We start from the raw sequence: 144,179 nt of genomic DNA on the forward strand, positions 1-144,179 counted from the left end.
AAGGGGTCCCTTGAGGTCATGAAAATTGCGTGCATCTCTGGTATATTTAAATGTGTTGATTTTCTTATAGCGTAAATATTGTGATAAGAAATTATTCGTGTTTGGTGCTGGAACATGCTACAAGTGAAGCGCAAAAAGACAGGGACGGTCGGAGGATGCCTGTTTGTCCCGTTTCTGTTGCAGTATGTCATACCAACAATGGCGAATGTCTACTTTTCTCAGTGTTACAAGATTTGTATTCTAAAGCACCGAGGCCGTGCCGCTAAGAACTTCCATCAGCTGCTACACAAATGATACTCTACAGAAAAAGCAACAGACCCTAGCTTCGTACCATATAGCGTAGAAGTAACATTATTAGATATAGAAACATTAGCCATATTTGGCGAACTTCAGCTAGATTCATATATGGTACACTGTTGAGGAGTCAAATACGTTATCTTCTGGTAAGCGTTTGTTTCGGCTTCACTTCCACAACTTCCTTATTGATGACGCCGAGCCCAACAAATGTTTTTTACAGCGAAGCTGCTATCCTCTAGATGGTCGGGATTGATCGTGTCCGTCACCAGATAAAAAAAAGTGCATATATCTCCTTTGGCATCAGGCATACAACACACAGTTCACTGTTAATTTTAATAAATAAAAGCACCAAACAAGCGTTAAAACAAGCGTCAGAACAAGCGTCAAAACGGCGTGATGGATGATAAGGCGCCTGTGAACAATGCGAGACACGTTCCTTCTCCCCGCGTGCCTTTTCCGGTAAAGACTACGGTTGCGTAAGCTCCTCCGGTGGGAAAGGGGCAACAGCAGCAGACGAACGAGTGACGTCACCAAACTTCGTATATAAAAGGGAGGTCTGCCTTAAAACTAATTCAGTTCATTGCAAGACCGCTATGGGTAGACCACGCAAAAACTCCCGAAGAGCAGCGTGAATACGATGAGCGTCGAAGAGTGCGGAATCGTAATGCTCAACAACGGCGTCCTGCTAATACTAGGCAGAACGATAAAACATTTCATATCCCCATCGACGACATTCCAGTGGTTTTCTAACAGCTTCGCTGGGCATCGACTTTCGCAGGGTCGGTATGGCGAGTCACTTTAACAGTAGACTTAAATATGCGTCTATTGCACCACCTCGTTAGCATCCCCAACGGCAAGCTACCTAGAAAATGCGCGGTTCCGTATCACAAAACAAGTGAAAAAAGAAACAAAAGAGAAACATAAGTTTGCGAAACTCTTGAAGTCGTCTTGTTAGAGTCTTGTGCCTTATTTTGTGCTATATCTCTGCAAGAACTTTACCGTAAGTGCACCGGGAAGTAGACTTTGGTGATAACTCTCTAGAAGGGGCATGTATTGCACTTGACGTGAAAGAGGCCACATTATTCGGCCCCGGCCAAATCCTTCCCGTTGCCTACGCGCTCTCCGGCTCGGCTTATCTCGCTTTGAAATGGCCCCTTGCGCAAAATAATCCTTCGAGGCGATGGTGCACTCTCACGCTAATGCGAGACGCTTGAACGCTACGGCGCTACTTGGGAGATTATCTCCGACCATTACGCCTGACAAATGCGTTCATTACGCGGCACTTGTGGCTTGTTTGAAAGCAGCTGCACCATGCACAGCAGTGGATGGTTCGTTGAGTCTTGATGAACTAAGCGGCTTTTTGAGCTCTGGCGCATACCTAAGAAGCTCGCTGGAAAGTACGTTTTCGGACAGCTAAGGCGAATATGGGTCAGTGTTATAACTCTACACCCGCGAACGTGCTGAGCCAAGAAAGCCCTGAACCCGTTCTCTGGAAATTTGCACTTGGTAGATTTGCCTCCTCCATGCTTACTACTTCTGTGACAATAAGATGAGAGTAATACGAAGTGGTTGTTTGTAACCGCAGGCTGGCGACACTTGACCGGATCTGTAATACAGCAGCCTTCAACGAATTTCAATGAACAATGTTCAATGAAGTTCACTGAATAACGCTGTCATGTAATTGGAATCATCTAGAGCTACGTAATATGAGGTTGTTAATTTTTTTTCTAAGTGCATGCTCAATAACTTATCTGACGGTTATCATTACTTGGTTAACATGGTGCCCTTGCCTTGGTGTGCGCGTCCAAATCAGAATTTTATTTAGAGTCGAAGCTAACTGGCATTACTTGAGAAATCATGAACATGGCGGTGACTTCGTGAAGATACCTGTGCAATTCAGGAGATATTCGCTATATTGATTTTTGGTGTCCCAGTAAAAGTTCCTCCAAACCAAGCCTTTAGGAACCACAGTGGAGATATTAGATGGAACGAAAATGCAGGACTCATGATTGCCAAAATATATTACTATGATGCTTTCCGAAGCATCGCGTTTGTTTAGCAGAAAATCTTGTTACGTCATGTGTGCATGCCGAAATTCATTAAAAAGAAATGTACAGAAACCATAGACGATCATGATTATCAATGTACGCAAATAGCTCCAACGATTCATCGAACTAACGAGCGAGCGAGCTAACGAGCGAATAGGCAAAGGAACGAATGTTTTTCTTGCCGAGTGTTCAAGTACCGCACACAAGCCTTCAGACACATCAGAGCTCACGGGTAATAGGACGTGCGTATCAATCAGCGATAACGTTGGTGAACCTGCACCGCGACTCGGTTGCGCATAAGCACGCGCCTTTTGCACCGGCTCGTTATCACCAGTCCGGCTACTAATCATAGCCCACCGACCACCAACCACGCAAACGGATGGACGAGTCAAACGAGGCCATTCGCTTCAGAAGTTGGAATGGGATTTAACCTTTAGTTGAAGTCGATAAAGGACAACGTGTTCGTGGGCTAACAGGGTGAACGAACTGTATATTATAAGGTCCACTTCTGTCGGCAATTTACTCCAAGACAAGTAAAATGCACCCCACACTATACCAGGAAAAATGTCCATGTTGCAATGAGAAACCCACATTACGGCACATAACATGGGCATGAAAACAAACTGACATAGTCCCAATCATGTCACACCCAAGTGCGTAGCAATGGGAGGAACTCTTGTCCAGCGACCACTGTGAAGACGAGCTAGGTCTAGTGTGGCGTGCACGATGAAGAGCTGAAGCCAGTGGAGCCCTGGACTGAGGGCAGGCGACCATTGCGATAGGGGACGGACAAAGCAGCGAGTGAAAACCTCCGGGGAGGACACAAGGAGGAAGTCTCCCCTGAAGAATCCTCCCCAGCCGCAGAAAAACACATAATTACTAAAGCGTAATAAAGTTTTCATTCTCTCACTGACTCCAGGGTGGCATCGCAAACGCTAAGTCGAATAGCGAGAGAGCGAGCGCCGGTATTGAAATCCCCCCGGTGTACGCACGTACGCCGGGGGGATTTTAAAGAGAAATTTGACCGTGCGAACTACACGCAGTATGTGGGCTATAGTTGGCAAAATGAGGTAGTCTCTTTCGATATGAGGACACTCTATAGCCAGCAGGAAAACTGCGACGGACGTGTCGCAGTTTGCGCAATTAGAACGCACACTTGATCGAAACGAAGCTAGCGTGATTGTTTGGTTGCTATGGCACTGCGTTTCTGTGCACGAGGTCGCGGGTTCGATCCCCGAACCCCATGGCCGCATTCCGATATAGGGCGAATGAAAAAAAAGCTCGTTAACTGTGCTTTCGGTGCACGTTGTTAAGAACGGCCAGCTGCAGTGCAAGTTTGCCAGCCATTTACGCCAGCGGTGGTAACCTCATCTTGGAATGCCGCCGCCAACCTCAAGCCTCGTCGCCGTTGCGAGTGAAGGAGTTCGACGAAGCAGGCTTTGTGCGCAACACGACAACGCCGCCCTGTTCTGCTATGAGTGGGGGAGTTGCCGCGGGAACGTCGACAGGGGCTCCTTCCCGCGTTCCGACCAAGACGCAAGACAATGTGCTACCCGGAATGGCTCAGAATTCTACGAAGCCCCTCTGACGTCGGCTCCGGACCATTACACCTGTGTGTATGTGCGGCACGTGTATGTGAGTCCTCCTTCTCCTCCAACAGCCCTCATCCTCCTCCAAAAGGGCTGGTCTACGGTGACGTCGAACGGTGACTTCGAACGATGACTGGACGAACGTTTCCGTCCGCTTGGAATCAAGGGGGGACCAAGTGCTTATAAGTAGCGATTGTCGGCTGCTAGTGTGTGCTCGTTGTCGTGCTAGAAATGTACTCCTGAGCTGCGTGCTCGTTGTCGTGCTCGAGATGTACTAGTGAGCTGAGTGCTCGTTGTCGTGTTAGAAATGTACTCGCCCAGTTGAAAATGACAACAGAGGTTGTGTTCAGTACTACAGAAATTTATGTTGTACAACAGGATTTTTCTGTAGTAACTACAGATTCCTGATGGAGCGACAGACTTTTCTGATGTACAACAGACATTTGTTGTTGCTACTACAGAAGTGCAGTCTGGTGTATGTCTGTTGTTACAACAGAAAGCTGAAGCTCTACAACAGATTTTTGTAGTACTACAGAAAAATTTGTCATCACTACAGGCACCCTGTTGTCCCAACAGAAATGTTCCTGAAGTAACCCGAAAAACTTCTGTAGTGCTACAGAGAGCTGTTGAAATACTACAGAAACCTATTGTGGCAACAGGCCCCCAATTGTCACAACAGAAGTGTTCCTGAAGTAATGCGACCAACTTCTGTTGTACTACAGAAAAATGTTGTTGTACGACAGAAACCTATCATTGCAACAGGCCCCCAGTTGTCATAACAGAAGTGTTCCTGAAGTAATGGACAAACTTCTGTTGTACTACAGAGAACTGTTCCACAACGGAAACCTATCGCCGCAGCATGTACCCAATGATGACAACAGAAGTGCACTGAAATTGTGTGATGCGACAAGCTTCTGTAGTGCCCGGTTGAAAAAGACAAAAGGAATTCCTGTCGCAACTACAGAAATTCTGTTGTACGACAGAAGTTGTTGACATTTCGTAATTGGGAGACATTTCTGACGTTACGACAGAAATTCTGATTTCGCAACAGAAGCATTCTGTCGCGACAACAAGAGTTCTGAAGTCGGAACAACAGCTTTATATCCTGACAGCGACTCCGACGTTACGACACCAATTCTGACGTCGCAGCAGAAACGTTCGGTCGCGACGGCCAGGAGTTCCGAAGTCGCAGCAGAAGCGCTTTCCGTCGCGGTCCTTTAAAATTGTATGTTTTCGCATCGGTGGTCTACACTGTACTTTTCTCTTGCGCGGTATTCAATCGCGCTTCTCTGAAGCCGGCAATGTTGATGGCACCGACACCGGTATTAAAGTCGACGTGGCGAATAGTTATAATTGTGCCGTGACGACGCGGCACCAGCAACGCCCTACCGGCCTCCTCAAAATCGGCCGCTGAACAAAATCATACCATCTGCGGGAATGGCTGCGTCCCCGTTTTTTTTTTCTTTTGGTAAGATGTGGCACGCAGGCCTGTGGACTTACATGTGCTGTTACACTGACACATTAGTTAATTTCCCAGGAATATTTCACAAGCTCATGCGAAGCGGAAAAGAAGATTTGGGTTGTTCCACAAAGTTGCGTGAACAGCTGTCTCGCTCGGGTCTCATTAATCTGGTACAGTGCTGCCGTGAGAAGCCAGTACGCTGTCAGAAAGAACTCTCATCCACGAATGTTTATCTAGCTATTTTGCATTGAACACACGAAATATATGCGCGCTCAAAAGTGTAAAGAACGAGAGACAACTGTCGAAACTAGCAGTAATAACCCTAAAAGTCAACGCTGTCTATTTCTGAATTCCTTATTTAATATGGATATCGTACATCAAAATCGATGTTCTAGCACTGCACGATGTACCTGTCAATGGTACGAACACTCGTGCTCTTCTAGAGATGCGGCACTTGACGCGGTGGAGTGATAGCGGATCTTGCCTCTCAAAATGCAAATGTAAACACCAGCGTATCAGCACGTCGTACTATTCACATGGCCAAAACGTACGCTCATATAGCATGTCAGGAAGAAGAAGAGGCTTGTTCGAACGGCCACGTTTGCGATGAGCTCCGCTGGAAACAGCGCATCGGCTATTGGCCGAGGATCACACCCACCGTCGTCGACCGATTCCGGTAATTATAAAGTCGTTCTTCCTCGTCTACCGACTGGCAACACCGTCCTCAATTCAGTTTTCCTGCATGCTGACCTGGCAGGGCGGCCGTATCGAGCCCCGGACTTTCGCGATGCTCTCCTTTCAGTGCTAAATGCATCTGAAATACTCGGCGCTGGACAATACCAGATGAGCCATTTGTGGTTGGTAACATGTGTTAATAGCATCGCGAAACAGAAACTTGTCGACAAAGGCGAGTTGTTGGTGAAAGGCCTCAAGTGCCTTGTCATTGACCCGGAATGCAAGAATGTCAAGATGAAGCTTCTTTGGCTTCCCCCACACCTCGAACAGAGACGGATTGTTGAAGCGCTAGAGCCATATGGCACAGTGCAGTCCATCACGAGAGAAATGTGGCGGTGTGACGGCATGGAGGGCTGGCAAATGACTAACCGAGACGTGGCGTTCACATTGAAAGATGGCGTTTCTGCCGGTAATCTGCCACATCTGCTGAGCATATATGGCCACCAGTGCCTTATCTTGGTACCTGGCCGACCACCACTTTGCCTCCGGTGCAACAGAGTTGGGCATATCCGGCGACAATGTCGAACACCACGCTGCAGTAACTGTCACCGCTACGGTCACCCTGCAGATGCATGCGTCGGAACCTACGCTGACAAGCTTCGTGGAAATCGACCGGCTGAGGCTGATACCATCACCGATCATCTCATGGACGTGAGCGAAGTTGTGGATGCAACTGGAGAAACACTCCCTGAGACTCATCCACAAGAACAGATTAAACCGTCACCGGCTGACATTAGCCTCAGCCAGAAGCCTGCGAGCGAGGAGGAGACTAAGGCACCTGACGACGAACCAACTGTGTCTTGGGCAGAACCTCCACCAGTTCAAGATCGCCCACTGCCTGTGGAATCTGGATCGATGTGCGAGGCCGCCAAGAAGCGTCCAGCGCCATCCGACAACCCATCGCCCTCGACAGAGGAAGCTCGCGTTCCCAAGGTGTCAAAGTTGACAAAACCGCTCCGGGGAACACCTACACCTGCTGATGTCCCTTGTGTTAACGTGCACCAAAAAGTCTATAGTGCATCACCTCATCGAGAAGGGAGTGGTGCACCTCTGGAGCAGCGTTTAGACGCTGCACCTACATAGGTAATCATGGCGGGCGCTCTTCCCTTCCATTTTGGCACTTTAAATGTCCGTGGCTTACGAAGTAAGCGACGGCAAGTACAGCTTCTTCATTTGTTACGCAATAGAAAATTAGATATTGCTGCTATCCAAGAAACAAAGATTGAATCCGACGAAAACACAGAAGTAGCTCTATCTCCATTCATATCTGACTATAATGTTTGTGTCAGCCATGCAGTAGGTGTTTCCGCAGGCTGTATGTTATTTGTTAGCAAACATTTACAGTGTGATTTCCTACATTTGTTTACAGATAGGGAAGGGCGCCTAATCTGCTGCGATATTGATATCAGTGGCGCGAGCTTTAGATTTGTGTGTGTTTATGCCCCGAACAACTTACGTGAACGCGAGTGTTTCTTCTTATCTCTAGAAAATCATTTCTGTACTGATCGTGCATTGGTCCTCTTTGGAGACTTTAATTGTGTATGTAACGCGCAAGATCGTACGTCGCTGAAGCTGAGACATGATCCCAGTAGTGATGCGTTGCAACGCCTGATATGTGATTATCAGCTTGTGGACATTGGGGAAAATGAAAAGGCGGGATGTCGATATACGCACTTCCAGGGTACCTCGCATGCAAGGCTTGACCGAATTTACGTTTCACTTAGCGCGCTACCTCTTATTCATGGTTACACTGTGCATCCTATATTCTTTAGTGACCATTGCCTAGTCTCAGCATCTTTTGGCAGCCGTCGGCACCAAAGTCGGCGTATGTGCTGGGAGCTGTGGAAATTTAATAACCAGTTACTTTCGCGCGAGCGTTTCTTAAATCGTATTACTGAGCTTATAGCTCATGTGTCTTGCCGCAAAGACTTGCCACTCTTTGCTTTGTGGGAATTATTCAAACAGGAAGCTAAAATGATAGCTATCGAAGAATCATCAATATTAGCCTTTGAAAAAAAGAATAATTACAAAGCATTGTATAGACTTTTGAGTGAGTTGCATGAGCTTGAATGCATACATCCGGGTCAATATATTGAGGATATTCACAAGGTCAAGGCACAATTACAAACTTTGAACGCAGAAAAATACAGAGGTGCACTAGTGTGGGCGCGAGAGCAGCGTTTCCTGGAAGAACAGCCTTGCAGTAGGGCCCTTGGTGATGAGCGCCGACACGCGCTGTCTAAACAAATACTAGAGATAGAGTATGGTGGAATCATTGTTAACGAGCCTACTATAATAACTAAAGCATTTTTTGAACATTACCAAAAACTATTCCGAGACCATATGCCATTGGATACAGATGCTGCCAAAAAAATTGTATCGTTGCTGCCCCAGTTAAATCAGGATGAGTACGATTATACAAACGAAAACATTGATATCAATGAGGTAACTTCATGCATCGATTCGTTAGCGAAGGGCAAAACGCCCGGCCCGGATGGCCTTACTGCCGAATTTTATCAGCGTTTTCGTTCCCTCTTATCACCATTAATACTTCAGGTGTACCGAGAGGCCTTGGAAGTAGGGTACCTAACCGCCACAATGTACGAAGGACACACCGTCCTTATAGCCAAAACCGATGATGAACAGAAATTGCAAAAAGTTGACGGATATCGTCCTATCTCCTTATGCAATGTGGATTATAAGATTTTTGCTAAGGTATTAGCTAACCGTTTGCAATTTGTAGTAACATCTGTGGTCGGTGATCATCAGACATGTGGCATCAGGGGACGGTCCATTCAGACGAACATTCATGTTGCGAGATCGGTGCTAGAGTGTGTAGCTGAGGGGATTGGACAGGTGGCAATGGTACAGCTAGATCTGGCTAACGCGTTCGATAGGGTGAATCACTCATTCCTGTTTACTTTACTAGAGCAGATAAATATCGGATCTCTGCTCCTTAGAGGTGTGAGGATATGTTATGCTAATGGCTCAACGCGGCTTATAGTGAATGGCTCTCTCTCCGATCCGATTAGGCTTTCATCATCAGTACGACAAGGATGCCCATTGTCACCGCTTCTGTTCTGCTTGTATTTAGAGCCACTTTGTATGCGCATTCTTAAAGAAGAAAATTTCCAAGGGTTTAAATTACTGACTAATGAGGTTCGGGTTCTTGCGTATGCAGATGACGTGGCCTTTTTCTGTACCGATAAAAATAGTGTAAACACTGCTCTTGCAATTACAGAAGAATTTTGTGCTGCTTCTGGTGCAAGCGTTAACTTTGAAAAAAGTTCAGGTTTTTGGTTTGGATTATGGGCCACAATGCCATCAGATTACGCAGGAATTCAATGGAAAGAAGACCTGCGTTATTTAGGTGTGCCTCTCTCACAGTATAGAAATAGCAACGCTCATTGGTCGGGAGAAGTTGGCAAAATTCAACGTAAAGTGAATTCATGGCGAGGGCGGAATTTGTCCGTGTTCTTTCGTGCTGAAGTGTGTAACGTTTTCTTAGCTTCCCGTCTTATGTATGTGCTCCAAGTACTGCACTGCTCAAGACTTCGCCTTCAGGCACTGCATCGCGTATTTGCAACATTCATTTGGAGTTCGAGCTGTGAATGGATGCGGCGCGACAATCTGTTTCTCCCCCTTGAACGTGGTGGTCTAGGATTAGTACACCTCTTCGTCAGGCAAATTGTTTCTCGTCTGTTTTTCTTTCGAGACAGTGACCATCCGTTCTTGCGTGAAATGTTGCAACTGCGTTTAGTTCATTATGTTCCTAACATAGTAGTGTCATCAAATGTCAAAGATGTCCCACAGGCTCCTTGGGGCTTTCTCAAGGAGGTTGTTGATACATTTCTTTTCTTGAAAGTTAGATTCAGCCTGGAGTACGTGTTCACAGCGAGTCGAAAAGCAATTTCTGCGGCACTGGTTGACTCTATTTTCCCAGATCCTTTGTATCGTGCACCTTATTTAGATCGACCTTATCAGGATGTACTTAAACGCGTACGAAAAATGTGTGTGCCTCCTGGAGTTAAAACATTTTTCTTTAAATTACATTCGGAAACACTCCCTGTTAAAACTTGGTTGAATTCGAGGGGTTGCTTTGTGCCATGGTCAACAAACTGTCGGCTCTGTCCACGTGCCGAAACCATAGATCACTGTTTCATAGACTGTAGGGATGCTGTATTTTTTTGGGACATTCTCCAACGGACACTTAAAAAGGACATTGACATAACTCCATACTCAATTAGGTTTCTACCGTTTAACGTTACAGGTGGTCCTCCCTACGACATGTTCATTGTACTTGGTTTATATAGCCTGTGGAGAAGTAGACTCTGCGATCGCCATGCCGAAAGCCCGCGAACTACAAAATCCTTTTTTCGCGAAAGTGCTGCGTATGTAAGAAGTGTGTACGCTGTGCAGGAACCTCCGCCAGACTGGATGCACTTGTTGGATGCATGTGTGTGTTTGCCTGAGTTTTAATTTAAGTGTGTAGCTGTGTCCACTTTGTAATACACCTTCAGTTTTCTTTTCCATGTAATAAAGAAAAAAAAATGTCAGGGGTAGTGCAGTGGTAAGATGCCGGGCTGGGAATCATGAGGTCGCATGTTCGAATCCTAGGCGAAGACGTTTTTTCCTTATTTTTTTTACTTTTGTGTTTTTCTTTTTTGTACTAACAAATTTACATAACTTTACGGACGTGTTTGTCAATTTTTAATTAAATATTGATCAAGAACTACAGAACTTTCTACTACAGGACGTCACACTACAGACAACAGAACTGCAGACAACAGAACTACAGGCAACAGAACTACAGGCAACAGAACTACAGGCAACAGAACTACAGGCAACAGAACTACAGGCAACAGAACTACAGAAACAACGTCCCAAAATACGACAGACTGTGAAAATTTCCTGTTGTGTTTTTCAACTGGGCGTGAGCTGCGTGCTCATTGTCGTGCTAGAAATGTACTCGTGAGCTGAGTGCTCGTCATCGTGCTCGAAATGTACTAGTGAGCTGTGCGCTCGTAAGCTGTTTGCTGTATGCGTCGTCTTGCGTGCTCCATTTGGGAGTCACGCTGTCGATGTATGTCTTGTCTAAGATGTAAATAATGTAAATAAATCCTGTTCACCGAGTTCCTCTCTACGACCGTCAACTCCTTCAAATGCTGGCAGCGGCGAGATCGTCTGACGATTCCTACATCTGGTTGACAGCGGTGGGATCGTCCGACAACTCTTACAACGTTAACTCAGGTGGTAATAGGAGGGTGAACATTATTATAGCAGAAATCGTTGCGCGGTTTATTCCTGGGTGGTTCCCTCTGACAGGGCTCCACTGGCAATGGCGGCTCGCCGGGCCTGGTCGAGGGTCGCCAGTTGGCTTCCCAGGTTCAGTTTGGAGAATCTAGCCTCTCAAGACCACGTAGTGAGTCTGTGTGCTGTGACTCGTGGCGAAATTGCGTCGCCCGAACGGTCGGTCCATTCATGTGTAACGTGCGCGAGTGTCGTTGTGTGGTTGCTACACCAGGGACATGTCCGGGACGTATATCTGCCTGGGGAAATTGCGTATAGAAGAGACAAGCGTGGGTATGTGTTCGTTTGCAGGCGGCGCCATTTCCTAGCCTGGAGTTTATTGAGAGCTTTGTGTAAGGGAGGGTACTGTGTTCTTTCGAGGCGTTGGTCCTGTAATATTCGTTGACTTGTGGTTAATAACTCGTGGGTCGCTCGTCGGTCTGTCGGGGACTGAAGAACGGTGTGGTCTGCTGCTCGGCTAGTGAGACCTCGAGCTGCGCAGTCCGCCTCTCGGTTGCCCCGCAGGCCTTTGTGTCCGGGACACCAGACGTTACCACGGGACCATTCTATTGAGCGGCCCAGGATTCGAATGGTTGTATAGGGAGTGTTCCCTTCATGTACAAACGACACACTGCTTGTGAGTCCGTAAGGACGCGGGCGGACCTTCGCTGGCTCTCGGCGTCGCAAAGTGCGAGAGCGATCGCTGTTGCTTCTGCCGCTGCGCTGCATGTGGCCCGGATGGAGGCAGATGCTACCAGATTCCCCTGATTGACGACCGCGATTGTGTATATGGGCCCACGACGAGGCGACTAGGAATGTGGGCTAGTGTCCGTGTAGTATGCACCTGGGTCTCTCAAACAGCGTTTGTGCAACATGCAGGCACGCGCTGCTCTCCTTTCTTGATTTTGGGTGGAGTGCATGTTCTTGGGGATAGGGTCTACTACAATGTTCTCAAATGTGGTTAGGCAGGAGTTGTGTTTCTTATTTGCAGTACTGGGGTGTCAGCGGGTACCCTTGCTGTTGAAGAGGGTGCCTTCCCTGTTGTGTCTTGTCGAGGCGCTCCCTTTGCGCTATGAGCGTGGCACTTGCTGGCTCCTCAAAGGTGATATATACCCCTAGCGCTAGCAATTTCTTTGTGCTTGGGCTTTACGGTAGCTGTAAGGCCGTTTTGTATGCTGTTTTTATAACAGCGTCCATGCGCTCGGTCTCGCTTTTGTGCTTGTATTGATACGAAAAATAACCCCCAGCGCTCCACTATGGTGTCCCTAGCCTACTGTCCAATGTGGGGATCGTGAGCCCCACAATTTTGATCGAATTAGCCTTTTCCGAGTTTCTGAAAGGCTGGGGCAAGTCACTAAGCTCTTTCTTATGGCTTCGAAATGCTTTCTCAGGAAAGAGGAGTTTCTCGCTGTTTTTGAAGTTTTCGGCTGCCCTCATTAATCCTGTTCACGTCCTCATCATGCCCATCTGATTTATTACGTACGACGTGGTCTTGAAAGCAGGATAGGATATAATTAAGGATCTCAAATTGTGCCTTCTCTTCTTGAATATACTCAACTAATTATTCTCAGGCTAGAAGTTACTTTTTTAATATTTTTGCATGTGGATATAGCAGAAATATTGAGCTTTTCGCTTAAAGTAAAATTCCAAAATAGCAGTTTCTTTTCCAAGCAGCGCTTCTAGAGAGCAAAATTTCCGACGGCAACCGTAATGAAGGTTTATGCAACTTAGTATCTTTCCACATTCCTTGCACTGACGCTAATTTAACGCCACGAAGTTTAATCCTGTGCCGCGCAGTCTTTCGTTAACGGCACACGTTTTAGACGGTGGGCTAATTAACGCACGGTAATGTGATACGGTACCCATGAAGAAAGTGCAGTGTTTGGCGTTGTTCGCCATGTTTTACCGAAACACTATGCATATTGGCTGTATATTTTACTTTGATATACCGCATACTTCTGAAATGACGTGCTGTTGAACACCGCGAAGTGCTCGAGCGTGTAGCAACCGCACTTCGTTAACTTCCCGGTATAGCCTCCCTATTTCATTGCACTCGTATTAATCGGTAAAAGTCCTACCATCGACCCTGCCAGCTAACGCTTTGAAGCAAGCGTACTTGCGATAGCAGCTCCCTCGTTTAAATGGTGGGGTTCTTTGCATATTGTGATCTATTGAAAGTTATATCCAACTGAACATGATTGATTTCGTCACCTAAGCCTTGAATATAACCTTGCGCAACTCTTTCATAAGGTAAATCGCAGATTTCTTTCCGCTTCCAACACGCTTTACTTCACTTTCCTTATTGTAGCTTGTAGTTTCACCGCTAATTTTCACTCACGACATAAATTTTTAGTTAGCCATTCACTTTAGGCAATAACACGTATATTAGCTACTCACACTGTTAAGTAAAATTTATACTAAAGCTGAGCAGACACATGTGTGATTACAATTCAAGCATGACGTTTAACTATTCATTACTTATTCTATTAACAAAAACAACAACGACTAGATTAGGGTAAGCTGTACTAAATATAAGAATAAAATGTCAAGTCTTTTTAATCGCTTTCTGCTTCGGGGAAATAGTGTGTTAGAGTCACGGTCATCCTTGTATAATAACTGGCTAACAGAGCTAATAAATAGAAAGAGAAGTCTGTTTTGATGGACAATGAAAAAAAAAACATTTGATGACATCTGGTCTGCTTGCTGCCATGCTGAAACTGAGTACAATTAGGCCATCTTCCATTCCAAATATTCCTCAATGCTATGTTGCCAACGTTTCTACAGAAGCACGTAAATTCGTGAATGTTGCTAACGGCTCCACGAGCAACTTCATGGAGCTAAGTAGGATCAACTGCAGCGAAATTTCACTTGGGCTAAATTTTTATGAAGTCGCACATACCACTAAAGCAATCTTAGGAAAGCTGCAGGGCTGGTAATTGCGTACTTTTCTTGTTAGCCGCCTTTAAACAACGCCTTTGCCAACGACGCGTAAAGCTGGATGTTGACGCCATAAATTACGCGTGTCCCAGCGTGCCGCCTCCGAGATTTGTCATCGCGTCGTGCACAGCCGCTCGCACCCCAACATCTTGAAGGTCATGCCGATGAGTCGCACGCTCTATTCTCGCGGACAACTCTTCTTGGCAGTAAAGCGAAGGCTACGCAGCCAAATTACGCGAATGCTACCGGTAAAGAATGCAGTCCCACAATTGCGTCCGTGTTTTCTGCGTGAGAAAGAATAACATTAAAATAAAGCATTGCTTCATTTTTTTTAGGAAGCCATTTTAAGGAGGACGAAGCGCACACGAAGGAGATTTTTACATTTCCTTTACTTTATGCTTTGCAGTTTCTCGTTTTGCAGGTGTGAGAAACGACTCAACTTTAATGTGCACCTCAAAGGCAAAATGGCGTCTCCGCCTTCAAGTTAGCATTCGTCAGCTTCTGGCTCTTCCGTCGACTCGCCATAGAAGCTTGTGACGAACGTCGCCCGCGAACGGCTGTCTAAGCAGACGAAGCAAATGGTATGCAACGTTTATGCTGCAACCGCGCTTGTCCATCCGGAGCTCACCACCGTCGCCGTGCATAAAAGAGCGAGCTGCTGACCGGCTTGAGTGTATGTTCCGTGGGCAGGATAGGCGATGGTAGCTTAACAAGCAGAGGCCCTTCGAGGTCCGCTGCTATATCCTAAGTGGAGAAGACCTGACGTCAAGTGCGGAAGGAGCTCTGAGAAAACTGGAAGGACACGAATGCAGCTGTATGACAGCTTCACGCTTGGTGCTTTGAGACACGAGTTGCATCCATATTTCATGCGTAACGAGCTGCCTACGCCGGCGCAAATCGCTAAAGATGTGTTAGCTGACCCCGACATGCAGATGCCCAGTGCCTGCGAAAGGACTGTGTGCAGACTCCTAAACGACATTAGCTTCGCTTTCCGGAAGACGAAGCGGATCTGTGCGCTCTTGGAAAGGCACGACAGTGTCTTGTGGCGCAGAAAGTAACTGCGGACCATGCGGGCGATATGGAAGCAAGAAGTTATGTTTACCAAAAGTTCGTTCATTACGCTTCTCTCTGTGGAATATGGTGGGGCTGAAGTAGCGTCCTATCACGTTGCGTCTTAAGAAAAAACGCTATAAAGCTCGTTATTGCTTCGGACTGTGTGTTCATGGCGTCTTGCGACGCTGCCAATTTTTGTGGATTGGAAGCCTTGCGAGAACGTGCACGGTATAGAATGACGTGTAATACTAAGTGTGCGTACCATTTCCATTGCAGGACCTCGTGCTTTCTAGACGAGACCTGTCTGACTGCAGGTCACACAAAAGCAATGTTGGAGGAACAAAGCTATATTGTAACACAAGTAGCTTTTCGGCAAGGAACAGCGACAGGTCTTCGAGCTCTAGCAAGCAAGGGCGGTCGCCTCATTGTGGTCCATGCACGCAGGCATCGACAAGGGCTTCGTAAATGGAGCAGGCCTTATCTTTCGTGCAAAGAAAAGCGTTGGTGATTACCATTCAAAGATGGATGGTAACTGTTTTGAGAAGTTGTTTATTGAACAATTATTGCCGAACTTTGAAACCGCTAGCGTTATCATCATGCACAACGCCAGTAATGCAGCTTGTAAATGTGCCATCTATATCCACTAGAAGACACGATATTCAGTCGTGGCTGAGAACCAAGAACCTGTCATTCTATACTGACCAGATAAAGGTAAAGTTGCTGAAGATGTGAATGCCCCATCGAATCCCTCTCCACTTGAGCGTGCTCCTCACCTCTTGTCAGCCAATTACATACGAGTAGCTCAGTGTAGGCAATGTTATTCGTTTATCCAAACAGAAAATTTACCTCCTATGAACGAGGAGAGAGTTTGATTGGTCTGTTTAGACAACCCTGCGAATCACCACCCGCTGCTTGCGTCCGCGGTTGCGCAAATTTGATGTCAGGAGATTGTAATAAAAAATATTGGAATAGCTTTACGTTATAGGGTCCCCGTTTTGTTCGGCATATTAATGCATCTTTAACGCATACACGTAACTTCGACTTGGGCAGTTTTCGTGGTTTTGTGACGTTCGTGACAGGCAGGCGAAGTGGGCGTAGCCCGAAAACTTTTGACCAATAACCGAGGGCTAATGGCGAAAAAGCGTCATATCAGAAATAACTATTTTTCTTTTGTTCTGTCCAATCATGCATAATCAGTGTGTGCACGTCAAATCAGATGGGGAGCTATCACGGTTTTCGTGACGTCACGTGACAGACAGGCAAAGTTGTGGTGGTCCAAATAATGTTTTTGACCAATCATGGAGGGTTGATCGTAGATTTTGGAATGGAAAAGTTTGGAATAGCTTTACGTTACAGCACCCAGGTCTTTTATATTTTCCAAAATTTCATTGCAGTTGGCTTTCAAAGGGGTACTGGTATGAAAATTTCGGCTATTCATTTCTGTTACGTAAGAATCCTCGACTTAAAACTCTAAAAAAATTTGAAGCCAGAGGTTGTGACTGACTGAGTGAGCGAAAGAACTTTATTCGGTCCAGCGAAGACGTACCGTTAAATATATAACAAAACAGCTTTTCTGTTTTAGTTTGAGTTAAACTTTGAGGAGCTAGGATACTGTGTTGCGAGGTCACGACACAGTATATGCGAGCAGAGCGTTGGGGACGTTATGACACTCGCTCCGGTAATTTGTAAGTGCCAGAGATCTACCGTGAAATTCACTGAATAGAATTCTCAGTAAAATATTTCATCACCTTATTTTTGTCTCACTGTCTGTCTTCTCGGATGAGACTAACTCATTTTTTATAGCTTGTCAACACTAGTTAGGAAAATCGTTTTCATTTGAAACAATTTCTGTCCTCTATACTACAGACTTATTTATTTTTTGGTTTCTATACTGGATGCACTTTCTTCAACTTCGGCAAAGCTCTTTTTATTTCAGCCTGTCTCTCGTGCGTCATACTTGACATATTCATAAATATTCATATATGAAGAACTAAGCGTTGACCAGAATTTAAGAAAGAAAGATTAATGCAGGGAACCATCGAACACCATTGTCAAAGTAAACAATTACCTTGCGTGGACGGCAGAAATCAAAGGGACAAACGAGCAATGCTGCCGAAGTACACTGCTGGTGACGATAACAGTGTTTGATGATGGCGGCGCAAATTACCTTCTACATGTTCTGACGGACAACATGGCAGCGTGGCGACGACAGCTTCACCAAGATTGCGTCACAGAACTAGGATAATGTGACGGCCATGGTGGCATGACAACAGCCACACATTTGTGAGAGGTACTCCTTCAACTATTCGCTTTAAAAACGTGCAGATGCCGCGTACTGTAACTGATGACGTGTCGGTGCCTCCCTTGCCAGCTATTCTACTGCACCGGTATGTTCGTCGTGTCTACGGCACCCCATCACTTGTCTTTAGCTCCGCTTATGTTTCTAATAACTAGTTCAGGCACAGTAGCAGCAAGAGCCCAATTTCTTACTTAACTACAGTGGTTATACTTGGTAAATAAGCGGAGAAAAGGTATAACTACAAACAAATTTCAAAAGTCGCGTTCTCAGTTACTGATGCTTAAGCATGCACTGTTCTTTCGCTAACATTTCACTGCGACGTGGAGGCCAAATGAGTGACTGCCTTAAACTGGTGAAGAACTCTGGCGCCAGGAATAATGGGTGCTGCGCTTGGCAATTCAGCACACACAACTTCCTTGCATTTCTTCAATACAGCAGCATGTCTAGAAGAACCTCACTAGGTTTCATAAAGTACTTTGTCGTTTGTACTGGCCATTGTATGACTGAACGCTTCCGCCGGCGTATTCGGCATTGCTTTCCAGGACAGAACGTGTAACGCCGCCTCCTAAAGGGAGAAAGGAGGGTGTTTTGCTCGTAGAGAACCCATCTGGCGGACTCGGGCACATCATAGTTAACGCATGCCAACCGAGAACTTGCGTTGCCTTCGGCACCTTCATGAATTATTCCTACTCCGAGGCACCGCAGAGCGAAGCTGCACGCCATGGCCATCAACTCAGAATAACTTCACCAGTGGGGAAAGCAGCGGCTCAGAGTGTGAAATGTAGGGAAGTCTGGCAGTATAGCGCAGTGGTGCTCGATGTGTTCCTTACAGTCGCACCCTGGGGGGTCACAATTGCTGAAGGCGACAAGTTTAGGCGATTTCGCCCACAAGGCTTGAATAAAAAAATAACTAAAAAACGAACGATTCGAATACGTGTGCGCGCAAGTTTAACCATTGATATAATCTGTCTGCTCTGTCCAGACGAAAGTATCGTTCATATTACTCTTTCAATTTCGTAGAGAAAACCATAGTGAATGTTTCGATACCACTAATCTTAACATACTTTTTCGTAAGCTAGAAGCCCTGGTAATTACCAGCCCAGTACCGCAACTCCTAAAAAGTTATCTGCATGATAAGTTACCTTGCTCACGCAGAGCGTTCGCAAAGGGACTCGGCTGTGGTCACGGACTCCAGGGAGACATGTCGCGTGCTTCTTAAGGGTCACGTGACTGCCGCTAGCTTCGCGATAATTCCCAAATCTTTCAACCCCCATCATCGGATACTCTGGTGCCCGGGACACGTGGGGCTACAAGGGAAGGAACAGGCCAACACGTTAGCTCGAGGTTGTACCAACCGAGCGACGGCGTGCTCTTGTGACCCCAACACTCGCACTAGTCCTCTCAAGATGCCAACAACTTAAGTGCAAAAGACATCCTTGCTCATCAGCGCGGAGTGCGCAGGAAATACCCGCCGCATCACGCACAACATAGCTGAGAAGAGGCCGCCAATTGACGCAACATACAGACTGAGATATTGCCCCATTTATAATGGCTAAATTCCATGTTTCGACAAGTGGACTTGTCTTCTTCAAGGCGATGTACGCTTTCCTCGCCACAGTATATATAGGTGGGGTTCTTCCAAAGGGGAATGGGATACTACCACTGTCGTTCACAGAGTGAAGTTGACTTACGTAAATTTTGAAAAGTGTAGAATGTACAACGTTCCCTTCATCGTTACAGTAAGAGAATGGTTGCTTTCAGAACGAAAGGGTGACAGATGGTAACATATGTTCGGAAGGATATATGAGGTGATCGGCATTGGATGCTTAAAAGACGTAGATTGTTTTTGTCTTGCTGTGGATGTTCTCTGGAAGACGTAGATTGGCTTTGTCTTGCGGTGGAAGAAAAGAGGTTGGTGATACTTGAGAGCACTACGTACGTACGGTAAACAGTGCCGCAACAAAGTCACGTCTACGCAAAATGTTTTCTTAAATTGGAAACGTAATTAAGCTATAGTTTTATAGCCCTGTGGGCTCACGGTCTAGAATCGAAGCCGCGAGCCTGTGAAACTTTGGCTGCATACCGCCACAGCCACATTCTTTTTTTTTATTCTCTCTGAAGCTATCGAATTCACATAACATTTGCGCTGCCATAACACACAAATGCCCACTGAGATCCGCATACTTGCACATACGTTTGCATGAAAACCCCGAGGTTGCCGTGTTTGTAGAGGAGGACGTACGGGCGTGAAGAAGCTCGCTTGCAAGCGCACCCGCAGTAGCATGCCAAGTAGAGGCAGGCGTGAAAAAAAAAAAAACCTTAACGTCCAAAAGCACGCTCTCACGCGTGCGCGCTAAAACAGCAGTGAAACTGCGCACACCCCCGTAGAGGCATGATATACGCGAAGACCTCCGTGCGGGGTATCGATCCGCGAAGTCCATACATCACGTCCCTAGAACATCCTTTAGTGGGCCCCAACTGCCTTAATTAATGGACGACAGGAGGTGAGAAATGAGTCTGGTAGAAGGGAACGCACTGTGCTGAGCGCTGAAAGTCGACCAGTAGCTTAAGTTTCGCAAAATAACCTGCAAAATATGATATCCTCACGTGACCAACACACGTTCACTGCTGATTTTCTTTTCCTTGAATGCGTTTGACAGCGCAAAGCTTCATGTACAGACAGAGAGGCATTGGAAACTGGCGAACATATGCATGTGCCATGGCGTCAGAGTGTTTAGTTGCGGATAATAATAATAATATTTGGGGTTTTACGTGCCAAAACCACTTTCTGATTATGAGGCACGCCGTAGTGGAGGACTCCGGAAATTTCGACCACCTGGGGTTCTTTAACGTGCACCTAAATCTAAGCACACGGGTGTTTTTGCATTTCGCCCCCATCTAAATGCGGCCGCCGTGGCCGGGATTCGATCCCGCGACCTCGTGCTCAGCAGCCCAACACCATAGCCACTGAGCAACCACGGCGGGTTTGGTTGCGGATCGTAAAGCTTTATTTGTCTGTGAATGTACTTCCCCTTGCTGTAGCGCCTAGCGCAATCCGTGTATAACAAAATAGTGTCTGTGATGACTTCACGTCTGTGAGCTACCAAGGGGGCCCACTCTGCCATTGGCATTGTCAGCTTGCTAAAGCTTGTTTTTGTATTCACGTAGCCTATCATTCAGACATCTGCCTGTTTGGTTATTGTAACTATAGTGCTGCATGTCATTGGGATGTGGTGACACCTTTGTTGCATCCTACACACCTTTCTCTGTTTTTTTTTTCACAGCTAGTTTTTTTCCCTCTCCAAGCCCAGCTGTGGTACTTCCACAACGATTGCACAATCCGCTTGTTTCTGAAAATAGAACGTTGATGTTACAGCATTCTGCGATTTTCCTGAGGCACATCGAATATCTATGAATGTCCGGAATCACTAGTTGTACAATGTAACCACAAAGTACCTAAATATTACCCGTTGTTGCAGACTGCCCTTGCGATGGAGATGAAACTCTATATACCTATGGCCTAAAGGTAACAACAAAGCGTACTGATGCGTCAAAAGTTATGTTGGACTCGCAACAAATCTTCAAGCGCGAACTATGTCTATCAAACAGGAGAGCCCAGCAGATGACAGAATACACTGCTGCTACATCTGTCACCATGGTACGCAAACCACTCTGAGCGAGCTCTTAGTGGGCTCGCCAATGAGCTTTAGAATTAACCCGCCTGTCTTACGAAGAAAAGGCAAACCGGAAGTGGATATTCGAGCTCCTCTGTGAAGGCAAAGGACAGATGTGTTCCACGTTAGCCTGCACTCGGTGTCGTAATTCTAGTAATTGCGAGGAAATATCATAGTAAATGTTGTGGCGGACTTGGCGTTTCGAAGCGCAATGTTATATTGAACCAAAATACCTATCTATGGCATGTGGGCTGTCGCGGTAACAATGTGTATAAAAGGAAACAGGCAACTCATAAATTACGATAGTGACATCAGAACAAGCACCAGTACCAACATGAAATACAGATGAGCAAACAAGCAAATGAAAAATCCAGGAAAGCATACAAGAACAAAATAGGTGTCTGTACGGAATGCAGAAAAAAACGCAAACTACTGAAGAAAACACGTGAAAATAAAAAAAAGCATTGCGTAATTCTTACAGCCAGCTAATCGAAAGAAATTTAATAGTGAATTCTGAAAATGCATGGTGTCTCTGGTGCTTGTCAAAGACTCTAGAAGCTGATTCTAATCTTTCGCATTCATCTGTAAACAATGGATGACTGTGCAACAGTGTTACTTTTGGGTTTACCGACCTCATGAGCATGGTTAGCACGCGCTGATATAATAGATTCTTGACAAGTCCCCAGGAAAGCAGATAATGGTTACGGTAGTTCCTCTGGTGGTAAAGCATATGCTAGAGATCATCCTGCATATGGCGAGTGAATGCTACAGTGACGCCTTCATAGAACTTGCGCTGGATGTTCGACGGCAGTTGGACGAGATTTGTCCTTGGTTCATTAAGACCGAAATGAACATTGAATATCGTGCGCCATTCAACTAAGACATGTGTGTTTTAGAATTGACCAGATGACATTATAAGTACATGCTTCAAATCATTATTTATTTTTGATTACGCTAATTAGACAAGCGCTAACCAGCACAATATGTTGCTAAGCATACAGGGCTCATATACGGCCTCTTGCTCGAAGTTGTAGTCTGAGCTATTAGTCATCATCATCGTCGTCGTTGTTGTAATAATAATAATAATAATAATAATAATAATAATAATAATAATAATAATAATAATAATAATAATAATAATAATAATAATAATAATAATCAGGCTGTTGTAGGCCCACTGCAGGACGAAGGCCTCTCCCTGCGATCTCCAATTACCCCTGCCCTGCGCCAACAGATTCCAACTAGCGGCTGCGAATTTCCTAATTTAATCGCTCCACCTAGTTTTCTGTCGTCCTCGATTGCATTTTCCTTCTCTTGGTATCCATTCTCTAACCCTGAAAGTTCAACGATTATCTAACCGGCGAATTACATGACCTGCCCAGTTCCATTTTTTCCTCTTGATGCCAACTAGGATATCGAATATACCCGTTTGCTCTGTGATAAAAATATCTCTCTTTCTTCCTCTTAACGTTATGCCTAAGAACCTTCGTTCTATCGCTTTTTGCGCGATCCTTAACTTGATCTCAAGCTTCTTTGTCAGTCTCCAAGTCTCTGCCCAATATGTCAGCACTGGTAAAATGCACTGATTGTACACCTTCCTTTTAAATGATAATGGCAAGTTTCCAAGCAGGAGCTGGCGATCTCTGGCGTATGCGACCCAACCCATTTTTATTCTTCTGTGAATTTCCTTCTCATGATCAGGGTTCCGTCATTATCTATGTAGATGTAGTTGCACAGGCGAGCTATACAAGCGTTAAGGTTTGTGCAATTGTATATATTTTGCAGCACTTACTTTCATGTTGCACGCACGCCTCATGCGATATATATATCTGCCTAATATAGCCTCCTAAGTGTTTGCCATAATTTCGCAGGGAATCCTTATATCTATTATCAATATTGCAATAGTTATTCAGATTTCCTCGCTGCCACGATGTAACATAATGGTGGTGAAGCAAAATAAGTAAGTAAATAAAGTCAATATATATATATATATATATATATATATATATATATATATATATATATATATATATATATATATATAGAGAGAGAGAGTGGCACAAGAAATCTGAAATACAAAGAACACGCACATGAAAAAAAAAAGATCGCCTATAGTGTGGTCTAGGGCGAACTGCGTGGACGACATTTAATGGTGCGCAGCTCCGCTGTGACTGCATAAGACCATCAGCCACGGCTGAATAGTCCAGTGCACTATCACGTCAGTGCATTTCCTGCGGTACGAAGTGAAAGCAAGTAGATTTTTATACGAAAGTTCGTTTGCGTAACCATTCGAAATTTATCCCTCCATATTTATAGAATACATTCCGCGAGATACGCACCAACCGAGGAGTATCTGCCACCCCAAGCTCTTGGAGCTTAGGTGAAGAAATCTTCGCTTCAAAATTACTAAGACATCATTTCGGACTCCACAGAATACACGGAGCTCGTGGCGCAATGGACTACAAAGTCGTGGCTGACGGTTTTACGCAGTTACCGCGGTGTTACGCATGGCCAAAACTCACCCGCGTAGCTCGCCTGAAGCTGCTTTTTGTACGCCAGCGTACTGCAGACTTTTCTTTTTTTGCTAAATTTAGAGCTCGAACTACTGAGACCCAAACTAAGGCACAAGAAATGACAGCACACGCTGCTACTTTATTTTTATTATATTTTACGTTTTTATTCCTCCCTGTTTGTATGGTCGCTTTTTATTTCACATTGCATGCATGAACCTTTCTTGAGCATCCGGACGCTGTCCTTTAGGAGAGGGCATTGTCACGCTTAGTTCTTCTATTTATTGCAGGTATTCGTTTTCTGCGGATTATCACTGTGATCAGGTTAACCTCCAGCGCAAATAACGCCTGCAGTATCTGAAGTTTCTGAGAATGTCGTCACGAATTCTTTAGTAGAAGAGTGGTGTGTGATCGGTCTGCACGCGGATCGCGAGTAGGGCTGCACTTCCTTCTTGAATGCACTCGAGCACCAGCGATCAAGATCGAGCATAGAGTGAGAAACATATATATAGACGACGCACATGTTGCTTGTCTTCTACGATACACGTTCGCCCCCAGTAAGCTAGTAGGCTCTTAACTCGCAGAATTGACAGTGCTCGCTTCTTCACATTTACGACAGCGTGGCACTGTCATATGTTACATTGTTTCACGAGTGCACGTTTTAGATACGGCATGTTTCTTCCTTTCAGAATGAATTTCGGTCATGTGGTAAGCTTAGCGATATATTTTATAGTACCATCAGGTATTTCCATACTCAGAAGGTTCCACCGCTTCCAGCACCCGAAGAAGTCGGCACATACATGCATAAAGGAAAACATCGGAAAACAACATAGGACTGGGCGTTCCATTAGAGTACTAGCCAATGAAATGGTCTGTGCTCAGGCAACGCGATCACAGAGCCGCACTTTAGTTCTATTTGAAGTTCTTATAAAAGGCTGGTGCGCTCCTATTAGTGAGTTATTTACAAGATGAATACACTTGGACATATATCATGTCGGCAGCATAGATCACATTTCTTTCTGAATAAGGAATTCTCCCGGCTGAACTGCGTTGTTAAGATCGCGTTAGGCACCCACGACACAATACTACAACCCAGATATCCTATCTCTTGCTCAGTAAAATGCTTCCATGTATTCTGTGAATGTCAGGCTCGCGTTACTGGTATTGAGAACTTGTATTTTTCTAATAAGTGGAAGGACATGCTTGTATTCTATGGATGCAACGTTGTGTAGTATCATGATCTGAATTTAGGAAAACACACATCGAGCAAGACACTAGAAATGTTACATGTTCGTCTGCCTTTTGTGCGTAGCGGCACCCTTGAGCTACGCACAGCCGTTGTATCTTCAAACTAGACACTCCTTGATTGTAAAATGGGGTGATACAGCAGAGTTGTGTCAGAAGTGAATTCAGGGAGACGGGTTTTGTGTACCCCGCATCTGCAAGCGTAGCCATATCAAAAATAAAGCGCTGACTCAAACGGCGGCAGTGTCGTAAAAGAGGAAGCTACACTTTAACGCCACACCCATACTTCCTTCGCTTTACCCACTCGCACTGTAGATGCAGTAGGGAAAGCTATCTGGGCAATACTGGGTGCGTAGTTGTAAAAAAGCGGTGCAACGGGTCTCGCACGCCAGGGAGAACGATGGCAGGAAACTAAAATGAGGCTGTAAACAACAGAGGTGCGTTCCTCATCCCTACGCTTTCAGGACTCCGATGGTCGTTCGTAGTTTTTCCTTGGTTTTGGATTGTTGCCGGTCACAGTTTAGATAAGGTGGTTCTGATTTTGCCGAGATGTAAATTTAAAAAGCTGCTTTCTAGAGCCTTACGCGCCAATAAAAGAGGGTAGCCTTGATACATTGTAAGTACGGTCCCAAGGGATGGCTGAAGGCGCTAGAAGGTTTTCGCAGGCCTATAGTCACGCGAATCGTAAAGAGAACCGTAAAACTTCGCAATGACTTCAAGAATTGGGCGCTCTGGTACACCTCAGAACCACAGGTGACCGTAGGCGAAATAGCCGAGAGTAAGATGGTGTCGCTTTCTAAGCAACCACTTTTGAAGCGTTCTTTCTTTTTGGTGCTGCTCGCGGCGTGCGGAGACCGGCTAGTCCTGTACTGCTGGGCATTGTAGCCGCTGATCAATTCAGGCATATTTGCAGTACATTTGCAAAATTTTATATGCAACATCCGCATTCAATTTTCGCGCTTACGTGGGGGCACCGTTCAGCTACGACCTCGCCGATCAACTGTGGACCGTCCGGCACGCCGAGGTAGGCGCCCGCGTCTAAGAACTGGAGGCCGTCACCTAGGCTGGGGTGCCTACGGCCCCAACCTGTCGAAATCGCCGGAAATTTTGAATAAAGTTTTCCCTCACTCACTACGTGGGGGATGTTAATAAGATACGTAATGAAACTTCTGGGACTGTATCGGGATTCCCATGAACGTGGTGGAAGAATGCAAGGGAAGTCGTTATCAAACACCATGATCTTCTACGCTGCCGGTCTCGACTGCACTCTTAGCTTTGCGTCGTGGCTAAATCGTTGCAGGATCGTGCTGATGTGTGGGAGGGAGGGGAGGGCAGTGTAACTATTAGCTTTGCTTCATCTTTAGGTTAGCCAATAACAGGGATCCGGTTTCTATGAATCGATTTACAGGTGCTCCCTGTAACAGAAGAGCAACAAGGCAAGTAGAAGTGTTCAATAAAGACATGTTTTGATTAACATTGCGAATAATTAAGCGGGCGACACAGTCTCCATACGGGAAGGACTAGCTGCAGTGTCCGAAATCTCTAAATAACAATGCTCCAAAAACAATACTACATAAATGACAAGACGCGAAACTGTAGTCCTACGGCGATTGCAAATGGTATTGCTAGAAAAATGCGCGAACACGAGCGTCGCCGGGAAAGTGAAGTGCCATTCTGGTTGGTCGAACCGACTGCAGATTGTAGAAATCGGACGTACACTTGGGGCGTTTAAACGGCAGCTGCTTCACGTGACATTAGCTTTACATTTTTGTCAAAATATCATAATCCTAACCATAATCCAAATCGCAGAGGTTGTGAGAGCTGCACCCAGGCTCGTGTCTCACAGTCTTTATCGGGTCACGTGCGATTATAAATGCGTTCAGAAAGCTCTGTAAATGGTGTAGCAGGAAAATTAGGGAGATGCCAAAGCAATGAGTCTGCGTGTTCTGTATCTCATTGGGCTAGAAACAGATAATAAATTCTTAACGTGTCCCTTCATATGAAATGAACTTTTCAAAATATGCTTAGGTTGAGTTATACATATATTCTTCATTAAAAGCGGTGACGCGAATGGTGGCGACAGCAAGGCGCCTGGACTGTCCACATAATTGCTATCGCAATAAAACAATTTATTGCGTTTTTGTTGTCGTGGGGCTCTATGTTTTCCACATGATAGCGCACCTAAACAGGCAACTTAAGGTTACTGCGCTCGCTGATTCTAAAACCTTATTCGTCCTGCCTAATCAAAAGCAAAAAAAAAAATTATTTTGTTTAGGCACCCAGTGCATGTACGCCAATTCTAAAACTCACTTATATAGTTTTCCTATGTCGGACAGCATCTCGTACTTTATTTCATAGTGAATCTGTCTTTGCCTAGGTTACAAGGTCGGCTTTCAGTGCCTCTTCTACTTTTCTCGCCCGGTAAACAGGGACGATCTAGCACACACTACATTATTAAGCTGGGCTTACCCAAGAGATTGTGTGCACAAAGCTGGGCCTAAGTGAAAGACTTTTCTAAACAAATGTGGAGTGTCAGAAGGGTGTTCTTCACCAGAAGGGTTAGTCAGTCAACGATGAATTACGCAATCATCGGCGAAAAAGCGCATATGACAGGATACGTGCTGGGGTAAGTCGTTAATGAAAATGAGGAATAACAAAGGACCGAGGAAGAAACCCTGCGGGACGCCGAAGGTTACTGAAGGCGGGTTGGAGGGTTGGTTATTAATGAAGACAGTTCAAGAGCGATGCCTGAGGAATTCGTTAATACATGCGATGAAGTTTGCGGTAGGCTCAACTGGGAAAGTTCGAGAAGCAGACGTTGATGAGATACTTTATCTAATGCCTTAGATGACGTCACCTTGCAGACTAATATCAAGGTTCACGTGAATGTCATGCAGAAAAACGGCTAATTGAGTTTCGCACGAACATCCCTTGCAAAATCCATGCCGTTACGGATGAAAGTTATTTGAATCGAAGAATTCCGTGAGATGAAAGTAAATGATTTGTTCCGTGATTTTTCAGGGTATACTTCATAATGAAGTGGGCTGATAATTAAGAGGAGAATCAGTAGTATCCGTTTTATGCGCGGGAACAACCTTCCACACATTCCAGTCATCTGGAATAGTTCCTTCGGAGAGTGATTGTGAAAACGAGGAACAGAAAATACGGGAACACGATAACTTAGAATTTCTGAATATTTTGAATTGGTGTTATCTATGCTGGGAACAGATGAAATTTTTTTATTTTATCTATGATGCACAAAATTCAACTACTGTTGAATATGAAACATGGTGGTTTGTATTCGTCTATAAAAACGGATGAAAATGCAGTGTTAAATGTGTCTGCACAGTTGTTGTTGGTTATCATTTCACCAGCATAGTTGGTGGACGCGATAGCGCGCGTTTTCTTTGGGTTCATCGCCATCCAGAATTCCTTGGGTTTCTCTACTGTGAGTTTCGGTATCTCTGGTTCGTAAAACGAGCGCTTAGCACTTCCAATCGCGGCCAAGTATGCCTGCTCAGCTTTCTAGTGCTTTTCGTACGCTGGATGGATGCGCGTTTTCTTTCTTTTTTCGAGATTTTTAGTGTCTCTGTGAATCCGGGTTTCGGATTACTCTTACGAAAACTGCGTGATGTGTTCGTTAGTTCCATAATCTTATGTTTGAAAAGTGTCTAGTTTCCGGTTACACCTCTAGAATGAAAGGTCGTTTCAAAGAACGACAAAAGTTAGTTATTCCGATGTTGATTGCTTCGTAGTTTCCCTTATAGTGGAGCTTATCGTAGTAACTTATCGTAGTGACTTATCATAGAGTTTTCTGGGAGGTTTGTTTCAATACAGATGAGAAGTTGGAATTTTCATGGGTTACTTTATGGTCGCTGATTTCTCGGAGGCATGCCATGAACTTAAGGCTGTCGGAGTCGTCAGTGTGAGGTCCAGTGTGTTAGTTGCTTCTCCTGCGACGCGTGTGGGTTCACGCACAAGTTGGGTCAAGTTAAAGTTAGCTTTAGGACTCAGTACTGCTTGGGTTCCATTCACCGCAACTTTATCCGTGTGTACCATAGTTTTCCCATAACTCTCCCCTTTTGGCAAATGAGATGCGTTATATATTGGGCCATGCGTTTAGTTTGGTAGCCTTTGAGAAGAACAACTCCTCCGCCTGAGATGTCTTCGTAGCGCTTAATTCGCGTGTAATATACCTAACAGGAAATTAGAAAGAAATAACTTGGTCTGAGGCTAAATAGAAGCATAGCACATGTTGCTTATAATCAATAGATGACGACAATTTAGAGCTTGTTCCAAGGCACGTGACGTACTAACCGCACTTACTGCGGCAGTAAAAATTGCATTCTTCTTGCTATAATGGGTGTGTCTTTCTCTATATTTCTCTGAACTTCTTTTGTTGTGTTCGCTCATTTGTGGAAATTTTTTCTCATGATACATCTCTATTTCTTGGTCTTTTTTACGTAACTAGCACTCCTTTATAGACCCTCTTGCAGCATGCGCGTCCTAGATCGTCCTTCACCGCAATTCTTCTTCAGCGTTCCCATTTCTCAACTGTTCCACATCGGGAGGACTGTAGGTTCCTTGCATTACATTCTCCATTCGCGGATTCTTTCAACGTACCGTCCCTACCATTTCCTCATTGACCCTCGTGGGTTATCGTCGGTGCAATCCTGGACGCTTCGTACCGAGTCCCTCCACCTCTCCGGCCGTGCGACTCGGTGGCCTCACGCTGCCCCACGGGATTACCGCGCCATTCTCAGATCAAACTTGACGACGCCGTCATCAAGGCGAACAGTGGGGATCGGAAATGACACCCGCCGTTGTGGCGCTAAGGCTCTATTGTGACGAAGAATTGGCTTTCCGCGAACGACATATCTTCCAGTCACGGGTCTGCCACCCTTATTACAAACTATTAGAGATGAGTTTGTGGAGATACGGTTGAGGGAGAGCATTGACGTTTTCCTTCGTTTGTGAGCCCTGCGTAAACTACTATAGTCTCGATACTGCTCCCTAGGAACCTTTATCCGCAAGCCATTTCCACTCATTGCACATAGACTCTTCAGACAAAAACTTGCCTTTTTACTCCTAGCCACTATGAGACCAAGTAATTTAACTTCTGAGTGCAGCGGATTAGATTGGTGCCGCTTTGTGTCGTATGAGTGTCGCCGTGATCTTGTAGCTGGCAAGGGTGTCAGTGCTTTAATGTAATCATGAGGAAGTAAGGCCACGGTGCAGTGAGATTGCATACTGACCTGTACTAGCGCTTTTGGGGGGATAGAAGCCTGTTTATTAATATTGTTCTAATCCATCAACATGCTTTTCCAGCTTTTATGCGACTATTCGCGAAAATTACGAATAAATTACCTATTTTCAGAGAGTGTATATAAAAAAGCACGCTTATCACCAATTCTGCGATATTAAGAAGAAATACAGGTTTAATCTGTAAATATTTATTATTTCTATATATGCCAACATATCTTGTGGTGCGCGTTGTAACTAAGCTATTTAACAAAACAGCTTTGTTATCACAGATGTTAAAAACTTAAACAAAGGAAAGCTGTGTCGCCCATGATTGGTTGAGCACATTTTTAGCAGCACTGGATACTTTATTTGTTAAGTTGCTGCATATTGGATTAAAAGGTGAGACATCTGTTCCTCTCCAGAAGGCCACGAAACAAACGCTTCTAAAAAGAAGTATGAAAATTGGATCATATCGTTAACCTACTTTGTGTTTTCATAGCTACCTCAGCTACCTCACAATAGCCACAGACGTGTATATGACGTGCTTATTTTGCTGTTGAGGATGGAAGATTATTAATGTTAACATTCACCTATCGTACACAGAGCAAATAGAAGGCAAAATTTGAGACCGCTACATTTTTGCTGACACATCGTTCGTTTCGAGGGCATGAAGTAACTAGTGTAGCTTTCACTTCACATATTCAAGTAGATTACGGCCCCAAGCAACACGATACGAAAAAATGTCTCATTAGACTATACGCAAACACCCATCCTTGATCAGTTGAATGAGGATGGAATTATTTAGGTTACTTCTGGGCACCCACTTGGAGTTCTTAAGGTCAAGAACATGTGACACCTTCGTCAATCGCCCCCACCGATATTCGCAAAACATCTCCTTGTACCACGTCGCACAAAAGAACACAACTCGAAGACCATTAATTTGAGAGGAATCGTACGTTTTACCCTTGGTAACAAGCAGCTCTTCCCTGTCCAAAATTTCAGCCTATATATAAGATAGAGCTGCGCATCTACCATTTCCCTTGATAATCTTCAAAAACCACATTTGACATGTAGTAAAATCCGGGCACCTTAGATGGGATGCTTCAACGGTCAATTAATACTTTCCTTTAGTATTCTATTTAATTTCTCATAGGTTCTTGTTGAATATTAAATTTAGGAAACTTGTTATAATCCCGGTGTTAGACCATGCTAGTTATATTCCATAATTATTATAATCACTCGCATATTCCTGTACCACTCTGTAGTTGCACAAGATTTGAAAACAATCTGATAATGACACCCGTTTTAAATATATATATTTAACATAGGCGGCAATATTCCCAGTCATTTCACGATTGAACTTTCCAAAAGCTTTCGTCCAGAACTGAATGAACAATGCAGTAAAATATAGCCTAGTCACATTATTTTATAGATTTTGGTAACGAACATCCAAATTACTCGTATTGTCAGGTTCCCTGGTAAGTGAACATCAATATTATTCAGAGTCATCCCTGTATTTGACAGAATTACGTCGCATGATGCACTTCAAATTATGTAGTTAGAACTATAAATAGGTAAAATTTGGCAATTGCTCTATGAATATTGCGATCTTATGGTATGTTAGAACCGCCTTTTCCAGTGCTCCATCGTAAGAGGCTCCACTGCACTAGGGAAAACACAGGGAAGGCGGGAGATGATAATTCAAGACGATGTGCAAAACGAGACCAAGGTAAAAGCGGGAGCCAATGTTTTGACAAGTGGACTTCTCTTTTTCAAGCCGACATGAAAAAGACAAGTCCACTTGTCGAAACGTTGGCTACCGCTTTTACTGTGCTCTCGTTTTGCTCACTGTCTTGACTCGACTAGGTACCACATGTGATTTAAAAGGAAATATCTGCATATTAAAAACAAGTTGTATTTAGCAATCCCTAGTTAGGTTTACTACCGGCACCGCGGCAGCTATCATTCCTGGACTGGTTATCATTAGAAGTTACCGCTAGTAGAAGCCAGTCAATCAGCGGAGAAGGAATGACTGGCATCATGTGCGGCGAAACTCTTCGCCAAGCGTACGGCGAGTCCGGATCTTCGCACGGGAGCTTCCCCGTACATGCACCGCACTTTGTAGTTCGAACACAGCTTTTGGTTAAGGTATGTATGAAGGCCACTTTATATCGTCTGACTACTACTATAAACTAGCTATCATACTAAAGTATATATGATTCTCTGAGGCTCGTAACTATTTTTATTACAGGCTATAGATGATTACAATGTACAGAACGAGAACAAGGTGAAAGTCGAAGCCAACGTTTCGACAAGTGCACTTGCCTCTTTCAAGTGCACTCGTAGAAACGTTGACTACGGCTTTCACCTTGTTCTCGGTTCGCTCATCGTCTTGAACTTCCCATCTCCCGCCTTCCCCGTGTTTTCCCTAGAATTTGCAGCTAACACAAAAAGAAGTGAACAGTCTAAAATATCGTGTCAGTAACACTTTAATATAATCAGGCTTGATTTCTCGTATCAAGCATACCCAAAGTACAGGCGTCTTCATGCACATGACTTGGAACATACGTTCAGCTAAACAAAAATAATTAAAAAATCTGGCGCAAGCTATTTGCCTCAGTGTCCTATTCACTGGCCGCCACGTAATGCTCATTCTGCGCAGGTAAAGCCTGCATTTCAAATGTTCTAAAGTGAGCGAGCATCATACATGACAGAAGACTTTTTTTTCTGTGCCCTACATAAGTCCAAAAAAAGAAAGAACGAAGAAGCTGGCCCTTCAAATCATGTGAATCAATGCACGACAGCTCGCACGACTTCATGTCCGGCCTTTGGCGCCAGCCAAATCGTGCGACAACCGCTGTGAAATTCTTTGGAGCGTATTTACATAACACCAGACTGCACACATCACATCGCTGTTGAAGCAGCGAAGTAAACTATGATTAATTTTGTACACGAAAATTTGGTGAGGCCACCATGATAGCCATTGTTTACGATTTCTCGTAGGTTAGTCTATAAAGCCGGTTTCAACTTCTTTTTTGGCTGTCCAGGTTCCACTTCGTTGCGGATAAACTTCACAGCGTTTACCTAAAGCAGATACGGCAGAGTCGCTGTACCCTACCCGACACAGCGGTATTCTTGTCTTACTGAGCAACAACCGAAACGAGCACATAAATACGCCCCACTGACCTTTCTTTGCGCCTCCTGGCAACTTCACCACTCCGCTTCGTCCAGGAGCGAATACAGCGATACAGCCACAGGATCGGAAGAATGTCGGAGTCGTGCGTCCACACAAAGTAACGGCATAGAATGAAGAACCAACTTCCCGCAACGGTCCCCACCAAAGTGGCCGACAGCACACCACCTCCCTTCTGGTAATCCGCATCAGGCGTGGCACGCGACACTGTACTGCGCCTGCCATTGGTGACGTTGGTGAAGTAGAACGTTTACAGCTAGCAAAGAAAACGCTGAGAGATGGGGGCGCTGCGATCGTTACAAGTGTTTGCGCATTCCCGTTTTCGCACTTTGGCGTTGCAGCACTTGTAGTCCCACTGTACTGCGTGTCACAACGCAAAAAGCGCTGGCGATAAGGATCCGGCGAGCCGGCGAGAAGAGCTCGTCAGACTCCGCGCACGCGCATCTGGAGGTATGCCGGCTGATTGGATGGGCGATGTTGCCCGCGGCCAGCCCGCGGAACAGCGCGTCTAAACTCCGCGGCCGTCGGCGCTTTTTTTTTCTGTCCGGAAATGACAACGCGCCGCGCGCCCTCAGGACGCAGCGTTTATATGGTAACACGTTAATACGCATAATTGCGATTATATATATATATGACTGCTTAGCACGTTCATTTCTACTACAGTTGTTTCGCGCTGCTGACCGTAGTACACGCAATCACTATACATAATTTTTGAAGACATTTTTTAGCGTTGCTGTTTACAATAAGCACGAAATGTACGCTGCTTCATTTGCTGCGTTTCCTTGACCACAGCAAGCCTGGTTACTACAAAAAAATATATATAATGCGATGCTCTTTGATATACACATGACGAAATTACTCGCATATAGCCAGGGGAAAGTGTGGCACAGTTTATTAGAAAGTAATGCGTCCGCCCGTTTGAAAACATCTTTTTTTCCTCCGAAACGCTACCTCTGCAGGAAAATAATAAACAAGGGAGCAGCAGGAGATGGAAAGGCCACTCAGTGAGCTACAGTTACCATGAAGAAATCGATGTTTACACTGCGAATTTTTTCCTTTATTGAAGTGCACAATTTAGAAAAAATAATATGATATCACCCTTAACACACAGACTGTACTGCAGATAACGTGAAGTATTTTAAGTTCTCTAAGTTTAATTTCGTTTCCCACTTCTGAATCGTATAGAGTCGACCGTTCCCTGCAAATTGATATTTTTGTTTGCTTGTAGAAATCAAAGAGCCACAGGAGCAAAAAAATAATGCAGCCACACTTGCATGCGTATAAGCATGTGTAATATGCCGCAACGGGACCCAAGGGCCCATTATAACTGAAGGCTGTAGTCCTTTACATATTGCTTAGGCGTTGAAAACTGTGTACTTACTAGACCACAGCGAGCAAATGGCTGAAAGTTGAACAAAAGCCCTTGTTTCTATGGTGCTGCTTGTTAGTCAGAAGCACAATACGTGATAGAATTATTTCGTAACCGAGGTGTCCAGAAAACCACTCTGTCCACTAGAAATTCTTGCGCCCAGGCACTTATGGGCTTTGTCCAAACAGCAGAGTGGGCACCGAGAGACGCAAGACCTTCTAGAATTCAAGTTATTGATAATTTTAGACGCACGGAAGTACAATGGAGAGACGAGCTAGTTGTCGAACCTTCGTCATTGAAACTTAAGCACAAATTGAGACACGCACAAGAAAGGGCAACTACACCAACACTTTGGTGTACTGCGTGTCTGAAATGATTGACTGCAAGACCAAGTACACGAAGGCCGTTTGAGCGCCGCAGACAACCTGACAAGAGGTTCCTGCAAGTTCTTCTTTTCGCTAAGATATATTCTTTGCATGCGTCGTTTAATGTTTTTACGGCGTTGTTGAACAGAGATTTTGTTTTATGTAAGATAACGACAATAAAAATCCTCCTTAGCTGTTTATAAAAGTGAACTGCTGTAAGATAGCTTCACAGATACAACCTAAGTTTCTGCAATTTTATATGCCGTGTGTGTATGTGTCAAGGGCATCTTCGCCCAAAGAGCGCCAAATTTATATGTGGTGCAATGTTGTACTTAATGCAAGATTCACTGCACACTTCACTGCAGCGCATGAGCTATCTGGAACAAGACACAAGCAAAAAATATACAAACGCCCTGTCTAAAAATTTTACTGGAACCAAAGTGGAACGATAACTGGATCATACAACATCGCCTCCCCCCATTTACGGAGTTCCATACAAGAACGATAAATATAAAGAAAACAGAACGAATGTTCCACATAAGATCCACCTAAATGTCTCGTTACACTTATTCAAAATTCGGATCCACATAAAAAATATGTGAGTCACACTTTTACCTGGAACTTATTTGGAACCAGATTAAGAGTGTAACAAATATGGAATTGTCCAAGTTTGTGCCAAAACACTACATGCTTCCCTTTATACAGTGGTAACTACCTCACTCATTAATAACATTTTAAAGATAACGTGCTCATTACCATCGTTGAAAAGTTTTGCAGCAATGAACCACAGCTTCGTAGTTTGCTTTCTGCAATTTAGTGTTTCCTTTATTACACGTGGTTTGCGGGGCTCTCGGGTTACTTTAGTTGGAAGCAGGCTGCCCCAAAATTTGGCATTCTTGGCCGCTATATTGTCGCGGAAATGGCTAAGCCCTGTTAGAATTACCATCTCCAACCGAACGTTTTAGAACTCAAAGTGATTCCGTGAATGAGACCAGCCCGTAAGCGTTATTATCACTGTGAATATACGAATAAAAGGGGTCCTTTCTATTCAAAGGGCAGTAACATTCAAGGATATTCTAAGATATTAGCCTCCTATATTTTTTAAATCTGGAGCCTAATCGACGGAGTTGAACTGTAGCAGACCCGACACTCTTTAAACACTCCCTTAAAACGGAGCCAACGACTTTCTGTAGTGCAACAGAATTATTTGTTAGTCGTGGAGGAAGCGCATTGTGATGACGTCTATTGTGGCAGAGAGTTCTCTGTACATGTGTGAGAAAGGCAGGACACTTAGAGCGTTCGATTTCGGTCACTGCGTAGTTTGGAAAAGGACGCTTGTGAATGTGCTCGCAAACCATATCCGCTTGCTAATCGCTGAAGTAAACTGACCACTCTGTGTAACTTATGAGGCAATTCACTTAAATTTGTCGGCTCCTTCACTCCGTGGACTCACTCCCAATTGTCACATGCCTGAGCGCATATTACGTTACGCTACGTACAGGCCCAGCTACCCCTTCTCGATCACCGTGATGCCAGAATAGGAACTCCCAGGTTAACACTTCTACTCTGCAAATCGATTTCCTCAAAGTCGGTATCAACGACCGGTGCGTATAAAGTCACAGGCCTGCGCGGAACACGCATCACACGCAGCACAGTCACAGCGCATGTTGGAGTAGCTGCTTCACGGGACATCCGTTCGGCACCACACACTACAGGGTCTTCGCGGCGAAGTCTCTTCGCGTCGTTTTCACGAGAACAATCTGAACTGACCGCCCGGCGTTGACGGCGAGCTACGGCTTGCGCTGCGGCTAGTCCTGCTGTCTGCACAGCGATCTGCTGAGCTTGATGTTGCGTGGCTGCAGCCGCCCGCGTGGTTCTACGATTCGCTTCTTCAGCAGCAGTTCGTAACTTGCGAGGAGGCGCCATGACGTGTACCGAAGAGTAAACGCAGGTATCCAGACTACGTGAAGTACATGTCACATCCCTTGACCCGTGGTACGGTACGTGGCTGTAGACGATGATGATGATAATTCTGGTTTAATAGGCATCCACTTAAAAATATGGTGGTGACAAATAGTCACTTAGCCTGCTTGAGTAACCAGGTCAAGCTATACACATGCAGCATAAAGTGCTATTTGCCACTGCGACCCGTCGGGACACCTGGAGGAATATAACGGAACTGCAATCTAAAGTTTCTACGTATCGACGCTACGCGGCGCGCATGTGACATTGCGTGTCAAATGGCACGATACGATGCTAATGATGATGATGATCATCGTGATGATTTAATGGCATTCGCTTTAAAACGGGATGGTGACAGTCGCCTAGCCTGCTTTAATTAATTCGATACGCCATGCGTGTTTTTCATTGCATAAATATTTGTACATCTCCATAATCTTCTTTTTCTTCCTCAAGACATGTATACCTAGCTTGTACTACTACCTATGCAACTGCTACATGGTGAGCCTCCTGGTGTAATAATATGCAACTGCAATGCGAAGGGCACACATATAGACGCTACGCGGCCCACACCTCGCATGGCAAGGCAAGTGGCACGATACGATGCTAATAAATCACGATGATGATTTATTGGCATTCCACTTCAAATGCGGCACTGACATACTCACCTAGCCAGCTTGATTTAATTAGGTACGCAATATGTATTTTTATAACATTCTTCTGTACATCTGCTTAAACTTGTTTTTTTTCCCCTGAAATGTTCTTTAACTGCCTTGTATCGCTACCTGTGCGTCTGCTACATGGCATTCTACCTGGTACAATGATGTGCATCTGTAATGCAAATGGTGCAAGGATCCATATTTCATGGCGTTCATGTCATATAGCGTGCCTCCTTCTGCGCTAGGACATGTATAACGGACATTTTTCTGCTGCATCATAGCAAACTCTTTGTCGTAACGCCTTTCATTTTTGGGACATATTACAAAGTACTATCAAACAAGATCTTCCTCTTACACCTTATGGTATCTGGTTCCTAATCACTTTCAAAAAGACGGCAAGTAATACCCCATGTCATTTTTATGTTATTAGGGCTCTATTAATTATGGAGAAGCCGAATGATCGACAGACCTGCCGAGCCACTTGCCTCGACAAGGCATGTCTTTCGAGAAAAGGCTGCACAAGTGCGTAGCGTGGTTGCAACCTTTGATCCCGTGAAAGAATTTCGCATGCGGACGGTGGTGTTTGGTTGGCCGAATTTTGAACTTTCATTGGACCACGTAACTTGGGTACATTTGTTTTTCATGTGTGTCCAAACGTAACGTAAACATTTTTGAATGACGACTTTTAATTCACATGCAATAAAGAAAAAGATCACTGCTCAAGCACTCCGTACAGATGGTTAACCAGCGAAGCTGAAACGTGCGGTTCCGGTGTTTATCACTGGGTTAATACCAATGGTTCGTTAAACAACGGCTTGGTAGGCTGCCGGATCCTCCGTACGCAGTTGCTGCTTGCGCTCGGCTGCACGAGCCTGTTCTTGTGCTCAGGCCGCACCATCGGCATGGCGTAGACGAACTCGTTCCCGGTTGTGCTCTCGCGGCGTTGCTTATCGACAGCTGCCTGCTCTTAAGGAGCACGTATCACGCATGGCCTGCCATATCGGAGCCGGAAAGAAGCTGCTGCGCGCGCTCTTGGCTGTGACGGAGATCAAGGACGTCACTACAGGCGCAGATAATCCAACGCCACTTCAATAGCCCAAGGCCACTTCACTCCGACTCATGACATGTTACCTGGTCCGACTGCCATAAAACCTAATGGGGATGCTCTCGAGCAGGCAATAATAATTTTAACGCCCCTGCTTTCATCACGCCAGCTTTGTCATTGGAAATCTTGAGCCAGTAGCGTGGCATCATGCATCGGAGTAAAGAGGCCTTGTGCTATTTAGGTGGGGTCGGCTAATTTCGCGCGTCCCTTTTTCTTTCTTTTTTCGCGCATGCGCATTGGTTTGCCCGGGAAGAGTTTTCGGCCTACAGGCAACCGACAGACGGACGCATGGGTGGACGGACGGACGGACGAATAGGCTAGCTACATAAAGCGTCGCTGTAAAACGCGATGGCAGCGGGCCCGGGCTCAATCCCGGCGGAAACTGGGTACTTGTTTTCTTATTTCCGGCGACAGCCGCTACGGACACCGGATACCGGCGGCGGAGGTGACGACGGCGGCGGTGGACACCATCGCCAACCAAAACGGCATTTGAATGAGCCCATAACAAGTTACGCAGTAATAGCGTTCCAGTTAACTATCATAGGCGAGCTCGTATTTTCTAAAGAAATCTGTGCATAAAATGGGTTCTACTTATAACGTTTGGAAATGTTGCAGCAGCAAACGAATACTTAAAAATTGTACATCACAGCGCCTCACGAAATCGTTCATTCGCTAAATTTTAAAGGAAAATCCACATATCAAAGGCGCAAAGGAATTAACAGAACAAACTCGTTTCTGCACGCATCGAAAAAAAAATTACATGTTTCAAACGCCCGCTTCTCCGAAAAGCATAAAAACAACATAAAGCAAACATAAAGAACATAACATAAAGCAACCAGACTGTATTTGGCGGAAGACTCTTTCCGCCGCACAGATGGATGTGACGTTCAGCTAGATCATTACCGAGCGAAAACGCCGCTTCCCAAAACGCCCTATTTTTCCGCATGCGCCTTTGTCAGAATACGAATAGCAGGCGCATAAAGCGAATGCGTATCGGGATAGCTGCGGGAAATGACTCGTGACGCGACTGTTCCTAATGCCCGCCGCTGTCGGATTGAGGGCTGCACTTTGCTTAAAAGCTATAGTGCTGCCTCCCATTTCATAGAGCCGGTTTTCCTCAAGGCGGTCTGGGAAATAACACGCAGAAAGGCAAAATCACATGTCCCCCCTTACAAGAAGGAGTGCAGGGTATTTCTCCGGCGCAGACGACTGTGAAAATCGATGCAAGTAATTCACATCCATCTTTGTAGGGAATACTTGTTCTCCCCTCCTACCAGAGGACAAAAGGCAACAACAGCGACATGTTTTGCCTTAAAGCGCGCGCCGAACGTCTACACTTTTCTTCAGTACACATCACTAGTAGCGATACGTATTCATGCTGCAATAAATATTTTATAACCATTCGTTTCTAATAATCATAGGCGTTTAGAGCGTATGTTTTGACTTTTATAAAGATACACACTATACAGAATACGGCGACTGAGGAGTTTGCCATCGTATGTTTATAGAGTTGTCTTTTTGTTCGTGCTGCACCTTTCGCAGTGCTTTGATTGCGCCAGTTGAAGTTGCAGATTATCCCTTCAACATTTGTACTAAAGTGCAGAATCATATTTTACATCACCAGCTGTCTAGGACATTGCACCTAGTTTTTGTGACACATGCCGCTCATGCAATAACTTTTTTTATGGCCGATCAGTTCTAGTCAAAAAGCCGGACAGATTTCGATGCCATTTTCGCAACTTGCCAGCTGTCCTGACATCATCGACATCGGCTTTGCGCTGTAGACCGTCATTGGCGTTCTGACAATCAAGCCCGTCTTAATGATTCTGGCAAGGTCCCCCTTATGATTGTGTCCTGGCGTTCAAGTTGCAGTGGTGCTGTCGTGCAAGGCGTTGTTGTCGTCTTCGTGCTGTTTACGTTGTCACGGTCACATATGTTCACGTCGTCGTGGGACCACCTACCCCTCTTCATGGTATACTAATGTGATACTTGGCGACTCTACCGAATTTTTCATAAAGCTAAGGACTTTGGGCTGCTTTCACAATTTCACGAATGTGGCGTCAAGTTTTAGGAAGAATAAATTCTGTTCGCGAAAATTGTTCACTCGTTATTAAACGTTCCGTTACAAGCCTTCTGATGATGAAAAAATGCAAGAGAAGCAGCTACTTTTCGAGCAAGTTTTTACTTTTAACTGTCTGAAACAGGCAACATCGAACAAAGCAAAGTTAGTGAAAAAGACACTGTGCAACAAGAACGTTATTTTATTTTAATTAACTTTGCTTATATTACTTGTAAATATTTGCTGAGCAAAGTTTTTAAATGCCGGATCACTGCGTCTAAGGTAAATCATCGTTAATAAATTGCACCTGCCTTGCCTTAAGGCGTGGGTTTGCAATGCAAGCTTCGAAATAAATCTTATGCCGTCGTAGAGGTGTTCGCCGACCGCGACGTAATCATACATCGTAACTTACATTTACGCGACGTACAGATCAGTAGCGTACTATAACCATGGTGTTTGCTTTTGCGTTGCAGTGCTCAGCAGAAGGCGCGTTATAGAGTAATTAGGATAAATTCGTAGCATAGGAACCACACTGAAACCAGATAAATGTAAGATATTAAAATTGATCAAGATAAAAATCAGCAGTCACCCTTTTTGCTTATTCTTTTCGTAAATGAAACTATTACATTGAATGGCGCGAGAGATAACGTGAGCACAGCCGTTCACTATAATGTCTCCCGACGCGCGGCAGAAGTAAACCATTTCTAAAACAGAAAATAAAAGACAGACGTAGATTATAAAAATCACAAAACTTTATATTCTAGTTATACTTAGATATAGATACTACTTTAAAAAATGTGCAATCATTTGACCAACTAACGTGAGAAAGTTTACTGGCTCTATAAAAATAACATTGCACCGTATAAGCACATTTTAAAACAAAGAAAACTTCCATCTCTTTTGCGCCTCGACATAAATAGAACCAGCAGATTTCGTAGTACAACTTGCGCTGTGTTAAGAAGTAGCCAATCTGTTTACCTATAGCTAATGAGTATATTGTTTGAAAGTAAACATTGGGAATGCGGTTTTTATCAGCCCGAAAGTCACATAGAACAGATGTGTAGTCGATAGCATGTCTAAATAAGCAACATACAGAAGTATTAAGCGCTTGCGAGATATTCGATAGGGGAACTATGATTGTCGTAGTGATTTAGAGCATGTAGATGCAGCATTACGTGTGTTAACGACACCTTTTGCCAGCATTATCAAAATAATTAACTTTGACCTAGCTGTTGTCACATTCTGGTTGGTAACATTGTTCTTTCGTTTTAAAACATACATAAACAACTGTTGCTGTGCCGCCTTTCCCGTCTTCTATTTCTCTCTCTCTCTCTCTCTGTCTCGCTCTCTCTCTCTGTGCAAGCAAGCAGAGCATAATAAAGGAAGTGCTTAAATTATCATTTTCAATTTTTCTCTAGCTCCGCAGAATCAATGTCTTCCACTTTTCAGTTTAGGCTGAAAGGATCTGAGTACCAAATTATATGTCTCGAATCACCCGAGAGCAATAGTGAAGCCAAAAGGTTGTTACAGTGAAGGTGTGGGGCCGTTTTCACACATTTTGACTTCGAATCTGAGAATAAAGCTTTCCTGAATACAAGCGTGAGGTTTTCACGCACCATTCCTTTCGACCTAATTAAAAAAAAGACAACAACACGCATATGAGCGCGAACTCTCTGCTTAAAGGAACCATTGTGCGGCGCAGTAAGTTAGTGCGTGTCTCGTGAACAATGAAGCTTTGTTATAAGTTCCTTGCACCGCTTACCCAAATTGAAAGGCCAACGAGAGCCCGGAAACTACAGCACTGGGTCCATGAAACGTGAACCGGTGGCTTTGTTGGTAAAACCATCATTGTACAGAAAAGCTGGGCCTGCGGCGGCGTTCTCAATTAGGGGGAACTGACATTCGGAACAAACGCAAGCGCCGTTCTCTCGTTCGGAAGGACTGCGATGCAACCGTCATACGGCTCCCCATCGACGCATGCACCAATGCTCGCAATTTATTTGAGTCTTCAGCAGTAATCTAGGGTGCACTGAACATAAGCGCAACAGCGCATGCTGCCTCGGAGTGGGGTTTGTTTTTCGAGGTCATCCTTTGCTTTCAACGATGAGAAACGGGCTAATAATACTCCTCGGTAGTTGGCTAAAAGACAGAATCTGGCTGTGATATTTATGAACTGAGCAGCACGTCTCACCGCTATGATACTCCACCTTACGTGACGCAATGCAAGTATTTCCGATCACACACTTTTGAACTCCCACCTGACTTTTTTACTAATGGAAGAGCACGGATGTGATCATTAGTTCCGCGCAAGTCGAAAATAAATCCAGTACAATAAACGAAGAAGCCCGGTTTCCCTATATTATCTTTAATGAAGGTGTTAGACAGCCTTAGCAAAACATTTTTTTGGTCCCTTCTGCACACACACTGTCCTTCAGCTTTATACTGGAGTGAGAGCGAAGTGAACGTGGTTTAGCATTTAAAATTGCTGAGCGGGTAATTATTAGGTTCTTTTTCACCGGTGCCGTTTAACCGTTACGTAAAACTGCCTTTTCAAAAGAAGGTCAATAGCGCAAGTGTTTTATGCAGGCTCGGCAATTAATTGTAACTGAGCAAGTTATTTGTCGTAACTTTCAAAGCAATGGACCTTCACATCCTTCACTAACTTTCTTGAGCTTACCGCGGCAAGGGAATACCGTGTAGTAAAAATATATTTAGGAAGCAGCTGTTCACTGCGAAATATGAGTGACAATGGCTACAGCAAGCACGAATGGGCTTTTGATGGTAGTAATGAGATGTGCGGGCCTGTTCTAGCCTCTTCATTTTCGAGGAGATAAAGGCGCTTAGAATGTCATGGTCCGGAGTTTCATGCGTGCAAATTGAAGAGGATGAAGGGTGCGCTGAGACTGTACGCTGGACAATTAAGAGTGTTATATAAAACATATTTGGAATCGAAGGCGGGCGGCAGCTTCTTATTTATTTTATTTAGGATGAATGTCAAGCGTTAGGGATCTCCATTCTGTTGTCACTGACGAAAAACGTATGTCATGAATAGCAACTGCCTCGAAAGGCCTTTGGGAATGTCAAAACGCATGCATAACAATTTCAATTACTCGCGCATCTTCAGTCACACATTAAGCTTCAACAGCTCTGTGCTTCCATGTTCCATTTCTTAGTGGAACGATTTGCCCGATACTATCGCTTCCTTCGCAAACCATGATTCCTTCCGCAACCAAGTCAGCAGTAATCTTTCAATAACGCGTTTTAATCTGTTCACCAACTTATTAGTTTTTATTGTTATTTCTTAGTTGCATTCTGGTTTGTACTGCGCATCAGTTAAATTTTGAAAGTATGCTGTATCCCTTGTATTTGAATGCTTTGTGTTAGAAATGTGTAAGCGCTACTTGCTACATAATATGTTTACTAGCTTTTATGGTGCTGTTTTCGTTTATGCCCTGGGGCCTGTAAGGTCCTTGTAAATAAATAAATAAATAAATAAATAAATAAATAAATAAATAAATAAATAAATAAATGGATAAACGTAATAGCGCGATCTTGTACTGACTGGAATGCGTTCAAACGATATGTTTAATCCGCATTCCGGATTTGAGATCCATGCTCAACGCTTGGTATTAGGCTTCTTGGATCACACTTTTTACGGTGCGGTAGAACACAAACCGATGCGAAATATGGTCAGGACAGGAAACGGTGTCACTCACAACTGAGTGTATTCGTAGTAGATAGGTTCACTTCTGTAAAAAAGGTCCCAAGACGCGCAAGCATTATTTGCGTGCCGCAGACTGACTATGGAGACGAAATCATAAAAATTCACTCCTATTATAAATACAATAAAAGAATAATTATGTCCAGAGGCTCAAAGAGCCACGTAAATATCGCTGATACAATAATCTATTTCATTCCTTATGAAACGTACCTCAATTACCCCACGTGCACAAGTATGTCTGGGTCTGCCGAATATAAATAAGTAGGTCACACAGACTTGGCTCACCCATGCGGGAACCACACTTGATTGGCAAGTGTGCCGCCATCACATTCTTCACATATTCTGAACATTTTTGTCATTCAAGTATTTCCCGCATTTTTTAAAGCTTGACTATTATAAAAACATCATTGTTTGATGCTATTTGTGCTCATTCCGCTTATCTAAACACTGTACCGCTTGCTTTTACAGCTCTTGACTCTGTCAGCATATATACACAAGGTAAGGCGAACAATGTATGATTGAGTTACAAACCTTTGTGCTCACTGATAGCGATGTAAATAATGTTCCACACACACAAAAAAAGATAGAAACTCATTGGCGACGAAATAAACAATGTTTAACGAGAGGCAAGATAGAAACGATTCATGACCTGTACCCTTCAAGCGCCCCTTTTCTATCGGAAGTGGTGCAGGAGCACAGGTGAGGCTGCCATCGGCACTATATGTGATTGGAAGTTTTCTCTTGACCAAGCATGTATGCTTAAGTACTTTGCTTACATGTGCGCATGCACTCATTTACACTGTGGCTTCTTCATTGCAATAGACTTTAATATTTGTTTTTGTTCCTGACAGGCTTGGTTGAGTATGCGCGAATCCTTCTGATGTGTGTGCCACTGTGTTGCAATGAAGTGCATCAGAGCTACAGCTATACGCTTACTCGCGCAATGTAGAAATCCTTTCTCTGCGAATTCAGGGAAACTCCGGTTGTGTTACTTTTCCACAGAAAACGTTGCTAAGGTATTCCTTCTGATTGTCAGTTCATTTTCTTTCGTGTACCAACGATAGCATGTGTAACTTGTGCGTTGTTTTCTAACCGAAAAAAAAAGACAACTTCGCTGTACCAAACTATCTCGTAATGAACTGACGTTTAGTTGTCTGAGTAGCGGAAGCGCCTCACTGTTCAATATCAGAGTTTAAAGAGCATATTGCAGTAGGGCAGCATTTGGCTACATATTGCGGACTTTCTGGAATTTGCAACGACCACCTAGGACATTGCAACCTCTTGTATGTTGCACAAATCCGAAATTAGACCGCTAAATGCCATGCTATCTTCGAACTGTGTGCACTAAGACAGAGCGAGAGATGAAGTGGAAAGACAGGGATGTTAACCAGATATTAGTCTCCGGTTTGCCACCCTACCCTGGGGTTGGGAGATAGGGGTTAGGAAGAGGACAGGTAGGAAAGAGCTGAAGAATACACCCAGAGAGACGCACACACGAAGGGCGTTCCAGTCAGAGTCGTTCAGAAAGGCCGTTAGATCGCAAAAAGCGCAGTAGCGTTTGCACGGCCTTTTTTTTTCTGCGTCGTTATGTCCTGTCCATAGCGTAGAATTCCTTCTTCCGATAGCGGTCGATCGTCCAGCTGGTTGAGTTCGTGGCAAAGGGATTCCCTTCGTGAACTGTACTGCGGACAGTCGCCCAAAATATGGCCAATCGATTCTTCATGGCCGCAGTGGTCACAGGTTGCGGTGTCGGCTATGAGAAATATCTAAGAGCTAACCATGTAGAATACTGGTTTCGTATCATCGCTTATTGGTTAATTACGATGACCATGGCTGCGCAGAGTAACGCTACTTTGCGGGGGGGGGGAAGCCGTGATTTGCAAACCGATTCGTTGGCATTGTTGGCATCGCCAGCAGCGTTTGAACCCGGAAGTGTTGGTTTTTCTTGCTTGGCGCCCTTAGAAACTGTGGGCCCAAAGAACAAAATATTTAAACCAATGGTAACTTAAGAGCATCCATGACTGAAATAAGGAAATATTTTCGCTGAGGATGTTCTTACTTCATACAAAGCAGGTATAACTATAGGTCGGTGGGAGTGGTTTTCGTCCCCTATGAACATAAATTAGGTTAAATTGTTTTAGGCAGCGAATTGAACAAAAGAAGTTAGCGCGTCTTTGCCTGGCCTTGACAAAGTTTTGAAGAACAGGAGAGGGCACTTACAAAAGCCTGGAGAGGTTGATAATGTGCAACGTTCTTATGCTTCTCCAGAACGTTATATGCTTTTTCAGAAGCGTGCAGTAGCCACGCTCGATGTCATCTGCAGACGGTGCATTTAGCTTAGAAAAGTATACGCTACATTTCTTCGTGGTGGAGAAGTTTATGCTTACTTCAACAAGTTTGGTCTCTTAAGGACTCCGTAACTGTGGAAGGTCAATGTAAAACTCACGAAATAAATTTATCTTTTATTTAGTTGCTTCGCTAAAGAGCCAATTCAGCTCCTCATGCGGCGTCGGCAAATGTGGTTTTCTGCAGAAAATAATCCTAATTGTACTATTATGTCGTTACTATAGGGCTGGTACGGATGCCTTAGGCCACGTACTAACATATTGCTATGACGCGTAAGTGCACTTTGACGCATTATTGCTATTGTAGCGACTTTGTCGCTAAGTATAACGACTATTCGGTCTTTGCAGCGTCAATCTTTTGCGCTTATTCACCGGCAGCATTTTTTAGCGACCTCAAAGAGCGATTGGTGACATTTTAACGACTCTTACATAAGGAAAGTTTCTGAAAAGTGTGGTTTCTAGAAAGCACTTTGTTGTTGAAAGGTTAAGCTGAATCATAACATCCGTTGTACGCATGGGCTCTGTGACTTAGGTGAAGCAAAGGTGTTCTCCACTCTCAGAGGCCATACATTGAGGCTACTTGCGCTAAGGGAAACGGGCCTGACATTGTGCTCACAAAATGCGCATTTTTTGAAGCCAATCATTTTCCCAAATTTCCCAAAGCTTTTACGACGCCGAATATACTTTCTGATATATTGACAAAGGCTATAACTGGATAACTGCGATGGTGCTCATGCAAACCTTGTGTGCTGGCCACGTATACCCAGTTGGCCTAGCCTGTCCACCACAAATCCGGTGCAGAATATTGGCAGCTATGCGTCTCTAAAGCACACCGGTGACCTGGTAATGCGATGCTGAATTGTATTCAACGGATTCTTTTATTTACTTTGTTTTCTCTGATTTTCCAAGTCAGTACGTGCCAGTTGATTTTGGGCGAACCCTCCAAAACGGGAATTTACGGGTGATTCTCGCATAAAAGGTTGAGATATACTGGCGGCTCGCAGTACATCTGAAACGTACGCCCCAATCTGTTAATAGAATGATTATCTCTGTTTCCCATATTTGTTTTCCTTACTTTCTTTCATTTAGCCATTAGCCACGTGCTACTGGGGTGTGCCCGTTCATGGCTAAATCTACAGAGCGGGTACGTCCCACTATGACGCAAGAAGTACAATATCACTAAGTGTTCCCTAAAACGTGTCACACTTTTCTGCACATGAACTTGAAATCAACAGATCGTGCGCATCAACGTTAGCCCCGATTATCATAAACTATAACATGTGGAAAGGATGTGCATGAGTTTCTTTTTTCATTCTTTATCAAACTAATTAGAATGGGTCATAACCCTGCGGGTGCTGCAGTTTTCTTTAGTGCGTTATATTGGCGGACGTTTGCAAGCACAGCAGAAAATGAAGTTACCAAAACCAATTTAAACGACTTCTATAGTGACATACACAAAAGAACTGATAAATACCGGGGCATATCAGCTGTAGAAAGACCTGCATGTAGGAACGCCTCATCTAAACGCACAACCTCTGTTCTTTCGATCGGACAAATCAATACGGTACGAAGCTTTCAAATGAACAAACGAGTGGATCTATGGGTAGTATTCCTACTCTTCTTAATCTTGCGTAATTATTTTTATTACAGCAAAAACACGACCGAGGTCGTATCATTAATTTTATTCTATTCAAAAATACTTATACTTCTAATGATATGACTTTGTACTTCTAACGATATGTATTCAAAGCAGGAAAAAATTTAGATTTGACTGACACTTGAAAATACACATGTTGTTGCTTTAAATGCTTGCGGTTCTCAACATTTGCCGACTGCTTCAGATTCAGAGGAGATACGCATAATGAATGTATTCATTTGTTTATATTTCAACGTGTTTTTAGATAAATGCAAGGGTTTGATTTGTACCCTATGCTACCCCTGTTCCCCTGTTTCTGCGTATAGTTGTAATACCGCTGCTATAACGCGACACACCATTTTCCTTTTAAGCCAGAACAATTGGACAATCGCGAATGTCCATTGCGATCATGACGTATTTATCGCCGTCGAAATCCCGATTGAAATGCGCCTGTTTTCTTCACGAAAATGTTTTCAGGGACCTAAAGCGGCAGTTTTTATTCATAACAGGAAGTACTACCACTGCTACCTCTTATCACTCACCGCTCAATGTGAAGTGTGAGAGGTTTTTGTGACAATATAACATGCGACGCTCTTTAAAAATTTCCGAAATTGTAGCGAAGAAACCTTATGCATGTTTTACAAAGGAGTAGCGTGCGTAGTTTTTAGAATTTGAAGGCTATGGTGCCGAATTAAATAGCGGGTTCTTTCTGTGTGTGGAACGGTTCATCTTGCGATGAATAACAGATTACGAAAGACTAGAGCAACTGCCAGAGCAAATGTCAGTATTCTGGTTTGTTCTTGCATATTGGAATATAATATCTACATAGTGTAAATAACATAAAAGAATTATGTATTGCTTCGCACTCGCTCTCAAACTTGGCAACCTGTGTTATTTAAGACTGTTGAGAATGCCTCGGGATTATGTGTGAACACATTTGCGACAGTAGTTGCAGCGACAGTATTTGCAAATGGCTTTAAATGTACCGCTGGTATTGCTGCATGCCCTTTATACGAATTGCACAGAAAGATGACCTTGCATAAGAAGGGCTGCGTCTACTCTAAGCTGCCGTATTGACGCATGTGAGGCGCACTCTTTACTAATGGAGCAGCCCATCACCACCTGCTATCTTGAGTGTTCCAGTTACATTTGTACTCCGTGATGCCTGCACGAAACTCTCGCAAGATCATCAGTATGCCATGCGTTCCGCGGATGCTGCATGTACTTACACTTGCGCTACGCTTGTCATTACCGTGAATTCAGTACCTCCGCCCGTTTAAAGGTGAAGCGTCGCTAGCGAGACAATGTGTGCCGTCCTCAAGTTGAAAATCTAGCTTCCGCAATGGCAATAGCGGAAGCGCTTCAAAACACATAGGGGACAATTCTGGCAGAAAACATTCGCGCTGCTAGGAATGGAGGGAAGACACTGTTTCTAATTACGAGTAGTGCACTTCCGGGATCCGAGAAACGCGTATGCCTCGCATCAAACGACGACGGAGCCGTCAAAATGGCTCCCTCGTGGTGCAGGACGGATCGCGCGAGTAATTTGGTTTCTCGTGCCTTCGGCTCCCCGCGGTGCGCTGAAACATTTCTGCGAACGGCTTAGGCCTGGGGATGTGTCGTCTGCTTTCGCATCGTAAGTTTGTGTAGTTATGCAACAGAGTGTACGTTGCTCTCCCGATCGCAAGAAAAAAACTATTATAGTTGTTTTTGGAGAGCCCGAGAACAGACCATGTTTTACTAAACGTAATTACTTTGTTTAGCGCAAAACAATGGACTCAAGAGAGACGACAGGACAAGGCGCAAAACAAAGTATTTATGGATTAGCACCAACTAGCCCGCCAACGCATTTGACTAAACATTTGGCAAGGAATATAGGAAAGTGAGCAAAAGATGCTATCAGTTTTACCACATCGTGGGTGTTTATAAATATCGTACTTAAGCGATCCACGTTCCGCTGAAAGCGCGTTTGTGGTCAATAACTTTGTTTCCTTTTGACATTGTCGCTCTTTTAAGATTCGTATGCAACCTGGGGCATCGCACATCAGCTATGATACCCAGTATAGCTTGATGTAGCTTCGTAAGCACATGCACAAAACGTCGCCCAACTCCGAGTCTGCACAAAGCGGAATACTCCGCACAAACGAGTAAGCGCGAAAATTGCCCGATAACTCCGTGACCCACTCGAACGGCAGCCCAAAAGCGCCATGCAACTGGCGTGAGCGCTATCCCCAGTGGGCATGTAGATTGCAGTTTTGCCTTTCTCCACTATGCGTTGAACGCTGGCGCTAGAGGGAATAGCTGGTCACGTGCGCAGGAGGCGCGACGATGACAGCACTTGACGGCACCACCGAGACGACGACTATATGACAGCGGCTGCACACCGCAATGAACCGACGGTGCAAAACATTGTCGGATGGACAAAGAAAACCTACTCCTCAGCGATCTCGGGCTAATGCGCGGTCCGTCGCGTCCGTTGAACTATCCTGGAAAACATAATGGTAACATCTGCAACCCTCATTATACCTCATTGGGAAAGCTAGTAGCACCCAACCCATCTATCTTCATTTTTCCACGACCCTTAATTAGCAACGCTGTATTTCGTATTTCGAACCTTTGGCTCTTTTTTCGACCAAGCGTCGCGCTGACTGACGCATTACGAGAATATCCGCATGAGACCGTCCAAGCCAATGACGAAACATAAAGAAAGCTAAGCAAATGGAACGTTATAAATACATCTACGGGTCGCGTTTAGCTCCAGTGTGATCATCTCTCCAGGAGCGGGTAACACGCGGCAGCCCTCCCTGAAACACTGCTTTCTGCAGTTCACGGCAGGCGGCGGCACAAGTTTATGCCTGCGCCGTCGCGACAGCAGCTCGCATTCCCATAAATGCAGGAAAATTTGCACTTTTTTCTTAAAGAAACAAGAAAATTAACTGTACATTTCCGACGTTGCTTTGCTATGGTCTTGTAGTTCTAGCACTAATAAAAGAGCCATTCATACGCGAGAGCTTCGCGTTCCTTGGGAACTGTCTGTTTTCGTCTCTGAAGCTATAACGGTTCCGTAGCTTTGGCTACGAAGGCGACCACTCTGATTTATAGTCGCCATTGTGCTGTCTTATCAGTGCATCAGTGCTCCTTTTGGGGTATATTTTCCTTCCTCACCTTTCCCAACTCTATTTGCGTCTGGCACATGACTGTTTGCTGTGCATCGACGGTCAACGCAAGAGCACCGGTGTCTTCTCACTTGCCGCCACCGACGGCTTTCGACGCGCTAAGTTGTATGAAATGAACCATGAGATGAAGATTGGGCTAGTTTCGAAGACATTAAGAATGACGAAGCATTTAAAGATAAAAATAATTGCAACCGACAGAGAACGGGACTTTACCGACACATCTGCGATCGGCGATGCAGCCGAAGAAACAAAAAAGGAGATGTAGGTCTCCTTTTTTGTGTTCATAATATTACAGCGCATCTTTCAGGCGCCCGTTCTTCCGTTGAGCGTCAACGTAACCGAGCGAACGAGTACAACGAAAGATGAAGGAGAGAACGCGGAGCGCAGCGGATCATGAAAGACGCTGATAACGAAGAGAACGTGAGGGAGGAAGCTGAGGAGGAGGGTGTAACGGCACTATGAGGCGCAAAGCGGTGGAGGAGGGTATAGCGAAAGCGTGAGACGAAAAGCATAGTGCCGTGCAAGAGGGGCTGTGCGGCGACAGTGACCAAGAGACGGCGACAGAGTAGCGCGCTGTTGTCTGTTCACCGGTGGCATGCGGACAGCGCGTCCACCGATATCATACATGAAAACAAAATGCTGCATGAGCGGAGGTCTGTCTGCGGCAGCTGCTGTGAATCGCTCCCACGTGTCACTCACACGCTGCCCCTCGCGATCTCCCGATTAGCGAGGCAGTCGCGCTACACTTGGCTGCACTTGCAACGCGCCGCAGGAGACAGATTGTCCGCGCAAGCCAGTATATCGCGAAATGAAAACACGGATAAATTTTGGATTAGGGATTGAACGAATGAATGAAACCACGTTTATTCCACATTAGAATGCGCCGAGGGCGCTGCGGTGGAAAGGGAGGGGTAATTATTACAAAATGGGAAGGGTTAGGCATAGCATGGCATAGCAAGAACTTTATTTTGGTCCAGAGAAACTAGGGCCCCAGGGCACAAGCCATCAGGCTCAGTAGGTGGCTCCGCCCACGTAGGCACAGGTAGGCCAAAGGCTTTGCCGATGTCGTGAGATGACGAAGGGTGAGGCTGCCTCCGTTTTATTAACGAACGCCCTGGAGGCAGCTAAGTGGGGGCCGCATGACTCTTTTGGCTGTTGCGGAGCCAAATGCCGACTGGTGGTGTTGCCAGGCCCTGGAGGAACAGCAGCAGTGTGCATTGGGGAGTATCGTAATTGCTGGCGAAGTTTTTACATCAGAAAGAAATGGTACAACCTGAGCCGAACCCGAAGGTGGTTTGATGTATCGCAGTCTTCGTAGCGTTCTGCTACGATTAAAGGACTGGAGAATGAGAGCCGAGGCCGAAGTCGAGGGTGCCATTTAACATAGCGTTAGCTGCCAAGAGGCGAGAATGGGACAAACTGACACGTTCCCGCTCGTGATACATGGAAGACGACCATCAATTCCAGTGGCCGAATGCAAGCTATAGCGCACACAAGTGATCTAGGTCGTGCCATGTGGGATGTGACATACACGTATGAGTTGTGTCAAAAGTGTAACACAGTCGAACACCTTTATAACGAACTGCTTTGGGCATCCCAAATCCTTGATCATAAGGCCACGTTCACTGTGGAGGTGTGTGACTGTAGTTTGCGTCGGCATCAGAGAAGCATGCGTACTTTTTGAACATCGGGCTGCTGTGCTTGCAGCGTACGACCCCACTATTTTCGCCACTCCTGCTTCTCCCTCTTGGAGCCGAATATCCTGCGCACAAACCTACATGTTATGGCTCATAACCACTGCAATTACTCCGGCAATGATTGAAGTCTTCTGGCAAATACTTTAGCATTGTATGAAACTAGAAAGTCACAACCGTCTTCATGAACTGCTTCGCTAGCAGCGAAAGTCTCTTAGCTCAGTATTCCCCAAGAAAGTCCTTAAAGACCACAAACGCAATGTTGAAGGTCATATTTCGCAAGAACGCGCTTTTTGAGAGCTGATATGAAGAACCCCAAACGTCGACTCCGACCCTCATTTGCAATTAAAATTGCCTTACGTGAATGTCACCGTGCCGATGCAATGTTGTTGTGACAATCGTAGTGACACAAGTTGACCTAAAAAAGTTCATTCAAGAGCGGCAGATGCCTGTTGACCCTTGGGGCACATACTTTGTGGCCCACGCCTTGCTTTCCCATGTATACATAGCCAGTAGTTTGTATATAATGCATTTTGCTTCGACGCTGCCAGCCGGCGCCTCCGGCGCGAGCTGCCGTGGCGTTCAGAAGAAGGTAACAGTGGCGCCATCTGGATCTGCAGTAAAAATGCGTCGATGTGGAGCCCTCGTTGAATCCACTCCCCCAATCTAGTACACTGTAAAAGAAAGCAAATGTCTCAGCAAATTTCTATTCTTGCTCTGGGATCTTGACGCAAGAGGTCACGTGTTAGGCCACCACTGTCACTTCACGGAGCGTTCGCTTGCCAAGGCTGGCTGCGTGGCATAATTCCCCCTCTTATATTTTAACGTGATAGCGTTTACGACCCCGTGTAGCAGTAAATCGGGAGTCGGCCTAGTGCAAAGAAGTTACTAAATTGATTGAATTTCTCAAAGTAAAATGCTGCAGAAAAATTGTAATGTGCGGCTTTCGCATAACATACAGACATGATTGCGTCGAATTGTAATTTGAATTTACGAGAAAACATAATTCTGTTACGTAGAAACTCAAACAGAAACCCATTTTCCAACGTTTCTACCAATCATAGACCGACCACGGTGTCCGAGAATTGCGCGCGCCGCCGCGCACACACCTCGGATGCCACGCAGCGGCGCGCCCAGTTTCTTACAAAATCTACAGGTGGCGCTCGCCTCCGCCGCATCGCGGCCCAAGCAAGAGGCCGCGTTTCTACGAGAGAGCTCGCCTTCGTGCATAGCGTTCGCTGCCAGCGTTTGCCGTTAAACATTACGGTTTCATAAGCTACATTTGCCCGGAAGCGTGACAAGCAGTCAGGAATCTTTGAATGCTGTCGCGTTCCACTCGTAAAGGTGAAGCTTAAGCTTCCGCCGAATGTTTCCTACCTCCATACAGACAGCCGTTGAAAGCGACACGCGGGTTGGGGATTGTTCTGCGCATGTTCCGAGCAGAGCAGCTGACGCTGCGCGCATTTAAGTATAAAGGGGACGGCATTCGGCTGGCGCAACGCAAGCGGCATAGCGCCACTGGCCGCAAGGAACGCTGCTGCGCGCGCCGATAACATCGGTCTATAAATGCGCCTTCAGTAATGTCCACTTTTTGATATCTTTAACCTGTGCAGGTCGTGTTCCCCTGTGCGCTACATGTGATAATTCAGAGAATGAACTCGAATTAAAAAAAAAACGAGGCAATGAACGTACTTGCTCGGCTTGCTTTCTTGCTCTTTCACTAAGCATAGAAGATTACATTTTTCAAGTTTTAGAATCGGCAAGATTTAATTTTAACAGTGGCGGCAAGAAAAAAGGTGAAAGGCTACGTTCAGAGCCGGTGTAAAATTTGCAAAGAACTGACGTCGTACCGGTCCAGAGATCGATATTCTAATCTTAGTTCGGCCAACCAAATTGCGAACATTTGGAACCTACGTGCCAATCAGTAATCGTAATGTACAGGTCAGCAACATCTGGACCGGCAACATAGCAATCGATAAGAAAAGTAATAAGAAAGAAAAGAAATCCAGCAGAAACACCAACGTCAGTGCCAAGCAACGCAAAGCTATAGGCTGAAGAACGCGAACCGGAAGCAATCTCAAATCGTATTGCACCTGCTGCGCGTGGCCCCTCTGCGCTCATTCTGCCAATTTTGGCCGGGAAAACGAGTTTGGAGTGCGCACAATTCTTGACCTGCTTTCGTCTATCACTATGCTTTTGATTTGGCTTCACCGCCTCGATGTGTGTACACGAGTGTGTTGGTGTTTTCTTGCCAGCTGTTCTCAGGGATATTGGTCTGGCTTACCAGCACTGGCCTTAACTTGGTTTTTAACCAAATCTTGTTTACAGTCAACCCTAACTTCTACCATGGTCGCAAATTATAAGGCAGCGCAGCGAAGGTGAACGGAAAACTCATTCCACAAAACACTCGCAATATTAACCGCGCGTCATACCCGATGTTATATATCGGAAATGTAACTCGGAATGTGATTCAAAAAGAAAGCGTGTGAACCAATTAAAAGCACCTTCTGAAATATTTCTACGTTGCCGAAAGATATCCGCCGTCTAAAATGGTTTGTAGAAGCAGCAGCGGTACAAACGCAGGTTTGTTTTCTTGTGCTCTGCAGCCTTGAGTGCCAGGCGCATAGCATGCAGCAATACCGAAACTGCAAATCTTCCTTCCTAGAGCCACCGGAGGTAACGATCTAGTACTGCTCTGCACATCCTTCCGTTTGCCGCATTTCCAACTTTGCTAGCAATGTGATCTTTAACTCGAATTTTGGATGAATTATCTCCCACAGTCTGTTCTTGGCGCTGTTTCAAACCTTTTGCCCTCTATTTTGACTCCAACGTGCGTGCATAAAATTTTATATTCAGGCTCAGATTTGCTATCTTTACCAGTACTGGCCAGGAGGTGCTACGGCAGTTTGCTTGTGACGCTGAAATATGATGACACCATCTGTCAGGGACACTTCGAAGCTCTTGGCCTAGATACGGATGATTTGCCCTTGTGCATCTGTCGCATATCCAAACGGAAATGAAATGCGTTGGAGCGTAGATTCCATGTTTTGCAAGCTCATCGACTACAATGTACCTATGCTATTGAGAAAATAGTACACGAATAGTAAATTACATCAGTAAACATTATATGGTGCTGTTTACAACAAGGAAGCTATACCCATCTAGCGTGCGACCACGCAGTGGGCGATCGCACTACAAAAAGTATAAACGACTTCTCAAAGACTTCTTCTCAAAGTTCGTTTGAGAAGAACGGGCCTAATTGATAATCTAGGTATAATTTAGATTAAATTGAAGAATTGCCGACGCCGAGTAATGCGTAGAGCAAACGACTTAGGGTCTGTGGGGTGACTTTGTGACGAAGTCGTCGAGTAACTCGTGTGATGATGGAGTGAGAGCGGTGACTTGCGAAATGAATGACGGTGTACGTGTTGCCCAGGGGTGTCCCTGAGGCCAGTGACCTCGCTCGACCTTCCGTAAGTGCGTGGACGCGCGAGTGCGGAAATTAGCTTTTGTAACATCTCCCCCCACGTAAAGCGAGCTATCAAGATCTTCCAACGCGCTGTGATGGTAAAATTACGGTTTGCCCGGAAACTGTGGCTAAACCAAAGTGCTATTTAATGCATCAGGCACACAATTTTTACGAATGATCGCACGAGCTCGTCACTATGACATCATAAAGCGTAACGCCAGGAAACTTAGAGGAATGACAACAATTATAGTTGAATGATTGGTGAATCGCTGTATATACAGTGCTTTACGTCATTTGGCGATGGAAACACTGTACGAAACGTGCGGAAATGCACCACAGAAAACTTTTTAAAGCACACTTTTTCCTGCGTGTTGACTTTCTGCGTGTCAGCTATCGCAAAAAACCATGCAGTAGTAAGAGTTACTGCTTCTAAGTAATCGTGCCCTGACTTGAGCACGACTATTATTCGTTTATTCGTATAATAAAAGTGATGTTCAAAACGAAACATACGACGACATCTGGGTACATTACGAGTGAGTAGGGTCCGTTGGGTCTGCTACCCAATGGACACAGTATACAATTTCCTTAAAGCCCAAAAATAGATGACATTGGCATACGAAGAAATACTGCGTGTCACAGCCTCTGAAGTAAACCGTCATCACTTCTGCAGCCAACATGGGCCAGACCTTTCACACATCATTGCGAGATCCATACACTTAGGACTTGTAACTGATAACCTATGCATAGTTTAAATTAAAATGAACTACCGAGGTCAAGTAATGTGTAGAGGAAATAAGGGTATATTAGAGCAGAAAGATTGGTCCCGAGGTAATGAAAATTCAGTTTAGGACGGTAGAGGATTAGTTAAAGTGATCACGGACGCAATGACGCAATAATGTGCAACTAGTTCATTTTTGATCTAGTTCTTTCAGACATTAACATCTCCCCACCGTCCCCCACCCGAACTTGCTAAAGAAATTTTTGGCCGCACCCAGTTCTGTCCGTCAATGTTTAAAGGACTAAGCAACGTCTGCGAGCTTACCTTAAGAATTTTGTTTGCATAAGAATGTGTGCGCAGTATTCTTCGTTGGCTATTTCGTAAGCTCTTTCATGTAATCTTTCTCAATGTTGAATATACGCTTGTATAAATTTTTCCCATGAAGAAAATTTACCTAACGCACGTTCAGTAATAGACACTTTCTGCGATAAAGTATGAATTTGTTTTATTTGGTTTTATCAGAAGGTAATCAAGGGTCCAGCGATGCATGGAAATGACATGTACACTTGATGCGAACTATGGAAACGTGTGAGCTCATTAATCGTCTAAACGTTATATTGCGCATGCATACACAATACTTGCTTTTACGGATTACTAAGAAGTTATGAGCAAGAAGAATTACGCCATTATTAAAAACGAATATATATATATATATATATATATTCTCACAGCTGTCAGCGTTCATTTGCCCACGCAGCCCTTCAACGAAAGTATATATATTTACACTGGCACAGGCGGTTTATGGGCTATGGGGCTCTGCTGCTACGCACAGTTTTGCGAATTCGTCTTCCGGCTAGGTAGCCTCATTATGATGAGGGCTGAATGCCAGCATACTGCTGTGCGGAAGTTTGGTTGCCTGTTTAAAAACGCTAGCAGGTAGATACTGCTCTCTGACTTCCACTATAGCACGTCTCGTAACCCATTTGTTGCTTTTGGACATAAAACTTTATGAAGCACTCAATCAAGGCTAAGATAACAAAAAAGCAATCAATTATCATTGCATCAAGAACTCTGGCGGCTTAACAGATTTTCTGAAGAAGCCAAGGTAGCATAGCGTTTAACTGCAGTGTAACTTTTTCAGTCATTCCAATCTCTCGGTCTCTGCCTTATGCTTTACAATGCGTAAATGATAGTGATCTCACTTGGTTGTGAGGCGCAGTTACGACGTATTGACATTCAACTTACAAATTCTTCAGGCTGTATCATAAACAAGAATCCTGCACATAGCAGCAGCTACGCACAGAAAGGTTCGAGCAGCAACGAATATCGAGGCGCCTAAGCGAACGCAGAACATTCCGAATAATGCTGCTACATCAACAAAGGTGGAAGCAGCAGGAAAAATTGGACGTTGGCTGCCCTAATGAAAATAAACATGTAAAACGTCGTCGCAAGCCATAATCACAATTTCCCAGAAATATAAGCATCAAATTGCTTAGAAGTCTGCAGAACGCCCGGAACCATCAAAACATTTCTTCTTTGCCCGGGCCTCTTGGACGCTAGAAGTAGTGCACGAGTGTGAATGCATGGCCTGCAATCACCAAAAACGATAAGAGGATTGCAAATCAACGCACAGCTGGTCTTGTCATATGGCGAACGAGTTTGTCCGAATGTGAGCTGCGATAGAAACGCAATGTGTTGTTTTTTATGTTTTTTCGTCTGTGTACAAAAGTAGCAGTGGAGGTAGCAGCGGTGATGACGGCATGGACGTTGTCTTGAATGCGCCTTTCTACGCAACCACACATTTGTAGTCCCCAATGTACGTAATAGCGTGCCCACCTTCAAATACACAAGATTCAATTTTTTTTTCGCTGCCTTCGCTTCACCAGTCACAACAATCTCGCAATGGCTTTTTCTTTTTACTTCGCACAGACCATTCCTCAAATAATCTCTGAGGTAAAATACGCACATGTCTCATGCTCTCTGCCTTGAAATGCCGAGCCCATAGTGAAATGCACTGATGTCCCTGATAACCTTTACGAGCGCTCTGCGAGATGGAATTCTAGTTAGTGTTAAATGAAACACCTGCACACCTCGCTTCAGATGTTGAGGACGCGTTACTAAAAACTGGTGATAAGCGCAGGCTGTTTGCTAATTAGGGATCAGTTTATTATCACTTGGCTTCAATTTTACATGCTGAAATGGGAAAGGTATATAGTTAAGAAAGTAGGTGATTTTCTTCTGTTTTCAGACAGGTAGTGATTGAAACGTGTGTGCACTTCTAAAAAAATAAACCACTGTATATCATTTCGAACTTCCATCTGGAACCCGACCTTTTTCAAGACAGCGTAACTTATGAAGAAAGGCGAGGCTTGGGCCGAAGCATCGTCATAATAAAAAGTCACATTTAAAAAGTGCATCAACTGTGAAATTAAGATACACATATATGGAGAGGTGAAAATTGGAACTGCTAAATGTAATCATCTTCTGAGGTTACACTTACCATGTTACGTGGATAATAATGGTTTGTAGGTTACACATACTTTGTGCCACCTTCCTACATTTTAATGCGGCAGCTCTTAATATTGTTATACGCCTTAGAAAAACAGCACTTGTCACAAGTTAAAAGCCGTTGTTAACGTTATCTAGTCGGGCAATGACATTTTCCATACAGAAGTTAACGTGGTGACTACAAGAGCAATCATTTCACTCTCGGAAGCTTTCTTAAACCGCAAATGGCTGGCGAAACGCGACCCAGTATAACGTGAATCTTTTCATCTGTGCCTTTCAGCAAGCGGCCACCGTCAGCACTGTCGTAGCCGCTCCAGTATCGGCGTCTTCACAATATCGAAAAGCATAACGAAGTATGCATGTTCGCTTGGAAGACGTAACGTTTTCCTCTGCAGCAGTGATGAAACAATGCGAAACCATCTTTATAGTTGCCGGAATACCTTGACGACGTACAGATGCTCCCAGAATAATTCGGAACGCTGGACACGCTGCTGCTCGTCGGCGGTGCGCGCCGGCGGATAAATACAGGCAAGATTTGCGCATGCGCGGTCTCCCTAGCGAGCAAGTTTCGCTCCCTAGTGCATCTAGATTGGCGTTGCCTTGCTCCAAGAAGGGCGCTAGGTGCCCTTTAGCATTGTGCAATGGGGGCTGAGCGAATGAATGTCTGTAGCACAGCATGCATGCACCGAAATCTGCATATAAAGGCTCCCGCATTCCTTGCAGCGTATTCTCGCCATGGTCTGCATCGCGTCTGGGAGATAGCAATGCTTTGCGTGATTACGTGCTAGTGGGGCGGCTTGACTACAATGGCAACGCTGCCTTATTTTTCTACCGTGTTAGCCTCTCCTGCGAAGTATTAGCTCTTAGTAAAATATCTCCCTATCCGTGTTACTACTAGCTACGTAATACCAGGACAATTTCCACTATTACATGACCCCGCTTAACGGGTGTGTCTGCGATAGTGGCAATAAAAGAGTTCACAAAATGAAATAACGCGGCACGTTCATCAAGGCCAATTTCCCGCACAGGAAGTAACTTCATGCAAAGGGCACTCTAATGAACTCTTCACCACTCTAGTCATTTATTGGCGTACCCCGTTACGTGGTTCGCATATATTGTGCGCCAATCAATCACGGAATCTGGACCATTGGTAGCGAGTATCCTTACGTATTGATCGCGAGTCGGCGTTTGTTGGCGAAGATACTCATTTTCTTTTGCTCAGAGGAAATATACAATGATAATCACGGGTAGGCTGTGTGAGCTGAATGCAAAAAAAAAAATAGTAAGGAGAACACAGTAAATCTAAATAACAGGAAGAACATGGGGTTTATTTTTTCCCCAGTAAAAAAAAAAGAATTCAAACGTAACTGTTTCGTCTAAAGCGATTGGTGTGTTCCATATCAGTATATCGCGAATGCGCCGTCCACGCGAAGCGCAGCTTCTACGCGGCGTGGAATTTACTCGTAGAGCGCATCGACGAAGTCCCTCCTCTCACCAAGGCGCTTCCACTCGCGCGTTATGGCGAGCCAGAGCTCATCGGCACTGGCCCCTCCCGGATTCAGCTTGGATAAGCTTTCCTTCGGTTGAATTTGGTTGACCGCACTTATAGACTTTCCTCTGAGGCGGCATATCTCACGTTGAGGTATACCTTGTGAATTGAGCTTAACTATATTTCTCCGCCCATTCATCGGCACTCTTTTCGGCATGTTGCCTCGATTGGAATAGGGCGAAATTCGCGTAACTGTCGCTGTTTAAATATGTTCGTTTCCCTTCATCAATCGAGCCGCCGATATCATCACGGTTGCATCAGACGAAGACACCGCACTTTGCCAGTGCTAGTCACGGTCACCTACCATAAATATCTTTAGCAAGTGATAAATACGGCCCACACGAAAAATGAAAAAAAAAGGCCCAAGGACGCGAACATGCAGACACGAGCGCTTACGCTCCAACGCGAGTGCATGCGCAGACACAGCTTGTCCCAGACACGATCGGCACAGCCCCCGTTGACAAAACGTCAAGGGGCACCTAGGGCTACCGTTTTGGAGCAGCGCAACACAAACTAGATGCGCTAGGCAGCCAACCTTGCTCGCTAGGGAGACCGCGCACGCGCAGACCATGGTACTACTTCTTCCGCGGGTGCACTCCGCCGGCGAGCGGCCGCGTGTGTGGCGTTCCGAATTATTCTGGGAGCGCCTGTACTTATACGCGTGGTATATACTTGTCTGCTAGTGACAGACGTCGCAGTTTTCGCGTGTGTCCTGTCATTCTCGCTACCTCGTGATGGATGTCTTACGAAGTATATGCGTGTATATTGGAAATTATTTTCAACATTCAAAATGACCCTACCACAAGACCTTACACGAACTTCATGTATATTACCCACACGTAACGGCCATTTGTTTTTGTAAACTTCTGAACATCGATGTGAATAAGCAGCCACATTTTTTTTGGAACTTACTGCATGACAGCCACTAATTAGAGAAGTGCGGCGCTACTTACAAATATGATATGGTGGACTGCCACTCATATGGACATCAGAGCTCCCTATGTAGATGTATACGTAGAGCCTAGACGTTAGTGGCACATACCCACTCTGGGAGTTTTCGAGGTCACAAAATGCGCCTCTTGGACCTCTACCTCTCTCTACCTCAAGGGGATTGTTCTTCAGTATGTTGTAAAATGCAGGCTGAAAATATATTGCAAGGATCTTTGCCTCATGCTTGATGTAAATTGTATATCTTCTTCTTTTATTATATTTAGGTGGAAGTGCCAAAAAGCAATTCGATTTCACAGAGCTCAACATTTGGATTACCTTGCCAACACGATGTCAAAGATAAACGTTTTTCTGTCAGGAATATTACCAGGACAACGTTTTATGCGGCGCGCAAAGCTTCTTTTAAAAGAGACAGCTCATTATATGGGCCTTCTTTTGCAGTGGTTGCCTGGTCAAAACTGCCTTAGCCACGTAAGGGATTACTGTGTATGGGCGTGTTACGGCCACCGTGATTTGTTGAATCTAGTGCTAAACGATGGCCGGGAACCATAGTTTTCGCTCTCAAAAAGGTATTAAATTCAAGGGGCTAAATTGCGTCGCATGGCTCCAAGACTAGTGGTGCCCCGAGTTGTCGGGTTTAGGAGGCTTTCGGCAGAAAAAAACTTTCTTGAAAGTAAGCGCCTAATGGCTGCAACTAATTCATTCCTCGAAATCGTCTGAGGCTTGCGAGCTCTCTATGATACCGTTACAGATTGTTGTACTCTGCTGCATGCTCTTTTAAAGGATCAAAATAGAAAAGACAGCGATGGCTTTCTTGGGAATTCTTTATTGTGATATTCAACGAAATATGTACACCATATATCGTTTGAACAATAACATTAGAATTGAGTATTCATGGTAATATTGTTGAATAAAGCGACACAAAAACAAGAAAATTGCTGCAAAAACTTGCCAAACATGAGCGCATAGTTTTTCATAACTGTAGGACTATTCTGATAAGCGCTACTGAAATGAAAATTTCTGCCTGCTGCTCCCACTCTTCCTTCTTTCCCTCTTTTAACCATGTTACGCATTCACCTCCCCCCCCCCTCCTAGTGCAACGTCGGACACTGGATGTACGTCTTGTGAATCTCTGTGCTTTGCCTTGCATCTTCCTCTCTCTCTCTCTCTCCCTGATTATCTCTCCCTGAACAAATGGCAATTGACTAGCACCAAATATCAGGTGACGGAACGTAAAGAGCCCAGTACTTATTTCTGTAAAAATGCGTATATGTAATCTTTATATGCTTCAAAATATGCCGATATTTCCTAAAAAAACTTTCAGGCCGGGGACTCTTGAAGCACTCCACAGAAAACAAATTGATCCAGAAGTCACTTCTTTATAAATATGGGATTTTATGAAACAAGAGGATCTAAGGGTATGCCCCGCCAACCACAAGAATGTCCCCTCAAGACCGTTCCATTGATGCAATGTAACAAGATCTCTTTGCAAAGTAACAAGAACACTTTGCTAAATGTCTTAGTCATTTCATTACCCGTGCAAGAACGAACACCACTAAAGCGAATAGAAATAAATTAAGGCTCACACAGTTTACCATCGAAACTATCGAGTGTTTAAGGGCTACAAAATTTCGTTCCTACAGTGGCTAAAATTAGCCGCTAACACAAGCCAATGCCACTGCTGTTGCTTGTGAGAAGTTGTGAAATTGTTGCAAATTTGTCATTCTCTTAAGAAAGTACTGTAACCGACTATTTAACTTTTTTATGCTAAATATATTCTGGCAAGCGCTAATGCTAAATTAAATTTATCTATTTTTTTAGCATGGAAGGGAGCTGGGAGAAAAGGGGCAGTGGGTGTGCTAGCTATCCCTGGGGACTCTGTATTTTAAGGCTCATGATCAAAAGTGAAAAATTCGCGAGTTAGTATGGAAGCTTGGCTAAATTCAGAGCGCGAACTACTGGGACACAAGCTAAGGCACAAGAAAAGACAGGGCATGGTGCTGCTTGCAGCTCAAAGTTCTTTATATTTTGGGAAAAGGCAGTGCTTTTATACATATATAAACTGGATTGTCCGCGCCTCAGAGTCCTGACTACTTACGTATACATAGACGTAACTCTTACTAACAATCTATACAAGAGCCTCTACTTTAGTGACACTTGCTCTTTCGCGTCTTATGAGGTGTGTGTGTGCGGGTTTTTATTTTTTTATTGTAGACTTAAAAAAAAAACCCTTTAAGTTTCAACTCACTGGCCTATTTCACCATGATTAGGCAAAAATTAGAGTATGCCGGTGTTGTGTGGCACCATATACTCAATGCAATTTCTATAGTAATGAACGGGTTCGAAGACAAGCTGTCCAGTTTCTGTACAATAAATTCTCTGCGTTTCACTCACCATGAACAGTAATGAACTCTAACATTTCCTCACTCGAACTAGGCAGAAAAAAAATCCCGCCTAGCCTTACTCTAGCCTTGCTCTAGCCTTAAGCTAGCCTTACATCTTAAAAAAAATTGTGGGGTTTTACGTGCCAAAACCACTTTCTGATTATGAGGCACGCCGTAGTGGGGGACTCCGGAAATTTCGACCACCTGGGGTTCATTAACGTGCACCTAAATCTAAGTACACGGGTGTTTTCGCATTTCGCCCCCATCAGCCTTACATCTTTACCCGTATGCAAAGCCCCTTGTAACCAGGCATGACCGCCGCCACCGTCAGCCTACCGTAGCTCCATATTTTGGCGTAACTTAATCACTCAAGTACTGTTTCTTTTCTCACACCACTAATGATTACAGTTATCTAGACCGCACCTTATAGCATGTCCGTTCGGATGTTTTTCTAACAAGACACCAGTTACGATTAGTTATTGTATTTTGATGCCTAACCGGCTTGTACCTCGAGTCCACAGTATCTAATAAATAAAACTAAATTAAATATCAGCACGAATCTCCTTCCCTACAAGGAGTGTCAATGCACGATCGTTAGAGCAGCTGAATTAAAAAAAATACCGTAGTCATTAAATGCAAGGCTTTGTAGTTGAAAGCCCGGTTTCTGAGAGAGCGCTGTTTATAATTTTTTTTTCAAAGAATGCGAAAGTAATTTGGAGCTGTAATGACGCATAGCTTGAAGCGCGATAAAGTTCTGATATTATGAAGAGCATGACCCGCAGCTGTAATAACAACAGATAGAGCCCCTGCCTTCCAGAAATTGAAACCACGATAGGACAAAGTTGCATACAAAGAGCTGGCTCTAATTAAAAGCGTTTATGTTCGAGAAGCAATGAAGTCTAGCTTCTCATTAAACTGGCATGTCTGCAAAAAAAAAATTACGAGATTATGTATATTCTAATAAAATGAAGCAATCTTTTGTGACAAGTAAAGAGTTTTCTTCGTCGCGATCCATGCTGTCTATATCTCTTCCAAATTGTCTGATACGCCTAGCTGCTACTCGGTTTCTGGGGGCATTCTTTGGAATGGCACCACTCATATATTTTAGCAGTTGGAATGTATTTCTACATGCTTGCGTTCTATGTAATATTACAGAGTTCTAGCGTGCCATGATTCCGATAAACGCAGGCGATCAGGCTGAATAGCGAATGAGCAGAGACGCAATCATGAGTGATCTGCATGGTGCAGCCGCCTACTGGCGCTGAGCTCAACCAGAAAAAAACACAGATCTATTAGTGCGGTTGCCGAGCGCAGCCTACTTCGCTGCTGGAGTAAATTTTCGGCCGTGGCCTAACCGTGTTCACGATTTGTCGTTGCCGTGTTCACGATGTATACAATCAGCATATGTTAGTATGTAAATATTAGTTATGAAGCATCGGGCATCATAAGTGTTCGTAAGCATCAGAAGCATCATAAGTGTTTGAAGATAGCGTGAATACCACGTTCACGAAAGGTGTACGCATGCCCAGGAAATGACTACAATCTGAGAAAACAGCAACAGCAGTTGGCTGCATTCGTCTATACCTGCTACTGGTTTATACGGAGGGGTCTTAAAGAAACTATCACTGCTAGGTCAGGTGGGATCATCATCATCATCATCATCATCATCATCATCATCATTATTATTATTATACATTTATTTAAACATCCCCAATACCAATGCCTCGCTCTAGCGATGTTCAATTAACGCTGCCTTGCGCTAGCACATTTAAGCTTGCGTTTGTAACTTTCCTATTTGCGTGAACCTACCTAATTTCCCGCCACCTTCGACTAAGTTTCCCGTCCCTTCACACTCATGTCACTCTAATGGTATACTGGTTATCTACTCCACGAACTACATGGTCTGCCCAGCTCCGTTTATTTCTCTTCTGTCGATGTCAACTATAAATATGATATCACCATTTGTTCTTTGGTATACACCGCTTTCTGCCTGTCTCTTAACATTATACCTAACACTTTTCATTTCAACGCTTTTTGCGCATTGTTAAATTCGTTTTCGAGCTTCTTTATTCACCTCAAAGTTACTGCCCGATATGTTAGCCCATATGTGGAAGTGGTAAGGGAATACGTCTACTTAGGACAGGTAGTGACCGCGGATCCGCATCATGAGACTGAAATAATCAGAAGAATACGAATGGGCTGGGGTGCGCTTGGCAGGCATTCTCAGAACATAAACAGCAAGCAGGTTGCCATTAGCCCCCAAGAGAAAAGTGTATAACAGCTGTGTCTTACCAGTACTCACGTGCGGGGCAGAAACCTGGAGGCTTACGAAAAGCGTTCTACTTAAATTGAGGACGACGCAACGAGCTATGGAATGAAGAATGATGGGTGTAACGTTAAGGGATAAGGAAAAGAGCAGATTGGGTGAGAGAACAAACGCGAGTTAATGACATCTTAGTTGAAATCAAGAAAAATATATTGGCATGGGCAGGACATGTAATGAGGAGGGAAGATAACCGATGGTCAGTAAGGGTTGCGTACTGGATTCCAAGGGAAGGGAAGCGTAGCAGGGCGCGGAAGAAAGTTCGGTGGGCGGACGAGATTAAGAAATTTGCAGGGACAACATGGCCACAATTAGCACATGGCCGGGGTTGTTGGAGAAGTATGCAAGAGGCCTTTGCCCTGCAATGGGTGTAACAAGGCTGATGATGATGATGATGGTTAAGCTTCTCAATATTTTGTAGCAATTCATGCCCCAGTGTTGCTAAAAAGAACAATGTCATCTGCAAAGAGGAGGTTGCTGAGATATTCACCATTGACCTTAACTCCTATGCATTCACAAGTGTAATAGCTTAAATACTTGTTATAAGCATGCAGTGAGTAGCATTGAAATGATTGTGTTTCCTGTTTCCTTGCCTAACACCTTTTTTAGAAACAAGTTATCTGTGACATCCTTGTAGATATTTGCTAAAATATTCACATATGCCTCCTGTACTCATTGCTTACATATACCTACATGATTGCTGCTATCTCAACTGAATCAAATCTATTTTCATAATCAATAGAACTCACATGGAGAGGTTCATTGTACCCAGAAAATTTCTCACTTACCTGATAGAGGACATGTACGTGATCTATTGTGGAATATCCCTTCCTGAAACCAGACTGCTCTCTTCGTTGATTGAAATCGAGGGTTGCCCTAATTCTATTGGAAATTATCTTGGTGACAATGCTACACAATACTGAAAACAAGCTAATGGGTCTATAATTCGTCTAGTCTTTGACGTCTCCCTTCCTACGGACTAGTACAATCTTGGTTTTCAAATTATCTTGGTGAAAATGTTACACAATACTGAAAACAAGCTAATGGGTCTATAATTGTTCTGGTCTTTGACGTCTCCCTTCCTACGGATTAGTACAATCTTGGTTTTCTACGAGCTGTCTGCTGCAGTGTATGTCAGAAGACATTGCGTCATTTCTCATCGCATTCGTATTTTCTCATATCATGGTTCTTGGACTCGCCATACCACTAAGAGCAGATCATCAAAATTAAGTGACAACGCTATCAACGTCGCACCCTCAAACCAATTTCCCCTACGGCATCTCACCATCGCTCCCCTGGCTTGTTGGATTCAGCGTTGAGTCAAGCTTTGAGAAACGTTTCAAAATGCTGTGCAGAGAAATGCTGTGCAGAGAAAGACGTCACGCATGCAATACTATTTCATGGCAATGCCTACTCCAGGAACTGCGCCCCTTCTCTAGTCGCAGCCTAATTGTGTACTTTGGCTTCTACACTGCATTTTGCAGCTTAGGGACAACGCACCTGCTTGGCAAGGCTGGCAAACACAGACTACATACACGAGCCGTGTGACCAACGCCACCGCCGGTAACATTGCATACAAAGTACCCCCGCTTTGATTATAACATCGCAGCGATCGGCTCACTTTTCGGTATGCCTTACCCGGGATGGTCAACTTCGCTGTTATACCATCTTCGAGGTTGGCCCACATTACTCGGCGAAGAACTGACAGGAACACGCCGCGAACTCGGCTGAGGGAGGCATTGAAAGCACCGCTTAATTGAGAGAATTGTGCCGTTGTCGTATAATTCTTGCGGTGAGGGTAGTTAGCTACCGGTTCACGGCTGTCGTTTAACTGCTTAAGGAGGGAAAGAGATAAGAAGAAGGCAGGGAGGTTAACCAGAATCACGTCCGGTTGGCTGCCCTACACCGGGGGAATGGAAAAGGGGGAAAACTAAGATAACAGGGAGAGAGCTTATTTTCTGCAAAAGAAAGGCGGTCACCGGCACTGATCTCTAGGGTATTACACAATCCTGTAATCTTATTTGTTATATGTACACTGTAAGGAGCGTACACGACTGCATGGTCAAGGCGGCGGCGGCCGTAGGGAGTCAGCAAATTCCAGGAATGCTAGCAAAGACAGGTTTCTTTTAAATATGATTATACGAAGACGACATAAGCGATAGGCTGTGGGAAATTCTAGAACTGTGGTCATGATTTGAAAGTGCCCACTTGGTATTGGTGTTTAAACACTTTGCACGTGAACATACCAGCGTACAAATACATGAAAAAAGAAAAAGAGACGCCCCTTCTCTAGCTCAAATAGAAACGGCAGTGGATGCGCGCATCGGCTAGAGGGAGTCATTTATCTTCTCTGTTGTTGACAGCATGCTGAACGGACACTACAACGAAAATATAAGCGTAGCGCATGGCAGCTGAGCCTCACACAGACATCATCGATCGACGCAGTTCGTAATTGCACGCCCCAATTAAAGCACCGTTCTTCTTGGTTAATAATCGACAGAGCAAAGGGGTGCTCTCAGCTGTCTCTGCGTTGTAACCATGTACATATAGCATTCTCACTGGCATTTATTTAGCGTTTCTACTTCAAAGCAAGGGCCCACTCTGCAGGCCCCATGTTTATCTTAGAAAGCTTATCTGAGAAAGACTCGGTGCAATTACTTCACTTCCCCGCTTACGTCTTCAATTGTACAGCGGAGTCAACTGTTAAAGCGAACAGTTGAACATGCTGAACATGCTGAACACTTTCTGAACATGCTCAGATTTTCCTGGTGGTCTAGATTTGCAGTAGGTAACTTATGGTTATTAGATCAGACTCCTTTCGAAAAACCTGGTCAGTGTACTGACATTGGTTTCGCAGCCACTAGCAGCTAGGGCACTAGCAGAGTGAGAGCCCTGCGTACGAGGGATTTCTTTAATAGGGCACCGCACATCTACTAAACATTTTTCCACAGACCTGATTTTGATGCTCAATGATGCCTGAAACTGCTTTTTTCAGAACCGCTACGCCACACGTCAACTTCACCACCATGTTCTCCTTTCAAAATCGTAGACAAAATTGAGGGGGCCTTTATTCTTGTATAGTCACAATAAACATTAAAACCTCTTTCTGGATTCTCTTTCTTTTCCTTCTAAAGTAAAACGTACTAACTATAGCAGATTGGTGAGGAATGGTGAGATTGGTGAGCACGGGTGAGCACGCTTGCCTTATTTAACGCGCAAGCTGCCACTGAGTAGGTGGACCAAAGCGTGATCGACCGCTCTTTTTCAGCGAGGCAACGATACTTCTTTCCGGCTTTCTTAAACAGATCATTTACCGAATACTACTACGCACCAGTATAATTCAAAGACTCAGTTACCGCATGCCTGGCCTTTTAGACTTTTGTGGCTGTTTCCCTTGTCATTGTGGTACAGGTAATGAGCCCGTCGATGATGGAGCTCGTCCACGATAGAGCTCGTCACTAGTACAAAATAAGAAATCAACATTTTGTCCAACAGCTAAAGCTCGTCAAGCGGCTTATGTGATCCGCGTCCTCTCACCGCAGCACTGTGTATTCAGGGGTACCTTATTGCAATCAATCTTGCAAAATCTTGGTGCTTGCTGCTTGAGGCTGCAGTCTTGATGGTGCATACATCTGCACATTTATTCATGAGTCTTGTGTTAATCTTTTTCCAGCCGGGTTGCTTAGCCTTAGCGTCGCCATTGCACTGAAGCCGCAAGCAAGAAACACCTCGGTCCTTCGTGAAGCTGCCGGACTATTGTTTGGAAAGTCACCATCGTTATTTTCAAAAGACATCAGACATATTTGGTGAAAGGTGTGGATATTATTTGGTGACGACGGGCTTCTCTTTACGAATGTTTTCCCAGAAGAGCTTTTACACGAGCCTGATATTGCAGGAATGCGGTAATATAAGAAAATTGAATGCCTTGCCTTTGTAACATACCTGTTAAAATGGCGTTCATCTGGTCTCATGACTAACGCCAGTTCAACAGTTCAACTAGATACAACGGTATGACCGGAGACAGGACAATGACGTCACCGAAGTGCCAAATGGGTTATATTCAGGACACGCAATTACATGTACAGCGATGCATCATGACGTAACAATAAACTACATACACGCAATATCTACGCCTTAGATCGATTACGTAATTTGGTCGAAGTATTTTTTAAAATTGAGCTTATAGAATAATATGTTTTCGCATCTTTTATAGAGATAAAGAGGCGGCGCTGACGTATGCACTACCGTCCTTTAAAATTTCAACGCCCTCCAGAAAATTCCGCTTTACCCTGTTTTTTTGCTTTCTCTGGAAGGCTGACATTAGGAAAAAGAGATTGACACAGACGTTTCTCTTCAATGCGCCGCTATGCGACTGAAGCAGTTCGCATGAGTGAGGTACGTGATATTTCGCTCGCTCACTCAGGCATCGTCTCACTTGTCTGATGTAGGTATGGTGGCATAACAGAAGAACCCGATACACGAACATTTGTTTGTATTGCATGCATTCCGTTCTGTTGCAGTCTTCTTTATTTGGGCTACGTCGCACTCCTTGCCATCATTCATTCACTCGCTCGTGGGGGCGGCTTGCGGCGCTCTGGAAGCATCGCCACTAACCCTGTCTGCGGCCAATCTTTTTAAGATTGTGACTAGTGATGGGACTATACGGCATGACGGCTTTCTTGCGTTTCCGTCGTTTGACAAGGTCTTGATAGGTTTTGTCTTGCTTCTCAGTGTTTGCAACATCGCCTCATATAAGGCAGCTAACTTTTATTGGGGATATCAGGCTTTCTCTGATTCGGTTAGCGGAGTGCAAGGACACCAGTTTTTCGTATATTGAGAGAACGTTAAAGGTCCTCTCATGGTCAAAATTAATCGGGAGTTCCCACTAATGCGTCTCATAATTAAATTGTAGTTTTGTCACGTAACACCCTAGAATTCAATTAAATTTAGAGGTGTGCAGTATCAGTGACCATTAATAGCGTTAACTTATATGTGATAATTCGAAAAGTGGTTATACGCGATTTCATTACTTTAGCCGAAAAATACATTAGGTAAACAAAATCAGGCACCCTGCGCAACTTGACACGAAGTTAGTTACCCTTAAACTGTACGCAAAATTTCTGTGACTAGCAGTTTCTGCGCTAACATCACGAAAAGAGGCCCGCTCATCAAAACGACGGTGCACTGCCCGCCAGCGTTCCATGGCGTCACAAAGCTAGCAGTGTTTGTGCAGTCTTCAGTTACGAAGTCCGCGCTTATCGTCAGATGGAGCAGACGCACATCAGATGTTGCAGGGAAGGGGAGAAGCTGCGTGAAAGGATCGCATAACGCCGGGGCCCTGCAACGACGCTGCAGATACGACAATTAGGGCTTCCAACGAGCGCTGCAACCGGCTTTGTTTATCTCCCTTCGGGGAACGCTAACGCCGGACAGGCGCACTCAGCGATCCTACCACGCACAATACAGCCCGAACCTAATTACGGGCGGAAATCTAAACGAGGCTGCGAGAGGACATTGCGCTCTTCGCGCTCTTGGGCGCGGCGGGATGGACCCCGGGCGAGAACGTGGACAGTTTCGGGCTTGTGTGTTTCCCAACACACACATTGAGCGGCCGCTTCTTTGATCATTTGAGCACTCGTCCTGCATCCCAGGGCGCCCGAGTACTATCGACCGCAGGTCAGTCTCACCATATGCAAAGGAATCCTCTTTTCTTTGTTCCTCAAGTCGCGCATGCTTTAGAGCTTGGGTACCGCGTACAAGGAATGCTACATAATAGGTAATTTCGGGAAAGACATCAGTAATCATAGATCGGTTTGTAGCGAGTAATATTTTAGAGTAAGTGCCCATACTTCTACATTTTATGCAATAGCGGCTCGAACGTTGGCTGCTTCCGAGTGTGCGTCGCTAGATTGCACACGAGGGTATAACTTAGGCGAAATAGTCAATTATATTCCAGAAATGCTGATCACCTTGTCTGGACTAGGATGTTCCACATCGAAAGTCGATGAAATGCTGTCTGGAGCTATGCGAAGTCTATGAATGGATAAAAAATATAATCGACGCCTCAACTAGAGGCCACATTTCTGGCATTTTTTGCGCATGAGTAGCTAGCAAGAAAGTAGAAATAGTTGCACGTCGGTGTTTACGGCTGGATCTAGCCTAGAGAGCAGTTTCCAGTCTGCTTTTCAGGTTTAGGTGCACATTGCAAGTAGAAGTTACCATTCGTGGCACAAAACAACATCTATAACACGTCTGCCTAGTATATTCTGAGTCAAGGGTAGCACTGGAGTCATTGTCTCATTGTTTTTTACGCAGATTGCTACTCGTAGCCATGCACTGTGGCAAATACTTTGACCAGTGCTTCATCGCCCAGCCATCACATATAACAATTTAAATTTTAGTGGATCCTTAGTCACGTTATTGTAAGAAGAAGCAAGTTAGCCGACCGATTGGTAGTTGCTGCTCACACCTAGAAGACCATCACTAATTTCGAGTTCGTCCCATTTTACACTTTAAAAAGCTGTGTGGAATGGGCTTAGGGAGCTGTCTGAATAAATGTGATCAATGTCAGCACTGTATCGAATGGACACAACTCTAGACACTTTTGTAAACACTAAGTTGACGGTACATCGAATTGTCTTGCACATCGTTTATGACTAGACGTCGCCTGCAGGTCTCGCTTCTTTCACCGCTTGCGAAAGAAGACAGCTTCTAATTGCATTGTCCTGTGACACACTAAACGATTCTGTGAGGCGCCTTCTCATGGATATTCCACAACATGATCAGCAGTGAGCCCGTCTGCGCGATAAGTTCAGCCACTTCGGGCTAATGGTCGAAACAGGTTGCCCGGTAGGGCACAGCGGGACTCCACGCAGCACTTCCAGGTCTTAACAGCCCTGTGAAAACTGGGCGCCGGGTCGGGGGACACCTTTACCCGTCTTTATTGAACCGGTGAGTGCCGGCCGGTGGGTTTCGAACCAACCAGCTCCCGAAGCCGTGGCGGACGCCCATACCACTCGGCCATGACTGAGGTGATAAGTTCAGCCACTTGAATACACATGATTTTTCTATAATCAAAGCATTTTTCCCCTGGTTATGTGCACTAAACAAAAGTGTGATTTGATAGATCTAAGAGATTTCCTCGCAGACGGCAAACTATTTGATTTGATGTGATTTTTAGAATCTTGTTGAATCTACTTACTCATTTTGGTTGCTTTTAGCACTAGTAGAACAATCCAATTTGTACGTGCTTGTACAACGGTGCTTGAAGCTAAACATTTCGGCATAATTGCCTGTCGGGTCGAGAAATTCTTTAGGACTTTCATACTGACTCCAACCAAATAAGTGAGTTTTATTGGCCCGACGTTTCGGAGTCTATTCGGCTCCTTCTTCAGGGGTTGTTCCTTGGTGGTGGCGGTATGCAGCTTGTAAAGGGCCTTTTGTAAAGAAGGAGGGTACAGTACGGAAGTTGGGGAGACACTGCGCAGACGGGAAATTGGGGAAGCTAAAGGGTGACATGGCTGCAGTGGTGCTGGTCGGCTCGGATGACCGGTGCTGGTGGAGCTTGAACCACGAGAGTGCCGTTGACGGGAGGCGGGGGGAGGGGGGGAGGGTTACGGGGGAGCGCAGAGTTATTATTATTTATGGAATATTGTCAATCCCGTCCGGGACCATAGCAGAAAGGGCATTAAAAAAGGTACACTGACATACAAACGTGACAATGAAGAACGGTTTAGAAATACACATTAATACATATAATAAACTTATACATCAGCGGGAGTAAAAAAATATATAATGAGGTTCATGCTACAAAATTTGGGTTGGACAGATAACTGTAACACAAAAAGCAAAACAAAGGTAAAAGAAAGTGATACTGACAATAAATAAAAACGTATACTGAGATGTAAGTAGATCGTTTTCAACAAGCGTGATAAAGGCAGTTAGTGATGAACTATTAACAGGGCTCACGGTCAAATATGTTTTGGTGTTTGTGACCTCGAGCGGTAATCTACCTGGCTGGGCGTGCTTTTCTTCTTTTCGTCTGTCGCCAAGGCCATGGATATACGCCGAGGGTAGGTTGCCCTGCAAGTGGTTTATGTTACCCCCGTGTTCTGAATGGGTCATGACTCCATGTAGTAGTCTTTTTCGCGAGTTCGTTTCTGTTTGAAATATTTGGGTTTCTCGCAAAGCAATTTTGTGGTCGGCGTCTTCAGAGTGTTCGACGATGGCATTGCGTATACGGTTGAACGTCCTGACGTAGTTCTCGTGTTGTCTGATTCGTCCTTTTAGATTTTTGGTTTCCCCGATATACGACGCCGGACAGACGGCACGGCTGATTTTGTAGACGACGTCCTGAGCAATCTTTTTTTATTTGGCGGACGATCTTTTGGTTTAGGGACGGGGATACTGAAAATGTCTATCGGTTTGTGCGCAACTTTGAGGTCTTCTTTTTTCAACATTCGACTGAGAGCTTCGCTGATACGTCTGACGTATGGGATGGACGCTCGTTTCTGGGATAGGGGAGAAGTCAACGGGCTGAAGGTACCGTTGTTTGTTTCTTCTTTTTTGTTGTCGGGTTGTTTTTCGAATGAAGTCCTCTGTGTAGCCATTCCTTTTGAGTTCGTTGAGAACCGTTCTCTTTTCTTTCCTTTGATGTCATTCCGATGAGGAATGAGTTTCGGCTCTTTTGAATAAAACATTTACCACAGACGCCTGGTGGTTTGCCGGATGGTCGGATTCGAAGGGAAGGTAGCGGCTCGTGTGGGTTGGGTTTCGGTAGACTGAAAAGTTTAGAATGCCATCTGTTCGCGTAACTTGTACATCTAAGCATGGGAGGGATCCGTTCTGTTCGCGCTCATATGTAAACTATGTATGTCCTGGTCTATGTAGTTTAAGTGTCTCTGCAGGTTTTCGACTTGCCCCGTCTCTACGATGCAGAAGCAATCATCCACGTACCTAAAGAATGCTTTTGGCTTCGGGGGAAAACTACTCTTTCCTCAATATTCTTCAGTGTCAAGTTAGCCATGGCGACGGAAATCTAGGCCCCCATGGGAGTTCCTTTAACCTGTCCGTAGTAGCTGCCACGGACGGTGAAATAGGTATTGGACAGGCACAATTCGAGAAGGCGGCAGATCTTGTCTACACTCAGAGTGGTTTTCTTGCGGAGGGTATCGTCGCGTTCCAGGGCATCCCTAGTTGCCGAAATAGCCACCTGAATGTGGAATGCGAACTTCTGTTACAGCACGAGGACGTATACTTGTAACCTCTCACCAAAGTTTTTGTGCACATCTCGAGATTTTTCTTTCGGTACACTTAGTATGTTTGCCTGTTTGCAATAAGGGTGTGCGTCTTAAATGAAAAACGTGGTAGTTAAAATGTCAAAACCATTGCTTGATATAGCCAGCTCAAGTGTAGCCTACCTTCTCGTTTATCCGCACTCATTAAACAACAGCATTGGTAAAAGGACTAAAGAAATCGTCCGTGGCCAAGGTTTGCGGTCAGCTGAAAGGTTTTTTGAAGATGAATAAAGAGTTTTTAAAATATGTAGGGTACGTTGAACCGCTTATGCAAAATATAAGGCAAATGTGACTGTAAAACACTGGGTGCTGCTTTAAAAAGCTTTCAGGAAAGTACGGCTTGCGCGTAGACGGCCTAATTGTTATAAACGGCTCAAACACGTTGCAATGGTAATAGTTTTTAACAAGGTTGGTGTATTGTGTTAGGAAGCACACATTCTCAGTTTGACATTACAGAAGCTTTTGCTTTATGTACTGAAAGGTAATTTAGATCTGAGCACTGTCCTTTTTTTATTTCGCGTATGATATTGGTTGCTCAACTTAAGACATCGGAGATTAAGCGACTAAAATTTCTTTTTTCGTAAACGTTCGCGGCGACTACATCGGCTAGAATGACTACACTCTGGCTTGCTGAAGAAAAGAAACAAGAAAAGAAAATGTTTCTACATTCCGTCCTGACTAAATACGATTAGCAGAATTCTTAGCCGATGGGAATAAGGCTTTGGCAACGGCCGCCCTGTTTTTGGCGCCGCAAGACGACATAACCCGCCACTGTATTGGGGAGTAATTGCATTACCTGCTGGTACTTTTCGAGCTGTTATTAATAACCACGAACGATGATTAAACAGGGAATATTATTGGAAGAGAGTGAACGACGACGTACTGTTACGGTATTAAAATTATCTGTGCCCATAATCTGCATAATGTCGGTGCAACTCGATAGAATAGAAGTGGTTCGTTCCTCCCACCATGGCTTGCTTGCACTCATTTCATAGTGAAAACACAACATTTCCAACTTGTCCTACTTTAGCCGCCCTTATTCATCGCAGTGAATTTTACACGTGCAGTGTTTATCAACTCTTACATTGCCAAACATAGTTTTTCTTTTAAGAAGTGAGAAGCAGCTCGCAATGCAAAAAAGGACGGTGAATAATCTTCCAAATGTATTCGCTCGCCAAACTCTAATTGTTTTCTGCAGTTCATTAAAGTGAAGCTTTCTTAGCGTACCCTGCCTCGCTTGACGTGGCTGCTGCTTTTGTCTGTTGCTGTCTGCTGTATGCTAATTGGATATTGACACGTGTACTTGTTTATCTTTATCCGGTGACCATGTTTCATGGCTTAAGAAATGTTATCGCACAGCTCAGGACGCACCTGCACATGTCGGAAGCTTCTCGAAAGTTGTCGATGGCTCTATGCGCTGTCTGTTGTCCCCGAACCTTGTGCATTCAGATTTCATCGCGCCGCGCGAATGGTGTAGAACTTTCTGGAAGACACGCGGGCACCAACGATCAATCTAGATCCTTCGATGACTGATACATAAAAGCCGACGCGCCGGACCCGTGATAACATTTTCGAGGATCACCGACTGTGTTCGTCGCTGTCGCCGTTCTTCGAGTGCATCCTGTTTTTGAGGGCACAAGTTAGCCCAATAAGGATTTAGTTTCGCTATTTACAGTTTTGCTACTGTGTTCGACACAACCACTACCACGTGGCAAGATAATTGCAGATATCGGCCCGAATGGTATATGTGCGCCGAATGCATGTAACAGCGAACGACCATCTATAATCCCTGTATACTGACCGACAAACGAACCAGTAAGCTCACCTCTGTTCTGTGTATTAAGAAACAATAATCCTACATAAAACGCGAACATTTATGGTCGGCTCAGAGGTACCTCAAAGCACGCCGACTTCTGAATGAAATAGCGGATTACATTCAACAGATTACTTGATTTATAGTTTATTTTAGGTAGTTTAGCCATTCGGTATCTGCCGCGGGTTGTGGGCCAGTTCTTGCTCGATCCTTCAGAACGGATATGTCCCACTGCGATGCAAGAGGTACGGAATGTATAAGTGCAGATGGACATGCGTTGTACGTCTCTGTGCACACACCATCGACACTATTCTACCATCAACATATGGCATGCACTGTCTTAGTCTTCGTGACATTGTTGCGTTGCGTATCGCAGTATATATCCCTCTTTTTTTGGTGTTCGCATGTCGGCCTACCCAGTTAGCGGTGCAACACATAAACATATGACTTGCGTGAGATTAAAGTTGGGACCTTTGCTGTGGACAAACATAAACAGTGCGTGAGATTACACGTTGCACGAAATGAAAGTAAATACAACTGTACGCATTGCCGTTAGCCATGTATCATTTATTTAAACGCTTGCCTAAAGCTTCGCTTCACATAATTTTTCACGTTTGCGTTGGATCGGCATAATTTTTATTTTCCTCGTGGGAGACGCGGCGCGTTGTTTTAATGTCGTGACCATCTAGTCAGATGAAGTGCTTCAATGTCATTGTCGCTCCAATATATAAACATTGTGGAGCGTGAGTTTCTGTCCACGTTCCTGCAAGTACCCAGCAAGTAAACTTGCTGATTGACATTTGCGCTTTATATTGCATGCGCTTGGTTGAAAGTACATTGCGATGGGTCCACTTAGCTTTTTTTAATAAAGAAAAAGAAAGGAATGTCTGAACACATCTGCGCAAAACTGAACGCTCTGCGAACTAACATTGCTACACTGCCGCAGTTACACCAGCAGTAAATAGCACTTAATCAGCATAAATATCCGTTAATATAATGTAAACAATCCAACTGTGTTGCAGAAAAACTTACGGCAGAACTCATCTCCCGATGGCTGTTGAAAGTAATGCGAATAGCACTCGAGCAATATAGCGACAGAGCGCATTCCTGAAGGGACCTTTATTTAACACGTGTAGTGATAATTCTGCCACCCGATGGGCAGAACTGACGCAGTCCCGAAACGAGAGAATACCAACCTTGCCATTCTTCGCTCTGAGATTTTCGTTGTTTCGACTATATGCCACATGTTCCGATATCGCCCCGCGATATCGTCCGAAGAATAAATTATATGGATGGGATGACAAAGATGGCCTAACAACAACGACATGACGACAATGAGATGTCCATTCCTAAATCATGACGATTCTGCAACAGCAGCGTGATGACGACATGAGGACAATGAGATAACGATAACTGCATAACTAATAACGTCATGACGCATGATGGCGTCATGACGACCGCATGACGGGAGCCGGTTGACAAAGCTGGAATAACGACGATGCAACGACCACGACGTCATCATGACCATAAGCTCATATCGAGTGGCTCAGACTATTAGACCACTTGGGCTTCTGAGAGCCGGGTAGAAGATTTGACGACGACGGTAAGACGAGAATAAGATCCCCAAGCTAGAATAACCTACGATGGAACGACCACCTCAACATCACGACCAAGAGCACACACCTAGAGGCCCAAGCAAGTAGGCAACATTGACCAGTGGGTCTGCGCAAGAGGCTGGCTAGATAGATAGATAGATAGATAGATAGATAGATAGATAGATAGATAGATAGATAGATAGATAGATAGATAGATAGATAGATAGATAGATAGATAGATAGATAGATAGATAGAAATAGTACAAGCCCCACGCATTGTGAGAATCAGCTGCATGCAAATTACTTTGCAGGTAGCTGGCGATGCCACATTTTTGGAGCTCCCCAAACGGTTAACGGGTGGAGAAAAGCGTCTGTGTGACGGCAGTAGCTGTGTGTGTGTGCGTGTGTACGTGTGTGCGCGCATGCGTGTGTGTGGTGTGTGTGCGTGCGTGCGTGTGTGTGTGCGTGTGTACGTGTGTACGTGTGAGCGTGCGTACGTGTGCGTGGGTGTGGGTGTGTGCGTGTGTATGTGTGTACATGTGTGCGTGCGTGTGTGTGTGTGTAAGTGTGTGTGCGTGAATGCGTGCGTGCGTGCGTGTGCGTGTGTGTGCGTGCGTGTGACGTGAGTAGCAGCTAGACGACGACGAGTGTACGCTCGTATCACGCCGAAGGCATGAATTGTGCTCCGACCGTTTTATTCTAGTTCACGACATGCCGGCTGCTTCGTCTTGCGTAGACCCTCGACAGTCGTAAATCACAAAGACACGAAAGGTATTGCCACCTGCTACGAGGTGTTATACAATCTTACGTACCTATGTCTATCTCACGTGATCTATATTGAAACAAAAAAAAAATCTGGCACGACGTCTCCAAGCTTTAGCTGTGATGAACGAAGAATGCGAAGAAATGCTGGAAACGTGAGATGCCAGCTGTACACAGATGCCAGCTGTACCGCAAAAAATACGAAGTGTGTGTCGCCTGTGGCCGACTCGGACATCGCGCTGACGTGTGCCCAGACCCGACGAACGTCAAGTGCCGGGGCTGCGGCCTCGAGAACCCGTCAAGTGACCACAGGTGTGAGCTGAAATGCCAGCTGTGCGGCAAAGGCCACGCCCTAGGAGATCCCAAGTGCCGAGAACTCTTCCGCACTCCCTACGAAGTTAAGAAGCGACAGTGGGAGAAGATGGGACAAGCAACGACGACTGGTGGGGGACATCAGAGTCGACAACGCGAACCCAAAGAGGGAAAAGACTTCAAGTTCCGCGAGGACTCTTTCCCAAAACTGGAAGCAAATCAGAGCAGACCATCGCCGCCGCCCAAAGGACGCTCCGGTTCCCGTGCCAGGAGCCAGTCCAGGGGGCGCTCGAGCTCAAGGGACCCTGCCAACCCATGGAGACGAGGTAGGAGCAAGGAGCGTAAGGGTGTGAATTTCGCGGGCAAGGTCTCCCAGGAAAATAATCAGAGGGATAAACGGGACGAGGAAATTGAGAAATTAAAGAAAATGGTCGAAAAATTAACGGGGATAGTCGATTCGCAACGGTCCGAAATCCAAAACTTAAAGAAATCACAGAGGCAGGCAACCCCTCCTCCGCAACAACCCATTAGACAGATGACCCCCCCAGCGGCACGTCAACAGCCGCAAGGAGAGGATAAGATGGTCACAGAGGCGTCCCTCCCGCCACCAACGAAACGCAAAATTCGAGACGCCGACCCTATTCAGGCTATAGAAAAAAGGGTCGAAAATTTGGTAAGATTAGAGGCCAAGATGAATGAATTTATGAACCATATCAACATCCAAATTCAAACTGTCCTTGGGGCAGTTCAGAAACAGGCCGAGGAATGCCAAAGGCTAAGGAATGAGATGGTCGCCATGAACGGGTGGCAACAGAATATGGAGCAGATCGTCACGCAACTGCAAAATGGCCAGGCGCGCAAATGAAAATCAAATCTGGCATTGGAACTGTCGCGGCTTCCGGCGCAAGCGGTCGATTCTGCAACAGTACCTTCCGCTATTAGATGAGACTCCGTTGGCGATTGCCCTCCAGGAAACTGGAGGACCCGCAAAACTGTCAGGTTATCAGGCATTTCATAGTGGCAGGGGGGAGAAATCCTCGGTCACAACACTCGTGAAAAGAAATATCGCGGCCATTGAACACGATTTAGAGTCGAGAGAGATCGAGAACGTGTTTGTCGAAATTATAACCGGAAAACAGAAGGACCCTAGTTTATTCCTTCTAAATTTATACAGCTCACCCAGGCAAAGGAAGGTGAGGTTCAGGGCTCTGCTTCGCAAGGCCCTCAAAATTTCAAGCAACCAGCCACTGTTGATAGTGGGGGACTTTAATGCACATCACCAGGAATGGGGGTACCCGCACCAATGCCCGAAAGGCAGACAGCTGTGGGAAGATACGCATGACATAGGGCTCACTCTGCACACGGACCCTGAGAGTCCAACGAGGGTGGGCAATAGCGTTAGTAAGGATACATCTCCAGATCTAACATTCTCGAAAAACATTAAAGATCTAGAATGGCATAATTCGGATCAAAATTTTGGCAGCGACCACTACATAATTGTTTCCATACTGAAAGTGGGCCTTCAAACGCGCAGGGCTCGCGCGCCGGCCGTCGTTGAATGGGATAACTTTAGAGATATCAGGAGAGCGCAGGAACTGGGGCCCATCAGAAACATCGAGGAATGGACGACGGCGCTCAAATCGGACGTTAGAAGGACGACAAAAACGCTCGAAGGGGATAACGCCCCGGAGATAGCGGACAGCCGTCTTCTGCATATGTGGGAAGCTAAGCAAAGCATGGAACGTCGTCTCAAAAATCAGAAATGGAACCGCAACCTCAGAAGAAGGATTGCTAGGCACAATAAGGAAATCGAAGATTATACTTTTACATTGTGCGAACAAAATTGGGCCAACAAGTGTGACGAAATGGAGGGGAGCATGCACCTCTCCAAGACGTGGAACATCCTCCGGCATTTGTTGGACCCTGCAAGCTCGAAAACTCAATCCGGTATAAGATTGGCAAAAGCTAGGCACGCGTTCGTAGGGAACGATGATTATTTCATGAAGAAATTAATTGAGACGTTCGTGGGGGAAACATCGCGAACTCCACTACCCGACTATGGTGGAGCGCCTAACGAGGCGTTGGACGCCCCCATCACAGAAGCGGAAGTGCGAGCAGAGATTGTAAGACTCAGAACGAAGTCGGCTCCAGGCCCTGACGGGGTAACGAACAAAATGCTCAGAAACTTAGACGATGATTCCATTAGCTATCTAACGAAGTACATGCAGGAATGTTGGGAAAAAGGCGAGCTCCCACAACAGTGGAAGACGGCAAGCATTACTTTAATACAAAAACCCGGGAAGCCTCCGCAATTTGAAAACTTACGGCCAATTTCCTTAACTTCATGCGTGGGGAAATTGATGGAGCACGTCGTCCAGACCAGACTGATGGGCTTCATGGAGCAGGGCGATCTGTGGCCACATGAGATGGTCGGGTTCCGACCTCAATTGTGTACCCAGGACGTCATGCTCCAAATCAAACATGATATAATAGACTCAAGGTATAAAGATGCAAGAGCAATTCTGGGACTGGACCTCACGAAGGCTTTTGACAACGTAAAGCATGAGGCGGTCCTGGAAGGGCTGAACAAGATTAATGTAGGTACCAGGACATATCGATACATCAGGGACTTCCTGACGGGAAGAACTGCTTGCATGAGGTTCCAAACGCTGGAATCCCCCACAATTGAGCTAGGGAGTAAGGGTACGCCCCAAGGATCAGTGCTGTCTCCCCTACTCTTCAACGTGGCTATGCGAGAACTCCCCGAGCAATTGGCAAAGCTCGAGGGATTAAAATTTAGTATATATGCGGATGATATCACCCTCTGGGTCAACCGGGGAAGTGATTCAGCCGTCGAAAGCCTGCTCCAGGCCGCCACCGACATCATAGTCGATTACGCGGCCGAGAGAGGCCTAGCATGCTCGCCGCAGAAATCAGAATTGTTTATATACAATCCGAAACACTTAAGGTGCAAGGCACCATCGGAGATCAAAATTAAGGTGGCGGGTAAAGAGGTACCAATAGTAGAGCAAATTAGAATCTTGGGCCTGATTCTCCAGTCACACGGCTACAATGGCGAGACCCTCAAGAGGCTGCAGAATCACGCATTACAGACCCTGAGCCTAATTAGGCGGGTGGCCAGCAGAGGTCGAGGGCTAAAGGAAAAAAATTATTTAAGCTAATACAGGCGTACATATTCAGCCGGGTGAGCTATGCAACGCCATATCTCGATTTGAAAGTTGTGGAAAGAGAAAAGATTGATTCTCTAATGAGAAAATGCGTAAAACGAGCGCTGGGACTGCCCATGTGTACATCAACAGAGAGACTGATGGCTCTAGGAGTGCACAACACATGGGCAGAACTGGCGGAAGCGGTGCGAACCTCTCAAATTGAGAGACTTAGCACCACGAAGACAGGAAGAGCCATATTGTCCAAAGTTGGAATAAACCCGGACAGAGGCCCCACCCAAAAGGTGGAAGTAGATAGGGAAATTAGAAAAAATCTGATTATCCCCCCTCTGCCAAAAAACATGCACCCGGAACATAACAAAGACAGGAGGCATAAACGAGCCGAAGCATTAAAAATTAGATTCGGTAATATCTCGGAGCATGAGGTGGCCTATGTAGATGCGGCGGGAGGTAGCGGCAGTTTTACGGTGGCAACGGCTGTCAGCGGCCGGGGTATTCCCGTGACTGCTGTCACTCTGCGCGGGCGCAACATAGAAGTTGCCGAGGAAATTGCGATCGCATTAGCTTGCGCTGGAACGGACGCGAAATTTGTGATCAGTGACAGCAAAACTGCCATACAAAATTTTAGCAAGGGAAGGATCTCGCCCTTAGCGGCCAGAATCCTAGGCCAGAAAAAGCTAGATAGAAAAATTCAAATAATTTGGACTCCGGCGCATGAAGCCGTCCCCGGCAACGAGGCGGCCCACGAGCTGGCTCGAGATCTCTACCGCCGAGCCGCTACAGGGCCCCTCGATGACCGAGGGAGCGGAGAGCGCATGCTAAAATATGGGGAGATCACGCAGCATTATAGATTGGCTCGTAGACTGGTATCCCCGCCAGACCCAAAATTAAACAACACACAAGCAGTCGCGTGGAGACGACTACAAACTTATACATATCCGCACCCGGTTATGGCGAACCACATGTTCCCCGAGGCCAGGAGCGATAAGTGTAATCTTTGTGGGGCGAGAGGGACCCTCGACCACATAATATGGGAATGTCCGTACTCTCCCGGGGGAACGCACAAAATAGATAGTAGAGACACCTGGGAGACCCTGCTGCGCAGCTCGGACCCTGAGCTCCAGCTCCGGCTCGTCCAACTGGCCGAAGAGGCTGCTGGGACCCAAGACCTCCCAGCCTGCATCTGAGGCGGCGGCACTAGCCCCCTGACCTGTGCGTCGGGGGGTGGGTAGATCACCTTTTTCCGTTGGACATTAAAGTTTATTCTATCTATCTATCTGGAAACGTGACGCACGTGCCAAGTATCTCAGAGGCATTTGGTGCCGAAGGCATTTGGCCTTAAAGAGACGAAGAGCCGGCTTGGCAGGCTAGATTTATGCGTAGATGGTTGTATTATGTGATTATTCACACATAGGAAATGCCTTCTCTCCTCGACAGCATTTCGCGTTCGAGGATGGCATTTCAGAATCGTGACCTAGACTAGAAGGCCGCAAGGATGTATTTTCATGAAAGCATTAATGGAATTTTACTAATCTGTCGCTTTAAAAACCCAGTATCTAAGGTATGATCATAATTCATATAGAACAGTTCATTGGGCTAAGGAATTACTCTTTGGTAAATGATGCTTTTCATTTTAAAAAGACAGTCGTTTGATATTTCTAAGTCAAGTAGATGATGTTAGTAATAATGGCAACTGATTAATCTAATCAAATAACTTCATGGCTGTGGCTAAGAACATTATAACGTTTTTCCTAAATAATAAGATTGGGTAAATGAAAAAAACTTGCAATCCTTCTTCCAAAACTTGGCGCGATCCTTCGGACAGCCACTAACTCCTGAGCGTATATGAGAAAGTAATAAAGCCATTGCGGTAAAATCTGTAATTAACTTACCCCCGTTAACGACTGTCACGTAACGTTTCAAACGTCAACCTTTCGTGTCCTCGAACACAATTCTCCAGAGAGCGCATTTCCCCAGCGTCACCACTGCCTAATTAAATTCACGCCAAGCGACAGGTCGAAGTGCCAACGTCTTCCCCAAAGGAGGATTAAAGCATGACGGGTGTTGGGAAGCGTTTTGAGGAGCTGGAACTTTCGGTTAACTTCATACCGTGTTGGTACCAAAACGTGTCTCCTTCAATGACAGTTCAGAGCACGCAAAATGTCGCTGACGTTTCCAGACACTTCCACTCTCTTGCTGCAAATAACATGTAAATTACACGAGGAATATGTTTCTTTACTGCAGCTTTCGCTACAAGGACATCCGAGGCTCCTTATGCTTCAATTCTTGTTCAAACTGTCAAGTTGTTCAAGCTCCCCAAGCCTGTTATCGGTTACGGTACAAGCTGTCAATTAACGAGCTGTGTTCTACATGAACGCACGAGAGCTGTTTTATATTTTCCTGTCAGTATTTCAGCAAGCGCCAAGTGTACTTGCCCGGCATGCCGGGCGTTCGTTTAACGTCTACAGAAGCCACAAGAGTAACAGTATTTTTTGCACGTGTCAATGGTAATATAATAAACATTTATCTTGTAAGACCCATTCCTCAAAGCATTTTGTTATCGTTGTTCTTGTAGCCCCTTGGCCCGCATTTTGTAAAGGGTGGGTTCAATTATTTCAGTTTATTTCTTATTGTGCATTCTACAGAGTGGCTTAGTTCAGTACTACCAGAGACGCAGCTTCGAGCAACCCAATGGTGACAGGTAAAATCATGGAGAACGAACTAAACTGTTTCAAAATAAGGACTCTGGCTTACTTTTCTCTGAGTTGATCGTCGCAGCATATTAGCTCACACACTTTATTTCTCAGTCTTTTTACTACCTTCCCTCATTGTAACAAAGTTAAGAAAAGCTTTCTGCAATACTGAAGGAAATGCAGTCGATAAGTCGCTGTTGCAGTATCTGCACGAAATGGGCCTCCACGCTTGCATAAAATTGAATTCCCACATTATGCCACGTGGCCAACGAGACGCGAAAGAAAGAGTAAGCTAAAAGATTCTCCGACACAAGTACGACGACTAATCAGCTTTAGAGCCTGAAAAGTTCCCCTTGGCACGAAGTAATATTTTTTTCGTAAGCCTTATGAGTGCACCGGCATATTCATTATTAGTTTTTTTTTATTATCGAATAGTGGTTTTACTGTGGCATTGATATGAAAGAGGCACTTCCGAGCGCATGTAATATACAACATGAAATTGTTCGCGTGCTAGATGCACATCTGAGTGCTGTTTCCGAAATATGGACTCACATAATTACGTTCCATGAGCGTGCTTACGATATATGAATGACCTAAACCTCGAATAAGAAACCCTCGTGGATTTGTTCTAAGGTGGCACCTACGAATTTACTTTCCAAGCCAATGTTTATACTGAGCCCGCCGGGCTTAGCGACCAATTTCAGAGGCATAACTGGTGCGTGCTCCAGCCACAACGATTTCGACGAATCTCTGAAAAATTATTGTCAGGCACAAAGCCACAATGGCCTGGGTTCAGGCCATATGTCTTCGCTGGTAGATGGCTTTGCTTGAAGTCATCATGGCGGCCATTTTTGGGTGCAAGAAGACTGAGAAGTTGTGTGAGCGTAAAACGTGATAGCATGGCGCGGCCTTGCCCAGAGTGACAAATCGGTAAAAGTGACAATGCGATGGAAAAAGATTATTGTCACAATGCGAAACAATGAACGCGTGATAATAGGGTGAACTGGCTGTCACAGGGATTATCAGGACCGGGTACTAGCACGGCGAGATTCCGCTTCCACGACGTCACGTGAAAACTATCTATAAATGAGGTGATGCACTAACACAGAAAAAAAGAACGGAACTTTTTTGACTTGAACAATGTTTAGGTCGCATGAGCAATTTATCTGTCCTTGAAAGTTTTCAAAATGAACACGGTACGTCAGAGCATCACACCTATAAAAATAAGGTCGGGTTTAAAGCAGATATAACAAACCTGGAAGGAACAAAAAATTTAGAACGATATGGCAAGTATAAGTATTACCGTGGAAGGTCAAGCGGGTAATTTTTTCAATAGGGTGTCGCGAAGTTCAGGAGAAACGACAGCGATATAGTAGACAGTTCGAGCTGATCTACTGAACCGCATGCGTAGTTTTACCTGCAATATCTCCTAGTAGTAGGCCAGCCAAGCCATATTCCCTCCATGCGTCTTCATGGCCTTCAACGTGTTTAGCTTTGTCATCAACTTGAGCTCCGTAAGACCTGTATGAGAGTTCCTTGTCGAACACAATAAAACAGGCTACTTGTTTGCCCTCGCAAGAAGACTTAAACCAAATTTCAGGCTGTTTATCTGCACTGAGTCGCTATTCGTCACGAGGTACCGGCCCTTGATAACTATTACCCACACGGACAGAATACCTACCACATTGCAAAATGTCATAAATACCGCAAGAGGAACCATTTTTCGTATTCAAATAGAAATGAACAAAAGCACAAATTATGGACTCTAGGAAAATATGTCGCGGCTAAATTCAAAATGCTTTTTGTTCGTAAGGTATCATCGCTATTGGCCAGCCGCCTTCCCTAATAAAATGTCCAGCATCAGGATTGATTGGAATTAGCTCGGACTAGCAATTCCAGCCCGAAGAAATTTTTGTGAATACAAACCCAACTACACGAAGACGTTTCATCCCACTCATACTACTGTAATAACATACAAGTTTATGGCTATTAAGTAATGGGCGACTTATATTCGAATACGTGTCTTTATGGCGACATTTTGTCACAACTTCTTCCAGAAATTCAGGCGAAGATGTGACTGTCTTGCCGTTGTGAGGAAGGCCATTTATGCAGTTGTGTGCTGTTCTTGACAGAAAGAAAACGAAGCAGGGAAATTAGTGGAGCGGGCACGTGGGCGAACAGCCTGACGAGGGTGACAAGTGCGCTGAGATATTCTTTATGTCAAGGGACATGATGAGGTTGTCCAAGGAAAGAATGTGAGGCGACGAGAAAATGTTGACGCGGCGCGAAAAGAGAGTGCTTTCTAGCAAAACGGTGATCTTGAGGATGAACTCTTGATGCCACGCAAGTATTAGTGATGAATTAACATTTTAGTCCAATCAGGCAAAAATTCAAGGTTGTTGATAAAATTTGTTTGGTGTGGGTTGCGTATCGAAGTTGCCTATTGCCGTTTTCATCCCACGAGGAATTTGTGCGTGAACAGCTTTACGTCTAGCATTTCCACGCGAGAAGCCGCAGTCAACCTGACCCGCACTCAGTGCTGTATCGAAATATCGTGCGTACATGCGTGGTCCTTGGCTGGCATGAAAACTGTCACCGATATCTGGAGACGCGGCTCAGTGCTGTGGTAGCCCACTGTGGTTTATCTGACAAGTGCAATGAGGCCGACCGTGCATTCTTCTTGTAGAGGAGAAGGAATGATCGAAGACGGTTTTTAACGTGATAGCGGTGAGGTGCTCGCGTCGCAGAAAATCCCATCTGTCGAGGCGGCATCCGACGGCGTACCGCGTCGGACGCCGCCACGACAGAAAGAATATCGAACCAAATTCCGAATCCCGCTTACCACATTCCTATACCAGCCCTGACCTCACGATAGTGCAAAATTGTGAAGATGCGCAATGGATAAACACCCTAAACCATTTAGGCAGCGACCGTTACATCATCAGCACCACAATTCGGACTGGGCAAATCAAACGACACATAGGAATAGGCAAAATTACTGACTGGGTGAAATACCGCCGGATGCAAAGCCGACACAGCGTCGAAATCGAGGATTTAAGTAAATGGTGTGAAAGTTTAAGAACACAAAAGGATGAAGTCACAAAAGAACTAGCCCGCACATGTGAGATACCTGAGATGGACCCTCACTTACTGTATCTCTGGGAGGCACGCAAAGGACTAACAGAAAGAATGAAGTGACAGTCACAGAACCGGAAGCTAAAAGTACGCATTGCAGAAATCACCCGCAAAGCGGAAGAGTACGCAACGCAACTAGCTGCGTCCAATTGGGAACGCTTCTGTGACTCCCTCAATGACACACTGAGTACCGCAAAAACTTGGCGCATACTAAGAGCAATTATGGAACCAACCAAAACGAAGAACGAGGGCTGTAAAGCGGTGGAACGGCTAATCCGTACGTACCCGGGGACGGAAAAAGAACTCAAAGAAGAATCATATAACAAGTGCCTCGGAACAGACCCATCTCCCGCACCCTGTGAGACGAAATAGGGGGGGGGGGCGCCTCACTTTGAACTCGATGAACCCATCTCCATCGAAGAAGTTACAGCTGCCATAGCGAAAATGACCCGGAACACAGAGGAAGGCAAAGACCGGGTAACTAACTACATGATTAGAAACCTAAGCGATGAGGCTTTAGAGGCATATACTGCCTTTATAAATGAACATTAGCAACAGGGTGTTATTCCAAGGAAGTGGAAGCACGCTCAAATAGTTTTAATTCGCAAGCCTGGCAAGAAATTAGCAATTAGTAACCTTAGACCAATCTCCCTAACTTCCTTTGTGAGGAAACTATTTGAAAGAATTGTGAACCCTAAATTGCAAAACCACTTAGAGGACAATGAAATCATTCCAGACACTATGTTTGGATTCAGACCCAAGCTCTCAACTCAAGACATCCTCCTACAGTTGAAGGAAGAAGTCCTAACAAATATACCAAGATCAAGCGAACACGTTGTCATGGCCATCGACATAAAGGGCGCTTTTGATAACGTAAGCCACCAAGGAATACTCGATGGCCTGGCTGAAACAAACTGCGGAGAGCAGATATACAACTATGTTCGCAGCTTTTTAAATCAGCGAACTGCTGAGATTAAATTTGGCGCAGTAGAAATCAAGACCTTCAAGGCACCCAACATGGGCACTCCCCAGGGCGCAGTGATCTCACCAACGCTATTTAACGTGGCGATGATAGGCCTTGCAATGAAACTACAAGCCATCCCGGGTATCCAGCATGCCCTATATGCGGATGATATTACAGTCTGGTGTGTCACCGGGTCGCTACGTGAAAAAGAAGAACGATTACAAGCAGCTGCCTGTGAAATCAAGACATACGTGCGAGCCAGAGGGCTGCAATGCGCGTCAGAGAAATCTGAGATCATACGAGTCTGGAGAGGGAAAGGGACTCGTAACGTCCCGACGGACCCTGCCCTTAAACTGGAAATCAGACTTGGCAATGATGCAATACCTGAGAAGACCACAATCCGTGTACTAGGCATGTCGCTACAATCAAATCAACACTGCCAACACGGGCTTAACCTCATCAGGACGACAACACAACAAGTCTCAAGAATGATAAAGCGGGTAGCCACTAAAAGGACGGGGATGAAGGAATTAGACACCCTTCACCTTATCAGAAGTCTGGTCGTTAGCCGCTTCATTTACAGCTTGCCGTATTACGAGCTAACGAAAACAGAGAGGGATGCGATCAATTCGTGCTTACGGAAAGCATACAAGATCGCCCTACAAATTCCGCAATGCGCCTCAACCGAAAAACTCAGGTCTCTCGGAATTCATAATACATTCGAAGAACTGGCAGAAGCTCAACTGGTAAAGAAACAGACTTGCAAAAACGACCATGGGTAGGAAACTCCTTGGCAGACTCGGGTATCACGAGTTCCTAAAAAAACACAACCAAGCTAAACTCATCCCCACAATAATCAGAAACAGCAACAAAGTGGCGCCAATGCACAGAAATATGGACCCAACTCTACAGGCAGGCAGGCAGAAGAGAAGCCAGAGCTGCATACATTGAGAAAACGCATGGCGACAAATTAAACTCCCGCTTCGTGGACGCGGCAAGATACCCAGGCAGCCAGAAAAGAACGGTAGCTGCTGTCACTGACTATTTGGGCGGAGAGATCATTAGCGCCTCCACTCGCAACACCACTATCGTGGAAGCAGAAGAAATCGCAATAGCCCTTGCTATCAAAGCGACGGAACCAAACCAACAACAAATAACCATCCTATCAGACTCTCAAGCGGCACGCAGAAGCTGCCTCAGGGGACGAGTATGCACCGCAGCCTATAGAATTATGCGAGATATAAAACCCCGAGCCAGATTTAACCTTATATGGGTACCCAGTCATGAGGGAATCAAGGGAAACGAAGAGGCTGACAGAATAGCTCGTACGCATGCTACACACCACGGGTGCTCACAGGACGCCTCTGAAGACCTGATCCCGATTGACCAGAACTACTCTGCAATTTTAAACTACCACAGACGAAATAGAATGAAACCACCACCCCCAGATAAGAACCTCAGTAAGGAAGAACAGGTTATATGGAGAAAGCTGCAAACGTATACGTATAACAACCTGGACATTCTCCATAAAAGTCACCCTGAAAGATATGCGGACACATGCCCATGGTGCGGAGCCACGCCAACCTTAGACCACATCTCATGGGCATGCACGGCGTATGCACAAAAGACAAACACAGAAATTACGGATCATACACAATGGAAGGCGGCACTGTCCAGCACACAGGAAGAGGTCCAAAGGGCCATCATCCGACAAGTAAGACGGCGTGCGGAAGCCAGTGGGGCCCTTGTCTAGGGGCTCCAACCATTGAGCGTTTTCTACTTCAATAAGGCTGTTCTGTATATCTATCCATACCTTGTCTTTAAAACCGATGAAGACGCAAATTAACCATGGAGTCAACGTTTCGACAAGTAGACTTGTCTTAGCTCATCGTCTTGAATTTCGATATCCCACCTTCCCCCGGTTTCCCTGGAATTCTTTACAACGTTATTCCTCGGAATTTTGAGCATGGCAGCCTACAAATATATATATATATATATATATATATATATATATATATATATATATATATATATATATATATATATATATATATATATATATATATATATATAATGGAGAAAAACACTGACAGCTCATGTCCTTTATCTTAGTTCTTTTCAGACTTAAATATTCAATGTACGAAATAATAACAGGAGATCGACCCGCGCAAAAGGCCGCCTTTCTACCAGAAAGCTCGCCTTAGTGCATAGCGTTTGCAGCCAGCGTTTCGCGGTAAACGTTACGGGTACATAAGCTGCAGTTGCCGGGAAGAATGAAAAGCAGTAAGGGGTCTTTGAACGCTGTCGCGTTCCACTCATAAAGGCGAAGCTTAAGCGTCATCCAAATTCTCTCTCTTTTTTTTTTTCGGAGGCGTGTCAGGCACAGTATCAAGCACATGTGCAGTTGTGTAGACGCTTTCCGCATTGTCTTCGATCAACGTCTATGCAGTTTTATAGCATGCTTGAGTAGCTCACTTAAGGCTCCGCGAACTTCATCTGCGATAATATAAATAAGATAAAGAAAGCACATTGCGCCCAATGCGCATCCCTTTGTTCGAAAGTGTTATTCACCATTGTTTGGCCGTTTTCGTTAATAATATGGGCAAGATTGTGAATGGCTGACAGCTGTATTTACAATAATTTCTCGCATAAGAACTTAGTGAATGTGGGCTGCGATTCCTTATATGCCGATCGCGAAACATGAAAACGACTATTTTGCATTTAAAACTTGCAGGATGACATTTCAGTAGCAAATAATCGTACTGAGGTCATGCTAGATCGTTTGAGGAAATAATTGAGGGCCTTAACAGAGAGAGCGAAAGAGCTGGGTTGAATATTATTTTACAGAATACAAAAATAATGATCAATAGCCGGGCAAGGGAACAAGAGTTCGTCAGTCAGCCTGTAGAGTTTGTGAACGAGTTCGGTTACTTAGGTCAATTACTCACGGGGAACACTGACGATGAGAAGGATATTCAAGAAGAATAAAAATGTCTAGGAGCACAGACGCGTAGACGGTTGGGCCATTTGAGCCAGTTGAGGCATCATGTAGTATTGTTGAGCGGGAATACGGCGGGAAGAGACGGAGTAAAGTGAGCGTCTGTCCTGTCTACTCCGTTTCTTCCCATCCGTATTTCCGCTCAATGACGCAATATGTCCTGCAGTGCATGCGGCAAACATTGTCAGCTTCTCATTGGGAGCTTAGCATTACCATTGAAAAGAAAGGTATAGAATCAGTGCATTCTACTGGTGTTAACATAAGGGGCAGAAACTTGGAGACTGACAAAGAAGCTGGAAAATAACTCAGGTACAGCGAAAAGAGCGATGGAAGGAAGAATGTTACGCGTAACGTTAAGAAACAGGAAGCTATTGGTGTGGATCAGAGAGCAAACAGGGATAGCCATATTCTAATTGGCAGTAAGAGAAAAGAATGGAGCTGGTCAGGGCATGTAATGCGTAGGTTAGGTAACCCTTGGACCATTAAGGTTACAGCATGGATACCAAGAGAAGGGAAACGCAGTCGAGGGTGGCAGAAGACTATGTGGGGCGGTGTAATTAGGAAATTTGCGGCCCCTAGTTAGAATCAGTTGGCGCAGGATACGCGTAATTGGAAACCGCAGGGAGAGGCCTTCGTCCTGCAGTGGACATAAAATAGGCTGGTTATGATGACGATGAGATATTTTGTGCAGATATCACCGCCAAGTAACTGCGTCAAAAGCAATAGAATAATACATTCGATGGTACTGATAATGTAATTCTCTAGCAAAAACAACGAGAAGAAAAATTTCAACTGTATTTGCCATGTTAATCGCCATGCAGTTTAAACTTATGTTTAAGCACTCCACTGTTGTGTGTGAAGCTAAAGAGCAGGCTTAGGTGGAGATCGATAAATAAAGCGACAGACATATATCCTTCAGTGTGCGCGTGCTGCTTCCTTCTTGATATCTTTATCGGTACTGGCGATTGTGAATTGGCGCACCGGCGCTTCGCCTTTCAGACGACTGCGCGCTTTTCTTTGACGCATGCAAGCTGTTCCTGGTGAGTTGGCGCGCATTTCTCCGAAATTAGTTGAGTGTATGCAGCTTTCTTCATGCTTTTATTGTTATCTAGTTTTTTTTATTATAGCCATAAAATACGTCAAAGAGCTTGCTATAGTTCGTTCTGCTTGAAATTAGCAAACACGCAAGAGGCACCGGACGTGTTGGAGGCTAACAAAAGGCACTGGCAGCGAAAGAAACGCCAACTGTGACGTGTGTGGTACGAAACGTCTATTTAATCTATGTCACTGTCATTTATGCGCAAGAGAGAGAGAGAGAGAATGAAAAGGAAAGGCAGGGAGGTTAACCAGATATGAGTCTCCGGTTTGCTACCCTGCACTGGGGATGGGGGATAGGGGTTAGAAAGATGGCAGAGGAAAACGCTAAAAAAAAGGAAAAAAAAAGACACGCACACATGGAGGCGTACACACAAATGGCGTTCCAGTTAAAGTCGTTCACACAGGCCGGTAGATCGTAAAAAGCGCAATAGCGCTTGCACGGCCTTCTTCTGTGACGATAGGTCCTTTCGATGTTGTAGAATTAATTTTTCGGATAGCAGTTGGTCATCCAGTTGGTCAAGTGCGTGGCGAAGGCATGCCCTCTGGGAACTGTACTGCGGGCAGGAACATAAGATATGGCCAATTGATTCTTCAAGGCCGCAGTGGTCACAGGTTGGGCTGTCGGTCATCCCTATGCGGAATGCATAGGCTTTAGTAAAGGCAACGCCCAACCAAAGTCGATATAAAAGCGTGGCGTCTCTACGGCGAAGCTGTGATGGCGCTCGAAGACTTAGTGTGGGATCCAGTGAGTACATTCGCGTGTTTCTTAAATGTGGCTCATTCCACTGCGACGCGGTGCACTGCCGAGCAAGTAGACGGAGGTTCCGTGCTGCGTCAGTTCTAGAAAGAGGAATCGGGACGTGGCGCTCCTCAGTATGAGCTGAGCGGGCAGCGTGATCCGCCCGTTCATTGCCGATAATCCCGCAATGACTTGGAAGCCACTGAAAGGTTATTTCGTGGCCTGCATCACTTGTATGTTGTAACATTTCTGTAATATGGAATATTAGCTGTTCGTGCGGTCCGCGTCGTAAAGGTGACAGTAGAGACTGCAGTGCCACCTTCGAATCGCAGAATATTGTCCATTTGTGTGGTGGTTCATCACCAATGTGTTGAAGGGCAGTAAAGAGCGCTGCGAGCTCTGCTGCCGTCGATGTTGTGGCGTGAGTCGTCTTAAATTTGATTGTTGTAGCTTTCGCTGGTATGACGATTGCCGCCGCGGAGCTGCTTGGAAGAACAGATCCATCAGTGTAAATGTGCGTAGAATCACGATAGTTCTCGTACAAATGTAGTAGCGTGAGCTGTCTAAGGGCTGGCGATGATAGATCAGCTTTTTTCGAGATACCAGGTATAGCGAGGTTGATTTTTGGCTGATCGAGGCACCATGGAGGAATCGAAGGTCTCGCAGCCGGGGTGAAACAAGCTGGCAATGACTCATTATATGCGGTTATCGTCTGGCTGAAAGATGTGTGTGGTCTGTCCGTTGTTAGGGAAGCCAGGTGGTGACGGGGAGTCCTGGCCAGATGCCTTATATGTGTCCTGAGTACTTCAATTTCAGTGTGGGTCCTGACAAGGTGGTCTCCAGCGATTGCTATTGTAGCCACTGTCGAAGCACTCTGAGGCAGGCCTAGACAGATCCGGAGCACTTGACCCTGAAGACTTTGTATTGTGCGTACATTTGTTTTACCTGTGCTGCTTATTGCCGGCAAGCTGTATCGCAGAAATCATAGAAAAAGCACCCTGTACAGTTGCAACATGGCACTGGGCGACATTCCCCAGGTCTTGCCAGCGAAAAACTTGAGCAGGTGACAGATGCCTGTCAACCTTTTTTTCACGTATGATACGTGTGGGCTCCATGACAAGTCCCTGTCGATTATGACACCTAGGAACTTGTGCGATCGGACACGTCGTATTATTTGGCCATTTATCATTACACTGTAATTGGCCATGGGTTTGCGCGTAAATGGCACTAGTGCGCATTTCTCTGAGGAAATTTCCAGGCCTCGATTACGGAGGTAGATAACAGTTTGTGTGGCGGCTCTCTGAATTCTCGCTCTCAACTGTAGGCGTGTTACTGCAGACGTCCATATGCAAATGTCATCGGCGTACATTGAAAGCCTGACTGTGGTTGGCACGTGCTCAAGGAGAGCAATTAGTGTTAGGTTAAATAACACAGGGCTAAGTACACCGCCCTGGGGGACGCCGCGGTAGCTGTAATGTAGAGAAGTATGGCCTCCCTCGGTGCTTACAAAGAAGGATCGCATGGATAGATAGCTCCGTATCCATTGAAACATCCGATCACCCACTCCTACCTCTGCGAGAGCAGAGAGGACGGCTTCATGCGTAACGTTGTCATACGCCCCTTTAACGTCGAGGAATAAAGAAGCGCAGAGACGCTTACGGCATTTCTCATGTTGAATGTAGGTGACCAGGTCGATGACGTTATCGATCGATGATCGACCGCGTCGGAAGCCCGCCATGGCATCTGGGTAGGTGTTGTGGTACTCCAGGTACCACTCCAGACGTCCTAGGACCATCCTCTCCATCACTTTGCCCACACAGCTCGCCAAAGCGATCGGGCGATAGGATGAGAGCTCCAACGGTGATTTGCCAGGCTTCAGCAGTGGAACAAGGCGACTTGTCTTCCAGGTTGTTGGTAGCGTGCCATTTCTCCAAGATTCATTGTACACCTCGAGGAGAACTCCTCTCGCTCGCTCCCCCAGGTGACACAGAGCTCGGTAGGAAATTCCGTCAGGTCCTGGCGCTGATGTGCGGCTACACAAAGCTAATGCTGCCTTAAGTTCGTGGACTGAGAATGGTAGATCCAACCGGTGATCACGTGGTGGCGGACAGCTGCTCGAAGGTGATAGAATGTTGGTAGCTGTGAGTTTGCCGGATAGTCTGGCGCAGAAATCCTCTGCCACGTCAATCTCCGATCTCTTTTGAGAGAGGGCAAGCGCTTTGAACGGGAATCGCTGTACGGGAAGTGTCCGGAGACCGCGCACCGTTCTCCATAGTTGAGATAAAGGCTTGCGTGGATCTAGCGACTCACAGAAGGCAGCCCAACGTTGCGAATCGAGCTTGTCTAACCGGCGCTGTATCTTCTTTTGCGTGCGCCTGGCGGTCCGTAGATCGTCCATTGTCTTCGTACGTCGGTATCTTCGTTCAGCACGTCGTCGGATTGCTCGAAGTCGTTCTAGTTCCACATCAAAGTCATTCAGTCTCGAAGAGCATGTGAGAGTACGCATAGTGTCTTGCACCACGCTCTTGATTGCCTCTTCCAAGTCGAAAGATGGATTGGCGTCGCAGTGTTCTTCCATAATAGATTGAAATTTAGGCCAGTCCACTCTTTTGATCGTATCCCTTATTTTGGAAGGGGACAATCCTCTGATCTTGATGTACGTGGGGATATGGTCACTTCCGTGCGTCTCTATGTCCGCAAACCACCCTGCACGTCTGACTAGGCTTCGTGAGACGAAAGCCAAGTAAAGACAGCTGCTGTACGTGGAGCCACGTAAGAACGTAGGACTTCCATCATTCAGCAGCCAAAGTTCATTACTGGAGGCGAAAGATACCAGAGATCTGCCTCTTCCGTTGATCATCGGACTTCCCCAGAGTGTATGGTGGGCATTGAAATCCCCAATGATGACCCAGGGATGGGAGGTTGAGGAAAGGATGTCTTGTAGTCTTTGTAGGCCAAGTTCTTTTTCCTTACGTTTAGGCATATGTATTGGTTATTGTCATTAGGTGGGACAGGCTGATGAGTGTAGGTGAGGTCACGCCGAATACACACCAAAACCTTACTGTTTTCAGAAACAGTTGACGACATGAATAACTCATATCCAGAAAGCCTGATTGTGTTCGATAAGTTCGGCTCGCAAATGACGATAATGGGAAACATATTGGCGTACACGAAGCGACGGAAATCCGAAAGGCGCGCTCTGAGTCCGCGCGCATTCCACTGGAAAACAGCTGCTTGTCGGACCTCTTCCCTAAAAGACCGTGGCTGTGGAGCCATGATCTACTCAAGGGTTGCCAGCACCGGACTCAGAGCGTCCAGTACTTGAAGCGCACTTCTGGCAGACGGTGTGTGCATGTTGCTTAGCAACACGCGAATGGCATTCATTAAAGGCCTAATAAGTGCTATCACTTGCTCATTTGTTTTCCGCGACTCCTCGGATACAGCACCTTGCTGTACAGGGGGCGGCTTCTTCTGCGGCTCTTCTGGCGGTCGTGTACGCGGAAGTGGCGGCCATTCCTTTGTGGAGAGAGATCTGGCAGTATTCTCCCTTCCAACGTCGGTGTTCGGAGTACTGGAAACTTCCGCTGATGATGATGCTTGACGCATTGACTTTTCCTGGAAGCTTGACGTTTTCCGTCGTGAAGACCTTCGACGGTGACGTCGTCTTCGCCGTACTTTCACAGCGGCCTCTTTGTGGGTAGAATTGTCTCTCACCATTTGTTTAAGAATGGTGATCTCTTTCTTGATCTGGGGACAGTCTTTGGAAGAGGCGCAGTGATCACCCTGACAGTTAGTACACTTCAATGTGGTTGCGCTGCAGTTGTCTTCTGAGTGGGGTTCGGCACATCGAGGGCACACGGCCGAATTTCTGCAGACACCCTTCACATGGCCACTCTTCTGACAATTGTAGCATTGCATTGGTCTTGGGATAAATGGTCGAACCTGGTGGCGAAAGTGGCCGACCTTCACGTAGGGTGGAAGGCAGTCGCCTTTGAAGGTTATCTTTACACAACGTGTGTTGCCGAGGCGACCAACATGCACAATGACGTTGTGTTCACTTGCTGGTTTTATGAGAACTGGGAGGTCTGCATTAGGAATTTCGTTGTCAATGTCATAGATCACTCCTGTAATTGTGGCACCATTCGTTGGCATAATGGGTCGGACCTTGATGTTTCCCAGCTGCGTTACATGTTGTAGTATGGTCAGCGCGCTCGGGTTCATCACATCGATTGCCAGGATGTTTCGCCTAGTGTTTATCCTGACATCCTTGATCTCGTTTGGCACAGTGTTTTCGAGATACACAGAGAGGGCTTGCCTGTTGAGGACGCGCAGGTTGTCGGTAGCGTTCTGTGGCACAAACAAGATGGAGTGAGGCCATCGTTGAGGCGCTGTTTTCACAGTGTTCGAGCTGGACGCCGAAGATGAGTTGATAATTCTTCGCTTGGCCTTGCGGTATTGGACAAGTCGAAAGCTGTCTTCCGAGGACTCGTCACCTGATGCGGAGTACAGCTCTGTGTCCTCGCTACCACTCGACGTATTCCCTCGCTTCCTCGAACTGATGTCCGCGGGTGAACGGGAACCGAGAGGATCCTCGGGGTGTTGCACATCCATCACCGTGACGGAGGGGGCTGTAAACCCCACAGGTGCAGTGAGAAGTCCAGAAAAGCACAGAGACGGGCGATATGTGTTCCACAATAGAAGCACTTCGTCTTCCTCCATTATGCGCAAAGACTTCACAGTACTCACAACGCAATGATGAGGTGGCACGTCCAAAATGCTTGATAAGGCAACCTAGGAGTAAGCTGAAAGGTTCTGCGAGCCAAGTGCGCCAAATTAATCAGCTTTAGAGTCTGAAAGGTGCCCTTGGCACGAATTAACTTTTTTCGTAAGCCTGATGAGTGCACCGGCATATTCATTAATACTTTTTTTATTGACGAATAGTGTTTTTACTTGGGCATTGATGTGAAAGACGCACTTCCAAGTGCATGCATATATAAAGCATGAAGTTGTTCGCCTGCTAGATGAACACCTAAGTGGCTGCCTGGCACAGCTGTGCCAGCCTCTTTCTCAATATTGCCGTTTCTCTCTCTCTTTTTTGTCCTCTTCTTTCTTTAGCGGTATATGTGTCATTCAGCAAATACCAGCTAGGCCAAGTTCAGGTTTCTCTAAGGCACGAGTTATTATGCCGTCGTAGCACGAAATACGCGCTCGAAAAACACGCATGTGACGTTTGAAGGTAAGCGAAGAATTACGAGTACTTTTTATTGGGCCAGTTGGGGAACCATAGCAACTAGGTACGCATTACCAAGCAGACACAGATCATATGTAAGATCGCGAACATGCGTTAGCAATTAAGAGTGAAGAAAGCACCTCCCTGACTGCGCATTGTGGCTGCTGGAGATTGAAGCCACACTTAGAAATTATAGCAAAAAGCGAGAACATGGAAGAGGGGGAAGTTCTAGAAACCTATACCACCTGAAATAAAGCGAATATTTATATGCGTCAGTGATACGTCCGTATCCATGCAAAGATCAGAAAGCGCCATGTTGGAGCTGGCAACATAAAAATTGCAAACCATTTCTCTGTTTCTTTTCTGTCTTTAAAACTTTTCCTTGCCCTTCTGCGCATGTCGTCAAGGTATCTCATGCACGGTACAGGCAAGCATTGAAGGCCGAATAATTAGCTGGTATAGCGGGGCTCGTACTGTCTCTGCTTCATCTGTGTACGTTTGGTACTTTGCACCCATCGCTTCATTGCTATTACCGAATCTTAAAAGTGAGCTTGCAATTAGAGACATAGCCGCAGTTGTTACAGTTTTCGTGCAGCTTTTGTCTACTAACAAGAGAGGAAAAAAATTAATTATGGGGTCTTACGTGCCAAAGCCACAATCTGATTATGAGGCACGCCGTAGTGGAACACTCCGAATTAATTTTAATTACCTGGGTTTCCATAGCATGCACCTAGTCTAAGTATACCGGCGTGTTTTATATTTCTCCCGCATCGAAATGCGGCGACCGTGGCAGGGATTTGATCCCGCGACCACGTGCTTAGCAGTACATCAAAGGCACTAAGCAAACACGGAGGGTTAACAACGGCAGACGTGTGCCGACTGAATATGTTAAATTGTCCTGTTTTTTGCAGCTTGTAGACGTATGTGCTTTATATATCGATAACGGTGAGCACTTTTGTAAGTACGGACTGAGGCAAAACCATGGAAACTGAACGCAATATCGGGTAGAGAAATAAATTTGACAAAACACAGGAATAATAGAAACGAAATATTCGCACGAAGGTGGGACGCTACGATTTTCTCGGACTTCCTTTTGTAGTAGCAGCGGGCCATCCGTTGACCAATTGAAAAGATCAAAGCGCGCCCACAGTCTTGGAAGAGAAATAAAATAATGCTGGTCCTTGATGAGGACGAAAATAAACACAGAACAATTCGTTCAGTAATGAAGTTAGCATGAGTACATTATATACTCCACAGTGTGCAAGAAGCTAGTAAGAGAGCAAAGAAAAAGGACAAAAAATCTAGAGCAATGAATCTCGAATTTTCGATACCAGAGTATGGCCTAGTATGAGCACAGCTTGGAATACCGGTGCCTCCAACCAATTAATATGGAACTTTCTGAAGCTGTCATTTATTGTCTTAGACACACCGTGCATGGTCATTCTGTTTCATCAAAAGAGCGTGCAATGCTTGATGAGTCGCTTTGTGAAACATGCGAACTTCTGTTGCACTGTGAATGAAGAATGGAATAGTCCCGTGTAGCATGTTAAAAATATTGCGAGGGCTTGATTAGTTGAGCAAATAAGAAACAGACTACTGCACCGGGCTCCTTGTTCAGATAGAAGAACACATAGGCTACTGCAAGAATTAGCTGCGGAACATGATCATTTTTGTGTTTGCAATTACCTTTTCATCATGAGAAGGAAGGTTACACAATAAGAAAAATAAGTTGGAGCGCATACGGCAGGCATTACCAAATCTTGGCTGAGAGCACACCACTGACATTTAAGAGAACAGTGTACAATGATTGCATTCTACCGGTGCTAATATGTCGGGCCGAAACTTGTCGGCTATCAAAGAAGCTCGACACCAAGACAAGAGCAGCACAAAGAACGATGGAAATAAAAATATTAGGTGTTAAGTTATGCGTTAAGGGACAGGATGAGAGCGATGTGGATCAGAGAGCAAACGGGGATTGGCGATATTCTAGTTGACATTAAGGGAAAGTAACTGAGCTTGACAGAGCATGTAATGCTTAAGGTACCCATTGGACTATTCGAGCTACAGAATGGGTGCTAAGAGAATGGAAGCGCAGTCGAGGACGACAGAAAACTAGGGGGTGGGGTGGGGTGAAATTAGAGAGAGAGAGAGAGAGAGAAAGGCAAAGGAAAGACAGGGAGGTTAACCAGAGATTATCTCCGGTTGGCTACCCTGTACTGGGGGAGGGGAAAGGGGAAGCGATAGGTGAGAGGGTGAAGGACTAAAAAAGAGAAACTACACACACACGCACGTACACACAAACTGTTTCTGTGGGCACTGTCACGCAGCCCGCAAAGGCGTTCCTACTGTGATGCAGTGCACCGTACAATCCTGAGTCACACAGTGAAGTCACAATCTGTCTGAAAGTCCAGTGTCTTTTAAATACCGCAGCAGCGCCTTCATAGCCGATCGCGCTGATGTTCGCGTAGGCCAGTGTCCAAGGATCTTGTTTTCTGACAGTGGGCGCTTGTCCAGTTTGTCTAGGGTGGCTGAGAGGACTGCTCTTTGCGGGTTGAAACGAGAGCACTCACAAAGAAGGTGCGCGATTGTTTCATTGCACCCGCAGAAGTCACAAAGTGGGTTGTCGGACATTCCGATAAGAAAGGAGTACGCATTTGAAAATGCTACTCCAAGCCATAGACGAACTAGAAGGGTACAGTCGCGTCGTGGAAGCTCGGGCGGAATACGGAGTTGTAAAGTAGGGTCCAGGGTATGAAGTCGTGCACTTGTGAAATCGGATGAATTCCACTGTGCTAATGTCAGGTCGTTTGCCAGTACGGCAAGTTTTTTCGCTGCGTCGGCTCTCGAATGTGAAATTAGGAAATATGCAGATGCAAGTTAGAATCAGCTAGCGCAAGACAGGTTTAATTGGAGATTGCTGGCGGAGGCCTTCATCCTCAAGTGAGCAAACAAAATAGGCTGATGATGATGATGACCTTTTTTTATAGTTGATACGTACGGCAATTTCAAGTCTTTCAAAATGAACTATCTCAAACCTGAGGATGTCCTCCATTTTTGGTGTGTAAAGACCGCCGCTAGCAGTCGCGACTACACGAACACATTTATCTTGCCTTGGTAGTTTTACCTTGTTTTCGTGTGAACGCCTGATGATAATTAGAGCTATAGTAACTGTCAACGATTAGTCGATTTTTTCCTGTGAGATCTAGCGGCCTAGAAGCTGGTAGATATTGTCTGATTAGCACCCCATAAGTGTATTGTAGCTTTCGTTCGTCTTCTCCTTCTTCTTCTTCTTATTATTATTATTATTTTTATTAGTTGTAGCAGTAGTAATAGTAGTATGGTTAATAATACAGAATACCTTTTACAAATGAACAGAGTGGGAAATAAGGAATGACGCAGGCTGGCATCTGCCCCGAAACTGGGGACAACATATGCCTACTCATAAAGAAAGTGATAACAACATGGAAACAGGAAGAAAAGTAAATACGAAAGAACTAACACGACAAATCCAAAGTATAGAACTAAGAAAAACAGACAATAAAGGTTGCACTGATTACAATAAAGTATTGCAAAATATGAAAGATGAAGAAACATGCTGAGATCTCACGACTCGCATAGAAGAAAAAGCGCCAGAAATAGGATGCCACGCCAGATGCACAGTTACTTCGATACAGGCATTCACAGAGGGTCGCACACCCGAAGTCAGGAAAGCAGCCTCACTAGCAACTTGCGCGGTGCAATGAATGGAGGGCACTGCAAGATATCCGGCTCAAGTTTCCTATATATACAAGACAAAGCCTATGCTTAGCTTGCTTTATCACGACGAGACAAGCCTCGACCACGCAACGGAGGAGGAAAATATTGATTTGAAAATGATCCCAGAGGTCGGGGGCCTGCTCCAAGAAGTGGCCATGAATCTGCAGACGAGCAGTCGTCGAGGATACCTGAAATTTCGCTGAAAACAGCGAACACCGGCATGCGCGCTTGCGGGTGGCAATTTGCGGGCAAATTTTTGTTTGCTCCACCGATTTGTGCTGTATTCATGATAAATTTTCCATGTCTTTTAGTCTGCGCTGTCACCGGTTCTAAAAAGCGGCCCATTCGAATTTTATAACGTTTCAGAAAGTAGAGAGCAACAACCAATTTAGGAGAGTGAAAGTTCAGTTCTACGCTATTGTCTAACTCTTCCACTGTGCGTTTACTTTTTCCTCTTGAAGTCCACCACAAATTTTAATTCGACTGTTTTGCTATTTGGTTTTGGCAAATTGGCATCCCCTGTTCTGTGCAACATTGCTCTCCCCCTGGGATACTTTCGCCATAAACTCTAGTATTTCTTCATAGTCTGGCCAACACCGCCGAAACTCAAGTAGCGTAGTACAAGGCTAAATTAATTCGCTCGTGCAACGATGCCTTGTCATCGGATTTCTGCGTTCACGAAAGAACCAGTTCATAGTGTAATGGTATCAGAAAACGCAACATTACCTTTGAACGTAGACGCACCTTTCAAAAAGACGACGAGCCCACCCTCTATCAGCTCCCATAGGTGCGCTAATGTATGATTGTGGAACGCACGTGTGCACACACACACACCAACACACACACACACACACACACACACACACACACACACACACACACACACACACACACGCACACGCACACGCACACGCACGCGCACGCGCACGCACACGCACACGCACACGCACACACACACACACACGCACGCACACACGCGCACACGCACGCACACACTCACAACACACACACACACACGCACACACACACACACACACACACTTCTGGAAGATTTGATGACCGCCGACCACACTTGTTGCTCTAGCAGTCGTCATGGTGTACCTTTATTTTGAGAATGAAAATTCACCCAGTAAATGTTCTTTAATTTAATTAAATTTAAATAAATTCTTGCCTGGCAGCGTGTCATCAGAGCTGAGTAACAATAAGGGCCTTGCGTTTAGGATTTAAACAGTGAACAGGTAGGTTAGCGAGTGGTGGACGCAAAATCGAAAGGACACGATGCACATTCACCGTGATACCTTCGATCGCTCATCTGCAGGAAGCGTGTACGTGACGTGAAAATGCCGAAGTGGCCATTATTTGTATGCGGGTATGCTTGCGAATGAGATTAGGCGCTCGAACATTCAGATGCTACTGATCGGTAAAATTTGGCTCGTAAGCACGAACATAGATGGGAGCACCGACTCTACTCTATTGCGATGTGATTGGCATGGCCATCTCCACGACATAACACGGCCACTATTTCTCCGAGCTCTGTCTCCATGCGCTTCCTCTCTGCAGAATCAGAATCAGAATCGGTTTTAATGGGTTGATTAGAAAGATTGCAAGATGCTAATATACAGAAGAGGTCCTGAACTCAAAGACTGCAATGGGACCTCCTTTGCAATGTAAATGTAATAAAATAAAAAACAGCAGTTTCAACAAATCGTTCTTGTTCTTCGCTTTCCAAGATACCATCGTCCTCTTCTTGGTTTCCTAGCTGGTGGCGCCAAATGCACTCGCCGCATGGCGGCCAAATCGACAAATTACCGTGTCGAGAATGCTTTCAGCTATCGAAATTTCGGCGGCCGGAGGATGCCCTTTTGCCGTTGTCGCCACTTGAAACAGCATATCGGTGCGGCCCATTGTTCGACTGCTACTGCAGCCGCTGAATATGACATTTCTTCCGTGCAATTTTCTTCCAAGCACCTGTCGATAACATCAAGATTTTCTCGCAAGGTTGATTAAGTCCGACCTATGACTGATACACAGACCGATATGAAGATTTCATCCGCGTGCCGGGAACACTCCAGCCCAGACTATACTTACTGAACTCCATTGAAAAGAAACGCGCTAAAAACACTTCCCCGTAGGACGCCCCGCATCCGCTGTGACGATTGCTCTGCGGCTGTCAATGCGTTCACACTTTCGGGGTACTTCACGCACTGTCCGCATACTATGTATGTTTGTCTCTAGCCGCTTTCCCGCCTAGCTGCGTCACCTCGTAGTGCGCTGATGAAATTGGATATGAAACCACCGTTGGGAAAACTTGAGTCAACGAGCATGTGGCTGTGCGTATATGTGTTTTACTCTTCAACGAACCTCTTTTACCCCCACATGGATCACTGCAGATGCGGGACTGGGTAGTCACCACTGCACAAATAAATTCTTTAACGTGGGCTTGGAGCAAACAATACGTTGCGCTCGGTTTGTGCTGGTCATCGATGAATCTCTCCTACGCCAGCTTGTGTCACTTGTGTAGGTGTGCGCCGCTCCACAGTGAACGTCTTTGACGCCAACTTGGGTAACAAGGCATGTGTCACTGGCAACGTGCTGTTCTACAATGACTAAACAGTTCTTTTATCTTCTTTGATGCCGGGCAGAGCCAGACCCACGCCACAAAGGTCCCCCAGGCCCAGCAACTCGACACTTTGGCAGATTACGCCAGAATTTCAATGGGTATGCGTCGCTGCCTGTAAACTAATCCCACCGGTGTTTCGGTGAGACTGGTTTGCAGGCAACCGGTTCCATAATTCCAGTTTATTAATACGACAAATATGAGTTCAGTAAAACCATACAGACGTATAAAGTCAGCTCGTTTAGCAGCAGCTTCCATGACAATGGCCCTTATTACAGTAAACACTCGTGGGTTTTACAAAAGTACATCTCATGAACTTCGGCATTCAAAAAAACGGGACTCCCTATAGCAGGCGCTAGAGTTGCTGTATGCGCTCCCTTTATAACTAGAGCGCGCGGGCGTACAGTACGCCCGCGGACAACAACGGAAGTGCGCGAACATTTGTACAATAGCTCAATAAAGAGAACGCCCATTTCGTCTCAATACACACCTCACTGTGCATGGGTTTCGGCAGGCAACGCTACCCAGGATGCTGGTAACACGTTTCCGCGCCATCGATGACTTTAGCCACAAGCTGGCTCGCAGTGACACAAGATCGAAGGCCTTATCATTCGGCGCCGCTGCAGTATTACTCCATGATAATAAAACTCAGGCGCATGATGAAATATGGATCTTTATTTTTTTTAAATAATAATATCCTTTTTATTGACATAACGTAATAGGAGGAGTTGGCACCGCCTATTCGTCATCACTGAGGGAAAAAAAATGTCGCTAAACTTGTCTTGCAGTGTTAAAATTAATTTATGGGGTTTTACGTGCCAAAACCACTTTCTGATTATGAGGCACGCCGTAGTGGAGGACTCCGGAAATTTCGACCACCTGGGGTTCTTTAACGTGCACCTAAATCTAAGTACACGGGTGTTTTCGCATTTCGCCCCCATCGAAATGCGGCCGCCGTGGCCGGGATTCGATCCCGCGACCTCGTGTTCAGCAGCCCAACACTATAGCCACTGAGCAACCACGGCGGGTTTGTCTTCCAGTGTGTCACATATGTATCACAATATGCAGTCAGTCAGCATGATCACAAGGTGCTGTACATAATTTCAGAAACTTAGAGGAGACAAACGTGTATACAGATGCATACGCAAACAAAAGTATTTCGAACTCTCCGAGAACCGTGATAACAGCGCACTTTTGCTGAGTGGTGAAGAAAGCGTGACTGCACATGTTTAACATAACGCATGAGTGCTTGACAACATAACAAGCTTAGACTTAAATCCACGATATGTGTTTCGGATGACAATAAAATGCAATATTAGTGAAGAGAATCCCCAGAGCTACAAGCGGTTCTTTCGGAAGCCCCTGTGTTAGCCATGGACCAAGTATTCAGTGCGGCGAAGGCCTGTGCAGCTCTCGACTATGTTTCCCCCTTGATAATAATTTATTTTATCATTAAATAAAGTTTCTTCTGTCTTTCTCTCTCTCAGCGTGAATTTTCGCCGATGTAATAGCAATAAGCCTGCTCTCAATGTTCAAATTTCAGTTTTGTATGTTGAGCGCGTTAGAACGGGACGTCGGACATCTGGATGGCCGCAAGAGTGCTGCTAACCAGGGGAGCGTTTTTTGTACACAGTTACGCGTATGTGATGTACCAAGCCGCAGGCAGTGCCCAAACCTTTCAAATTTTCCATTATAACTCAGATTCCACGAAATGGACAATTTTATACATGGGTATATGAAGAATAACTCATAATTGGTAGGGTGGTCGGCGAAGTGTCGTCTACTTGGCAAAGCAGTTTTATAAAAATGTTGATATGCTTTCCAATAGCGCGGGTGCGTGAACGTTGATGCCTTAGGACAGCTGTCCATCTTAATAACTCCAATAGGTGTATGTTATTTTAACACTATCAAAGCTTGCCCTTCGAGGTTAAGATGAAAAGAGTTTAGCTGTCGTTTCGTGAAAGCAAATACAGATGGAGCTCATGAGACACGCGTGCAATTTTCTTCCAAGCACCTGTCGATAACATCAAGATTTTCTGGCAAGGCTCATTAAATCCGACTTATGTCTGATACCCAGACCGATATGAAGATTTCATCTGCGTGCCGGGAACACTCCAGACCAGACTATACTTACTGAACGCCATTGAAAAGAAACGCGCTAAAAACAGTTCCTCGTAGGACGCCCCGCGTCCGCTGTGACAATCACTCTGTGATTCGTTTGTTTGCATACTATCCTTTTACTTACAAGTTTTTAAATCCATCTCAGTGATCGGTCACGTATGCCAAGCTCTAACATATGTCTTATTTTCTTCGAACTGTTCGCAAATGGTGTCCTCTGTCCGGTGCAAAGTGTCTACACAAAACAGCTTACCTGCCTCTGCTCCGAGAACAAGAATTCTGGTGAGTCGAAATGAAGTGCAACATTTTTCACATAGTTTCAGGCTCCAAAATTGCAAATGAAGTTCTCCCATGAATTGAATAGCTTTTTATTTAAATATTTAGTCTTTCTCGTGTATTTACACATGTCAGAAAGTAAATTATGCATTGAAGAAAGTAAATTGTGGCCGTCTTTGAGAGGAAGTGTTTGGTTTCGGTGAAATGACAAAGAGAAATCCCATCAAGGGTCAAGCTCTATTGACCTGCTGTAGCCTTCGGCTTTATATATGTCTTTGTTTCTTTAGTGCCCCGTACGAAGGGTCCCTTCATTAGACATTGCAAATGCACTCTGACCTTTTACTCGCAAGCCAATGAAAATATTTTTGACGTTCCCGCCGGACGGGTGTGACACGTCTTTATGAGGACACGACATCTATCGGCAAAGCGTCTTTTTTAGTTTTCTAATGCTGTTGAGGAAGTCGTAAGAATTACTCATGAGATTGAAACATTCATTAGCGCACACTTCTCGAGCAAAAATAAATATTGCCCCTTTCTTATGCCTGGTGCATGTCCTCTTTCTGTTCCTTTTTAATGCGCATTCACTCAACGTAACGGAGAGAAGACGATCAATTATCCAACACGTGCCACTTGGCTGTAGCTAATAGTAGAAGTAAATCTGAAAATAAAAGAAGCAGCGCTTAGGTTCACGACGATATCTTCCGCACCAAGGCGGAATCATCCCTAAGACATCTTGAAAGGACATATGAAAATACATATGCTATAAGTAGCTAAATCACTCCTGCTTTCCAACCGGCGTCACATTTCATAGAGAAATATTGGCTACAAATGTAAATCTTGAACATAACTTTTATTATTTCCTCTGTCCACTTCATTTGTCTCTTCTCAGACTGCGAAATTGGGACGTATTGTGCTCTAATAATGCGGCTAAGCCTATAGGATAGTCGCTTTGTCCTATTAACCTTAGTAGCATGAGCCGACAGTACGCAGCGATCGATCGAATGAACCATATGTATACTAACAAGTGCAATATTGCCTGTAGTTATTTTTGGCTGTTCCACTTTGAGGGTGCCTTGGCGAACAATGATTCGATAACACTGTGTGGATAAAGTCTGCGAAAAATCGTGTGGAAACCACCGACGATGATTTTCAATGTAAGCGAATAGCCTAACGCTCCGAGAAGACGGTTCGCTTTATCTTAGAAATAATGCGCTTTAAGGCGTATATTTGTTGCTGTAAGAATATTAGGGGACTATTGCTTATTTATTCCTTGTTTCTTTCGAAATAAATGTTTGTTGAGGAGCGGTTTACAATAATGTTGACGCCCGCCGCTTCTTCTCTATAATACAAAGAGCACACAGCAAATATGAACCACCTAGAACAAACAAGGAAACGAGCGAACAAGGCAAACAGTGCTTACATCAAATACACGCCGGCTGAAGGAAGCGTTTCTTGTTTCGTCGCGCACTTTAGTAGAGAACAAATCCGACATCCAGCTCATACGCAGCGGTATAGTACTTGGGCCGATTCTTCACGAGTGTGCTGTAGGCAGCAGTGCGGTAGCCGGAGTGGAAAGCAACTGAATGTCATCCTACTCTCATGCAGCCGCCGCTGGAAAAGACAGCGGTGGGTGAAGAGGAACGCCACCCTTCCCCCAGCGCTGCACCGTTATACCACAGAGCGGAAGCCCTCAGACGCCTCGGAGCTCTCACGCGGGAGCACGTGTCTCTCAAACAGCTGTAATGGTGTGCGATCGGCGAACAATCGGCCCTATAACTTGGTTGCACGAGAGCATACGGTCCTTGCATTGACGGCTTCATATGGGTGGTTAAAGTCTGACTACAACAACAGGTTTGTAGGAGACAGAGAGAGAGAGGGGGGGATGGGAGAGAGAGAGAGATCATAGAAAAGAAGAGGCTCTGTATTCTTGAAACATTTAGGGAGCACCACCGCAGTGCCGCGAATGTTTCATAGAAAGCTACTTGCCTTAATATCACCCCGCGGTTATTCACCGCCTGTATTCCGCAACTCTCTCCGATAAAGAAGTCTATGCCCCTGAGGCATGAACCGGGCGCCTCTGTATTTAGCCCCGAACGGCGCCGGTCGAGGCAGCCTATAGGCGCGTCAGGCGCTTAGCTCCTTATCTAGGTACGTATCCGCTACACGCTGCGCGAATGATTTGTCACTACAGTTTCAAGTATCGAGTCTCTCCAAAAAGGACGGTCATCTGTTAACACTCGTATAAGAACACGTTTCATGTGGAGTTTTACTGATAAAACGCTAGCTTTGGGAGTGGTTTCGCTATGTCCTAGTAAATAATAAATCTTCTAATAATAATAATAATATTTGGGGTTTTACGTGCCAAAACCACTTTCTGATTATGAGGCACGCCGTAGTGGAGGACCCCGGAAATTTTGACCACCTGGGGTTCTTTAACGTGCACCTAAATCTAAGCACACGGGTGTTTTCGCATTTCGCCCCCATCGAAATGCGGCCGCCGTGGCCGGGATTCAATCCCGCGGCCTCGTGCTCAGCAGCCCAACACCATAGCCACTGAGCAACCACGGCGGGTAATAATAAATCTTCTCAGAAACCGAGATTTTCAATGCGACACAGCTTAACATTCCTCCCAAATGGGCATTCTTCCCTCATCGGTCAAATTATAATAAACAAGAGCGTTTTTTTTTCTTGAAGTGCGGCGGGGGGGGGGGGGGAGGCATTGCAATTTTTGAGCTGCCCATGCAGACATGCAGCGTCGAGTGTATTTCCACCAAAAGAGGGCGCTAGGCGCCTAGCGCCACTCGTGTCGGGAATCTCGACCGTTGAAAGAATCGTTGAGGGTTACAACAACATACATGTAGATGTATCAGTTCACCAAAAATATTGTACGTCATAGACAACACGACCAAACAGTGAAATTCTCCATATTAACCTATTTTACTGAAGGCTATTGATGAAGCGCAGTGAGGCACGTCGAAATCACCGAGAAGGCACTCAAGGACCAATGCAGATCACTTATGGCACATGGCGTGAGTGCTACTATAAGAAAGGTAGATATAATACAATGAAATGCATGGATTCACTAGCCCCTTCACTGTTTCTTTCTTAGCAAGAATATTGTACCAACGTTCTTAAGACAAGGGCTTTGGTAGAGGCGGAAGTTGCAGCTGTCTGCAACTTCCGTGCTAGATTACTTTCGTACTTCAAGGAAGCCGTCAGTACCTGAATCCTGATAATGTCACAATGACGTGGGAGACCATGCCTATAGGAGATTTCGCCAGCTTGATCGTTATGGTATCAGAGAAAAAGCGCATGCTAAAAGGCGGAAGTCGTAACTATTTGTAGCCTTTCTTTCTTTCCCCATATAGAACACTTGCCTGATTTCTTTCATCGATAACTGTTTCGAGAGAACAAATTGAAATTCTTTTTTTGAATATTTAGACAACGAACACTATATACACGAGCCCTTAATACACACTCCTGATTCTGCACAAAATGGAAGCGCGACGTGCATATTAGATGTGGCGTCATATATGCGTCAGCTAAAATTCAAATTCCTTAACGTTGTAGAATATCCGCGCTAGTTCTGTGCCTAATCCATCTGGCTCTCAGCAATGTAGTCTTGTAATGACATGGTGGACTACCTTGTCGCGCCCATGAGGTGCGCCTTTATTCGCATCTCAGCACAGGCGTGACCAAAGCTTTAGCTTCTCCATCTCTTCGTCGGATTGTGAAATATTCTCTAACTACGCTGACATCCACCCACTCCGCCTTGGTCAGTCAATGCGTCACAAAAATCGCGCGAAAAGTGGCCGATGACTAGATCTCAGTGCCCAAGAGATACTGCGAGGCTGGCTGGGCATCGCGAATTCTGTCTTGTAAGTGGTAATGCTGGCATCGCCATCAAGCTTTCAGACAACCTCGCTTATAAGTAAACTGTAGATCGGTAGCCTTTTGAAACGCCTGTCGTACAGCTTATAAATTTACATTTTTTTCGCCCACATCCCCGCAAACGCTTCAGACCGGTCCTTCGAAAGAAAGAGGGACTCGGCACTTGAGTGAATCGTGCCAAGTCTATTCAGAACACCCGGTTCATTGTAGCCTTGCATTCATAAGTACTGCAGGATACCTTCTTTTTCTGGCAGGCTGTCTTCTTGCTAGGCGGATTACATAGAATGGGCATATCGCTTTGAGCGGCATGACGCAGCGATTGCCCTCACGGCAATTCGTCGTTGTGGCTCTCCGGAGAGCAGCGAGAAATTCGAGGGGGCCAAAACTGAGTCTGGGCCCGGTGCGTACGTTCTTCAGGCGTTTGCATCAGTTCTCGCCGTACGCACTTGTTTTTCTTTTGAGTGCATCCATATAACTATTTTCTTTCTCGCTTTACACGAGACCAATGACTTAAAATTTTACATGCATAATACTCGATCCTCGGTCGTCTGCTTTTATTTTATTTGGCAGGCATTTCCTGAATGCAAAATGAAGCTCCTTTTTTACCGCGCTTCGATCGATACAGCGACGCCTCCATAGTTGTTGATTTAGCAGGGGACTCAGTCGGATTTACCGCATGTGCTCTGTCTGAGTTTCACTTTCAAGTTCATTCGCGCTTCTGTCGCACCGCGTTGGATACATGCTTCTCACACGGAATAAAAGGTAATTTTTGCCCCGGCTAAGAAAACATAAATACATTTCCTCCACAGTATCACGCGTACGAAAGAATATCAAAGGACTGTTTGGCCTCACTGGCAAAAAGAAATACTTGCTGTCATAAAGTAAAAAGGTCATGCACGATAAGTCCATCACTACACTTTAATTTCTTGCGTAAATTATAAATCATCAAATTATGCATCAGCAAAGTTTCACGGTCGTATATTTCTATTTGTATTTTATAAGTAATGCATGGCAGTAGAAGCGGCAGTGGTGCCCAATTGAATATTTTAGTCTTAAGTGAAATAGCATAACAAATCACCAATACATAGCACCACGGTAATCATATAAGGGTAAAAGTACATTATCTTACAGTTTGTCGTCATGCACTAATCCATACCATTTTTGACATTCCAGAAATTGTACATCGTTTTATATACCCCACAACCGTTCCATCAATTGAACTTTTAAATCACGCTGGGCTGTATTTGCCAGAAGAAAACGGTATCGTCTCATTTTTTTTTTGCATTTCAACAATGCTGAAGCATTCGGGATTCTAAAGATGAGAGAAAGATTATACCGCAAACATGACTTCGTATTTTTTTTTTATTTCTTGCATAAGAAAATGACTACTAACATTGTCTATATTTGACACGTTACAAGAAAATGGAACATATTTGACCAACGCACTTCAAATGTATAGCCAAAATTTTACGTGTGGAAGGTGTCGACATTCTTATGTTACTTGAACAGACTTGAACCGATGACTAATGTTTCTGTATATTAAAATTACTACCGAGAGCGCTTCATGCTTGAAGCTGTTCTAACGGGACTTTGCACGTACTTGTTGGCATTATTTATGAATCCAACGCAGCAAAATTACTCCTCTGGAGTAGATTGATTTCGAACCTTCGTCGCGTTTTCGTACTAGGCGTCTGTTGGTTTTATAAAGGGGAAAGAACTGTACTATGACCAGTCAGCGAAAATTTGCGGGAAGTACATAGCGAAGAGAACGTCGCATTTACACGGACGTAATTCATTTCAAGTAAACATTTGAACAATTGTCTGGCTGGTTAACACCAAACACGTACTTCCGGGGTGGCACGTGCACAATGGGGTCTTAATTGTTTGCTGGCTTCGCGGATAATGACACCGTCTTCTAAAGAAATGCTTTGTTGCTGGCAGTTTACACAAGGTTGCGTTTATCTGCTACACCGTTCCCTCCTGTGTCTTCCCGGATACAGGGATGAATGTCACTACTCCTGGAAGCGGCGCGGAACAGGAAACTCAACAGAAATCGCCAAGTGGAAATGCTGCACGAAAGCGCCATGATTAACGCATTTCGAAGCCAAATGCATGCTCTCGCAGGGGCATTGGTTGTATCCATAGTGGTGGCAATAGGCTTTACGTGTTCCTTCTGCTCCATGAGATAAGGATTAATATGACGACGAGAAGTTGGCTTGAAGGCGACGACACTAGAACGACGACCAGACATGATGGCGATGGTGTGATGGCGACGGCGTAAAGGACAAGATGGCGTTAGGCGTCGCATAAAACACTGCATCCTAGACGGAAAGAAAAATAATAATAAAGACGGGGCTCTGCTAACAACTGACGATTCTTTGCACGTGACCTATACGTGTATACATCGCACAACAGGAAGCAAAAAAACTAAGGAAAAGAATAGCTGCAGAACATCGATTACATTCGTGAAAGATCATTTGGGACAGGTGGCTATCAAGAAAAGGAAACAGTTTTTTTTTCGCGAGACTTATTCGAAAAGTAAAGATTGTTTGCTTATATTAAAATATTGGAGGGTCAGTGTGCATGATGAAGATGATGATTTAATTACATCCCTTTTGTAACGAGGCGCTGACAAATACTCACCTAGCCTGCTTAATTTATTCAAGTAGTCTATATTTGTTTTCTTTTCGTTTAGCAATGTTACATACGTCTCCTTAATCTTTTCCCTTCAATATCTACCTTGTACCGCTAGCTATGACTGTAAGAGATCCGGACGTATGAATCTCTTCTTCCCTGCTTATTTTGCTCTAATAATCTACACGTCTCGAGCTTATCTCGACTGCTGATCGGTTGACGCTTTCGTCCACATTAAATACAAGCGCTTCTGGAAGGTGTACGTTTCCTACGGTCCTCACTGGATGAATTCCTTCGCATTCCATTAGGATGTGCCTATTGGTTTCTGGAGTTTTCTTGCAGCATACACGTGCCTCATCTAGTTCCGAATATTTTCTCCGGTATTTTTGTCCTTACGCAACCGGCTCAAGCCTTCAGTATCAAGGCACTATACCGTTTTCGTTATCCTGCAGATCTTCTCTAATAATTTCTTCTCATTCTTCTCTCCATAACTCCGTAACTCTCCATGGTCTTTTTTTTGTTTCCATTATTTTCATCGAATTAACCATATCTGTTTCTCTCGCTTTCTTTCTTATGACTCATTCTTGTGTATTTACATTTTCAATTACTGTGTACTTGGTTGTCAACTTTCTTGACCTCTTTCTGCATTCGGTGTCCACGCTTTTCAGGTACAAATACTTGTGTACTTTAGCGGCCCATTTTTTTTCATCTATTTGCACGAGTCCTTCCTCAAAAATAATTTAGCTCTCTGCTTCTCTCACTTCAAAAGCGGTCCAACCCGCGTCAGCTGCTACTGCCGCATTTGTGGCTTTAGCTTAGCCTTCCGAAACCAGGAGAGCTACCAATATTTGGTTAACTTTCATCCCCGACAAGATATCCAACATTAAGCATAGATGGTATTTTCCAACGTTCGCGCTGGCACCATTACTCCTTTCTAGATTACACGCCCCACATCATACTTATTGCGGCCCCACAGTGCTCTGTGCTTCATTATTGCAGCATTCCGCTTCGCCTTTATTTTCTTATTTTCTTGTTGGGTGCATGAGCAAGTCATTCCTTATTGTATGTGTACGCCGAAGTATTTATATTGCTTGACTATGGGTATCATTTGCTCTTGAATTGACACAACGTAATAACTCATGTATCCTCTAAGCATCTCCTAGCCATAACCCATTCTGCAGTTTTCCCATGAAATAATTTTTCTCCACCCCCTTCGACAGTCCCAATTTTATGGCTTGTATTGCCATTCTGTACACCACTGTCGTTACTGTAACTGGCCTCCTGCTAACTCGTCTTACGCTTATCACCTTTGCCTTTGTAGATGAGGTTAATCTTGCTGTCACACCATCCAATCGGAATTTTCTTCGTTCCTATTGCTTACTATATGACGTTGTTCAGCAGTGATTTGCTCTTCGGACCGAGGTTTTAAGCATAATATGCTTTTCGCCAGTGGTTGCCAGCGACCTTGCGCCAAACGTCCGAGCCGAAATTCGGCACTGAAGCTGACAAGGAAATTTATTGACCCGTAGGCACGCTTACAACTGTGGTATGAACGAAAAGTACAATATAAAGTTAAAAAAAATTATGGGGTTTTACGTGCCAAAACCACTTTCTGATTATGAGGCACGCCGTAGTGGAGGACTCCGGAAATTTCGACCACCTGGGGTTCTTTAACGTGCACCTAAATCTAAGTACACGGGTGTTTTCGCATTTCGCCCCCATCGAAATGCGACCGCCGTGGCCGGGATTCTATCCCGCGACCTCGTGCTCAGCAGCCTAACACCATAGCCACTGAGCAACCGCGGCGGGTATAATATAAAGTACATCACATGTAATACATCATACTTGATGTAAACAAAACAGATTAACAAATGAAATAATAAATGGTGTCTACTTGACACTGGCTTTGCCACACACAACAACAAAACTCATTACCGCATCCACGCAAAAGCATTATTCTCAGCCGAAGTGAGACCATTCTGATACTAAAACGAGAACATCTGGGCAAGTTGCAAAATGAGATTATCCGGGTAACTAGTCAGGACCGCATTATGTACGCTGGCTTCTTTCAGAAACAGTTAAAGAAAATATTTCTTCCCAGTTGTTCTAAATGCTTGTTCACATACCACTAAGCTGCATCTTCTACTGCTGCTGAAGTTTTCTATGTCATTTCCAATAGCGACGTTAGCGAAGCAGACACAATGCGCTTGATTGCCATCTTTTGGCGCTAAGACAGAGTTGCCTGCGCCGTTTTCAACGCGAGCGGACCGTAAGGTTCGCGGAGCGTCGAACGTGCCTACAACGCCGGTAGCGTCCGGCACATCGCGTATGGCTGCTTGACCGAGACGAGACTTGCAAAGAGGTTCTGTCTGTGACGGGAAACTATCGCAGCCATATGGAGGTGCACAGTTTGACGTGGTGGGGTGTGGTGTGGTGCGCCGTTGCGAACATGCACTACATCGATTTTAAGATTGTAAAGCTATAGTATAAGCTCCAATCAATCTGCTTTGTCGGCAGCCATTACATGCTTACATGTACTATCGATTACGAGATAGCGAACGTTTTTGATTAACTGAATTGGAATTTCATCGAGTCCTGCTGCCATGTTATTAGGGACATTTTCTTATGCTTTTTTCCAGTAAAAGCTTTGTATGCGGAGTTTTCCTCTCTCAACCTTCTTTGTTGTTGCTGGATCTGTTTGACTCTGAGCTACGCTTCCTTTCGTGCCGAAGTTATCCCTAATAACATCTGTGACGAACCGCAGCGCATCGTCTCCTTCGTAGATTTTACTGCTTTCGTCCCTTATAGCCATCTGCAAATTTTAGATGGCGCTCCGAGATCTCTTCTATGGTTCCAGAATCTTTCTGGGGCGACTTTGTTTCGCTTGCGAGTATTATGCACCCAACATTGACTTGCACATTTAATTTTTCTCTTGCACGAGCTCACACACCACCAATTTCCTTTCTCGGTATTTTTACCATCTAAGGCGCACCTATTATTCGTCCTAACTGTTGACTTCTAGATGATCCCTAGAAGCCTCCTCGCGCTCTTATATAGCTTGCTTTATTTCCTTGTTTCACCATTCCCATTTTGTCTTTCCAATCACACAAATATTTTGCGTTATGTGTCTGATCTCCTGCTGCATTACGTGTACAATTAAGTTCCTTGTATTCCGAGACTGCTGTAAAAAAAGCCTACACTTTCGTCTCGGTTTTTTTTTTCGATCTCTGTTATTTGCTCTTAATTAATTTTTAGAAGTGGCAATGTTATTGGTTCATGTTTTTGTCGGTATCTGTCTCAAACTTTAATGTTAAACGTCTATGATCGCAGGCCAGGCTATTTTTTCCGTGTTCGTCTATTACCATTTGGCCTATTTGTTCGTAGGCCATTTTTGAGAGTGGCGCGTGGTTTATACTTGACTGCCTGTTTTCGCATTGCCACTTCACCTGCCCATGACACTTATTCTCCCTGTTAATTGCTGTAAGATTCTGTTCATCACACAGTTCGAGCATTAGATAACCGTTGTAATCAGTATATCCTACTAAAGCACCCATGTACGCGTTCGTATCTCCCAGTAATGTCACCTGACCCGATTTCTTAAACTCAATATCACTTTTAATGCAATGAATGCCATATTTTTATCTCTGCTATAACTACCTGAACATAGGTAAGCTACTTGCAGCCACGTCTTTTGCCTTGGCCTGTGCCGCTAATCCATAAATGCTCCTTACACACGATGCGCCATCCATTAATTGCTTCCGAAGGCAGTGAAGTTATTCTTTCGATTTAGTAGCCACCTGCTCGTTGATGAGTCGGGATGACAATCTCGACGTATTGTGGACCTGCGCTTACAACGGTCCTGGAAAGAAATTTTTTGGCGTGTGCTATAGGCCGCCGGACAGCCATCCGCCATTCTGTGATTTACTTCGTAAAGCACTAACCGACATCTCTGGAAAATTCCCTAACGCACCTATTTATCTCTTTGCCGACTTCAATTACCCTAACATTAACTGGCCTCTGCTTTCTGTTACCAACAGGTCACCGTTATGCGAAGCTAAACAATTTATTGATCTTATTCTAGACTTCAACCTGCATCAGGTGATATCATGTCCTACAAGAGGGGATAACACCTTTGACCTTATGCTCACATCTTGCCCTGATAGCTTAAAGAGCGTTACCACACTACGCGGCCTTAGCGATCATAACCTCCTCCATATCTGCAGGACAATAGCGCTTAAGAAAAAGTAACCTACAACAAAAATAATAAAAGATTCGAAAGGGCAGACTTTGATGCCATAAATAATGAACTGTAGTTTTTTTAAAAAATATTTTCAGCCGTCCTACTTATCTAGAACTGTGCATAACAACTGGGAACTTTATAAGAATGCATTGCTCAACTTGGAAGCTAGATACGTACCAACAGTTCTCGTGAAATCCGACTCTAACAATGAATGGTTTATAAACCGCTCAAAGCTCTCTTTATTAAAAAGAAAAATGCTTTATAGAAAAGTCAAACTTACATATAACTCAGAAACATGCGGAAAATACGAACTGTGCGCTAACCAATATATTGAGGAGCTGACGATAGCGAAAAATAACTTTTTTAATCATGACCTTCTGACGATTCTACGATCAAACCCCAATAAATTCTGGCGCTTACTTTCACTAAAAACACATACTAGACAGACTGACCTAACAGATCCGTATGGGAATCTCATTAACTCTGAGAAACGCGCGTCAGCTCTCAACGACTACTTCACCTCAGTTTTCTGCAACACTAATGACACCCCCCTTGAACCAATACCACCACTTTCAGTAAAATTAATGCCAGACGTCAAGGTCAACCCTGATGACATATGTAGCCTCATTATTTCACTAAAATTAACCACCTCAGCTGGGTGTGATGGCATTAACGCCAAAGTTCTTGTTCATACAAGTAACATTTCTAGCCAGGTACTACACCGAATATTTACGCAATCCTTAAAGACTGAAAGCTTGCCCGACGACTGGAAAAAGGCTCATGTCGTACCAATCTTTAAGACTGGCGACCGCTTCCGCGCTATAAGTTATCGCCAGATTTCTCTGAACAGCATTCCTTCTAAACTTCTAGAACATATTATCTGATGCAACCTAATGGCTCGCCTGGAATCTATCAACTTCTTTTACCCTCACCAGCACGGCTTCCGAAAACTATTTTCATGTGATACCCAACTCGCCGAGTTCACTCATGACATTCTGCAATTCATGGACCTTCATTTGCAGATTGATGCCATTTTTTTGGATTATTCGAAAGCATTCGACCGCATTTTCCACTATCACCTACTCAGAAACTCGCATCTAACGGAATCCCAAATAGCTTGCTTACCTGGCTTGAACACTTCTTAAGAGCGCACACACAGTTTACCTCTGCAAATAACCATAATTCATCTGTTAGCAGAGTAACATCGGGTGTGCCACAAGGCGCTGGTTTATCGCCTCTACTTTGCCTCACATCAATGACTTACCTGTTAACATTAAGAATAAGTAACGTCTTTTCGCGGATGACTGTATCCTATATTCCCCTATCAAAGGCTCGAATGACAACACCGCACTACAACAGGATCTCGATTCCATCGCAGTTTGGTGCAAGAAATGGTTCATGCCGCTTAACCTTGCTAAATGCAAAGCTCTGTCATTCACCCGCAACGACAGCTTAACCAGTCACACCTACAAATAGTTTCAGCTCATATCAATCGTGCCCCATCTTACAAATATCTCGGCGTTCAGATGACATCGACACTATCATGCGCAACTTATATTGACACCATCTGTTCTAATGCTTCACGTACCCTTTGATATTGAAAACGTAACCTGAAAGCTGCATCACCAGAAATAAGAAAACTAGTTTATCTATCATTCGTACGTCCGCAGTTAGAATATGTGTCATCTAGCCGGCACCCTTCCCAATCACTACCTATGACATAGAAGGTGGTATAAAGGTTATAAACAGAAATAAGGTGAGGCAATTCCAAATCGTGCTGCTTGGTTTATAACTTCCAATTACTCTCGTGAAACCAGCATAACTGCACTAAAGCTACCATCACTTGCTTCACATTTCTCGTCTCTGCTTGTTTCACACCTTTCATTACCATCCACACTCCAGGCATTCCCTATTAAATCCACCCTTACGTACATCCTCTCACTTAAGCCACACTCGTCCCATAGCACACACTAACACCCGATCATCTGCCTTAAACACTTCGTTCTTCCCTGACGCAATAACCCATTGGAACCATCTCCCAGAAGATATCGTGTCATGGACTGGCCGGGAAAGGCTCCGCGAAATGTTAAATAACCACATTCCCTAATTACCGATCCCACCTCCCCTTACTCTAACAAGATGTTCCCGCTTTTCCACAATTGTTCCTGGATTGCTTTTGTTTATTGTTGTTTCTTTACTGTTCTGTAAATTTGTTTTAACATTGTCACCAGGATTAAAGCCCTCCCTTATGTAATGCCTCCGGACCTTTAAGATGAAAATAAATGAAATAAAAAATGGCTGTGGCTTAGGTAAGGTTAAACCCAGGATGCGAAGCATACTAGCCTTTATTTTAGTTGTTGAACCACTGTTTAGCCTGGTGAACTGCTGTTGCTTGGCTATATTTGGTTCGGCTAGACGAAGAAACAACTCATGCATTACTGCTTCGCCTTCAAGAGTGGAACGCGACAGCGTTCCCGTCGACCCGCCAAGGGGTGTAAGACAATGGGCTACAGGGCAGCGACTACGCGCCCCGCATTGGACGCGGTGAGCGTCGAGCAAAGCAGCGTTCGGCGCGGCAACGAAATGTGCGCCTGAGCAAGAGACGCACGCCTTAGAAACAGCTCGTTTCTAAGGCAACACCGCATTCACTAGAGGCGCTTTTGTACCGCTTTGAAGCATCGTACTCGTGGCTCAGTGGTAGCGTCTCCGTCCCACACTCCGGAGACCCTGGTTCGATTCCCACCCAGCCCGTCTTGCAAGAGTTGAGCCAAAGCCACTTCTCCTCTGTCGTGGCGTCACGGTGTCACGTGGTTTCATGGCGACACCGCCGCGCCTGAGGAGCTGGGTTGAGCTCTCGTAATATGCTTCGCATAAAATGAACTTCTCGAAGGCCGACGCTAGGCTCGCGCCGACAGACAACACCGAGAATGTGAGGGTGACTCGTACATGAATGAGGGAGACGACTCGTTGACCCTCGCGGCCTCCGTCAGGGCAGAGACCCCAGCTGCGACTGAGACAACAGCCGTGGCACTAGTGATAAAGCAACAAGACAGGGTAGGCAGGCAAGTTCGCGTCGTTACCGACTCTCAACAGGCCTGCCGTAACTTTACCAACCGACCAACACTGTTTCTCCTGGCTCAGATCCAATGCCTGAGGCTCGAATAATCCCATCGAATAACTTGGATTCCGGGTCACGCTGGACTGAAGGGGAACCAAAGGGCGAACACTTTAGCTCGAGCGCTAACCAACCGGGCTGGGCAAAACGAGTCTTTCCACCAGTCCCATCCCTTTACCTTCGTGCCCTGCCATCCAATTACGGCAAATGCCTCGAGATCCAGTGGCTCAACCGGAAGATTTATCCTCCCCGTCACAAGAAGATCAGCACTAAAGAGGCAGTAGCTGTCAGACTTATCCAAACAAACACATTACCAGACCTACGCTGATACAGCAAAATGTACCCACTAACATATCGCGGCGTCTGCCCTTGATGCGGCGACACATAGCCCTACAATCTTTCCCATATCGTGGGGGTATGGGGGCAAATCTCATCACATAAAGGCGCCTGGCACGTCATTTGAGTGGTGGGAGGTACAGCTGACCGGCCATGCCCTTGTCGGCCGAGTAGTGCTCGTGCAGTGAGTTCATCGTGCAGCCATCGCCAGTGGAGTCTTGAGTGAGGACGCAACCCACTCGACCTCAAGAACAATTGCCCCGACGGTTGAAATATATGTTTGCTCTCCCCTCTTCCGACACTTAAAACCGTGGCTTGGCGGACAATGGTTTGAAGAGAACTGGAAACTTAAGACCGCCATTGTCAACAACGGGTATCCTTCCCAGGAGGTGAACTCATGTGCAGTGGAGTTAAAGGAGCTGGTGCAGCTTTACCTAAAGTGCTTAAAACTTAGATGTTAGCGGCAATGATGTCGAAAAGGGAAGTAGGTCTGTACGAAATTAAAACTGCCAATACATAGCTGCATCAAGGAGTATATATATATATATATATATATATATATATATATATATATATATATATATATATATATATATATATATGTATATATATATGTATATATATATATATATATATATATATATATATATATATATATATATGTATATACACAGTTTATGGCCAAGCGGCCCTTATTTTCCGGATATGCCTCGTATGACGACGACAACAAAGAAGAAGGTGGGAAATTGACGCTGTTTTTGCTTCCACTGCTTATCTGAAGTGCCTCTATGGTTTCTCTAATCAGCTGATAAGTGTTCTTGGACAGAACTTTCGCTCTATCGAACAAAGACTTGCAGCTGCAGCGCATGCAGTGTGCGTCTAGGCGACCTTTCGCTTCACTGCCAACGTATGCAATGCCAACTAGGCTAAAGTCTGTTCTTTGCTAGGAGGGCTCTTTGACATTCCAGAATAAAGAGCATCGAAGCTGCAACATTCAATCGAGAGCAAGTATCGTGCGAGTGTAATGAAATACAGAGTATTTCATTACACCTTGATTTCATTCCTGTTCTGTTAGACCTTTAAGAAATGGAATTTTATAACGGTTCGCCAACCGGTCCGCAATACCGAACCGGCTCAAGAAACGATTTCTCTTAGTAATGTTTATCGGGTCCTGTGATGACGATCTTCTACACGGGGCGTTTGCCTCGTCCGCATGGCGCATGCCCAGCTACTGTAAAAGGGTGAAAGGAAGGAGTTTCCTGGCCTATGATCACACTAGACTATTATAGGGGCGTTCGGTTAGCGGAATTTCCTAATCGAAGCGATTGCAAATAGACCACAAAAACAGTCACCAAATATCAAATCGAATATTGAATGTACTGAAAATTTCAAAACGAAATGATATGAAAACTTTCATGGAGTGTGCATTTTTAACAATAATAGGCTCAACGTTTACATTATTTAGTAGACGTATACTGGATGCCGTACAATACGATGGAATCTGGTACACGATGACAATAAAAGTAAGCAAAAAGGGGAAGGCCACGTCCCAGATGCATTTAGTAGAGTGCAGTGCTCATAGAAAGAGCTAAAGGCACCGCGACATCCTTTCGAAAGACCTTTAACATGTTCAGATGCGTCAAGTAATAAATGCTTTGTGTAAATTGAGGCAGCGAATTCATCGGCTGCTTAAGAAGAGGCATGCCTACAGTCGACGGTTGGTAACTGTTGTGCATAGGTGACCTGCTTCACGTGTTTGCTCACGAGCTCGATCATCTGCTCAATAATTACTCGCGGTCCTGCTAAAGGAGAATCCTTCACACGAGTATTCCCTTGCATTACTTTTTTTTTCCTGCGGGCCTCAAGAATATTGAGCACAACTGCTGTTCCTTGCAGTATTCGAATGAACCGATAGGAATTGGCTTTGGGGATACCGTGCTGATTCTGGAGTTGAGATGATGACAACGCAAACAGTGGCCGAGCGCTTCCGTGCTGGTTCTTTCTTTTTCGTAGACGTTATGCGGGTTTTTTTTTTCGTCGAAGAGAGCGCACATTCACATTTTATTATAGAAATCACAATTCCAAACCTCCAATTTGTAGCAAATAAATAAGCTAGCAATAGACATCTCACTCAGTTTCCTTGCTTTCTGAATATATATATATATATATATATATATATATATATATATATATATATACATATATAAACACACGTGAGTAAATTGATGTTTCTGAGCAATGAACAAGGACATATTGTGCTAAATACCTTCGAGTTGTTTGCTCCGCAACTGCATATGCCACAGAGCCTTCGGCTGACTAAGTGGTGACAAAAAAAAAAAAAGAAAAAGAAAGATCTGCACATTTTGCTCTGGGATTGCATAAAAAATTGAACAGCGTTGTAATTTGCTCGGAAACCATTGCACGCGACAATAAGCACTTATACCTCGCCGTAAAGTGCCCTCATTGCCGCGTACCGAGATGGCGACGACGTTCAGGTTAACGACCGCGGTCTTATTGTTACCAGAAGCCGTTATGACGGACTCGTTGGTTTTCCCATTTTTACACTTCTCGAGAACACTGCCATTTTACCCTTTGTGTATTCTGGTGTGTGTGCTGTGCGCTTAATCTAATAATGGTAGCAAGCTGAACTATTATGACTGAATTGGGAGCTTCAACGCAAAAAAGTGTTTCCGCGAAGCCCTTGAAAACGAAGTTTCGGCCACGGCACAGAATTGGCATGGACGACTTCAGAAGAGCAAACGTCTCCCTCTATGAGTCTATAGACTAACACTATAGACTACCCCTATTTTCACACATAGCGCAACTCCTGAGAGGTAACGATCTGCTAGCGGGGTGTGCGCATATTTCGAAGAATCGTTGATCTATTGAGCACCCTATATGCTGTTACCGATTCGCGCTTAACTGGTGACTGTTATTACTATTTTTTTGTTCAGGTTCCCTTCGGGTTCAGCCACGTTGTAAGTTTTATTGGTTCGGGTTCGGTTCGACACTCTGAACGGAACTCACTGTGAGGCAATGTGTTGATCTGGAGACGCGAGCTATTTGCCTAATATTCTCACCACCACCGCTACTAAGGGCACCCCAGTTTAATTAAATAATTTATCCTTTACAATGTAATATTCAATGCTCGCACAAACCGGTCGAGGCAGTAAATATTTTTTTGCCGATAAAATGGGGTAACTAAGTTTATTTTCATACAACGTTAAGTGTTTTGTAGATTTCAATAGTAATTTCCCATATTCTGGTGCCTCCATTCATTGATTGACAGACAGGGAGATTTATCCACATATTTCGTTCACTAAATCTTTTGTATTTGTACAATATTTCATTCTCATTGAACTTTTACTGATGAGACTAAGGTTCAGATCACACAATTTTCTGTGTGCATGGTTACAATAAGCCGAAAACAAATTTGTGAAATCGCTCAAACACTCAAAATCTCTACGTTTACTAGATTAATGACAAGCTACCGAATATGCTTCTTCACAGCTTCATTCTGCTCTTAATTCTGTTGGTTCTTCAATTGTTTCGGTGGGAGTTACCTAAAATGACCAGGACATGGAACCAACCTTGTGGCACCTGCGCCTCACATACATATTTACACTTTCACCTCCCAGTGATAAGCAATGTGCATGCCATTCCTGTAATAGGGTGATCACGAGATGTTACATGCCTGGTATAGGTGTTGGCTGGTAGCAGTGAGAACGGGACTTTTTCTCATTTACAAATGACTAAGTTGTTCATTTCTATTTACATAGAAAACCATAAGTTTGTCATTTTATCCCAGAGCTGTGGAAGGGAGCACAGAAACATTACAAATGATATGTAGACACTGTGAAGTGGCACGATGCTTCCACAAAACAAGACATGAGCTCTAAGAAAAGCTGAGCTCGATCGAAGTTCGCAACAAGTGGTGATCATCAAAAATAGCAGTTTTATGGGCCATAGAGCAAAATACATATTGGACGCTTGGTTGTTTGAGCAGAGTACATCACCCAAGTTCTGTGAAACTATAGACAAAAAATACGAAAAGTCGGGGAAACTTGTACGGTGTTAGTAAGTATCCGTCACCGATTCGTGTAAATAAAAACGGAAAAATAATCTGGGTCTCTTTGTTTTTAAACAACTCAAACGGAGGTATGCGATGACAGTGGTTGACGCGGCACACCTACGTGTTGTTAGATATTACGGCAAGAAAGTGGGGGAATATAGTCGTAGCATCAGCGTCCATAGCGACTGATGTCGCATGAATGCCACGTGACAACGAAGATGAGAGAAAAGCGTTACCTTTAAAGTTCATTCTATGCTCACGGACAACTTTCTGTGGCAATGAGGAAAAAGCTATGGAGGCAAAGCGTACACAAGTCAGAGCGCTTCTAAAAGAAGCCCCGTGTTTTCATCCACGTTGGTTTGAGCTGAGGACGAGAAAACATAAACATCTTATTAGCCGCCGTTAAATAAGATAGAACACACCACGGAAAGTAAAATTTTACTTATTTTGTTTTTTTTTCCTTCCGCGTCTGTGCAAACGTGAAACCGTCGCACGTGAAGCTGCGTCGATTCAGCGTCTATTCCGAGCAACCAAACCATGTGCACGTGTGTAACCAAACCTGTGCACCAACCAAACCTGTGCACATGTGTGCATGTGCACATATGTGCACATGCACATATGTAACACATCTGCAGCAGGCACGCGTCCATAACTTTCCCTTCATTGCCATAGAGAGCTGTCCGCGAGAACAGTTGTTGCCACAATCTGCATTATCCGGTGTTTGATTAGTTCTTGAAGTAGATCAGCAACATTTTTCTCTCTTGAAGGTGCTGATATAATGTATAGTTGCTGTGGCCTTATGTATTAAGGGGAACAGCACATACGATTCCTATAGTTGCCAATTTCAACGACAAATTCGACATACATTCGAGCTTTTACATTTGTTGTTTCTTATATCAGAGACTGCCTGCTATTTTTCTTGCTGCGTGCTCTAGGCATGGCTGATGCCCACGACAGCGTTTGTTGTACTTATGTAGACAATAACCAGACACTGCAAGAAGGCATGAAAGACACACTAAAAATAAAGTTCTGTTTCCAGCTCGCAGTATAACAGACCTCGCTCAGCTACAATTCATATCCTCGGACTAACTCTAATTACTTAATTCCATTACAGCCTTTAAACACATGCAATGCGTTCTTCATGGGTCTGCTTAGACCGAAGGCACCGTTATCCTAGCGCGGCACAAATCCTTATTTTCTTCGCGTAAAACAATATTAGTGCTTCATTTACACACTTACATTACACCACCATGCGCATTTATAGAAAAACACTGCCAGAATACACCGAAAACGTTGAAGTCACGGGAACATAACCGGCAGCAGTAAACCGGAGCCGCCTTTATTCAGCGCCTTGCTTATACTGCTTGGTCATAAAACACCCCGAGATAAGCTCTCAGCTCCAGATAGGCGGATGCGCCAAGGGAGATGTCGTTCTACACGGAGCACTACACAATGCAAAAGCCAATAAAAGAGGAGGCCCGATTGGCTGCCTTACCTTCGAGTCCAGAAAGACGGTGTCTCCGCTAGCACAAGCGTTGCAGCTTTGGAACAATTCACGTGCGCTGTAAAATCAGCAGTAGGGTTGCTAGTTCGAAAAACAAAACTTGGCATTAACTCGAATGCGGCTAAATTTTATACATCAGTGGTACGTTTCGGGATGCTGCACCGTCAGTGTTCCGTGGAGTAAATGGACACATTCTCCAGCAGGCACCATTTGACTTGAAGCTAGCCCACGCATTTTTGGTTGCTCATGTTTGATGCAAAGTACACCTGCGTGGTAGCACATACTTCAACCTGTAAGTAGGTAGAGGAACCGAAAGCTTCGTTCCCCCTACTGCCGTAAAAAACGGACGGATGCCCTTGGGAAATTCGTGCAGGCATGCTTTCTCTTCGACTAGGCGTACGTGTCGTAAAAATCCGTAACGCCTTAACATATTGGGAGCGCCGTTAAAAAAGTCGATGAACAGGGTAGCAGTAAGACAGAAAGGTAATTGCTTGTCGCCCTGCGAAGGAGGATCTGCAGCCCGTTCAGCATTTTTTGTTTGTATTTGTCGCCACCCATGACTTCTACTCTTCCTCCCCCCTTTTTTTCACTTGCACCTTATTTCTGAACCTTGAAAGAAAAAGGAAATATAAAAAAAACAAGCTTTGTTTCTTATGCTCCGCTCGAGTGACTGTAATGCGAGGTCATTCTGGTTGCTGATTCTAGAGCGCAGTAGATGGTAGTCGGCTGCGACTTCACAAGCGGGCCTAAAGAAAGCCAGGCGGAGCAGCCCAAAAGTTGGCACTGTTTAAAGCATTACCACTACGTATGAATTATTTGAGGAAGTTAGGCAACGCCAGCGCGTGCGAACAAGGCATACCTGATTTTTAAAAAAAAGCAGGAATCCGAATGAAAAGCTTCAACGGAGAAATAAGAAATTGAAGAAGTCGCATGTTTGCGCGAAATGCGGAGCATTCATAGCGATGGAAAATTAGGAGAAAGCGAAAAGAAACAAGGATGGTGGTTTCATCGGCCATATAACCTTGTAAACATTCGCTTACTAGTTAAATTAATAAGCACGGTGTCACGCGCGCCGAAGCAAACGTGAACCCATCTCGCTCGATGACCAAGCACACTCGCTGTAAAAAACGCTCGAATGAAGAAACGCGGCAGCATCAGCGAGCGAATTGACCTTAGTGATGCCTCTCCCTTCGGCGCGACCTGCGCGGCGAGAGCCCACCGCACACGAAGCTATCAGCACTCGGTGCACTCTGCTCTCATCGCAGGTCGCCTTCAACATAAGGCTGAACCTGCTTTACTCAAGCAGGCTAGGTGACCATTTGTAACCGCCTCATTTTAAAGCGGATGCCAATAAATCATCGTCATCAACAACAACATCATCATATCGTGCCACGCGTCAGGGGATATGACTTGTGGGAAACGTAGTCTTGATACCTGCGTTTACTCTTCGGTGCACATTACGGTGCCTCCTCGCAAGGTACTAACCGCTGCTAAAGAAGCGAATCGTAGAGCTATGCGCACTGCTGCAATGAGGCAACGTCGGGCCCAAGAGGCCGCGGGGCAGAGGTCAGCGCCAGCCGCAGCTCGCCGTCTACGCCGGGTGCACAGTTTAGGTGGTTCTTGTGAAAACGACGCGAAGAGTCTTTGCCGAAAAGGCCCTCTAGTGCGTGCTGCCGAAATGGGAGCTCCTATGCGGGCCGCAACTCCAGCTTGCGCTGTGACTGTGCTACGTGTGCCGCGCAGGCTTGCGACTTTCCTTCCTGCATCTAGTGCGGCATCTGTGTCATCACTTGGTAACAACAGTACAGGGGCGTTAAACGTAAAACTATTCCGAACCTTTGTATTCCTAATCTGCAATGAGCACGCCGCGATTGGTCAAAAATTTTTTTGAGCCAACGCCACTTCACCTGCATGTCTTGCGACGTCACGAAAACCGCGATAGGTCCCAATTTGACGGGACGTGTACACACTGATTATGCATGATTCGACTAAACAAAAGAAAAATAATTATTCCTGATTCAACAGCTTTTCGCCATTTACCCTCTGCTATTGGTCCAAAAGGTTTCAGGCTGCACCCACTTCCCCTGTCTGTCACTCGACCTCACAAAACCGTGAAAACTCATTGCGTCAAAGCGTACATCTTTAACGTTTACGCGTTAGAGATGCTGTAATATGCCGAACATAACTGGATTTCTTTTTTCTGAGTAACCAGGACTGCGCCGTTTTTAAAGGAATAGAGGATGGGTGCCGGCGATGGCTCGAGCATTGGCTACTCGAACCTGACAGAGAGCATGGGTTTATTTGCGTATAACTTTTTGCACGGTCGCATAACGTTATCGAGCCCTTTCGGCACGTATACGACAACGCTCTACCAACTCTTCTTTGCCGAGGATCAGTTTAAGCAGCATTCTTAACTGTCCGTTGCACACCGCCGCAATTTTAGACAAGCCACCGCAAGCTAAGTAAGGGAAAGCGGGCCAATCGCAGAAGCCGGCATCTCCTACTTCATCCGGTTATCTATTTTCAGTGCGCTAGCTCGGCCCCATCGAAACCCTCTCCACTTGAGTGTGCTGCTCGCCTATTGTCAGCCAATTAGATAAGAAAACCCTATCAATGTAGGTAATGTTATTCCTTTTGGAAGCAAACAAAAGTGACCTCCTATGAACGAGGACAGCGTTTCATTGGGCTTTTCAGGCAACGCTGCGGGTCACCGGGCGATGCTTGCGTTGGCGGTTACGTAAATTTGACGTCAGGAGATTCGAATAAAAACAGAATATTTTTACGTTGTAGGGGCCCAGGATGTAACAGATTCACTAGATTATGGAGACAATGACTTGACAGCGCTGTTCTGGACACTGTTACATTCTGACATATTGACAGATTGTTGGCGCTTTCAGGCAATCAGGCGAGCCGCCGCAAGGCTATAAGGGCCGCTATATTGCACGCGTTCAAAAAGCCGACGTTCAGTTTCGACTCACGCGATTCTCTTAAGCCGCGCCGATATCGCGGCCTAGAGCAATATAGGCCAATCGCCTGAGGCGGAACAAAACATCGGGAACAAACATCGGGGACAGTGCGGTGGAATTTGACAGCGTTCGACAGTTGGACCAGTGTGCTTAGAAAGCCGGTGATCTCGCGGGCGTCGGGGAGGGGCGTAGTTGTTTAAACGACACCGCAAATAAGCCTCCTTCAGACTGATATGTCATAGAGGACTCAAGGACTTCAAAGCACCAAGGGGTTCAACAAGCTGGAGACTGGGAGCTAGAACGCCTAGACCGCACCACAACTAATGCTTAAAGCGGAGGAAAAAAGTAATGAAAAGGCAGAGAGACTAGCCAGTGCAACTACCGGCTGGCTACCTTATGTTCGAAAAATGGTTAAAGGAACTAAAATGTAATAAAAGAATAAAAATAATAAAAAATTGAAAATTTGTAAGAATTTGAAGAATTCGCGCACTGTTATGACGCAGCACGCTACAAGTAATTCAAAACTGACATTTAAATGTTTGCGTTAGACACTTGTAACAACTATGTGAGTTTTCGCATTTCAAGTATTTTTAGGAATAGCGCGGTCTTAAATTAAAGCTTACCCATTTTGTTGCTTTTTCTTTCTTTCTTCGTGGGTAGATCCACTTTGCCTTTTGTTACCTCCGTAACCTCATCACATTTACTCGCACGGAATGTACAAGCCCAAGAGCACACTCATCTCGGCTGAACATAAGTTTTCTACACGACAGATCCTCATCAGCCTTCACGCTTGTCGCTTTCTTCATTTGACCCCAAATTGAGGCTCTTACATTTTCTATCCGTTTGATCCCCTCGGGTCCCTTCAGCGTAGTGGCACCTTTGCTGCTCCCTACCATTATATTGGATTCTGCTATGCTCCAGCACTCACGCCCAAGGTGCTCTGCTTCTCAAGGCATCAAGGAGGGCGGGCAAACGTTATTCCGGCAAAATTACCCCGGCGTTCTCAAATTATGTTTAACGATGCAGACGAGAGAAACGGCGGCTGCAGAAATATAACGCCCCACCTTTTGATAGAAGGGCCCGACACGCCCGAAGGATTTGCTTTCCACCCACTAACTCTGCTCATCCCCACTGAGCACCAGCGCTTTTATTGTAAAAGGAAAAAAAGAACAGGTGCACCGTAAATGGCGAGGGACGACTGAGATGCGGTGGAGTACTGATGCTGTTCATTTTCTTGTTTCATGGCGTCTTCGAGGGAAGCGTAGTTTCCTCATCTCTAAGATTGCTGCAACATTGATCTTCGCGATCTTTCGCCTCTTACCACCGTATGTCGGCCCAAGTCTTAGTACGATTTGCATTTGCGATTTATCCGACCGCCCACGCCTTCAAGTGTCGTGGCATAAGTTTCTAACTCAGATAAGTATGGGAGAGCACCGGCACGGTTAAAGAAGGAGCGAATATGAGCCAAGACGAAGAAGGGCGGTTCGAATGGCGAGGGTGGATATTGTTTTTCTGTCGAACCCGTTGGGTTACTTACGATCGGGCCGAGTGACGACATTCGGACAGCCACTTCTTACCTAGAGACGGGCACTAAAATAACTGAGAACTTGTAGATGTTTTCCGCTTTCAAAATAAACTGACAGATGCTTGTGTCGGTCAGCCGTTTATTGCCATTGGCAGAAAAGAATCCGTCTAGCTTTGCAACGCATCTCAAGCAACTGTCTGATAATTAATGGCAACTGCTGTTTGGCGTGTTTTCGATTGGGCTTGTGCTTTTACAGCGAAGTTATATATGGCTAGCCGATTCATCCGTCCGTCCATCTCACCGACCGTCTATCGCCTGTACACCGAAAACTCCGGTGCAACCCCATGCTCATGTGCGAAAAAAAAAGAGCAGAAGAGGTACGCGATTGGCTGCGCCAGTAGTGACTTCGTTGCTCTCAGTCGCAGCCGAGCGCGCGCGCAGCAGTTCTCTCCGGTTCTGAAATGGGTACGCCAGGTGTCGTACATACTCCTGAGGAGCAGGCAACCTTCGATCAGCAACGCCGCGAGCTCATCTATGTCGTGCCGATGCTGCAGCCTGAGCACAACAACAGGCTCGTGTAGCCGAGCAGCAACTGCGTACCGAGTATCCGGTAGCCTACCAAGCCTTCGTGTAATGAACCATCGGGATTAACCCAGTGATAAACACCGCGGCCTTACGTTTCAACTCCACTTATTAACGATCTGTACGGAGTGCTTGGGCGGTGACTTTTTTCACTACCGGTTGGCGGGGAAAATAACGTTATTGATAAGTTGCTGCGCCTTTCAATAAAAATACTTTTTTCAGAACCTGTTGCTGGGCTAGTTGGTTCATGACTTAAAAACAAAGGTTACGGCGCTAAGTAGACGAGGACTAAGTGATACACAAACGACACATAAGGGCGCCCGCATGTGTCGTTTGTGTCTCACTTTGTCCTGATGTGCTTAGTGCCATAACCTTTGTTTTTCAGAGTTTGCAGTCTTAACGTCCATGTCTATAGCGTTATGTCTGCGTGTTCTTGCTCAAACAACAGCATGATACCCTTCCTTCAATGTTCATGTAGCATTAGATTTTCTGGGGGACTTATAAATAGGTGGGAGGACCAGTCACGCAATAGGTTCCGTGCCGATTTCTTCCCTGCCTTTCTAATTTTCAACCAATACTTGATGTTGTATTTCCGTGTCTGGTAATCAAGTGAGACCGTAAGGTCACTGCGTTCAGGTTCCAAACGCGTTCCTTTCCACAAGTGCTAATTAAAATAAGGCAGTTTTTAGCATCCAGAAAAAAATATTGCAATGCTACGTGGGATGCCTTGCAGTATTTGTGTCATGCAAAGAAGTTTTCTCGGGTGAATGCAAGAATGAGGTTAGGGTAGAACATTGCATATAAATCCAAACACCGCTTTTGCTAAACAATAGTGAATAAACTTCGGCATCCCACAGGCATAGCTCCTCGAGATTCTACCACATCGTGAATCTTCAAACTACTCAGGCTACAATTGTCAGGTAAACCAAATTGTTGCAAATTCAGTCAAATTTGTTTAAACTTTCCATAATTTGTCTTTGCGGCATTATTTCATTTTCGCAAAGCTTCATTATCGTGAGTACGCGATTACAAGCTGTACCAAATTTGTAAAAGATATTTCAGTAAATGTAAAATTTTACTTGTATTGCGCCATAATGTTCCACACATTTCAAAACTTCTTAACAGCCCATGAGAACTTGCAAGGTCTTGCAAGCAAGCTAGCGAAATTTGTATCTGTGATAAATGACCCAATAGTGTTGCTTCCTTTGTGTTTTTTTCTGCCACTACAGTCATTTTCGTTAAAATATTTTACGTGAGATAGCTAGCAGTGCCAGCTCTTCAAATTCTTATAACTATTAAGGCCTAAAACAATGACACACACCACACAAGAGAGGACAATTGGATAGGGCGTCATAAAATAGTTATAATGAATCGATACAAAACAAGACATTCCTTTAAGCCACACTTCGAATTCTTGTCCCATGTTCTTGCACTGCTTTCCTTCATGTCTCCATGAAATCAGCTCAGTTCCTGAACCGTCAACGAACGTTTGTGAGAGCGTAAGAGTGCGATGTGAAAGCAGCGCTGACAAAGAATACAACATTGAAATATTATTGCTAAGGCTCTTATTTTTCGTCACAGAAAAGAAGAATAGGAAAAATATAGTGAAACTCTATTGCACCCTGTGACGGTGTTTGACCAGCGAAGCTGCGACTGGTGGAAAGGCTACAACACACAGTTACAAGGAAATGTTTTGCAACTTCACACACACAAGTGCCACCTGAAAAATTGAGCCATGTGTAGTTTCTCGTGAGAACAGGTTTATTACTACAGTTTATTGTTACTGTGCAGTGAGTAGCGTATTCTTTTCCCACTCGCATTGTATTCCGTTGATTTCGGAAAGATCCGTGTCAAAAAAAACTGTTGCACACCCGGCAGTTAGATCCAAAGCGACGGCCCAAAAAGTATCTCCGAAACCTCGCGTTGCACTGCTGAAGTTTTTGTTGAGGCCATCGGAGGCATTGTCGCCGTCTCGACAATGTCTGTTGCGCTCAGTGTCACGGGCACGCTCTTCTTCCCTGGCAGCCGGATAGGCCCGATGGTTGCATTCAGCGGTGCAGGCGCGTTATATTCTCTCATCGGCGCGCGATGGCAGCGCGACGCCGGCGGTCAGATTCCTGCTTTGCTTTCGGCATCGTTCCTCGTACATTCGCTGTTCCTCGGACGTACGAACCACTGGCAGCCGTCCCATCGCAACGTCGGAGTAAAAATGTGTCTCTATCCCCTGATCAAACAGACACTACGTCGCAGACATTACGTCGCACTACGGGCACGACAACCACGCCTCGATGCGAGAGTGTTCTCTCTCCCTCTGTGACCACTAAACGCGCACTTCGATGCGACAGCATTGTCTGTCCATTTGTGGTTCCACGTCGGAGCCATCACGGATGCGTGGTTTCAGGCACAGGTGGCCGCTCTTTCAGGTGTGCTCTTTCGCTTTGTGTGTTATTTTTCGCGCCCTCACTCTCGGTTTGCGCTCACTTGCTCGCCCTGGGGAGGAGGGGTTTCTACTCGCTAACAAACGGTTTGCCCATGCCGTAGAGAGCTTCGCTGTAAAAACACACATTGGTATATGATGAAGTTCTCGAAGGCCAACGCAGTTTGGTTTTCTGATAAAACACCTGTGTTTAGAAGGCACCTTGATTCATTATTCGCCAGTGGTTAGCTACAGTCCTAAAGCGAGCGCACGTTTTCACATCAGCGGCGGAATTCAATAAGCTGCGCCCTTCGTAGGCAATTCCAAGCCAAAAAGTTCTAACGCTATGAGTCTAGCCCAAGTGGCAAACACTTATGGCGTTATATGAGAGCGAAAAGGAAACAAAGCTAGGAATAAATGACAAAGAAAGAAAGAAGCGCAGTCACAGCATGATTGCACACATGCGTCTATAGTTGAGGTAATGTTCTCACGGCAAATCACCGCCCATCTCTTTTTAACAGCTACGTTTTCGGGTTTACGCTAACGCGCCAAGAATCGTTACTGCGCTCGCCCATTCATCGCAACGTCAAACCTTAGGCAGTGCTCACAGCATTACGTCTCCTATTTCACCGTTCGAATACCCCTGCGTGCCATATTTCGGGCATCTCCTTCGAAAAGGCGTCGCATCGCTTTGTAAAACATCATAACCACGACGTGCACCATGGCACGTTGTGAAATGGCGATGTCAGTGTTCTCATGTGCCAAGATGTAAAATACACATCTGCACTACACCTCATCAATGAGAAACAAACAAATTTCTCAGGCAACTCGTGCACTCATTTTATACGCAAATTTCCAACGTAAGTGTGAATATTAACAAACGGTGAAATAGGAGACTTAATGCTGTGAGCACTGCCTAGGGTTTGACGTTGCGATGAATGGGTGAGCGCGGTAATGATTCTTGGCGCGTTAGCCTAAACCCGGAAAACGTAGGTGTTAAAAACAGATGGGCGGTGATTTGCCGTGAGAAAATTACCTCAACTATAGACGCATGTGTGCAATCATGCTGTGACTGCGCTTCTTTCTTTCTTTGTCATTCATTCCAAGCTTTGTTTCCTTTTCGCCCTCATATATGAATAAATATTGTACAAAGCTTCCCTTCACATAGGCTCCGACATGTTCGCTGGATCTGCATAATTTTATTGTGTCTCATTTTGAATACAATTAAGGTGTGACGCCTCCAATGTCTGGGGCGGTGCTCCTCATCCTTCCAGTGTGGTGAGACGCTTTGTAGATGCCAGGGCAGTGTTTCTGCTGCGCAGGACCGGTTACCTCGTGCGCTGCGTCGCACTAACTGGTCGCCCCTGCTTGTTGTTAAAACAACGTCTGAGGAGCTTCCACACGACACTTAATCATGGTGTCCGTTTGAATACTTGTTCTTTCGGGCGAAGCTGCACCAGTTGTTGCCAACTGCGCAGACTGAACTGATGCATTTATAGATAACAAGGAAAGAACCATAGCCCTCAAGATAAACTTGTAATTGTTCCTACCTGGGGATTGCAGATAGCGTTGCTACGGAACAGTTGTCATTTACCAAGAGAAGGCCTTTCATTGCTGAAGGGATGATGAGAACGACGACGATATAACCTGGCACGTACTGTTAGTTTTCGACAGGGCTGCATGCATATGCGCTTGTAAATATACTTGTCCATAGTTATTCCTGTGCATTTTCATCCGTAACATATTGTTCTTATTCGGTTGGATAACCCATATACGGTAGGCAGAGAGGTAAGAAAAATACCCGGCAGCTGCCATTGAAAGGGACACCTCGCAGTGCCTACTCTACAGAAGGGAGGGAATAGAAGCATAGAACATGTAAAAAACATATAGGCAGAGGGATGTAAAGAGCGAGAAAAAAAAACAAGCTGATGCATCACATGAACTGAAGTAAATAAAAACTTCTGAAGATAGATCATGGAGGTAAATAAGAAAGAAAGACCACCGGTCGCAGTATTTGCAAAATATACAAAAATACAGCAATACATAGTGAGCTCTTAACATGAAAAAAAAAACATAAGTGTGCTACAAAGGAGAAACCAAGTTAATTTCTTCTATAAAACTAAAGAGGCCGCATTCATTCATCGAGGGTCCTGTATACAGCACAGGTCCCTTAGTAGCGACGTGCGCTGCGCAACAAACGCACATCCCTCCAATATCAGCTGCCCGAGTGTTCTAGCAGAACCTACAAGAAGCATGCGACAAACTGCCCGCAAGTCCTTCATGTAAACACTCATACACGGGGACATAAACAACCATTAGCTTGAGTAGTCATGCTCTGGCGTAGTGGAGGCGAGTCTCAGCCCCGTACACAGGGAGCAAACAATTCATTTACTACGCCTTGTTTTGAGCACAACTTGACGGTGAAGTGACGAACCAACCGAGAAGGCGAGTGACACTTATGCGAAATATTAGGGTAGTGAGAAACGTTTTGAGCACAAAAGTAAGTCAGTCAATTAGCCTATTGATTTCCAGTGATACCTACGCACGGAGATACCCGCTTACAGACGAGGGCCACCTCACAGGATGTAAGTTTTCTGGTGGAAAAAGTGCTGATATGCACAAGCGGATCCTCCGCCTTACTTCTCTGTAGTCTGCAGAGGGCAGCGCAGGGCTCTTCAGGATCTAACACTTCAATGTGGTTAACTTCTATAGCACATATTTTGTGCAACATCAATGGCTTCCAGCCCCGAAGCTTTTGATAAGGCCGCATATGGTATTCGGAACAGCCCCTTGCATTCTGTCGAACGGCAAAAGAAAGCTACTTGGGAACATTGATGTCCCTGCGTATAGATCCACCTCTAAATACTTCAATTTATTGGCATTCTTGAACAAGTGTGACGCAGCCTAATAAAATGGCTTCGAACAGGCCGTTGAACCACATTGTGTATTTGAGGGAGGGACATATGAATATCAACAGGCAATACACATTTGTTGAATTCTTTCAGAAGTGCAACTGAAATAGCACCTTCAGAAATGGCGTGGTGGCAGCGAACAATGTCGCCAATTTCCCAATGCAAATGAGCTGGTGGTGAATCAGTCCATTAAGGAGTGTTTCACCATTTTATGATTGGTGAAGCCACTTGGTGCGATGGTTGGCTTTGTTGTCCGCTTGCAACCTCAAAGGCGCCTATGCTTCAATAAGTAACAGAACAAATTGAATAGCAGAGTGCTAGTCGGTGGGGAACGCGATCATCACGTTCCAGTTAGGGATTGGAACTAAGTAGCACATTGGGGATGGGCAACGCAAGCAACAAGCTAGATACTACAGATGATTGGTACATTGGCCGCTTTGTCGTCTATTCGCAACCTGCGCGCGTAGCAATTCAAGTGGCTTCATACGTCATAAAAGGCCCCATCAAGTTCAGCAGCACACTACAACTTCCGTCGTTCAGCGTACTGTTAGTGGAATAAGGTAACTAACAATTCAGTGCTTGTGCCGACGACAACACTGTTTGTATATCTGGTTGAGGCTAAGTACGTCACACCTTTTGACATGCTATCATACTTCCCTGCAGCCAGTATTATGTGATTTTTTATGCAAATGTTGTTTACTATTGTGTTTTTTTTTTGTGAACCACTCTGCTAAGCTCTTCATCGCGGAGATTGCAGTATAAATAAAGAAAAATAAATGAAGAGTCCGGTGATTTTAGCGCACATCGTATTAGTGCAACAAATGAAGTTTATGTTTACAGAAATAATTAATGCACGGGTGGTGTGTCGTATGGGTAATCAGTGGCTGGTCACTGGCGAAAAGGCTAGGAATGCCATCACAGAAGGTTAGAAGTAGAGAAAATGGCCCTTGTTCACACAGAGCATCAAACATGCATGAGCGCAAAACGAAAGAAAAACACAAACAACATACCATGACAACAAACGCATGTGGGGCGCCAGCTCATACTATGTCGTGAACTCCACTGAAAGTTAGGGAGGCGTTCCAGAACATAGACCGGCTCTGTAAACAAGAGCATGCTGGCGCAGAACAAACCAGGCTCGTGTTGTCGTCGTTTGTCATTGTCTAGAGCATAAGTTTGCGGCAGCAAGTTGCTACGGAATCAAGCTGAGAGACGGCGTTGTCCGGGGAAGCGGAAGCTTCTTAATATGCTTCCCTTCGTCCCCCGCTGCACACTGCGCTGAACTCGTCTACATCATTAATTAGAAAAACCTGGCCTTTTTATGCCAAAGGAATGCATCCATGTTTTTATTCGGTGACAGGTCTTCTGTTTGGGCAACTTTTCGCGACTTCACACTGCATCATAGAGCAACTTTAGGAGTGTTTTCAGAAGAAAGCATTTGAATCCAGAGGTCGAGGGGTTAACGTATTTACTTGGCCTGTGCGTGCACGAGCCCTACACTCGCGTTTCTTTTCTGTATGCATCCTAGCCGATTTGCGTGGAATGGTTAGGTGGTGCAGATTCAAATATCAGTAACGAAATATACCTCAAATTTATAAACCCAAAATTTATGGCACCAATACTGTTCTTTCACCATTTTGCAGAAAGACTCCAATCATTTTTACTTCAAGTGGGGTAAGTGTTCAAAAAAGCTCATTGGTTCCTTATTTTGATTGTTTTCCAGAGGCTACAGCAGGATTTTCTCTGGTGCAGTGAACGGCTACAATACAAAGCGGAAGCGACCACTGAACACTTTTTCCATGGCGCTTCCCGAAAAATGTCCTTTTATGTCTCATACAAAGGAGCATACATTGTGTTACTTAACATTGCTTCTTTGATAAGTACGGTTCTTCAAGCTACTGGCAGTGCTTCATTAGCAGTCGCAACATGTCTCGAACAGAGATAAATATATATATATATATATATATATATATATATATATATATATATATATATATAAAAGCAACCATAAGGACGCTGTTTCTCGAAGGACCTTTACCATGTGAGCAGGAAGCCGCTAAGCAAATGACTTGCGTTAAAAGATTTTACTTCTTCGGTGCTGCTAAATCTTTCTGTATTTACATCCGTCTTCACTGCTGTGTGACCGGCATGAAGAAGCGTATAATGAGCTAATTAGTTACCTGGAACTCGTGCTACTCGTTAGGCAGGAACAAAGGCAGTGTCGTCAGTTGTCGTTCTCTATTAGTACAGATGTTTACATCTGCAAAAATACTTGGACCTCTTGAAAATGAGTGGCCACAGCGACAAGGCATTCTAAATTGTCACCTACAGATGAATTCGTTAAGATGGGTTTTTTCACTAACTCTACATCAGCTACCCCAATTTGCCAAATTTTTTTACAAATCGCTATTTATTTATTTATTTATTTATTTATTTATTTATTTATTTAGTATACCTCAACTGCCCCGCTTAGGGGTATTGCATGAGGGGTGGGCTGTTACATCAGTAGATAAGGTGAGCGATGACTTCTTTGAATTTGCTGGGGTCAGAGTGGTGCATGGAGTCGGTGGACAGGTTATTCCAGTCTTTGGCTGTTTGTACAAAAAATGAATGCAGATGGGCCGAAGAACGTGCTGCTGGTGGATAAACTGCCTTTCTATGGCTCGTGTGGCATGAAGTCCGTAGGGCGGGAGCGATAGCAGAAGGGGAAGGCAAATTGTGATAGAATTGATAAAAAAGACAGAGGCGAGAAATTTGCGTCGCGAGGCTAAAGCTTTAATATTTGCGCGGGATTTAAGGGCAGATTCGCGGGTGTAATATGAATAAACCGGTTAAACAAATCTTATCGCACGGTTTTGGACAGCTTCGAGTGTATGTGTATGGTTAGATTGAAAGGGTCCCCACTGTACATGCGCATCCCATCTTAGGCCAAACTAGTGTAAAATGTGCTTCGATCTTTAGTGAAGGAGGAGCAGGTTTTAAATGGCGTCGCAAATAGCCAAGAACATGGTTAGCGTCGTTAGTAAAATGTGTTATGTGCGATGACCAAGAATGATCGGAAGTTTATTTTATGCCTAAGTATTTATGAGTGCTCAAGGAGCGAATTTCTGATCCCGAAACGGTATACCTAAATGTTTGGTACAGTTGTCAGCAAAGAAATGAAATTAGCATGTTTTTTGAATATTCAAGCTCATTAAACATTTTTCCCACCATGCTTGAATGCGGTTAAGATCTAACTGAATGATGGCAGAATCGGAGGGATTAAGTACAGGGCGGTAAAGAACGCAATCATCGGCGAACAGCCGGATGTTAGGCTGAATGTTAGTAGGAAGGTCATTAATGTAGTACAAGAAAAGTAAAGGACCAACGAGAGTGCCCTGTGGGCACTCTCGTTAGTCCGGGGAGACATAGGGGACGAAGTGATGTTAGCGTAAACAAACTGCTGACGTTTAGTCAATAAGTCACATGATCTATGTAGATTAACAAAGACAATATGTATTGAGCATTTATTTTGTGTTCAAGGTGTGGGTTAACCCGTTGATAGTTAGACTCAGTATTTTATTTAGAGTTAACGGACTGTATACAAGAGGCGTGAACAACTAATATTTCCGTATTACAATGCGCCAAATATACAAGTTCTCCTTTCCTACATACTGTAACGAACGCTTAAAAGGAAAACTTAAGCTGTTCGAAATTCGCGATCCTTGGTGCGTAAGATGTGGGCCTAAAGTTACAATTTATACGCCTAAACATCACTATTTAGAATGGTAGGAATAAAACACCATCGTTATAGTGCTATTGTACGTTGCCTGAGTAATATCAGCAATGCAAGCA

The 144,179-nt window shown here is 45.0% G+C and overlaps 1 protein-coding gene across 1 annotated transcript; it reads left to right on the top strand.

Moving 5' to 3' along the window:
* The first annotated feature begins 6,077 nt into the window (after positions 1-6,077).
* Positions 6,078-107,751, top strand: LOC139057731 (uncharacterized). Its single transcript, XM_070536479.1, has 4 exons — positions 6,078-7,127; positions 11,457-11,553; positions 81,283-81,471; positions 107,663-107,751. The coding sequence occupies exons 1-4, from the start codon at positions 6,240-6,242 to the stop codon at positions 107,749-107,751; spliced, it is 1,263 nt and encodes a 420-aa protein (XP_070392580.1). The 5' UTR covers positions 6,078-6,239.
* Positions 107,752-144,179: the final 36,428 nt, after the last annotated feature.

This window comes from Dermacentor albipictus, chromosome 3 (assembly GCF_038994185.2).
Source record: "Dermacentor albipictus isolate Rhodes 1998 colony chromosome 3, USDA_Dalb.pri_finalv2, whole genome shotgun sequence".
Taxonomy (NCBI): Eukaryota; Metazoa; Arthropoda; class Arachnida; order Ixodida; family Ixodidae; genus Dermacentor; species Dermacentor albipictus.

Coding starts and splice junctions, on each gene's coding strand:
- LOC139057731 (XM_070536479.1), top strand. CDS start 6,240: ATGAGCCATTTGTGGTTGGTAACATGTGTTAATAGCATCGCGAAACAG. Junction 11,554..81,282: donor TAGCCTCTCAAGACCACGTA/GTGAGTCTGTGT, acceptor ACGTGTGCCCAG/ACCCGACGAACGTCAAGTGC. Junction 81,472..107,662: donor GGGACAAGCAACGACGACTG/GTGGGGGACATC, acceptor TCACTTGTGTAG/GTGTGCGCCGCTCCACAGTG.